The sequence below is a fragment of the Ctenopharyngodon idella genome, chromosome 19 (genome assembly GCF_019924925.1).
Source record: "Ctenopharyngodon idella isolate HZGC_01 chromosome 19, HZGC01, whole genome shotgun sequence".
NCBI classification, from domain to species: domain Eukaryota; kingdom Metazoa; phylum Chordata; class Actinopteri; order Cypriniformes; family Xenocyprididae; genus Ctenopharyngodon; species Ctenopharyngodon idella.
In genome coordinates, this window is record NC_067238.1 from 373,610 (window position 1) to 484,770 (window position 111,161).

Consider the following 111,161-nt stretch of genomic DNA (forward strand, 5'->3'; position numbering starts at 1 on the left):
CAGTGTCCAATAACCTTCAAAGGGCATATCAATATATATAATTGTTGTTATATAAAAAGAAATTTACAAACAAATTACAAACAATACAACAAATACTATAGAGATACAAATTAAATAAACTTGTTTTTCAAATACAGTAGGTTTATTTACCATGTATACATTTATTTAACATATTTTGTTGTTTTATTAACATTAATGACAAATATAGGCTACGGCCCCTTTAAGAACGAATCCACGGATACTGACACATATCCTGTTTTCACCCACCTGTTTACATCCACTTAAGCCATAACCGACTGTATTTACGTGAGATACTCCACACGATGGACATTTTGACAACTATGTGTGCATTTGACCATTCAGGCGAAAGGAGAACTGATCGCGCGCTGTCTGAGAGAACTGGCATCGCGCGCAAGAAAGAGAGAGCGAGCGCGCGCGCGAGAGACCACTTCTGGTCTGTGTCATTCAGCGCGATTCCGCCTACCCCGCCTTCACTAATCGATAACGAATTGTGATTGAAAGCATGCAGTTTGCAATGTGTGGGTTTGTCATCATCAATATTGAAGTATTTCCACACCTCCGAGGCTGACATTGTTTTTGCTGCTGCCGCCGGTGTCTCTGTGCACGGAAAATTCTGTCAGTTACGTCACGTGAGGTATCGGTCTTTGGTATTGGGGGTATTTTTACGAGTACGAGTACAAGTACATGAGTTTGGTATCGGCCGATACCGATACCGAGGTGCAACCCTAGTAACAGGCTCATTGGAAAAACACATAAACATATAGTTTTTTTGTGTCAACATTTTTGTAAAACGCAAAATACGTACCAGTACGTACAGTTTCTAGCAGAAATGAACACTAGAGGCAGTAAAACAGCAAGCACTTTTAATTGTTTTTTTTACACACAATTATGATAACAGGGCCAGATTATGGATTAATAAAGATTTTTTTTTTTTCACACAGCTCCTTGCACAATTATGTTATGACCACCAAAACACTTTTTACCATGGTGCATGATTTGTAAACGAATATATTTTGGAGTTTTCATCACTTCACCAGCTCCATTTGTTCAGTTTTACTAATGCAATAAGCTTGTTCAGTAGCTCAGCTGGTACAGAACTGTACTTGTCAGCTTGGGTACGAATCCTGTGAAAAACAAATCACAGTAAAAGACCTCAAAGACAAATTAAAAAACAAGCTACAATACCATGGTTATGATCGCGTCTTTATGTCACATTTGCTTTTGTTAACACTATCGGGAAGGTTTAGGGTTTAGTGTAGGTGTACATTACTTTAAAACGTGATGGAGCATTAAGTTTTTAGCGCCACTTTGAAACTGTCGTGAAACGTGCACGACACAACGTATTTTGTGTTTTGCAAAAATGTTGACACAGATACATTTTTTCTAATGAGCCTGGGCTGGTAATTACGAGACGACAACCTGTGACGTTCTACTCGGAACTGTTCACTTCCTTAGACTTGGATTTAAGCATTTCTATGTCAACACTTTCAAGTCATTAATGAATCTGCAGTAGTCAGGTGGTAGAAATAAGAGCTCTGTAATTAGTTTACATTCTTTATTATAATGTTATGTGCTTTGAGACATGATGCTGTGCTCTCATGATGCTGTGTGCGATCATGTGTTCTGAAGGAGGCGTGGCTTTGGAGAGTGTTTGAAGGGAGGATGGGATCTCTTTCCTAAATTGCCTACTCTACTTTTAAAGAGGACATATTTTGCTTTTTTACATGTTCTTTTTTTATTTTTACACTTTCTGTAGTGTGTATTGTTGTTTGAGCATGAAAAAAGGTCTGCAAAGTTACAGAACACAAATTCCACTCCAAAGGGAGTTATTCTCTATATTGATAAATACTGTTTCTGAACTCCCTGAAACACCTCTATTGTAGTCTTGATTTTTCTTCTGGTATCATACATGTCACAATACTCCACATTTAAATGATTCCCGCCCAAGGCATGTGCAAAAAAAAAAAAAAGGCCTTGTTGAATTGCTGGTTGAAACTCTTGGTAGGGGTGTGAGATTTCCGAAACACACTTGAAGCGGTTGACCAATCACGCATTTCAAAACAAGCGGATTGGTAGACAGGAACTAAACAGAGCATTACTGACTGACAGGCTAATATGGCCTCTTTAAAAAAGTAATTGCATTATATCACATAAAGAAGCTTGTTAGGTTTTTAATAACATCTTTAAACTATCACATTTAAATTACATTAAAATGTAAAGAAATAAATAATACCAAAAATATAAAATAAAATTTAATTACTAAAGATGATAGTTTTTAAGTGTATAGTTTAAGTGTCCAAATCTATTTTGGGTTGTTGTACATTCACATTTATGCACACAAATGTCCTCTACACTCATATATAGGCTCTATATCCTTTTAGACCTCCATCTGGACAGTAAAACAGATGGGTGGAGTGGCTTCGGAATTACAGATTCTCCGTAAATGGGATTACACAAGCTTATTCCCTCCTCATTGAGAACCCATCAGATTAATCGTGACACGAAACCTTCATTCAGAAAAACAGAAATTACAATCTAAAAAAAACAAACAAAACTAAACAAATAGATTAGATCAACATTACTTTTAGTATTAAGCAGACATTATCACATTGTGAATACACTTTCACGCATGTCTGGAACCTTCTTCCAGTGAAAGAATGAAATGACAGAAGGGTATGAATGAATGACAGATAGGAGATCACATGATAGATGTTTTTTTCCTGAATGAGCAGACTGCTTCAGGTAGGGAGGGATATAGACAGGAATGTGTCCCATAAGACAGATCGACCACCTAACACACACAACCAACATCTGCCACCACATGATGACACATATAAAGAAGATTAAATCTCTCACACGTTTCAGGAAACGTTATCAGTATTGTACATGCATCATACAATTTGTCTATCATTGTTCATCTTATTTTAATCAGTTTACAACCTTTTAGAGATCCAACATATGCTGGATTCTTACTTTGTCCTATTATTATTTAAATTAAATTCTCTATAACACTTTAAACCAGGGGTCTTCAGACTCGGTCCTGGAGGGCCACTGTCCTGCAGAGTTTAGCTCCAACCCCAATTAAAAACACCTGAACCAGCTAATCAAGGTCTAATTAGGTGTCCTAGAAACTTCCAGGCAGGTGTGTTTAGTCAAGTTGGACCTAAACTCTGCAGGACAGTGGCCCTCCAGGACCGAGTTTGGAGACCCCTACTTTAAACAGTTATAGTTTTTTTTATCCTTATGGTGAAAACTTTGCATGGTTGAAAGATATGTTACTAATTGCACTTTACGTAATGTTAGGATTAATGGAATATATGGCTGCCTAGCAACTAGAGGTTAAATTTGCAATATTCAAAACATCAGCCCTGCCACCCCATTTGAGTTCAACATTTAAATTTCTCATGAGAGTGCCTCTTCTCAAGGAAAACTAATTTTAAGGCCTTGAGGGCTTGTTCTGTATTTTTCTTTACTTGACATTTTGGGTCAAACCATGAATATGTCTTATAGTTTACAGAACTGAAATACGTTTTAGTATTTTTCAAGTCCATTTTATCGTTTTTTTATGATAGCTTCCTAAACTCATTATATTATTATAATTGCTGTTATATTTCATTAGAAGTAGGCTACTGTATATTTCATTAATAAAAACTAATTTTAGTGCAAAAGGCAAAAAATAAAAATATAATGTCAATTAGCAATGAATAGTACTATACTATTATGACACTCAGGGCCAGATTTACTAACAGCTTGTGTCAACACAAACCCTCTTTTGGCATTAAAAAAACTACTGTCAGGATTTATTTTTGCAATTGACCTTATTGCATATGCATTTGTAGGAGTTTCCATTTCAGGTGCAAAATTTATGGGAGGAGAGTATTTAAATGAAGCATACAAGGTGATTTACTAAGGTTTGCGCTAGTCAATTTACTGGTATTTGCGGCATTATTTACAGCCCAAAAAAAGCATGTCTTAAACTAGAATACAAAGTTCTGTCATGAAACTCTAGATGGCGCAGGCTAATAGGTCCTTTAACTCAACCTGCTCGTAATCACATTGTTATCTATAGGGCACAGCTAATTGGTTCCTGCTGTATCAGTAGCCAATGAGCTTGCTGCTCAACCTTCAAAATACTTTGTTAGCATTGCCTTAGCAGTGCAGCGCACTTCAGAAAACCTCCACCTTCCCCAGCTCCACCTGTATAGATCTGTTATGGGTAATTCATGTACGCTATATTGTACAATAGCAGTATGCCTTACTTGCTCACAGCAGCATGTTGTGTATGTATTGGCAGTAGAAAGTCCCGTACTTGCTAATTTGAGCTGCTCTTGGTAGATTGCGTTGGTCATTATGGAAATGATCCGGCTGCGTCTGTGTTCTTTAATTTGTGCATTGTCAGTAGATCACCTGCAGAGCTTTCCACTCCACACTCACTTTTGAAATTGCGCTCTCACGCTAATTTGCCCTGTTTAGTAAATCTGGCCTTCTGTGTTTGTATTTACTCTGCTAAAATAGATGTCTCACTAGGGGAGCAATTTGCGGACGTGCATTAGGACAACCTACCAGTTGATCCATTTTCATTCTCTTCCATTTTTTAATACTAATAATAGCTTCATCACCCGTGGAGGGGTCTTTAGACAGCTGGTGTTGTGAATGCTCCTCGTTGCTTGTTTTTAAAGGCATGTGTTGTTTCCAAAGTTCATTCTTGACACAACAGGTCAGTCTTTTCCCTTGGTGGTTCAAAGATGTTTCTGTGAGAACTCGTCAGTTGGAGAGCCCTTGTTCAATCCTGTTGAAACCTGAAATCAGTGCTGTCATGAGGTGGAATAATGAGGTTCACAGATGTTCAGAGTCTGCTACAATCTCTTGTAATCTCTGCAATCGTAGGTTCATTCATTGATCTTAGGTTCATTCAGTGAGATCAGATAGTCTTACAGAGCCAGAATCTATAAATACTATTAAGTTTAGTCTGTTGTAGTTTAATCTGGCTAAGAACTGTCCAGAGAGGAAGAAAGTGGAAGACTCCCAGCTTCAAACATCAAGCCAATGGGCCTTCCACATGAAACAGGAAATCCCTTTCGCAAACTAAAATTGAAGGCTAGAATCACACTTCATGACAGTTATACAACTTAGTTACAAAGGTTTTTATCCAACACAGGTGCTCTGTAAAATCATGCCTGTGGCGATATTTTTACAAAATGATATTATGCTGCTTCTTGTACATTTTGCAACACTTTTAAAGTGAAATGTCCAGTGAGTGGCACTAAAAGTGCACCATTTTTATTATAAACAGATGTATGCGAATCATGGCAATGTTTATTACAGTGGTTGTTGTATGTATCGCAGCAGTTCAGAAATGAAATGTCCGGTGGGTGCTGCTAAGTAGTACTCTATCACATTTTAAAAAAAAATAAAAAAAAATAACAACACATACACTAAACCTAACCGATAGTGTTAACAAAAGCAAACGTGAGATAAAAAAGCATTTGCCAAAGCATCCATGCCATTTTAGCTTGCTTCTTCACAGGACTCGTACTTGAGCACTCCACATCACAATAGCAATATTGTACTAGGTGAGCTACCGAGCAAGTTTACTACGTCAGAAAAGTGATACATATGGAGCTGGTTATGTGATTCAAATATCTAAATGTATTATTTTCCAAACATGCGATATGGTAAAAGTGTTTTGAGGTCTTGACAAGAATAAGTTTTATTAATTGATAATCTGTCCCTGTAATCATAATTTGTGTGAAATGGAGTAGGAGTTGTTGGTGTTTTACTGTGATTTCAGCAGGAAACTGCAGTGCATCATATGTAGGTCAGTTTTTGGGAGAGGTTCAAATGTAGGTAGAGGCACATATTCCCAATAAGCCTATGTTGTTTTTATCAGTCCACCTTGAAACAGAGTTGTGTTTGAAAGGTTCTAGGTTGATATTATGGAGGAAGAATTATTCACTTAATGTGACATGCTTACTGATTACCAATTATTTTCCTTTGTGATGAATCTCTGCCTCCGAAATTCTGACAGTGTCATAAATTTGGGGTCGTAGTCTTGCAGTGTGACTGCTCCTATGACAGCTAACTAATGAAGAAACAATAAGAGCACAGAAATTGATGTTGTGTATGTGAGAGAGAGATTTTCACTTGATATTATATATTAAATGCAATATAAATTACTATATAGTGTTCCGTTTTTTCAAGCTACATCTAGGCAAAGATTGCCAAAAATGCCTTTTACTGTCCTTGGCTGATAAAGTGATCTTTCCAACCATGAGTTCCTTTCAAGAAACATCTACATACATATCTTATTGCTTTCTTAAAATGAAAAACTTGCCACAAGCTTCTGCTAAATGATGTGTGTAAATGTTAAAATTAATGATTCTTGACCAGAAAAATAAAAATATCTGAATTGTTTCTTATATTGCAATTTTCAACAGCAGGTTGGTTAGTAATCATAATCCGTCTGGTCCAGACAACAACCCCTGCTGTACTTGCTGTAGATGTGTCTGTGTATGAAGGGCTTGGGCGACTGGAACTAGCAGGCAAATGGAAAGTCCCCAATTCTGGTTACCATGGTTACTGGTGGCTCACCTTCTGTCTGATGTGGAAGGTTCCAGCAAATGGATTTAGCTGCTGTGACTCGATCCCCACTTAACCTGAATCTCCTTTGTGCTCTTGCGCAAAAGGTCGAAAGTCAACTGTGTCTCTGGACTCATTCATACTGACAACATAGAAGCCATGCACACAGTATGTATTCTTTCATTCAAAAACAGTGAGTCTTGAGACGCAGTTAAGCTATTTTTTAACATAATCTGGCATCACGCATGCCGTGAGATGTAAAAACAACAACAACAACAACAACAACAAAAAAACAGCAAAATGTGTTGCAATGGTCAAAGATGTTGTCCTCATATTTACACAGAAAAACAATTAAAGGGTTTGTTCATCCAAAAATGAAAATTCTGTCATCATTTACTCGTGACAGAATTTTCATTGCTGGGTGAAGTATTCCTCTAAAAAACAATTTCAAAAACAGATCAGTTATCAGCACGGTGCTGTTACCAGTGCTCGAAGTGGGCCAGAAAGCACTTGCACTTCTATATTTTAATCTGTAGTGTACCCTCACTTTTTTATCACATGTTGCCGGTACTCTGAATGCCCCGCCCTGCCCTGCCCCCAGAACGTGATTTCAACCGAGAGGGACCACAATAGATTCTCGGAAAAAGAAAACTTGAAGAAAGCTGGAACTTGATTTTGTCCAAACAATAAGAATTATTCATTTGGATTTCATGGTAACTTAAAAAATACTAGTTCCCTTTTGAATGGGAACTCACACTGCAGGGCGCTATGGGGAATGCCTCCGGCATGACCGGTGTCAAGACATATGCCCCTCCCTTCTCCGAAGAGGGCTGACCAGTGGTGCCAAATTGTTAAAATACCTCTTAAAGGGTTTGCGCCTAGGACTTCATGCCCTTTTGAAAATCCATGTTTATGGTAAGAGCATGCGCTGAGCGCTTCCGCTTCGTGCCCTTTCTAAAATCCATGTATATGGTAGGGGGACGCGACAAGTGGCCAGCTAGAACAAGTTGCTAGGCTCTTCAGCGCCTCCTTGATAGCTGTTCTTTATAGAGAAATGTAGTTAGGCCTCCTCTCGCTTTGAGAGTCGGTGTTTGAGGCCTCCGCCCTTAGAGTCTCTGTCTGAACAGTAGTTCCGAGTGGTTAGGCTCTCTGTAAGCCTCCTTGGAAAATGGCCTGGGCTCAAATTGTAGTTTGGCCTCCTCTAGTCGTCCTGTTGAGGCCCCCCTTTCTGGAGAAGCTCCAATTCAATTCAATTCAATTCACATTTATTTGTATAGCGCTTTTCACAATACATATCGTTTCAAAGCAGCTTTACAGAGAATGCATGTCAACATTACAATTTGGAGAATGCAGTTCTAATAATGTAATAATTTAGGCAATTAATATACAATCACTGTTAACAATTTAATTGAAGGTAGAAGCAAAGAGCTCCTGGAAAAATGAATTACATATTAACAATAATTAGGATATATAGAAATTTGCAAATGTGCGTGTTGATCCAGATGTTGCATCTTCTGAAGTCCTTGCAGGAGTTGGCGCCGTCTCTTCCAAAGTTTTAGTCATCTGAGGTCTTCTTAAGAGGCTGGATCCAAACTGAAACTGATATACTCTCTAGTCACCTCGGGACGGGTGTCCCGAGGTAAAACGGAAAAGCAAATGGAGAATAATTAGCATAGCTGCTGTTCAAAACATTAAGCAAAGATAGTCATGTGCAATTGATCTGATATGAGATGGATTATGTGAATGCTTGGCTAAAGAGATGTGTCTTTAATCTAGATTTAAACTGGGTGAGCGAGTCTGAGCCCCGAACATTATCAGGAAGGCTATTCCAGAGTTTAGGAGCCAAATGTGAAAACGCTCTCCCTCCTTTAGAGGACTTAGATATCCTAGGTACAACCAGAAGTCCAGAGTTTTGTGATCTTAAAGAGCGTGAAGGATTGTAGGGCGATAGAAGATCGGTTAAGTACACAGGAGCTAAACCATTTAGAGCCTTATAGGTCATTAGCAGTACTTTATAATCGATACGGAACTTAATAGGTAACCAGTGTAGAGATGATAAAATTGGTGTTATATGATCATATTTTCTTGACCTGGTAAGAACTCTAGCAGCTGCATTTTGTACTAATTGTAGCTTGTTTATTGAGGAAGCAGGGCAACCAGCTAGTAATGCATTACAGTAATCTAGTCTAGACATCATGAAAGCATGAACTAACTTTTCTGCATCAGAAACAGATAACATATTCCGTATCTTAGCAATGTTTCTGAGGTGGAAGAAGGCTATGACGATGTTCCCTTAAAGGTGTTCCTATGAATACCAAGCTCTTGAGCTTTGCCTAGCTAGGGCTCTGGCTATAGGGAATCAGTCATAACAGCTGCTGGCATGTACCTGTGAGATGGGAGCTTTAACTTATGTCAGCCATTAAGGAACTCATCCCTTCAGCATGATGGAGTGGGTATTTCGTTTCCCATAGGGGACTCAGCGCGTGTTCCCATTCAAAAGGGAATGTCTCAGGTTACACATGTAACCATGGTTCCCTGAGAAGGGGAATGAGACACTCTGTCCCTTTGCCATGCTTCAGGTATTCATGCGTCTCCTTCAGACAAGAAGTGGATGACATATTTCACAGGTGCCTCTTTATATGCACGGCCACACCTGTAGTGACGTCATCGGCTGTCGCCGGCCAATGTCAAGTTCATTGTCATGTTTAGACTCATGCTTCAGACACTGGTCATGCTGGAGGTATTCTCCATAGCACCCTCTAGGGGTTGCAGCGTCTCGTTCCCCTTTTTAGAAAACCATAGTTACATACGTAACCTGAGACGTTATGCATCTGAATCAGAAAACAAGCAACAGGTCATGTGTAGCTGGTGTTAAAATGTCATGCACTGAAATTTTTCCAGTCAGCTCTTTGAATATAAAGAGGTTTGTGGGAAACAGAGCTCAATAGCATGGTGCCTGCAAAACTTGTCGGAAAAAATCCCTCTACTGGAATTACAATTAGGACAAAGACAAGCTCACATGATGCACTCCTGGTGCTTGTCTGCGCACAGGCTGCCTGACAGAAAGCAAATGCAGCAGGTAGAGCTGTGCTTCGATTGCTATGCTTAATTATAACTTCTTCCACCGTGCATTAATTGTGATGCAGATATGAGGAGACAGACTGGCAGGGGACTTCACAGAGGCCTGATACAGGTTGTACTGAACAGATACTTCCAGACAGCCAACAGAAGAGAAGTCTGCATACTTAAAATGACCATCCGACTGGAAATAAAAGCGGCAGAGCTCCAAATAGACAGAAAACACTGAAAAACAGTAAACTGTATGCAGAAAATCATCAGAAAATGCATCACAACCAAACACCACTCACATTTTCTTAAAAATTTAAAAAATAATTGAAAAAGTGTTAATTTGCAGAATGCATACTGAATTTATACCGATCAGGCATAACATTATGACCACCTTCCTAATATTGTGTTGGTAACCCTTTTGCTGCCAAAACAGCCCTGGCCTGTCAAGGCATGGACTCCACTAGACCTCTTAAGGTGTGCTGTGGTATCTGGCACCAAGATGTTAGCAGCAGATCCTTTAAGTCCTGTAAGTTGCGAGGTGGGGCCTCCATGGATCGGACTTGTATGTTCAGCACATCCCACAGATGTTCTATTGGATTGAGATCTGGGGAATTTGGAGGTCAAGTCAACACCTCAAACTCGTTGTTGTGCTCCTCAAACCATTCCTTAACCATTTTCGCTTGTGGCAGGGTGCATTATCCTGCTGAAAGAGGCCACAGCCACCGGGGAATACCGTTTCCATGAAAGGGTGTGCATGGTCTGCAACAATGCTTAGGTAGGTGGTATGTGTCAAAGTAACATCCACATGGATGGCAGGACCCAAGGTTTCCCAGCAGAACATTGCCCAAAGCCACACACTGTCTCTGCAGGCTTGCATTCTTCCCATAGTGCATCCTGGTACCATGTGTTCCCCAGGTAAGTGACATAACGCATACACACCCAGCCATCCACATGATGTAAAAGAAAATGTGATTCATCAGACCAGGAAACCTTCTTCCATTGTTCCATGATCCAGTACTGATGCTCACGTGCCCACTGTTGGTGTTTTCAGTGGTGGACAGGGGTCAGCATGGGCACCCTGACTGGTCTGCGACTATGCAGCCCCATACGCAACAAACTGTAATGCACTGTGTATTCGGATACCGTTCTGTCAGAGCCAGCATTAACTTCTTGAGCAGTTTGAGCTACAGTAGCTCATCTGTTAGATCGGACCACACGGGCCAGCCTTCGCTCCCCACGTTCATCAGTGAGCCTTGGCCACCTATGACCCTGTCGTCGGTTCACCACTGTTCCTTCCTTGGATCATTTTTGGTAGATACTAGACCGGGAACACCCCACAAAAGCTGCAGTTTTGGAGATGCTCTGACCCAGTCGTCTAGCCATCACAATTTGGCCCTTGTCAAACTCGCTCAAATCCTTACATTTGCCCATTTTTCCTGCTTCTAACACATTAACTTGAGGACAAAATGTTCATTTTCTGCCTAATATATCCCACCCACTAACAGGTGCCATGATGAAGAGATAATCATTGTAATTCACTTCACCTGTCAATGGTCATAATGTTATGCCTGATCGGTGTATATAACTGAATGGAGATTACACAAAACACATATTATTTAAGTGTAGGCCTTTTTTTATGTAGTCTCTCTTTTACATATTGATAAAGGGCTTTAAAGTAACTAAACTAGCGAACATATCACTTTAAAAGCACAACCTACTATGTTCATCTAGAAAAGGATTTTGGATTATACAATGAATCATATGTAGCCTAGGGTGACTATTAAGAGCAAGAGTTAAAAAAAAAAAAAAAAAAACTGCAAAGGATTCTTGTTCTGAGCTAATGTTCATCAATGATAACATGATGACAGCAAATAGAGTCATACTTAAATAACTTTCACAACATTCTGTCATGAGGAGAAATACCGCAATGGCAGAATGTTCTGCAGTCAGTGGGGATTGCAACAACCCCTTCCTTTAAAGCGCCAATGGACAGAACATTCTGATCTGTAGTCCACACTGAAGAAACCCAGACACTTCCATGTAAAAAAGAAATGTGCTTAATTGTATTGAATGTGCACTTGTAGTGAAGCCTACTTCAACTCCTAAAAGTAAATTTACAAAAACTGTACTTGCAGACAATATAATGAATGAAATAAAAAGCCACTTAAATTACTTAAAGAGAATAAGTTTCTTAACACACTTGAGTACACTTTAAAAAGTGCACTTTTTTATAATGTCAAATTAAACATTTCACATTAAACTGCATTTTTAAATTATTGTTTTAATAATCTTTTGTTGAAGTACACTTGTTTTGATATGTTGACTAACATACTAAAGCATTTGATTATAATTGTAACTGTTGTGTGTCATTTAATATTACATTTAGAGTTAATATATGTTAACCTTATTTCAAAGACAATAGATGTAATTACGAAGTTACATATGAAGTATTTAGTCCTATTTAAGTGGGTCCCAAAAAAGCAATCTAAAGGCCGGAACACACCAAGCCGACGCCGACGAACTAGTGGCGACGAAAGCAGACTGCGGGGTTGGCTCACGTCGGCAGTGTCTGTGTCCAAAGTTGCCCTGACACACCAAACCGACGCTCGAACCCGACGGCCAAGTAGCATGTCATTCTGCGCCTGCGCAAGATGAAATGCATTTCCGTACCAGCAGGTGGCAGTAGCTGAAAGGCCAATCAGAATGATCAGATGGCCCGAAGGACTGACAAGCTCTGACGCCAATTCAACATTTCGAATCGGCCAAAAAAAAGTTCAGCCGACGGTGCGGAACACACTGAGAAAACTTAGTCAGCCGATGAACAAAAACTGCCCGACGGCCAACCGTCGGCTTGGTGTGTTCCGGCCTTAAAGTTCATCTTTATTTCATTTAATAGGCCTACATTTAAAATATAGCACATTTTCATTTAATTGCAGAGTGTCCAAAAGTGTCCAAAAACATTACATTCAGTTTGTACTAGAGCAGGGGTGTCAAACCCTGGTCCTGGAAGGCTACCGTCCTGCAGATTTCAGTTCCAGCCCTGCTCCAACACACCTGTCTGTAATTATTAAGCAGCCCTGAACATCATGCTGGTTCAGGTGTGTTTGTATCAGGTTGGAGCTAAAATCTGCAGGGTGGTAGTCCTCCAGGACCAGGGTTGGACACCCCTGCTCTAGAGTATATATGTTTTAAATTATAGCCTATTATTTCCATAATAAATACTCTTTAACACTCTACAATGTGTTATTTTGCTGTTAAAACTTTTTCTAGAATTCCAGTTAAATGTGCAGAGCATAAGATAAATATAGGTCTAATCAAGGTTGATTCCTTTCAAAAAAAGTGTAAATCTGACCAACCTGATACAGAGATATTGCTTCAACCAATGGCATAAGTTTGCGGCAGGACAATCTGTTTTTACTGACAAATGGAAGATGGCAACATGTTTTGAAAGTTACATACTTTAACATGTATTTAAATAAGCTCTGTTGATAAAGTCTGCCTTATAACATGCAGAACTAATATGGTACTAAGGATATAATGTTCTTGAATGATCAAAGAATGACCTAGCACTGTCCACTTAACGTCTGAGAACCCCAGACGGTCAGTTCACCCGGGCGAACAAGCACATGCTTTGTCATGGTACACTGTGTCATGTGATAATTGCATTATACAGGGATCGGGCCACCACAAATAACCTGGATTTATCCAGTCAGCTGACCTACAGACGGGGAGGAGGCTGGAGGGAAGACAAGGAGCCTGAGAAAGATACGAATGGATGAACTGAGCGATGACGCTAAGGAGTGGAAATATGCTGGCCTGAAAAAGATGGAAGGAAGGAAGGATTAGGCCACTGATACTGTCACACTTCAGCAGAACATCCAGCAGCTGGCAGCAGTACATAAGACCTGAGTCATCAGGCCACTAGAAGGAGGACTGGACTGGGCATTACTGTGTGACTAACAAGCAGCGGAGATGACACTGCAAATGCAACTCATCCATGACGCCATTTATTCCATCCAGTGATCACCTTTGGTATAAAATATTAACACAGGCAAACCAAACACTGTTCATGCATTAACTGCAGGACAAAATCACCACAGCCTAAAGGAAAATATATTGCTCAGAAGTTGTGCTTTCACAGTTCAGAAGACTAAATAAAGTTCTCAGTTATATTTCATTGAAGTACAACTTCAAATTTTTCTTCTAAAATTCCTTAGAAGAAATAAAAGGACATTCATTGACCTATAGAGTAAGAAAGTAGAGCTTTAAAAAAGCTCATAAGATGGCATCAGAATTCAATGAGAAATGTTGAATGAATTGCAGACTTTTCTATCTTGGTAAATCTAAGTATAGTCTGAGACATTTTTAAGTCTGTATAGGAGATGTAGGATTACTGGTCTCTTTTTTCAGGATAAAAATCTGTGAAGCTTGAGAGTTTACAGTAATTGAAGTGCACTTAATTGTATCGAATGTGCATTTGTCAACCCGATCTCACCCCAATTCCTACTTATTTTATGAGGTGGCTAATTCATACGAATTCATTCTACCTCACTTGTTTTCAGTCGTAAATCATACTTATTTTATGAGTTGCCAAATTCGTATGAATTCGTACGAATGACCTACCCCTAACCCTGCCCCTAAACCTACCCGTCACTGGGGTTTAGACAAATCGTACGAAGAGTGAGGTCATATGAATTCGTACAAATTAGCCACCTCGTAAAATACGTACGAAATGGTCATGAGATAACGCTGGCATTTGTAGTGTACTTCAACTCTTGAAAGTAAATAAAAACTGCACTTGCAGATAATATAATATATTTATGAAATAAATTATTTAAATAATTGATTTATTAATATTTTGTTATGCATTAAAAATGTGCACTTATTTTGATGTGTTGACTAATATACTGAAGCATATGTACTTGTAATTTTAACTGCATGTTATGTCAATATTACATTTACAGTTAATATATTTTGAATGTAATAAGTAATGAAGTGTAACTTCAATACAAATATGCAATTACAAATATATTTAAATACATGACATGAGTTTCAATAGAAATTATATTAAAGTACATTTTAGTTCACCATAAATTCTAGTAAATACATTCAGTAGTACACTTTAACCATATTTCAAATACAATATATAAGTAATTATAAAATTACATATAAAGATGTACTTAAAGTCATATTTAAAGTGGGTCATAAAAACTCTTTAAGGTTCAGCTAATTGCATTTAACATAAATTTAAACAATAATATTTTAATATTTAATATTTTTAATCGCAGTTTACATGCAATGAAGTGTCCATTACATAACATTCAGTTCGCACTAAAGAATGTTCATTTAAAGTATATTATTTCTGCAATACTTTTTAAAAGCATGTTAAAGTGAACCTTTTTTCTACAAGTGTAATACACCAAAAAAGAGAAATTTAGTCATCATTTCATGTCATTCCACACCTGTATGACTTTCTTTCTTCTGTGGAAAATAAAAGAAGATATTTTCAAAAAATGTCTGTTTTTAGTCTACACAAGGAAAGTCTGTGATGTTTTTGTCTATTGTATAGACAACAACAGTATAAACATTTTTTAAAAATATATTCTGTTGTGTTCTAAGTCATACAGCTTTGGAATGACATGAGGTTGAGTAAATTAAAACAGAATGTTCATTTTGGGTGAACACAGAACACAGTACCACAAAAAAACAAAACAAAACAAACCTAAAGCTGTGAAAGACTGTGTAAAACGAACCACGCCATGCTATGAGACCTGTGTTGTTGTTTTTGCCTCATTTAATCTAATATACTGATAAGGTCAGCTGACTGGAATTTTTTGAACCCTGATTATACGTCAATAAGACCTTAAATCGTTGATCTGAGTGTTTCAAAATCTTCCCAATGTTCTCCTGTTACACAGGCAGCTGTGTACACGACTATCACTTGATCATCCCTCCCTGTGCTGGAGTCGGGGTATTCAGTGGAAAATTTACATTGAGGTCAATGTGTCCCAGGTGTTACATTGAAACACTGCAAAAACCAGCTTTTTCAAACAAAGTTGTGTACTAGTTGGACCACAAATGCTCAACTATAGATGTATCAATATGTATTTAATGCTATTTCCCTGAATGTTCTTTACCGTCTTGTTTCTTTTCACTGTGTAATACAGCAGTAGTTTTGTACACAATGTACTCTAATTCAGTGAAAGTCCCTGAATCACCTTCCTCTAAATCAGTGTATATATGTGCCCTCTTGCCCTTCGTGCTGCTTAACACTGTGTTCCTCCCCCATCTTCAGCTGATGAGAGGTTGCAACACTCACACAAAGGCATCATTCACTGCCCTGCTTACGTAAATCCATGCTAAAGCAACTGCATTTATTTTCAGAGGTAAACACGACATTCTCTGAGGTTATGAATGTCAGTGTAAACAGTCTCATTCTGAACCAGAGTACCGGTTGTGCATCATATAACCTGCAGAATTAAACCATTTGGTTCTAAGAAACTGACATCTGACCTCTGGGCCAGTGCTGCCGTCAGCATCCTACCGTTTGTGATGTGCGTCAGTGTGCTGCATTACAGCATTGTTAAACAGTGCACTTTACCCAGAATTCCTTTAGGGAGATTACTGCTCTTAATGGCTGCAGAGGGAGACAGCTTTCATCTGGTCAGACAGGTCTTAACCAAGAACTATTTGAGTGTACTTTTTTTTTCCACAACTGGCTTATTACAGAAATTTGTGGAGGTCTATTAGAGCAGTGCTTCTCAACTGGTGGGTCGTGACATAAAAAGGCATCCCAGATCTGTTTCGATGAGGTCAAGTGAGGTCAAGGATAGCAGGGGGACAAACAAGGCTAAATGCAATAAAAAATAAAAAAAAAGTGAAATGACCATATAACTATTTTTGTGCTGGCAAAACTTGTTTACTTGTTGCTGGCTAACTTTACTAACAAAATTTTGTTTATTTTATACAGAAAATATATATATTTAAAAAAAAAAAACATTGCAATAAATTAATGTCTTTCGAAGTTGCCTTTATTTATAGTAAGTAAACTAAATTAAAAATTTACTAACAACATGTTTTTAGTTTTATCTTTAAATTTATGGTTTGAACTATAAATATAATTTGAGAAAAACTAACTAATATATATATATATATATATATATATATATATATATATATATATGCATTTAAATCAAGAGTCGTGTGTCCATTCAACGCTAGCTAAACAGATGCCAACATGAGATTAAATAGAGGTTCACTTGCTGGCAATAGGCTGGTAAATTACAACTTTGATGTTATGCATTTGTCTGTTTTTATATTAAACTTACTTTATGTTATGTTTGTATGTAAAGTTTACATATTGTTGGGCCTATGCAAAAATCAATCAGTTGTGATATTAAAGACATGTTAAAGTCAATGTAAAATCTGGATCCAGAAGCAAAATCAGTTGAAAACTATTGTAAAGGGTTAGTTCACCCAAAAATGAAAATTCTGTCATTAATTTCTCACCCTCATGTCGTTCCACACCCGTAAGACCTTCATTCATCTTCGGAACACAAATTAAGATATTTTTGATAAAATCTGATGGCTCAGTGAGGTCTGCATTGCCAGCAAGATAATTAACACTTTTAAATGCCCAGAAAACTACTAAAGACATATTTAAAACACTTCATGTGACTACAGTGGTTCAACCTCAATGTTAAAGAGCGACAAGAATACTTTTTGTGTGCCAAAAAAAAAAAAATAAATAATGATTTTATTCAACAATATATAGTGATGGGCGATTTCAAATCACTGCTTCATGAAGCTTCGAAGCTTTACGAATGTTTTGTTTCGAATCAGTGGTTCGGATTGGTTATTTTCTAGTATACATTTATAAAAACTACTTAAATATCCTAATTGAACTATAAGGCCTAATCCTGGCTTACACCGTGTCTTAACCAGACGCGACACGTCGCTGCGACAAGCGACAAAAGGTATCTTTTCCATGTTAATCTGAGTTTTTTGTCCTAACCAGCCGCGACGGCGACATGTGAATATTCTATTTTAGAAAGGATTTCTATTTCTCCGCGACGTCGCAGCTGAAACAGCAACACAAAGTATGGCAATGATAATATCAGGTACTGTTTGTCTTTTATTTAATGTTAAAAGTGTCTAATGTGAGTTTGAATATCATTCTGTGTTCCCAGCTTTTTAGCTGTAATGAAAACAACACTGGCTAATTCACCTCAGATCTTGAAAATAAATAAATGGGCACAAGAACGTTCAAACTGTCAACTCAATGTGAACAAACAAGTGTATTCTATGACAAAGATTGGTTCAGTCACTCTGTATGTACTTTAAATAATGTTTAAATTGTGTAATATTTATGAATTTTACTAAATACTTGCCCATTTCATTGTGTCCGCTGTGCTCGTGCCGAGAGAGCCCGCCCACACTCTCTTCTGATTGGCTGTGGTCAAATTGCTCGTCGCTGGAATCTTATCGCAACGCGTCTGGTTAGGACACGGTGTTAGGCTAAGCCCTGTCTGTGAAACCTGTCCGAAGTGTTTTAAATATGTCTTTAGTAGCTTTCTGGACATATGAAAGTGTTAATTATCTTGCTGGCGATGGAGGCCTCACTGAGCCATCCGATTTGATCAAAAATATCTTAATTTGGGTCCCGAAGATGAACGAAGGTCTTACGGGTGTGGAACGACATGAGGGTGAGTAATTAATGACAGAATTTTCATTTTTGGGTGAACTAATCCTTTAAACACATTTCTAAAGAAGGACAAAGACCTGACGTCATATATCATAGACCATCATAACAACTTTGGACCACAATGTTGTGACAAAAACAACTGGCACAGATCGCCCCAAACATTAATTTAGAATGAGATTTTGCTTTTATTCTAATTAATTAATACTAGCAGACCTGGCATTTGCTAAAAGAAAAGCGATTAAATAAGGACTGAAAAGTGAAAGTCTGTAAGCAGCACAGAGGAGTTAAGAGCCTCATTTCATGACACAACACTGATGTCTGTTACTTGGCTCAGTGTGTCATCCCATTTTAGCTGTGTTGGCACAGTGCTGTGTGCTCTCATATTGCTGTGTGGCTCTCTGTGTTGTCTGATTAAAGCCCAGTGTGTCAAACTGAAACTCTTCCTCATGTTTCAGATTCAAAAACACTGGATTATTGTGCTGCTGTCATTAACACAAGCAAATGAAGGTTACATTTGCATGCATTTGTAGAATGACTGGACAAACAGCGACAGTCAGTGTGCGCACAGACAGAAGGCACAGATTTCTCCTGGCCACCTCTTCTAGTATTAGCAATGCTGGGGTTGACCAGCAGGAATATTGGCCCAACAGCTTTGGTTTCATGTCTTTATTATTTACATCATTGTATTAACTGTCTCGAAAATAATGCCACAGAGCATAAAATCTTAAAATCAGCATGAAACGGAAGTTGCGATAGTCTTTTATTCCCTATTATGACATATATTTAAAAGAAACTGCTTCTATAACGAGAAAAATGTAGAGCTGGACTTGATCTTGTCCATAGGGAATTGATTGAATCTTTGGATGGTTGTGGTTTGCTATTGCTGTGATCTCATGTCTGACAGGCTGTCCCGCCCTCACGCCAGTAAACGTCATCAGAGAAGAGATATCATTGCAAGAGGAAGGAGAAGTTATTTTGATTAAAGATAAGAGACACGTGAATTGGGGGAAAAAAGATGTGCACAGATAATTCATTTATGATAAACAGGGCAACATTCCACAAAAACCTTATAGTCTTTCTTTTCTTTATGCAAAATATAAATTCTTTTTCTTTTTCCTTTGATATATAGGGTGAAATGTGACTTGGTCATCAACTGTGTGAGCCTCTTGCCTTGAGCAAGATATTAAACAGCAAGTATTTCCAGGAGGGTCTACAGCATTTTCATTCTTGTTAGTGTATAGTAATAAGCTTTTGTATAAAAAACTGTAAAATCTAAATTACAAAGAACTACCATGCAGTGACTGAAATTCTGGTTGGTTTACTGTGCTGTGCCTGTGAGACGTCAGCATGATTAACAGTATTAAGCTGCCCTCTAGTGTGAGAGCTGGAAACTGCAAGATTTTCCATCATACCATTCGAAAATGAAATATTTTCTTTTTTTATGTTTGTAATGTTGTCTCCAGGTCCAGTTTTTGCTAAGGGTCAAAATATTTAATCGATTTAAATCTACATCAATCGACATGTAAACTGCATCAAATGAGAGCATTGTGTGATAGCATGCACAGTAGGCTATTGAAGAAACCTTAGCTAAGCTACTCTGCTTACACTCAAAAAAAAAAAAAAAAAAAAAAAACCCTACTTACACTCATGAAATCATCCAAAAGCTGACCAAGGAATAAACTAAAGCTGACAACATGATTAATTGATTAAATGAGTGGGCCAACTGAAAGTTAAATTAATATGAGCCAGTTTACTCAATCAATAAATCAATAAATAATTTATGAAACCTTTCCAAACTTTGTTGAAATCTAATGATAATTATCAAATTAATACAAAAAATATATATATGACGAAAATAAATAAATAAATAAGCGTAATGTAGAACTAAACACACTTGTTGCGAGGGACATATGAAAACAAAATCATAATGAATTTCAGAAAAAAAATGTCAAGGATGTCAAACTTACAGTGCAAAGTCATTTTAACAATGGACCAGGACAATGAAAAGTATATGCCACATTATTAAATTATCTCAGAGTAACAGGTTTATATAACAGAATTTAAATACATTACTAATATTTTACCCTTTCTTCGGTGCTCTTCAGAGCTCCTGTTGATGGCAGTAACGCACCAAAAACCTGTGCGCCATTAAATCTCAGAAGAAGAAGAAAAGGCGGATCAACTGACGTGTTTCCGGATTTTTCTTTCTTTAGTTGGAGGACCATCGTGTGTGCAGTTGCTTCTTTGTCGTCTCTTTTAAGGTGAGGTTTGTGTATCAGAACATAAATATATAACATCAAATTATTTATTGTTTATCTCTATATATATATATATATATATATATATATATATATATATTTTATATGTAAAAATAATGTAGTAGTTGTGCACTATTGTAAAGACTGGTTTTATATATGTTTGTATGTATGTAATTAAGTAACTATTTTTGTCTGCTAGTAACTGTAACATTTAACATTTTATGTTGCAGTACTAGTTCTATTTATTTTTTATTTTTTTAACTGGGTCGTTTTAAATACGTTTTGATTGTTAAAACACGTGGTCACGAGGGTCCACGTGTGGATAAGTTCAGATGCGTTTATTAGTTAAATCTATTTCAACATTTGTGTACAATTCTCTGCTTTTAGAAGTAGGTATTAACTTTTTAAACACAACGTTTATGCAATTTAGGTTGGTAATTAATGTTTTGTATAAAGCACTAAGATGGAGCTGTTGTGCAGCCTATCCAGCAAGGTTGAGTCTGACGTGACTCTCCTTTCCTGTATGTCTGCTAGATGGACATGGGGTGGTTTGAGGCCATGTTGTTTGTCCCTTACAGCATGGTTATAGAAACCCCAGACAAGATATGTTTCCAACATGTGCTCAAGGGTCTCAGTCTCTGCATAATGTCACCTTTTCTTGTGAAATGTACTGAAATGATATTTCTCTTGCAGCATAATGGCATTTCCTTGAAGTCTTCATAGAACATTCCTTTTGCCACCTTAAATGATATGTATGAATGCCACCTAAGAGATGCATTTTTGTCACAACTGCTGCAAGAATGAAGTAAGTCTATTCAACACACAATTCTGACATATTTCAAGCAACAGTTTCTAATGTTTTAACTAGTATATTCTCTGTAAAAGAGAAGAGTCATTGCAGGCTAGTCAGCGAGGTTGAGTCATTGTGGCTCTTGCCTTTCCTTTGATGTCTGCTAGAGAGATTTGAGGTGGTTTGAGGCCATCTGGGGTGCCCTTCCCAGCATGGTTATATAATCTTCAAACATTTAAACTAGTTGCCTACTGTAGTTGTATAATCTTATGGTGAGAAATAATTTTGCTTCATGTAAATATTCTTATTTCTTTTACAGGTAGAAGTTCCTACTTTGTTGAGGTGTCAATCACCAAATGTTAATTTTGAGTAAGGCCAGATCTAATGACAGTAGTGAATATTACATACTGGATTGCCATTTAACATTTTTATTTGTTGTTGCTGAATGTGTTATTGGTTGAAATATTGAGGAATGTCTTGATTAGATTAAAACTGTTTTTGAATTAAAATAATCAACTAAAGGTTTTTTTTTTTTTTTTTTTTTTTTTAAATAAATGAAAGCAACCATTGTTGGTTCTGTGTATTTGTGTTTGGTAGCATGAGAAGAATAGTCAGAGATATAGTGGCATGAACAACTGGTTGATTGTATATTATCCTGCTTATTACGTGGCTATTTGCCATACAAGTACATAATTGGAAATATTGGTTGGTGTAATTGGTTGTTTTTTACCTCTTGTAATAAACTCAAAGTTTCTGCAAATTAAAGCCGTTCTAAGCAAATGACTTGTGGTTATTACTTTCCAGTGTCTTTACACATTCAATTCAACAGTTTACTCTACAGTAGTTCAACAAATACAATTTTAACACAAGGAACTGTGTTTTTGGTTTCTGAATACTTGCGTTTTGCACAGCTGTTCTCCTTCATGTTCGATTATGACACATTCTCTCCTGGGAAGGCTGGGATAGAAAGGTATCCATCAATGAGCATTTCAGAATCTGGGTGGAAGCAGTAGGCCATCCAGGGACTTCTCGGCTAATGTTTTATGAATACTGAGGTTTCAGACATGCTACTCTCTTCACATATTTTTTTTCTAATATATAGTAGGTAAGTAGGCATGTTCGGACGCAACATTAGTATACGTACGTCCGAATCTTGTGAGAATTGGTACACCACCCAGGTATTTCTCGCCTACTTTTATCAATACCGAGGATTCAGACATTCGTTCGCCTACTGCTTTTGCCTACTATATAGTAGGGAAGTGTGTGGTTTCGGACACAGTCTACTTTTTGACTGGTTCATATTGATAATGACTATTATGCCAATATAGTGTGTGTGTGTGTATGTATATGTATATATATATATATATATAAATATATATATATATATATATTACAGTGATTAAAATATCTTTTTTTTTTTTTTATATTGACAGCTGTTTGGAGGATTATTTTAGTGGCACCAAAATCTCTTTAACTTTACTGTACTGAATGGCTTAATAGGTAGCCTATGTCTACTTCCAATTTATTACTTTAACAGTTAAACTAATCAAGAGCAAAATAAAATATGAATTCACATAAAATATGAATGTGATCTGGGATCAGGATAATCCTTTTTTGTTTTGGATCAAAGATATCCCAAAAGTTTTGGACAACACAAACTGATGATTTGATCCAGATTAAAACCAAGAACACAAGATTTTGTGATCTAATCTGATTTCAGGAGCTTTTTTTTTTTGTGACAACCCATTTCCAAGATTTGATCCAATCTGAAATCTGATCAGATTACTTTTAAACAACAGCTGGGCCCAGGGTGCTACTACACTGGTGGCCTCTTATACACAGTGCCCTCTAGTGGTGGTTAGGCAAAACAAATATAACAATGAATGCTGTTATTCATTAAAAAAATTTCTCTACATTTCTGAGATCAAGCAAACATTTAAGTTTTTTAAATGTTTATTTTAGTTTATAACGTTTTAAATATGGATATTTTTCTTACGCAAACACATCGCTTCACTTCAGAAGGCCTTTAAGGTTTGGCTGAAAGACGAAAGTCATATACACTTACAAATTTTGCTCATTTGTAAGTAGCTTTTTTTTTTAAATGGTTATGTCGGTAGATTGTATTTTTGAGTAATTTATAAATAGTAGAGTTTATACATTTTGTGATTTTCCCTTTTCATGTATATCCTTGTATTGTAAAGCAGAATCAAATGTTCAACTTGTTCTTTGTCATATAATCCGAGGCAAGATTGCTACACCTTTATAGATTATAAATAATTATCAGAGATCATTTAAGGAGTTAATCTTAAATCTTTTTATAAGTGCGAGCTGGCACGCCCCCTTTTTTCCGTGGAGAGATCTGCTCACTGCGCATTTTCACTTTCACTTAAGAACGAGGACGGCTGAGTCTTTCTTTGCTACCTCACCCTGGCGAACGTATTTAGCTAAATAATCAGCCACAGGTACGGGTTTGTAAATTTCTAAGTATAAAATACATCATCAATCGCTGTACATTTATTGTTAAATTGCATTGCATTTCCTGTTCCTAATGTTATGTTGGAACGTCAATTGTAAAACAAGTTTTCTACGTTTGGTGCTCCACTTAAAAAGCTACAAAGGTATCCAACAACTTTGTGTTTCATTTATCTTGGGTTGTATTTTGTGAATTACGCATAATCTGAGAAACAACCAGCGCATGATAGATTCAGTTGCCAGTAGTAACTTAAAACAAAATTCTTAAATGTAAACAAACTCGCTCTCTTTTAGCAAGCCGTCTGCACTAGTAAAGCAAGTGAACGAATGACCTTATGGGGCAAAGGTTGCATTATCCATGCAATCATGTTATTATTATTAATTTACTTCTATAAATTACAGTACAAATGTATTAATTTATTTTTTCTTACATGTATTTTTCTATTTTTATTTGTTGCCATGTTATTCATGTGTATTCTTTTTTTTTTTTTTTTTTTTTTTTTTACCCTGAGTTGTGGCTTTCAAGTTCATGCATTGCATTCAAGTCCCTTATTTAACATTTTTAAACAGATTTAGTTTTCCAGGTGTATAGCTACTATATATATATAGAGAGAGAGAGAGAGAGAGAGAGAGAGAGAGGCTTCCATGCTATAGAAGCTTCCATGCTATTTTAGCTTGTTTCCACCACTGAATAAAAACAAAATAATAAAAAAGGGAATTGGGACTCACAATTGCAAGTTTACATCTCACAATTCCGGCTTTTTCTCAGAATTGTGTGATAAAAATTTGCAATTGCACGTTATAAAGTCAGAATTACGTGATATAAAGTCGGAGTTGCGTGTTATAAAGTCAGAATTGTGAGATATAGGCCCGGTTTCACAAACAGGGCTTAGATTAAGCCAGAATTATGCCTTAGTTCATTTAGGACATTTAAGTAGCTTTTTTTAAACGTGCCTTAGAAAAAAATTACTGGTGTGCGTCTTGAGACAAAACAATGGCACTGACATATTTTAAGATATGTCAGTACAAGTTGCTTTCAGTTAAAACAGCTCAAACATGCATTTTAGTCCGGGACTAGGCTTAACCCAGACAGCAGGAGACTCCTAGGCGGATCCCAAACGGACCCGCCGCGGAGGTAAGGTTTTAATCGCGGATGCGGAGCGGATGCAGCGTGGAGCCACGGCGGGTCCGCGATCCGCCTTCGTTGCAGATCCGTCACTGCGCGCAAGTGGACGCCAATACGGGTCCGTTCGCGGATACGTTCCGGAAGCCGCGATACCTCCGCGGCCAATCCGCCGCGGAGTCCTTTGGCTGTGTGGGAAGCCTTGTCTGTGAAACCGGGGGATAAACTCGCAATTCTGAGAAAAAAAGTCAGTCTTTTTTTCCCCTCAGAATTGGACTTTTGCAATTGCGAGTTTACGGAGCCCCTAAAGGGACATAGTGGTGGAAACAAAATATGAGATGGGAGGAAAAATAATAATAAGTCAATGCTTTGCGCTCTCTCGCAAATGTTTTGCGTTTCCCCGAGAAACTTTGCGTTCATTTGCAAAATATTTGCGTTCGCTCGCAAAACCTTTTGAGCTCTTTTTGAGTGAATGCAAAGTGAATATCTCGCAATCCTGACTTTATTTATTGCAATTGAAAGTTGTATCTAGCACCTCTGATTTTATAACTCACAATTGAAGAAAAAAAAGTCAAAATTGTGAGATAAAAAGTCACAATTTTCTTTTAAATTGTTTTATTCCATGGCAGAAACAAGCTTTCATAGTATACAGGGTGTGATTCACCTAAACATTTTATCTTGTGAGATATCTATGTAAGCTGCAGTAACAACAAGAAGTTTATTCCGAAAACAAATCTACATTTTACGCACATTGGCACTAGAAAGAAACATATTGCTTCCTTTTGTGTTGTAATAACTGATAATTTATAACTTCCTCCCCCACTATTTATTGTTTTAGTTTTAAGATGGCCATGAAGGAAATGGTTATTGAAGTAAATGGGCTCCCTGACCACTACTCCAAAAATATGATGATTGACAAATTAACCATGCACTTTCTGAGGCGCAGTAACAAAGGAGGAGATGTTTTAACAGTGATTTATCCCACCTCCAACAAAGGCCAGGCTTATGTTGTCTTTGAATCAGCCGAAGGTATAATACTTTGTCATGACATTTTGTTCTCCAAGTTTATCTAAGTTTAACATCATATTCCATGACTAACATTTCTTGTTTGCTTGTTTGTTTTCATTCAATGTCTTAGTACCTGGGGTCTTGCAACACACACATGTTTTGATAGTGGAGAGTCAGTTTTACCCACTGGACATTAAAAAGGTGCATCAACCTCAGGTAAGACATTCATTGGTGAACCTCGCTGAATCATACAGAATTATGCGACTTGCAACTTAATATACAGCATTCCTCCATATCATCGCCATTCCATAACATCTTGTTTCATTTGGATATTTATGCACAAACTAAATAAATTACAGCCCAATAGTGTGACATGGCAAAGATATTTCCTTAACATGCTTATGTTCATATTTTCTTAGCTGGACATGCCAGCCGAAGCACTCCTCGAAATGAACACGTTCTCCAATCACAGAAAAATCCAAGAACTTCTTCATAGCCATGGCTTTCAGGTGTCAGAGACCAGCCCAGGACAGCTGCATTTGCAGGGTTCCTTTCTCAAGCTAAAACTCATCTATCCCAAACTTGTGCAGTTTCTGGCTCAAGAAACTCACCATCAAAGAGGAACACCTTCGCATTACACTAATGGCTACTCCTCTGTCTCCAGAGGTGAAAAAAGTGACTCCAGTGACTATGAATCCAGATCTAATTTCACATCGATGCGCACTCACAACAATGGCAACTCCGTATATGCTGAGGGCAGCAGCACATCTTCAGGAATAACCTCAAGATCCACAGAGTCCCAATACCGACAGGCATTCTTGCAGAATGCATCTCTACTGGATAGAAGCTCTAGCACAGAAAGTCCCTTTAGCAGTCCCTCCAGGATGTATGAGGATTCCCGCACAAGCGTTCAGCAGCGGAATCCCTCGTCTCCCAGGCAAAATGAGGTGTCCATCCCTGTGGATACAGATGTGTGGAAATACATAATGCACTTTAAGGAAGATTTTATAAATAAAATAAAATCAGATCACCACACTCATATTAATCATAAATTTGAATCAGGGGTTGTTATGGTTAAAATCTCAGGAGGAAACTTTGGGGAAGCAGCCAAAGAATTGTCTGAACTGATGCAGGAAATCAGTGATTCTGTGCGCACACAAGAAATAGACATGAACGCATGTGACGAAAGTCAGAAGAAATACATTATCCAGAAAGCGTACTCATTCCAAAAGATCTACAATGTTTTAATTAGAAAGGAAGGTAACATTATTAAAGTGGTGGGGTCATCAAAAGACAGTTATGAAGCAAAGCAAAAGCTTCTTGGCCGGGATGTTGACATTGCACTGCCTAAACGCATGGAGAGGAACATTTTGCGCCGCAGCAGCTCTTTGCCAAGACAAAAAACAAGGGCCAGAATGGAGAACCTAGACATAGATCAAATTCCAGCTACTGTTAGTAGCTTCTCTGCCTCACATTCCCAAACAGACTCTCAGCAAGCAAGCAAGCAAGAAGTTCAACAGGAAAGAGGTCGCCAGCCTTCTAAATCCACTGCACATAGCAGATCACAGAGCGGCTCTCGATTACAACACAGAAATCAAAAGAGTGTAAAGCAAGAACCACCAACCTCTGTTCAGCAGGATTTGACACCCTCTAGTGGAGTTCAGAAATCTAAACAAGGGCCACTACCTAAATTAAAAGCTGCTCTTTTTCCTGATAAAAGTAAAGTATTTTCTAAACGACTTTAAATCTATAATTTTACATATGAAGCCGTCGTTGAAAAATACACTTTAAGACTTTTTAGAATGAAATTGGCCAGACACTTTGACACTGTTTCGAGAGCGATATGACTGCTCTGTACTGATTGTTCTATTTCTAATCACATGTACATTCACATGAATGTTCTGGGTTCAGTACCAAATTTGACAGCACTTATGTCATAATGTTGTTTACTGTAAAAATGAATTTCCACTTCTTTTCTTTAAAAAAAAAAAAAAAAAAAGCTTACTATGAAGCAACATTTCGCTTACTGAAAACATTGCTTACTAATTTTTTATGTGATGATGAGAACAACTCAAATAATACATAAGTTTTAAAGGAATAATTAATTTCAGCATTAAAAGCAATTATTAGTTTTACATTTTTGCTTTTAAACCCTCCAAAAAATGGGGCCCATCCACCTTCATTGTAAGTGCCTCACAATATCCTTTTTTTTTTTTTTTTTTAAGAAAACATGGGATGAATCTATTTTTTGTTGTTGTTGTTGTAATCAACATTATGCCACAAATGTTGATTGAGCTTAACTTGTATTGAACCCTTGAAATATTGCTCTAACTTGTCAAATCTCAAAATTGCACGGGTTTCTTTGTAATTATTATCCTTACATGTGATAAGGAAAATGGGCATATACATATAACTTCCCATATTACCTGTCTTACATATGTATATATTTATACATGTCTAAAATATTTGCAGTATTGGCGTTATACATTCAATTATTTAGTTGTCAAGTTGTCAATGAGGAAGTGTCTTTTTCAGCATTCTACAGGAAGTGAGGCAGGCCCTGTGGTTGACTTAGGGGCTAAGCACCTCCCTGTCAGGGAAAAAAGAAAAAAGAAACGAAAAAGAAAAAAAAGTTAGAATGTAAGAAATACACTAATGTGCAGAGTTCCTTTGTTTTTCCTTATGATTTATAAAGGACTGATTTTATATCGTATTAATTGAGAATGTGTATTCAAGTATTTCTATCAGATGTAGTTTTCTGTCATACAAAAATCCCCTTTATGTTTTTTTCTTTACCTGTGGTCTGCTATTTAAGAAATTCATTAGTCATTATGAGTCATTGGTTGTCAATATTCTTTTTAGGCATTTAAATGATTATTTTAAGGCATTACTGTATAAGGACAAATAGGGATCTGTATTAAATTATCTGTAAAGTTTTAATAGTTATACAGTTCTATATATATACTGTGACTACTGACTCATCTCAGCTCATTCTCTGATTTGCACTGTTCTCAAACAATTTTAATTTAATTAAAATTCCTTACAATAAATGTAATTACTCAACATCATTTTTTTATTGTCTATAATTGTATAAAAGTGGAATAAATAGACATAATGACATAACATTTTGGCTTCAGAGCAATAAACAAAGTTTTGTCATAGGTCTGAACTTTCAGCTCTCAAATGTCCTACCATTAAAATTAAATGAATTTCTTTCATGACAACTCTCGGAGTGTTTGGCATGGTAATGGGTATGACAATGTTGATATATTTGTTCTTGGCGGAATAGATCTGCTACACTGCTGCTGCTGCAGAGCAAATACGGGACTTGCTACTGCCAATACATACAAGTAAGTAAGTAAGACATGCTGCTGCTGTACAATATAGCGTACATGAATTACCCGTAGCAGATCTATACAGGTGGAGCTGGGGAAGGTGGAGGGTTTCTAAAGCAAACGCTACCAAAGTATTTGAAGGTTGAGCATGCAAGCTCATTGGCTACTGATACAGCAGGAACCAATCAGCTGTGCCCTATAGATAATGATGTGATTACAAGCAGGTTGAGTTAAAGGACCTTTTAGCCTGCGCCATCTAGAGTTTCATGAGAGAACTTTGTATTTACTGTAGGTTCTTCAGTGCTTTGGTTGCCAATTATACACTACCACATTAAGTGAACAGAATTTGTAGTATTACATGGCTTTAATAGCATGCAATTTGTAATAATGTGAACAACATGTTAATTTGGATTGTTTCACTGCTGATAGGTATCACAACTGCTCCCAGCACCCCTTTATTTCTCCATAAATGGCATGCTGTTTATCCTTTCCTGTCTGTCTGTATCTTGTTTATAGTTGTGAGTAGGTTTTGCAAGAAGGGAACAGATCCTAGATTAGTGTGTGTGGGCAGCATAAGCATTAAAGATCTAGTTCTTGACAGTAGATCCACACTCCCCCTCGACTGCAAGACCAGAGGAAAAGGGTGGTCTTTCGGAAATGCCATTCATTCTCTTATAAGATAAGATAATGATCTATAATGTCTTACAGCTTATTTTAATGAATACACAATTTTAAACTAAAAAAATTGTAAAGTTTAAAGGGCCAAACAGTGTGTTTTGGCTTTATTCTTTGTACTTTGCAATGACAAAAAGCACATGGTGAAGGTAATTAAAAAGGAGTTTAGTTTAGTTTCACTGTGGATACTGTCAGGGCCTGTGGTAGTTCATGAAGATGCGAAAAAAGACTTATGTCTAGTTCCTTCCCCCATATGAACAAAAATACACACATACATATGCAGATGTTGTCTTGAACAGGATGACATGCTGAAGCCTGCAGACCGCAGTCACTGACTTCACTTAGCACATTCTCAGATCACGCAAGACCAAAACTTAGGCCACACCCACTCCACGCTCATCTCCTCTACCGGCTTTAAGAAGACGGCAGTCAATGCTTGGTTTCTGTGCCTTTCTCATCACCTTCCACTTTTCTCTCCATTCATTTGTCCTTCAAATAGACTCCTGCAGGCATGGCGGAGCTGGAGGGCTTGGAGTTCGGAAAGTCAGACTTTGTGCTTCTAGATGAGGTCACTATGGAGCAGTTTATGGAGAATTTGAAGTTAAGGTAAGAGTGAACAGTTTACGCTAAGTGTTGGTGTGTAAAAAGACTCGATGGACATTATATATTACAAAGAACCTGACAAGACAACAGTAAACAAGTCCTTCAAAAAGGTTTGGTGTTGACATTGAGTGTTTAAAGCAGCTCATTTTGGGAGCTTTGAAGCGGTGATAAAGTCATTTTTGCATGTAGAACTTGTCCATTAAGTCTGTTTTACAGTCCAAAGTGAGTCGTCTTGTTTTATGGTTTTAGTGTCTTTTTGATTTTGACCACTCCCTTCTTGGTAGAGTTACAAGAAAATGACAGATTATTAGAAGAAAAAAGCAGAGGGGAAAGAATGTGTCATATTACTTTTGATTTCCCGCTCATAGAGATATCATTTTAAGTTGCTGACATCAACTTAAGAGACAAAAAATATATATGATCATGTCTTTCGACAGCTGATCATAACCAGCCAGTCGAATCTTAGCAGTTCTGATGATGAAATCAAAAGCTTCTAGTTCTCCTTTACTTTAACATGCAGCATTTTCTGCCATGCCCCATATCTGTGATGTCATTGGTTAAACTGAGTTGAATCAGATGACCTTTTCACAAGACTCTTTATGAATGTGGTGTTAAAATCTGTTTGTTGGCAAGTGTTGCTGCAAACTTGTTTTGTCTGTTACACATTCTTATGCCTCTGAAACAATATAGGGGGGGGGGGACTTTTTAATTTCTTGTCCTTTTGTGCTTTTAATCAGCTGTATGACCAGACCTCATGTGACTCTACCACACAATCACACATCAAAATACTAATACATTCATAATGTGTGGAGGAAAGGCATCCTACAAACTGAATCCTTAGATATTATTACTACTATGTCTTAAGTATTTGAATTATGTGTTGAATATGCTTGTTTTGTATAAAGAATTTATTAACTATAATGCATTTTAACTATCAACAGATATGTATTTTAGCTTTAGGCCAAGAATATATGTATTTTACCTGCAAGCCAGCAAAGATTAACCAAGATTACACTATATTTTTTCATTGTATGAAATTCAGAAAGTGAGTCATCTTGAGCCCCATTGCACTTCCTGTTCTCACTTCCCAGCCCTGTATCACTTCCTGGGCGTACATGACATTGAGAAACATACTGTGGCACACAATTAACATCAAGTTATGACACTTGTTTCCTCTTGTCAAAATTTAAATTTATCACTGTGAGAATAGTATTACAGTATTTGATATCAGCCCTACTGTGCTAAAGCCTTAGGCCACCATTAGATGTTGTTTTAGCAATGGTATAATGACCATATATTATTTCTCAGTCTCTTTATTAGAATATAACCAGAAAATACAGGAAATTTGTATGCAGTAAAAAACAGAAAGAAAGAAAGAAAAAAAAAAGACTTCTATAGGCTAAATAGGCAAATATATAGTGACCTCCCCTTACACTTGAGCAATAGCAGGAACTTGGCTCACCTAAACCTAAATGGAATGGAAAAGGACTGGAAGGCCAAGAAAACTTTTAAAATATGATGAGAAGTTCTCAGATTTTCTTCTTTGAGAAACTGGAAGAAGTCCAGGAGGTCACACTAAATACTGATTTTATATATATATATATATATATATATATATATATATATATAAACGGTTAGTTCCTGTCCTTGATTCTGATTGGTCAATAGCTGTGTTTTATTCACGATAAAACACGGCTATGACAACTTCACCCATCGGTTCTGTTTATCACTACACAACACCCTTAGCAACCACTCTCAGCAACATAAACTGTATATTCTCAATTGATATTGTTCATTGAAGCTTACTGTATTAGAAGAGTATTGTGAGTAAAGATCGAGTGAGCGAGTTTATTACCTGCATTCAGATTTAGCATTTTCCTTCAGGTCAGTCCTATGTTCATAATAGAAAATCTGTTTAAATGTCTGATGTATTATCTTGTCCTTTTAACAGTTAAGGGGTTTTCCCGTGACTGACAGCGCTAGTCAAAGCATTTGTCAGTTGTGTCTTGTTCCGTGTTCACAACAATTCAGTATTTTCAATGTAAAAGTCTTCGCTACTGACTGACACACTCATAAAGACCGTCTTGGCCGCCACCTAATGCCGTAATAATGAAACCTCTGTTGCTGTTCAAAGTCAGGGACTATTTTTTTCCGGTGAAAGGAAGGCTTTAGTGAAAGTTTCCTTCATGAAAGTTGTATTGATACAAACCCGATTCCAAAAAAGTTGGGACACTGTACAAATTGTGAATAAAAAAGGAATGCAATGATTTGGAAGTTTCAAATTTCAATATTTTATTCAGAATACAACATAGATGACATATCAAATTTTTAAACTGAGAAAATGTATTATTTTAAGGGAAAAATCAGTTGATTTTAAATTTCATGGCATCAACACATCTCAAAAAAGTTGGGACAAGGCCATGTTTACCACTGTGTGGCATTCCCTCTTCTTTTTATAACAGTCTGCAAACGTCTGGGGACTGAGGAGACAAGTTGCTCAAGTTTAGGAATAGGAATGTTGTCCCATTCTTGTCTAATACAGGCTTCTAGTTGCTCAACTGTCTTAGGTCTTCTTTGTCGCATATTCCTCTTTATGATGCGCCAAATGTTTTCTATGGGTGAAAGATCTGGACTTCAGGCTGGCCATTTCAGTACCCGGATCCTTCTTCTACGCAGCCATGATGTTGAAATTGATGCATTATGTGGTCTGGCATTGTCATGTTGGAAAATGCAAGGTCTTCCCTGAAAGAGACGACGTCTGGATGGGAGCATATGTTGTTCTAGAACTTGGATATACCTTTCAGCATTGATGGTGCCTTTCCAGATGTATAAGCTGCCCATGCCACATGCACTCATGCAACCGCATACCATCAAAGATGCAGGCTTCTGAACTGAGCGCTGATAACAATTTGGGTTGTCCTTGTCCTCTTTAGTCCGGATGACATGGCGTCCCAGTTTTCCAAAAAGAACTTCAAATTTTGATTCGTCTGACCACAGAACAGTTTTCCACTTTGCCACAGTCCATTTTAAATGAGCCTTGGCCCATTTAAGAGAAAACGCCTGCGCTTCTGGATCATGTTTAGATATGGCTTCTTTTTTGACCTATAGAGTTTTAGCCGGCAACGGCGAATGGCACGGTGGATTGTGTTCACCGACAATGTTTTCTGGAAGTATTCCTGAGCCCATGTTGTGATTTCCATTACAGTAGCATTCCTGTATGTGATGCAGTGCCGTCTAAGGGCCCGAAGATCACAGGAATCCAGTATGGTTTTCCGGCCTTGACCCTTACGCACAGAGATTGTTCCAGATTCTCTGAATCTTTGGATGATATTATGCACTGTAGATGATGATAACTTCAAACTCTTTGCAATTTTTCTCTGAGAAACTCCTTTCTGATATTGCTCCACTATTTTTCGCCGCAGCATTGGGGGAATTGGTGATCCTCTGCCCATCTTGACTTCTGAGAGACACTGCCACTCTGAGAGGCTCTTTTTATACCCAATCATGTTGCCAATTGACCTAATAAGTTGCAAATTGGTCCTCCAGCTGTTCCTTATATGTACATTTAACTTTTCCGGCCTCTTATTGCTACCTGTCCCAACTTTTTTGGAATGTGTAGCTCTCATGAAATCCAAAATGAGCCAACATTTGGCATGACATTTCAAAATGTCTCACTTTCAACATTTGATATGTTATCTATATTCTATTGTGAATAAAATATAAGTTTATGAGATTTGTAAATTATTCCATTCCTTTTTTATTCACAATTTGTACAGTGTCCCAACTTTTTTGGAATCGGGTTTGTACATATTTTTGGCTTTAATATTTGTATTGTGTGGTCACCGTTTTATAAAAGCAATAAGGTACTCAAGGCTAGTGCTGTATCGTGAATAAGTCACGTGACGCTTTGCGTCGTACCTAACAACACCGAATATATATTCCTTCATACAAAATGAAGGTTTGTGGGTTCAATTATATTATTATATTATATTATATTATATTATTATTAATTTTCACAGCATTAAAGATTATCATTTTAGTATTTTAATACATTTTTAGTATATTTTATTTTATTTAGTATAATTTTTATTACTATATTTTCTATGATTCCAAGTAAAAAATAATGTATTAGGCTTATACTGTAAGGACATGAACAAAACAGACATTTCTCTATGTATGTTTCGCTTAAACCTCTATGATTTATGATTAATTGAATCCCACCACACTTTACAGTAATACTCAACACATTCATCATTTGTTCTTTAATTTGTCTGTTCGGACACCAGGAACTAAACCAAACTAGCATATGACGGAAACAATGAGTCTTGTTAAAGCTATTTCTGACTGTTCTACTTGACACATGCATATTTTATACAGTATTGTTTGTTGTTTTCAGGTTTGAGAAGGGCCGTATCTATACTTTCATTGGAGAAGTAGTGGTGTCAGTCAATCCGTACAGACAGTTAGATATCTATGGGAAGGAGGTCATTGAGGACTACAGGGGCAGAGAACTATATGAGAATCCACCTCACCTGTATGCAGTTGCAGATGCCGCTTATAAAGCTATGAAGAGACGAGCCAAAGACACATGCATCGTCATTTCAGGTACAGCAGCTACTAAACACACCCACTGCTGAATAAAACAGAAGACACTGGTTCAAAGGTGGAATGTTCAGAGGTCATTCATGTCACAATGATCAAAATAAAATAAAAAACAGGAGAAAATAGACCTAGTCAAGCCCAGCAAAATGCACATCTCATATTTAACCTGGTAAAGCCTAACATATTATCCTATAGTCTTCCATGCTGCTTAAGCACACCTCTAGCACTGTTATGACCAGCAGTTATGCTGTGTGATGAACCACGTACAGAGAGTTTGCCCTGTGTGCCTCTGATGGGGAAGAATACAACTGATAAACAAAGACTTTACTGTATGGATTAGACAGTTTCATTCAAATCTCAATGTGTTTCAGGTGAGAGTGGAGCAGGCAAGACTGAGGCAAGCAAGTACATTATGCAGTACATTGCAGCTATTACCAACCCTAACCAGAGGGCAGAGGTTGAGAGGTCAGTTTCCTGGAGACATTAACAGCGCTGGAATTTCAGGGCTAATGCTCTGAATATGAATATTGCATTTAATAACAAAATAATTGTATTGCTTTTATTGCCCTATATTCATATTTGTATAACAGATTATTTGAAGAAAAAATATCAAATGTTCATGTTTACAGACTATTTTAGAGATAATTTCTTATTATTGTGCTCTATGTGCACTGACAAACAAAGAGTTTTTTTATACATATTATAATGTTTATAAATGATTTTTGCGTATCACTGTATTTGCATCCTGCCACAGTGTGAAGAACGTACTCCTGAAATCCAACTGTGTGTTAGAGGCCTTTGGAAATGCAAAGACCAACCGCAATGACAACTCTAGCCGCTTCGGGAAATACATGGACATCAACTTCAACTTTAATGGAGACCCCACAGGAGGACACATCAACAACTACCTGCTGGAGAAGGTAAGAACATATCAGTATCGTATCAAAGAGCATCATGAACAGCGCATCATGGCATCTGAATATGGAACTTGACATTGGCACTTAAAATAACAAAAATAAATTGTTAGTTTTGAATGTGGTGGTTTTATATATAAAAAAAATCACCTTGGTATTTTATGGTACATTTAATGGTATGAAAGGGAAGTTGCGATAGTCTTTTCATCCCTATTGTGATGCATATCTGAATGAAACGGCTTCTAGAACAAGAAAAAATGTAGGGTGGGACTTGATTTTGTCCATCGAGAATTGATTGGATTGTTGGATGGTTGTGGTTTGCTATTGCTTGTGATCTCATGTGAGTGACAGGTTGTCCCGCCTATGGGCCAGTAAACACATCATCAGAGAAGAGAAGAGGTGTCAGTGCAAGAGGGAGAAGTTATTTTAATTAAAGATTATGATGGCACATGAATTAAAAAAAAAAAAAAATGTTATACATGGATGCTGTTTTATTGGTACATTACTTGTACTTGACATTACCTCCCCTATACCTAAACACTTTATTTCCACTTTTCAAATATTTTCTTAATTTTTATTTAAAATAAATGGTACTCTGAGCTGATATGCGATGGGAAAAGGGAGAAGAATGAGTTTGGTAAAAGGCAAATTCGAACATGCACTGACTAGGGCTGCATTCAAAATCACATATTCTCTTGAGTGGGTACTTATTTTAAATAAGTAATTACTTCACAACCTCTAAAAAAAGTACATTCTTTATAGTATGAGTGTGTGTGTAGTATTAATCCAGACGTACTACATTGGGCATGTTACCTTTAGTATGTGACCTACTAACGTCAGTTGCGTCGCTTCACTGCCATTTACAAATCCTCCCCCATGGCTTCATGGATAGTAAAGTGTCCATCGTATACAGACTTCGGAAGTAGTGGGTCATCCGGGTACATTTTGCCTCTTTTTTATGAGTACTGTGAACTCGGTCATACATCTTTTGTCGCATGTTCTTTTTCGCCTACTATATAGTATGGAAGTATACGATTTCGGATGCAGCCCATGTTGTCAGCAGGATTTCTTTTGCAATTTTGTCTGGTCCAACCAGATAATGGTGGGCGGAGTTAGTGTAAATAGCCTCTGCGAACAAGATTTTGAAAACAAATTTGCACTTCGTTAAATACAAATTTGCACTTAGCCAATACTGCAGTATTCCATAAAATATAAGAATCGCCAATTTTGATTTCATGGTGACTTTAAAAAAAATCAGAACAGTTTTGTGATATGCCTGTTATTTATAAATCTATAATAAAGTGCTAAATAATGACAGTTTCTTAGTTACGTTTTGTCAACATCCTGTCCAACTGATATAACAACGGAAGGTGCTAAAAGTTGCTGTGGTTACCTTGTCATGGTTACCTTGCCTACTTTCAGAAAATACATGAAAAAATATAGAGTTTCACTGAAAAAGCTGTCTAAACATAATCTATCAAAATGAAGCTGCTTAGTTTATGTGCTATTTATATTAAAAATGTACTCTTTTTGGTCTGTTGAGGGTTGTAACTCAAATATAATGCTGCATTTACAAAAAGAATATTTAAAAATGACAATGATGAAATTTGATAAGTGTTTAACTTTATTAAGTGTTTGCTATCATATTTGTTCAGCTGATGTCACTCTGGAAGTCTTTGTATTTTTAGACATTATTAGTGTAGATTGTTCAATTCAATTCAATTTGCATTTATTTGTATAGCGCTTTTCACAATACATATAATTTCAAAGCAGCTTTACAGAAAATGCATGTGTCTACATTACAATTTGAAGTGATCTGTTATTAGAGGAGACTGTGTGTCCTTTTCAGAAATGTACAGTTCACAATTGCGGGTCATATTAATACTATGTAGGCTAATACAGAAAAGACAATTAACACAAATACTGTGCTGTATTTACAGTCAAGAGTTGTTCAACAGCATGAGGGAGAGAGAAACTTCCACTCATTTTATCAGGTGAGGTCTTCTGCCAGGATATGGTAACTGAGATTAAGATTTTACACTGGTAGTGCTAACTGCTGCAAGAACTGTGTGTAAATGTTTAACAGACTTGTAGATCAACATAATGTCTTTATCTTAAATGTTTATGGAGTATTATTATATGTGTGTTAATGTGATGTGTTAGGAAACCAAGTTTCCTAAGGGATGAATAAAACTGAACTGAACTGAACATTTATGTGATGTGTTTATACAGGTGTTACGGGGAGGTTCTGATGATTTGCTGAAGTCCTTATATCTGCAGAGAGATCCCGCAGGATATACCTACACCAGTCAAGGAGCCTCTGTCACACTTGTACGTACTTATACTATGAGTATACTAATTTATAAACACATAACCACTTCACAGGCTAACCATTAGCATTCTGCTCTTCTATAGAGTTTTTAGCAGTGTTTCTGTATAATTACTATTGCAAAATGTACCATGCACTGTTTTATGTATTTAAGTCCCTCTCTTTTTCTGTCTCTTTGTTTTTCCAAATCATCTTCACAGGCGTCAAATAACGACTCCTTATGTCACAAAGCTGTGATGGCAGCACTAAAAGTGATTGGCTTCACTGCCGAAGAGATCAGCTCCATCTACAAGATCCTTGGTACCATCCTGCACCTGGTCAGTCCCACACTGCCTGCTATGGAAGATTGTTTTCTACTGTTTTTCTGATTGTAGTTTAGATTACATCTTGACCTTTAGCTTTTTTGTCTTAGTTTAAACCTTGTTTTAAGCATTGGAAGTGGCCCCGGCCACCTTGTTTAAAGGCCTTGCAATGTTATTGTTTCAGGGTAACCTTCAGTTTACTACTGATGGTGAACATGTCGTACTTGTCGGAGAAGACACATTGAAGCACATTTCTGAGTTGACGTCCACAGAGTCTGAGAATGTCACAAAAGCACTTCTGTACCGCACAGTGGCAACCGGGGGTGGTGAGGTAATCGAAAAGGGACACAACGAGCAGGAAGCTAGCTATGGAAAAGACGCTTTTGCCAAGGTATTGTACCCTGTCTTGCAAAAAGGTTTCTTTGTTTGTGGCTCATCCATCATCTAATTATTTTAAATTATTAAAATCTAATTTTCTGACATCCTTTGAAATATACTAGTTTAATGTGGTAGTAAGCATGCTCTAACTTTCAGAACTCAAAAGTCCCTCTCCTTTTGAAAGACCATATTGCAGCAGGAATAGCTCATTACAAAACTTTGTGACATCAAAGGGATGAATATATTCACGCATGAACTCCCACATTAAATCAACAATATGTGTTCAGTGTCAGGGGGAGGGTGAAAAATGCAAAACTGTTTCCACTTGAAGTGGTCCTTGGGGGAAAATAAAATAATAAATGTTGGTACGACCTTGCTGTATTATATGTTCATATAATATGTTGTCATTCTGGCATGGTTTCCATTTTAGGCTTTATATGAGAGATTGTTTGCGTGGATAGTGGGTCGTATCAATGCTGTTATTGAAGTCAAGGACTACAATCCTGCCCTGCATGGCAAAAACACTGTTATAGGTGTGCTGGACATCTATGGCTTTGAGATATTTGACAACAACAGGTCAGTGTCATTTATGTATTGTGTAGCTATTAACCCTATAAAGCCTACTGTATCATATTTGATACACAAATTTCTAAGGCCTCTAAATTATCAGTATCATCAGAACTTTCCTGAAAATTCTGCTTCTGTCGTCTGATTTATTGTTTATACTTTTTAAGGAAGTAAAAGGCATTTTAGTATCATCTAAAAATCCTTTAGATTCTGGTACAAGTATCTTTTTGCTGTGAAATCTTAACTGATTTTTATAAATCAAACAAAGAATAACTTTTATTTTGAGATGAATACCTACTGGAATAAAGCAACTTAGGTTTACTTTATTATCTATACTTAATTATTTAGACAAATCATGTGAGTATCAAATATGATACATCAGGCTTTTGAGTAGTGTTTAGTTGTTCATCTCTCAATTATCATTGTATTGAATTGCATTATATGTTTTGCCCTCCACAATTAAAGTTACAGAGCTTTGATCATAAAACGCATTTAAATATCAACTTACTAAAACATATTATTGAGAGATATAGGGACAACTTATATTTATGCGTTTTAAGTAAGTAATCTGCTATGCTGTTATAAAGATCTCATTGATTTACATTACAAGCTATCAGAATCTTTCTTTTTCGCCATGTCAAGCACTTCACCAAATTGCATATTTTTGCTCAGTTTAGGCCTTTAAATATTAATGTTTTTCTTTGTCGAGTATGAGCTCTATATTCTCACTATATCGTTCTATATGAGCCATAGAAGTCTGATGTATCAAATATGATACTCAAAAAAAAAAATATATTTAGTCTAATGGTTCAATAAACCGTTTCGTTAAAAAAAAAAAAGATTTATTTTTTATTACCTGACTATTATTTAATATGTCAGGCTTTACATGGTTAATATTGCTTTACATTAAAACTGTACTTTTTTGAGTGGTTTTAATGGTTGATTTTTTTCTTATCCATTTCATGGCCCCAGCTTTGAGCAGTTTTGCATTAACTACTGCAACGAGAAGCTACAGCAGCTCTTCATCGAGCTTATTCTACGTCAGGAGCAGGACGAGTACCAGAGAGAGGGTATCACATGGCAACATGTGAGCATAATACACAACAAGACATATCAAACCTATAATATAATTCATGCACCTTTTCTCTAAATTGGACTTTTCTTTCTCTTAGATTGAATACTTTAACAATCAGATCATAGTGGACTTAGTGGAGCAGCCTCATAAGGGGATCATCTCGGTCCTGGATGAAGCCTGTCTCACTGCAGGGAAAGTCACAGATACCGTCTGCCTGGACAGCATGAACAAAAAGCTCGGCCAGCATCCTCACTACACGTCCCGGAAAGTAAGCACTCTGAACAGTCATCCATTCCTTCTTGCCTCAGCAATCCTCAATCATATCACATAAGCATAAAGTTTTAGGCCTGTCATGAATTATGGAACAAAACTGCAACCTCATTTAACCAGACTGGTTGTTACCTGACTTGAACTGCACTGTTGCAGTTTGGCAGCACGGTCAAAAGGGGGCAGTACGCTTTCACAATACACGCACATGGAAACAAAAACAAATGGAGTCTGAAACCTGTTGATGCCATGAAACTCAGACAAGTCTTTTCTCTCAGCTCTGTCCTGCAGACAAGACCATGGAGTTCAATCGAGACTTCCGTATCCGACACTACGCAGGAGATGTTACGTAAGTGTTATAAAGTCCTTCATACGACAAGTGCAGGTGATGTGAACATGCTGATGTGGAGAACTTAAAATATTACTAGTATTTCACTTCAGCAGCTGAGACAACAGCTTTCTCAAGCAATTGTACAGCGAAAAAAACAAAAACAAAAAAAAACAAATTTCAGCACTCTTTCTGAAACAAGTGTAACTGAATCTAAAACCTTTGTGTATTGTGAAGAACACATACAAGCTACAGTCTCATTGCCACCATGATCTGCCATTCAGTCCTTAAAGGGTTAGTTCACCCAAAAATGAAAATAATGTCTTTTATTACTCACCCTTATGCCGTTTTACACCCGTAAGACCTTTGTTAATCTTCGGAACACAAATTAAGATATTTTTGTTGAAATCTGATGGCTCAGTGAGGCCTGCATAGCCAGCAATGACATTTCCTCTCTCAAGATCCATTAATGTACTAAAAACATATTTAAATCAGTTCATGTGAGTACAGTGGTTGAATATTAATATTATAAAGCGATGAGAATATTTCTGGTGCGCCAAAAAACAAAACAAAATAACGACTTATATAGTGATGGCCGATTTCAAAATACTGCTCCAGGAAGCTTCGGAGCATTTTGAATCAGCGGTTCGGAGCGCCAAAGTCACGTGATTTCAGCAGTTTGGCGGTTTGACACGCGATCCGAATCATGATTCGATACGCTGATTCATAACGCTCCGAAGCTTAGTTCACCCAAAAATGAAAATTCTGAATATGAAAATGAAATGAAAAATGAAAAATATGAATTCTGAAAATGAATAAACTAACCCTTTAAAGACAAAATGAGAATTCACAATTTAACTTTCATAATGTGACAGAAACAAAAATAATATTCAGCTGTAAAAATGTTTATATATAAAGGGGATATATAAAGACAGAAACTGACGTGGAAATGTATGCCATCTGAAGATGTGTAGGACTACAAACTTTTTGGTGCTCATATACAAATTCAACATTGTTTATGCAAATGTAAAGATAAACAGGCAATCACAATGTGCATTAATATAATTAAATGCACAAATGAGCATCATTTTAACTGCTTTGTGATAATTACAGAACTGAAACTAATTTCCTAAAAATAATTATTTGCCTACACACACACACAACACACAAACACACGTTGCACAGAAACTGGGCCATGCCTACCGCAGTTTTCCAAGAGCATGTTTCGATTTCCTTGCCCATTGATGATGAGTGTCATACTTCCTCTGAACCATAAAGGTATTTTTTGAGCATTCTGTAGGTGGAGTTGATGTGCTCTGCACTTTGTACACATTGCACTTGGACATAAGAGGAACTGTGATGACATTTTTTTTTTTTTTTTTTGTGCATACTGATGTTTTATAAATCGTTCATATGAATAGGAGTTTCCTATGTTCACATTTAGGATAAAACATACACGTCTTTATAAATGAGGCCCCAGTTTCCTATTTTGTCCCACAACAGAGATACCCGAATGTTAGTTTTTTGTTTTTTTTGTTTTCTTCCACTTTTTATCCCCCATAAAACATTTTAAATATCAAAGCATTGCATTCGTGATCATGCAAAAAAAAAAAAAAAAAAAATTTTTGGTATTATGATTTCATTTTTCAGGATGTGACCATTTCAGCAAAACCTCTGAGTTGTCATCTTGTAGTTATGTTAATTTCAACATGATATCGCCTGGGACATAAGACCTTCAACATAACAGAACAGAGAGCTAGGACTTTTTTTTCCCTTTAAAAGTGAACAGGGTGAGGTTTGATTTATGTTGACTTTAGGTGTGGATCTGAAGGTGAAGTTCCTTTAAAGGTTGTAGGATGCAATTTTATAAATATACGAAATTGCTGTTTGTGCAGATGCCTGCAGTTTGCTGTACCTCAGCAAAGGCTGTGTCCTCATTTAGAAAATAGCAGACCTTTTGGAAATTGAGGAAAGAGGAGCAGAGAGAAGCTACTGGAGGGCTTAGCTCTGAAAATAGATGACACATTTTTCACTTCGGTTTCCTTTTCATTCCTTAATGAGGATGTGCTCAAATGTAACTGCAGAAGTAACTGATTAAAGCTAAATTGTCTTGAAGTGAAGTTTCATAGTGCATTTCTTCAATTTACTTTCATGTTAAAACTATCCCCAGATCTGTTTCTCGTGAATTTGAGGGGGTGAACCGTGAAAGCCGGTAAGAGAAGCCAAGGAGCGAATTGTAAATTCAGCGTTTCTTTGGCGACTAGTCTGAGATATGAGATGAACTGTGTCGGCAGCCACGTGTCACATGCTTGATAATTGGGTCAAGAGTGCAGAGGACTCAGTCCTTAGTACTGAATGGCACTATTATGACAACCCTGCAGTTAAACCTCCGAGCACGCTCACATTTTTGTGAAAATCACTTTGGATCTGTCTGAGAATGCATTGGCAACACAGATCTCCTAGATGGATGCCTGTCTCTCTCTCTTTCTCTCATGCAGACACACACACTAGGAAGTTCCCTTAGGATGAAGACTGTCAGAACTGGGATGTCAACTCCTCAGTCACACTTACAAAATAAAATCTGTGAGATCCCTTAGGCTCAGCTGTGTCAGTGATGGAGGGAGGTCTCGCTAAATATATACCCTGACCAACCCCTTATCAGACCCCCTCAAACCATGACCTATTTCCCTCAGCTTCTGTCTCTCTCCTCTCCTCCCTGTCTGTCTTTTTATTTATTTCCTTTTTTCCCACTTCTGCTATATCTCTCCTTTTATGTAGTCTCCATTTTGGCTTTGTTCGGAATATTTCTGAAGTACAGTGCAGTTGTAAACTTAAAGGAATAGGCCTAGTTCACCCAAAAACAAAGATTTTGCCATTATTTAATAACCCTCTGCGGAACTCAAAAGAAGATATTTTGAAGAATATTTCAACCTTTTACAGTGAATGGCAGTGGAGTCCAAAACATTATTGGACCACAGTGACTAACTGAATGGACAAAAAATATACTGTACAGAGACTTTTTTGATGATGTTTATGATATTTATCTCTATTATTGCTTATTTAAGAATTTCTTAAACAAAATCGAACAGTTATGACATTAATTAAACATTATGAGATCAAAAAAATTTAAAAAATGAAACATACACAGATGAATTGTTCACAACAAGATCTTGAACATGCATTTTAAAAAATGTTTCTTTTCATTTCATGCCGACATTACTCTTAAATTAGTGTTGAATTATTTTTTAGCATGTGAGCTAATAATTCCATGTACTTACTTCCTCTTTCTCTCCTATGTTTCGTTCCACAAACTCATCTCACCTTTATCATATGATCATTTCACACTTTATAATAAGCAGCATCATACCTCATCACACAGGCGCTGATGCATTTTTTAAGCCGGTATTATTAGCTCAAATTAACTTCCTCTGTAACACTGTGACTTTGAGAATTCTCAGTCTTGACTTGGTTTGTATGTTTTAAGCACAGATTGCTCCCTCAGAAACCATCAGGCTTGCTGTTTTACCCTCACTCTCGCCCTGTTTTCTGGAATTCGCCCGGGCTACTGCAGAAGGGCCATAGGGCAGCATCTGTCCTCCCAGAACTGCTTTTACCCCAGTGATATTGCAATTCCACAGCCATGTGGCCATGCACACATTTGACTGTGTGTGTGAATACATGTGCATGTGTTTGGAAATGTGTAAGCAGCAAATAATAAGCACTTGCATGTATTATGCAGTGTTGTTTCTTAAGTGAATTAACACGTGTCTATGTGCGTGGGTCTAACTGTTGGTGTAGCACATCTGCGTTTGCTAATCCGGTTCACAGAGCTGTATGGACTGAGGACTGCTTTTGTACCTGGCCAGCACACGCAATACTTTCCCTCAAGCATTTCACACCTTACATAACCAACAAATCGCACCAAATAGCTAATTCTTTTGTTTGTTGTTTCTGCTTTCTTGGCACTTTCACGCATATTTAGGATTTTCGGTATGGTATTCTTGGTATTCATGGTCCAAGTTTCTTGGAGTACTATGTGTACTTTTATTCAGCGAGGATACATTAAATTGATCAAAAGTTACAGTAAAGACATTTATAATGTTACACATGATTTCTATTTCATATAAATTGTGTTTGTTTAAACGTTCTATTCATCAAAGAATGTATGATGGTTTCCACAAAAATTTCTTTTCAGAAAAAAGCTCTTTTCAACTTTGATAATGATAAGAAAATTTTCTTCAGCAGCAAATCAGCATATTAGAATGATTTTTGAAGGATCATTTGACACTGAAGACTGGTGTAATGGCTGCTGAAAATCAGTTTTGCCATCGCAGGAAGAAATTACATTTTAATATACACTGCCCGGCCAAAAAAAAAAAAAGTTGCACTTTGGATTTAAAGTTCTTCTAACCCTAACTGATGGAGTGTGTAGCCTTTCATTTCTTAAACAACCATGTAGGAAGACACATCATGGCCATATTCCAGGATGACAATGTCAAGATTCATCAGGTTCAAATTGTGAAAGAATGGTTGGGAGCATGAAGAATCATTTTCACACATGAATTGGCACCTCAGAGTCCAGACCTTAAATTCATTTAAAGTCTTTGGGATGTGCTGGAGTAGACTTTACAGAGTGCTTGACTCTTGTATTATCAATACAAGATCTTAACCAAAAATTGATGCACCTCTTGATGGAAATTTCTTTTGTAAAGTCTACTCTTTTTTTGACCGGGTAGTTTATATTCAAATAGAAAAGAATTTTGATATATTATTTAACAATATTACTGTTTTAATTTATTTTTGACCATAAATGTAGCCTTAATGAGCATAAGACACTTCTTTCAAAAACATTAGAACATCTTACAGACCCCAAACTTTTTAAGGGTAGTGTAGCAAGTTATGCAAATAAGGTTATCATTCAGCATCATGTATACATCAAGTACCATTGTATCAGCATCTGATGCCATTGTACCATGGTACTTAGTACTTCTTTTTAATTGGTCATATAGCTGGTTAGCACATATGACAGGTGGTTAGCATGTGCCCAGTGGTTAGCGCATTGCCATTTAGGTCATTCCGTGTCAACTCAACCACAGGTCCCCGGCTCAAATTTTTGATTTTGTTAATATTTTTTTCTGTAGCAAGACAAACATAAATAGTGATGAAATCCAAAATATTAAATGCCACTATTTTGTAGAGGGGGGTCAAAATGACAATTTTGGTTTTTGATTACTGAAAATGGTTAAAATTAAACAATTTATACATGGAGCTGAATCTAAAAGAATATTAAGATATCTCTAATACTTCTTGAGTTACAGGTATGCAAACTTGAGGCAAAAAAAACACAAAGTGCTTTTTGCTATTTTTGAACGGTAACTGTTGGCATATAATGAAACAATGATTGCCAAAGTCAACAGATTTTACTAATAGATCTATCTCTGTGTAAAAATAAAATAATGATGCTGCCAAGTCATTTTTACACCCCTGTAATTTGGCTCTAAATCTCAGGAGAAAAGTGTAATTTTGATTTTATTTGAGATTGAGAATGCTTCAGTATTTTTGCATTTGGCATAAAAGTGTAATCGCGCCATGTCCTGCTCAACCTTCCCCTCCACACCATTTCCTGTCCTATGTATACTGTCCTGTCTATAATTGCAAAAAAGCCAAACCAGAATGTATGTTATTATCTTTTAATTATCTTATAAGCCTTCTGAAACATTTTGTTCATGCCATGCTGTTAAGATAATGGTCCAAGTTTTGGTTTATCTGCGTGCTGTGTGAGTCATTTGTACCTGGGTGAATTGAGTCAAGTATGAAGGACTGTTTAATGAGTGCTTCAACCACTGAGTCAGTCAATTAAAGTAATTTCCCTTTCTATGTCAAGCCTTGTACTGATTTCTCTTGCACTTTCCTCTCAGGTACTCAGTTGAGGGTTTTCTTGACAAGAACAAGGACCCGCTTTTCCAAGATTTCAAGCGACTGATGTACAACAGGTTTGGGGACTTTCTTTCAATTTAATTCTTTCAATTAACTTTCTTTCAATTAAATAATCAATATACCCAATAATATCAATATTTTTTGTGTGGATCAAAAGAACAATTGTTCATATTATGATTTTTGCAGTCTTCTGAAGCCATATGATAGCTTTATGTGACAAATAGACCAAAATTTAAGTTGAACTAAAAAAAAAACGCTTGTCTTGTAACCAATCACAGTTGTTTGGAATGATATGAGAGTGTATGAGTCCTTTATCACTCATAATGATGGTTTGAACTATTAAAGTAATGCATTAAGACTTTGTGTGTTCAAGGACTTGTTAAAGTAGGCCACTTTTTTTTGTAAATACTTATTTACTGTATATTCCTGTTCTGTTTTGTTCTGATTTCTTTTTCACTAGCATGTTCTTGCTTCTTGTTTCCACTTTATCACAGTGTTTATCACTCTCTTTTCTAAACCTTTTCTTGTAGTTCTGACCCCGTCCTCAAAGAAATGTGGCCTGATGGAAAAATGAGTATTACAGAGGTGACCAAACGACCTCTAACTGCAGCTACGCTCTTCAAAAACTCTATTATTGCTCTAGTGGACAAACTGGCCTGTAAGGTAAGAAATGACTGTAAATGTCATATAATGACCCCGAAAAAAACATTCAGACACTTAAGCCACACTTAAATATGGATAAATGTCATTGCATTAAATCAAATGTCAAACCAGGTGGCATCTGCACACAAATGCTGCTTTTCTCCAAACTAATTTCACTTTCTGAGCCATTACTACAATGACTTTTAAGCAACTAATCTCAGAGTATTTTTAGTGGATGTATTAAGTTCAGAAAGGTGTTTCTTTTTAATAAATGCTTGTTGGTTTGATAATTATTACATAATCCAAAAGAAAAAAGAAAAACCTTTTGGGGTCACTGTATTTAAATTCCACTTAACCCTTTTCATTCATCTTTTTTATCATAATCCATGGCAATTATTTTTTCATGCACATTCTTATCTTAGAATTTAAGTTAATTTATACAAAAATTCTAAGTCAGCTGAGCCCATTGTGATTGTAGTTTTAAAATCTAATCACAAATTGGTGTAGATGGGGCCCATTGTGGTACATTAGGTCTGCAAGAGCGTATGTTTCTGTAGAAATAAGCATGAATTTAATCTAGGCTTAATCTACACAACTACCGTTTAATACTCTTTGCTGTGAAAAGATGAAATAGTGGTCTCCCAGAATAGCTCAGGTAATCTCTTATGTAGACATGTTGAAAAATGCAATCTCTCTAATGGAGACTGTCTGTATTTGATAAAACAGTTAACAGCAAAGGAGCACCTGCTAAATCCTGCTTTAGTTTAGATGGCTCTCCTCTCCTCTCCTCTTTTCTCCTCTCCTCTCACTTTGGGATGACCCAATGCATCCATGAAAGCTTCTGTGTCTGTCAGGCTGCACGTGTGTGCATGTACACGTGTGTTGGTGTGGTAAAGTGGGACTGCATTCGGTGCAGCTTCTGTTTTTTTAGGCCACAATTAAGGACTGGCTGCCCTCCCTCTGGTCCTGTGGGGACACCTGTACCTCATCTGACCGTTCACCCCATCCATCCTGTCTTCACATGCTATTTACATTGTAAAAAAGAATATGTGAGGTTGTTACCTCAAAGAGCTGTTTCTGCCTGATGTGAACCTTAAAATTACTTTTGTGCTTGATTTAGTCATTTACCAAGATAATTTATATGTTATCCCATGAAAGACATTTTAGGTCACATACTCTAATAATCTCTCTGAAACACTCGAAAAACTACATCATAACAGACAATTAGATTCAATTCAGGAAGAGAAAACAGCCTGACAAAGACTGGGTGGATGAATGAATGAATGAATGAATAGATAGAGAGAGAGATGGATGGATGGATGGATGGATGGGCAGACAGACAAATATAGATAGAGATAATGACATGAGGAGGCTGTTATGTGAAAGCTCACTGGGTAGAGAAAGGGAACGATTTTGCTCTCAATTCACATGGAAAACTCACAGTTCTAGGAATTGACGTAATCACTGTAACAGGGTGCAGTCTTGATGAAGTGAGATTTATGCTTCTAGGAAAGGTCAGGGAGAAAAGGTCCCTTTGATTCATTCTTGTCTCTTCATACAGCAAATTGTGGTGCTTTACATAATGATACTTTCTATTATTGCTGCAGTTGGCTTTCTGTTATTATTAGTACAGCCATCAACTACAGACATCAAACCATAATCATAAGCTTTCAGATTGCCTTCATTGGTCACTAAGCTAACTTATTAGCCAGCGGCAGTTCAGTAGCGTACACAAGACTTTTGGTAAATGCTTTAATTGATCAATTTCTGCAAAAGAAATAAAATGAAATTGTTCTTACAGGAGCCCTACTATGTGCGCTGTATAAAGCCAAATGAGGTGAAGTCCCCCTTAATGTTTGATGACGGACGCTGCGAGCACCAAGTGGCGTACCTGGGACTTTTGGAGAATGTCCGTGTGCGCCGAGCTGGGTTTGCCTACAGACAGCCTTATGCACGCTTTCTGCAGAGGTGAGAAGTCACATGTACTACTTTTCTATGAACTTAAATTTACTCAATGTTTTTGATTCCAAGGTCCCCCATTGTCCAAGACAATATTCAAAGGCCCCCATGTAGGATAAGATATTTTTGGTACTCCTGCTTTAATGACAAATCTGCTTGTTTTCAAACTTTTATTTTACAGAGTGGTAATAAAATTAAATAGAATAAGTGATATAATAATAAAATTCTAAAATCAGAAGTTTTAAGAACTGAATTTTCAGTTTGTGTGGGATTTTTTTACTCACAAATAAAAAATTCTCAGCAATTTATACCAGGGTAATTATAATTAAAGGTGGACTCAGTATTATTTCAAATACACTGTTTGGAAGTTAGTCGGGCCGATACCAACAACAAATGTGTAACCAATCAGCATTAGGGGGCGTATGGCGGTTGAGGAGAGAGAACGAGCAAGAGGGAGATTTGAAAATAAGAAAAAAAAAAAAAAAACTGCAGAACGAGAGATGGGACACAATAGAGTACTTCAGAGATGACGTGTTTTTGTAGGCCAACCCAGAAGTTAGCGGCGCACGGGTTCCCTCGTTCGAAAGCCTGTGCATTTTTCCCATAGACTTTTGGAAAATTGCAAAAAATAAGCTCTGTGTTTAATAAAGGGTTATGACACTTACACGTTTTGTCTATCAAGATAATCTTTACAAGTTAACACAACATTTATACATTTTGAAGCCTAAATAAAGTCGTCAGATATAAAAAGCTAACAGAAGGCTATAAACGGACTACAGCACACTATGGTCGCGGATCAACGTCACCACAAGCTTCCTCAAACTTTATTTAAAAAACAACTTTATTTAAAAACATGCTCGCTGATTATGATCTGCGCTGTGTATGAATACTTATCCACTTTTTTATGAAAAAATGCTGTCCAAATGTCCTGTTTGTCATGATGACGTCCAAAGTCCCCGCCAAAGGAAGTAGTCCCTTTTAGCAATTTGTTAGCAGCCGCCGTTTTTAAGACACAATAAAGGTTTTTAAAAAATCACAAGCGGGTTATAACTGGTGTGTTTTATGTCATAGATCAAAACGTGAAAATATTTAGAGGCTTTGTTAACTACAGACCTTATTTCAGGTGATTTAGCAAAAACCGATTCAAAAAACCCATTGACTTTGGGGAGATGGAACCGGATGTCCTAAAATGCTAACTCGCTTCCGGGTTTTGCATACAAAAACACATCATCTCTGAGGTACTCTATACAAAAGAGCTCAAAAGAATATCACTGCAATGAAGGTTTATGACTGGGCAAGCGCTTTAGGACCCACGTTTATATTAGAAAAGCTTTCCAGCGCTGGAGAGAGCTAAGCAGGAAGGCCTGAAAACAGATGCGGAGGCTGCTTTGATTCCTTCTCATGTAGGTAACGCTGGGTTTTGATTGTCTGGAGCTGCTGTTCCGTTGGCGATTAACAACAAACTCTTGTTTGTATTTACTCTTGTGTACTGTACGTTAATTTTTTGTGCTTCCTTGTCGTTCGTTCATCAACTGTGCTTTAATTTTTTGTGAAGCATTTTGTTGCGCGTCAGCTGTGATAAATCCGTAATGCGAGTGGATTTATCATTACGGCCAGATAGTGAGAGTTTTGCTGTTAAACTACTGCACACTGACGACCGCTAGAGAATGCAGTGTTTAGCGTCATTGTTAATGCACTCGCCTCGCATGCCAGCGGCGATCAGTCCGGGATTCGAGACCGACTCGGAGCAGGGTGGTTAATATTGGGAGTGTGAGTTTTGGAGGCGGAGGAATGAAGAGAGGGGTGGGTTTGTTTGGGTTGATTTCAAATATCAACAGTGTTCAACAACGAATTTGAGAAATCGCATACAGCACCTTTAACTAAAACTAAAACCATTAAAAAAAACATTTTCATTTCTTGTAATAAAATACTTAAGGAGGATAAATATATGACAAATTCATCTTTATGCTCAGGTACAAGATGACTTGTGAATACACGTGGCCCAATCACCTGATGAGCACTGATCAGGAGGCTGTGGAGGCCATTGTGAACCAACACGGCTTTGAGGATGATGTAGCATATGGCCACACCAAGCTATTCGTGAGAACGCCTCGCACGCTCTTCACACTGGAGCAAGAGAGAGCTGCACTCATCCCCATATTAGTGCTGTTCTTACAAAAGGTGACAGGCACTCTCTTTTCACTTTTCTCTCTCTATCTGTCAATTTCCTAGGGCACTTTAGGTCTCTGTCTATCAGTGATTGTTTATTGTTGTTCCTGAGACTGTACCTCTTCTGCTTCCTGTCTTTCTCCTCTTTCATTTCTTTGTTTTCTTTTGTAGCTGTCTCACTTAATCATTCTTGACTTCCTCACTTTTTCATGCGTGTTCAGAGGTGACAAGAAAGTGTTGTGGGATCATAACACCTAGACTGTAGATCCCTCTGCAACTCCACTTCAGTCTGTCTTTATAACCTGTTTTGAACTTGCAGAGCATAAGTCTATATTTACATTCTCGTCTACGTTTTATTGTTTATAGGAATTTATTCTAATTTTTCAAAGCTGATGTAAATAAAAATATAACTGTATGTATGTAAAGCAATGTTTATCTAAACATTCCAACCAATATGTTGTATATGTATGCAATATTTATATTGTTTTAAACATGCTTTGAATGATTAGAATGGGCTTGTTATTTCTAGGTTTTCCCACTCATTCATCCAATGTGTAGGCTGTATGTGGCCCTGATAACCGTAATTATGATAATGTTTGTGATTGGTGGATTATTCTTGTTGCATTCAATTATTTATCTGCAGTGCAAGTTGCCCTGATTTAACTTCTGTCCCACTTAATGCTGCCTGACTTAAACTAGAGGACAACTTAGTCAAAACTCAGTAGGGAAACTCAGTAGCTGCCATGTTTCTGTCCACCTGACCCTCTGTCACTTACTTGCTCGCTCACTAAATCATTCGATCATTCACTCATTGTACTCACTCATTCATTCTAGTGCCTATGTAGAGTGAGGTAATTACCTGAATGAAGAAATGAATGAATAAGCAGATATTTTTTGTGTTTGGTGTCATCAGAGGGTTTCCCTCACATTCAACCTGTATTTGTGTCTTTCTGCAGGTATGGAGAGGTGCATTAGCACGTATGCGTTGTAGGAAAATACGGGCGATCTATACCATAATGGCACATTATAAATGCTATAAGGTGAAGGCTCACTTCTGGGAAGTGGATAGACGTTTCACCAACGTTCGAAACATGGCCGACTATGGGAAGAGTGTAGAGTGGCCGACACCACCTGCGGCCCTGGTGCAGTTTCACAGAATCACACAACACCTCTACCGCCGGTATTTCCATTACTTATATCTTCATGATGTTTTCATGTCTTTTTCTTTATTGTTTGGCCTTCCTCTCATGCTTTCACTGCCTCTCTCTTAGATGGTGGGCAAGGCAGCTGATCAAAAACATCCCCCCGTCTGACATGGCAGAGGTGAGGGCTAAAGTAGCTGCTCTGTCAGCCCTGAGTGGGGAGAGAGTGGACTGGGGCTACAGCCGTGCCTGGGAGAGAGACTACTTGGCCAATGTGAGTTTTTCATTAGGTTACTTATTTAGAACCTTCACTTTGCATAGTATTCAGAATTTTTACATTGATTAAGCTTATTAAAGTTTTCATTTTAATTAAGCCTTAAGCCCTGTGATATATCACTTGACTCCAGGAGTCTTTGTTGTTCTTAAAGGAATAGTTCACCCTCAAATGTAAATTATTTATTTACCCTCATATCAAACCTGTATGACTTTCTTCCTTTTGTGAAACACAAAAGATGCATAGAAGCATGTTCACGTCACTCTTTTCCATATAACAAGAGTGAACTGAAAAAATTAGGAAAAGAACAATACAGATTCCATAAAATTGTCTCATCTGTGCTACATTCTAAATCTTCTGAAGACTTATGATAGCTTTCTGTGAGAACCTGACTGTGAGAATCTTCAAATTTCATTCATGTTTATGTATATTGAAACATGAAGAAACTCTGTTTGCTCCCTTTGAACGAAACATGGTAATTCATGTACTTTGCCAATTTATTTTTGCGGAAATACTGTTACTTTTTCCGTTCACAAATCTTTTTTTTTAAAAAAACACTTTGTGGCCATGAAATAAGAATTTGCTCCCAAGACTTATTAATTTGTGGCTCCATTTTATTACTTCGTTCCCATGTTTTAGTTAAATCATGGCCATGTTGTACTAATTAGTTCCCTCGTTTTAAAGGGATAGTTCACCAAAAAATTAAAATTCTGTCATCATTTACTCACCCTCAAGTTGTTCCAAACCTGTATGAATTTCTTTCTTCTGCTGAACACAAAATAAAATATTTTGAAGAATGTCGGTAGCCAAACATTTGATTGGCCCCATTGACTTCCATAGTATTTTTTTTTTTTCCATATTATGGAAATAAATGGGTTCCATCAACTGTTTGGTTACCCATATTCTTCGTACTCATAGTCTCTTTTTGTTGTGTGTAAACAAACGGTGACACCATGCACATGACTGTTAATGACACAAAAAAGCAGGTCAACAGATTTTGCTTGTCAGTGGGACAATCAAACTTTAGCCTATAGTGACCCTCAAAGACCACCTGTGTGTTTGTCTCCAGCCTCATGCTTTTAAATTACTGTCCATTATACAGATCAATCTGTTAGACTGATGCAGTTTTTATATGCGTTTTTAGCACATGGTCTGATGGTGTTAAATTTAGCTGTTGTTTTTGGGTGAGAGACATCTCCTGTTATAGCTGCAGAGGTAACAGCCATCCACGAGACCATCTTCATGCCTTGATTTCATGTCTGAAAAAGCCAGCTTCAGATACTAGTTCTTGCATGCTGATAATGCTGGTCTAACTGCTTCACCAACCAAACCTGGGTGCATTTCTCATACAACAACGAAACTGCTTAACCACCGAAGTACAATGCATCATTGTAGAAACTGACTAGCTAGTCACGACTGTTTCCCGAATCGTAGTAACTTGGTTGCACCTCCATTGTTTGAACCACATTGGTTCAACAATATAGGACTGTGGTTAATGATGTCACATGCAGGTAGTGGAGTATTAACTTCTGTTAATTTATTGATCCAAGATCACAATTAATTTCATATTTATTATAGTAAATTTACACACAAAAAAAGAAAGCCGTCTGTGTTTTAATAATTGATACATGCCGTGTTTGGCGTACAATTTACTGTATACATGCGGTTCAGTCAGTCAGCTGCTTTCTCCACAACTTAATTTCTCTGGCATGTGGCTGTAATGATCTGAGGAATACTTCACTGTTTTTTTCCCCCTGTCATTTTAATTTAGCTGATGTTTGGGTTCCTTGCGCACTCCTGGGTTTTGGGAATTGGCAAATCGTTGAACTATGTTGCTAACGTCAGATCTTGAGACCATAGTTGGCTACTTTTGGGTCGGTGCTTTCGGGCAAACACACCCCAGGTCAACTAGCATGATCTTTCTGGTAAATATGGTTTACTAAAAAGGTCTTGCCAGTTAAATAGATAGTTCATCCATGTCGTTCCAAAGATATTTTGAATGTTGTACTTTTTGAGTGTTTTAGCAACTAAACTTTCTTCAAGATCTTACCTAAGACACCTGTCATACTCTGTTTACTTACTTGATATTTTTTTAGTAACACTATACTACAGTTGTCACGGTATCCAAAATTTCAGTAGTCTGTACCAATACCAGTAAAATTTTACAGTTCTGTTGAATTAAAGGGTTAGTTCACCCAAAAATGAAAATTCTGTCATTTATTACTTACGCTCATGCCGTTCCAGACCCGTAAGACCTTCGTTAATCTTCCGAACGCAAATTGAGAAATTTTTGTAAAACGGCACGAGGGTGAGTAATTAATGACAGAATTTTCATTTTTGGGTGAACTAACCCTTTAAGTACTTTAAAAATATGTCCTGTTTTGACTCAGCTATCACTGACTGGTTATCACTGTCAATCTTCGCAGTTTCTGATTTGATTGTGCATTTAAATACGGTTGTCAATCCAGAAACACTTTGCAGTGTACTTAGTAGCATAAAAAATGTCTCAGTTACGTATGTAACCCTCGTTCCCTGAAGGAGGGAACGGAGACGTTTCGTCGGACCGACGAATTGGGATCTCAATTCGTTGGTCCGACGAGACATCGAGAGTGACTGACTGAAAGGGAACTAAACTTGTGTTCAGAGTGTGAAGGGGTAATAAACAGAAAGCAAGAGAAGAGCCCTCCCTTTATAATCCCTAAGGCTGTCAATCTCTAAAGCACAAGCTCACTGAATTCTGCACTAACAATTATGAACTAACAATGAATAATACTTCTACAGCATTTATTAATCCTAGTTAATATTAATATCAGCATTTATTAATACATTTTTAAGATAATGTTTACAACTTTAGGTAATGCACTGAACTAAAATGAACATGAATATTTTGATTTACTAACATTGACAAAGGTTAATAAATGCTGTAAAAATATATTGTTCATTGTTAGTTCTTAGTTAATGCATTAACTAATATTAACAAATGAGACCTTATTGTAAACCTTTTTTTTTTTTTTTTTCTCCAAATCCGTTGATTTTTTTTTTTTTTTTTTTTTTTTTTTTGCTCAAGGACAAGCAAAAAATCTCTCTTGAATGAAAGTCAAGAGCCTTAGGGATTCAAACTAATTCTCACTCCAGTAGTGTGAAATGAAGAGTGAGACCTTGTGCATGTGTCATATACAATATTTTAAAGAGTGTATTATTTTCTTTATAAGAATTCTTAGAATTTTTCCTCAGCAGCATGAGATTCATTGTGATTTCTGTATTTCATAACACATGTTTTTAAAGCTCAGAAGATGCATGCTGAATGCGCGCTCCTGTCGTTACTGGCTATGACAGATGAGCTTTCAAAGACCTTTGAAGTTTTCAGATCATCTGAATGAGTCAAAAGCTTATTCATGATGCACAGTTGAGAATCTGTTGTTGCAGATAAGGTGTCACGTCTGTTTGACGCATTAGTCGAGTGGGCTGGTGACGATGACAGTGTTTTTAAATCCGTCATGGACTAATTTGAATTTCCATCAAGGAAATCATGGAAGCATAAGTGTGGATGTTGTTTGTGTTGCTTGTGTGACTAAGCTTCTCAGAATTTTGTGTCATAAATCCAGTAATGTGTCTCTCCATTACAGGCAAAGGACTCTCCTTTGACAAGCACCAACTTTGTGCGTATCACTAAAGAGCTGAAGAACAAAGACCAGTACGCCCAGGTCCTCTTTTCAAGCTCTGTCAGAATGGTAGGCTTTTTAAATTTCAATTTCACTGTTATCAAATGACAAAAATTGTGCATTTGTATTGCCAAAGCATTTGCAGAGAATAGTGTGTAAAATAATGTGTTTTGATCATGTAAAATAACAACAGTGCAAAAGAAGTAGGCCTAAACAAGCAATATTAACTAATAAAATAAAATAAAATAAAAGAGTGAAAAAACAATATTAAAAATAAAATAACAAGTGCAAATGGAAAAAAAACAGCTAAATTAAGAAAGAATGCTAAATAACAATAGTGCAAAAGGATTAAACAATGATATTAAGAATTACTGTGGTGGAAATCAATTTTTTAATGTTGTTTATATGTCTAGGTGGTGTTTTTAAAATGCTTTAAGACAAACCATGTGCAATTTCATAAGTCAACACCATTGCTGAGTATTTTTTTTTTAAACGATTAATCGTTCAAAAAAAAAAAAAACTGCAGTGATCTAAAGACTGTTTCAAAAAAGTGGTTTGAAATCACCAGTGTTTCCGACGTCCAATCACGTCAACGTGCCGGCGGGCTTTAGCATATCATTAACAGCGAACTAGCAGGGGAGTTTCGAGAGAAGTTATTCTGGTATATTTTTCTGTTGATATGAAAAATCATATAGATTTAGCAATATGGCAGGTGTATGATGTATATTACGATGTTATGATGAACTATATGCCTTTCTCCACTGACGTTCTGAGTTTGTGTAACATTAGCGACACATTATTAGCATCTGTTTGATAATGTAGTGAAGCAGAAGGCTAATCATATTATTTACCGTTATGTGTCCGACGTTGTAAAAAGTGATACAATTGTGCAGCGTTTACCTAAGTAAGTTGACCGAGTGGATCTCTGAGCTCGTGTGAGTGAGTGGAGGCGGGGCTAATTAGCATATTCATAGATCTGCGTATACTAAATGAAGCAAGGGTGTAGAGTTACATTCAAGCTATTTTAAAACATAAAGTTTTTTTTTTTTTTTTCACAGGATAACATGTTTATATATATATCAAAGTGATCAAACATGAGTTTTAAGGGATAAAATTATTGACTACAGGGGGACTTTAAAGTAATATAACCTAAAATAATCAGAGTAAACAAGCAATATTAACAAATAAAATAAAAATAGTGTGAATGGAGCAATCAAACAATATTAGCAAATAAAATAATAGTGTGACTAGAGTAAACAAGCAATATTAGCAAATAAGATAAAAAAATAAATAAATGGAGTAAACAAACAATATTTTAAAAAAATAAAATAAAATTACAACAGGGCAGTATTATCAAATAAAATAAAGTGCTAATGGGGTAAACAAGATATATTAGCAAATCAAGTAAAATAACAACGGAATACAAGCAATGCAATAACAATTGTGCAAAAGGAGTAAAAAACTAAACTAAAAAAGTAAAATAAGAGTGTGAATGGAGTAAATAAGTACTATTAACAAAGAAAAACAATAATACAAATGAGAAGTAACTAAAGAAGTAAGTTATTAAACAAGTTATTATATAGGGTAAACATGGCAAAAATGTATTATTTTTCTCTCTATCTCTCTGTCATTCTTTCTCCCACACACACTCCCTCTTTCACCAAACTCCAAAGTCACCAAGTCTCATTTTCTCACACATGAGCTTCTTTGACCATAGCCAATGTAGAGATCACAAGCACAGCAGAGTTCTCGATGTTTGACTGCCTTGAGCAAAGACTGTAAAATACACTCTATCATAGCACTGCAGCCATGGATCTTGCTACCATTGGTCCAGTTTATCTTTCCTTCCCAGCGAGACTCAACCACACCACCAACCCAGTTTCACAGGCTATTTTTAAAGGCAGGAACATACAGTACAATAGTAGAGCAATACATAAACCTACCAACAATGCTGATGCAAAGGTTGCACATGAATTTCAGTAAGCCCTGAATATTGTTATTTATTATCGTGGTCTAGCTCAGACAGAGGCAGATAGTTTACCTCATTTCTGCTTTTTCTCTCTCCTGATCTCTCTTTTCTTCAGCTCAACTGGTTCAACAACACAAAGGACAGAGCTCTACTCATCACTGACAAGCATATTTACAGACTGGAGCCCAAAAAACACTTTAAAGTGCAAAAACGAATATCTCTTGATTCAGTAAGTATTTCACACACATGGTCACCCACACTTTTACATGCATGCTGAAATGAGGAAAGTGTAACAGCAGAGACTGAAATGAAGCCCCCAAAAGAAAGAAGACACGTCTTGGTATCTGTAATTGTCTGGGTTCGTTTGTTTTTTTATGCAACCGTGCAATGTGGGTCAATGCATCTGTCTGCTGCAGTCATGCTTTCTCTTTGGTTTTTTTGACTTGCCGTCTGTAGCTTGTCTTTAGATTATGGATTTTTGTTTACAATTAAGACTGGTCTCTTTTGTGCTTTTGACAGCACTAATACTTCATATGACTGGCCATGATGTCAGATGGCTTAACAGGGTCATTTGCAAACTTCTGGCTGTGTCTGAGTGAATTCAGTGACCAGAACAGTCTGTGTGTGTGAGGTGTCTGACCTACATTCTGTCTACGTTCTCAGATGCGATACAGTGAGAGAGGGATTTGGTCACACACTGCAGCAATGCAGACTGAGCTCCCCTTCACAATTGCATAGATTCAGACACACACACATTAAACCTGCAATTTTATCCATATCTGTATGTTTTACACGTCTCTAGCGGAAGCAGGGCCAGACGTCTCAGGGAGAGAGAAAGAGATAGAGAGAAGCGATTGGGTGGTTCAGCAAGAGCTGCAGAACAAACTGCAGTATAATAATGAATCATGCCAATTATGCACACATACTCTTTAACACATAATTTTCATGTCACAGCTGTTATTGTGATATTTACAGATTTGAATATCACAGATACCAGAATAACACCAGAAAACAATATATACGGTACTGTGCAAAAGTCTTAGGCATGTTAGTATTTTCAGTTAACAATAATAACTCTGATACTACCATGATGTATAAATGCTTTAATAAGTAATTCAATTTAAATTAAATCTAAATAATGAGACTGTGGAGGAGAGTGTGCTTAATTGTCATAAAAAAATAATGTCACGATTCAAAAGAAACCTTTGCGTTCCTAAAATAGTTTTGTTAAACAAAATATATTTCTTTCTTTTGATTTTGGACTGCAATATGATGGACATGACAGGCTTTGTGAGATTTACTCTATTATAATCTCACAGCCTTGCCGGCAGCCGTGCACCTAATGGGTCACCATCCAAATGCATATTATGAACTTTCCCAACCCTCTCCGGTCAGGCCAGACCACACTGGATGGGTTCAGGCAGTCCCAGACAAGGATATTGTTTTGTGACAGCCCAGTACATTGTGGTTTTAATCTCATTTCACCGTAGACTGACGCACAAGGACTCTGTGCGGCACAGGGGCTGATTGTGGCAGTTGATATTCTAGAGCAGCAGACACAGACAGGGCAACCTTATGGCCTGTTCACACTTATAGTAATAACTATATCGATAACTATATTAGCATCTACACCAATGAACAATAATTATCTGTTTTTTATAAGCCTGTCATCTGTCACTTCAGAAAATTATCCCATGATTTACTCACCCTCAAGCCATCCTATGTGTATATGACTATCTTCTTTCAGACGAACAAAATCGGAGATATATTTAAATATATCCTTAGTCCTCCAAGGTTTATAATGGTTGTGAAGACAAAAATAATGCATCCATCCATAAAAAATAAAAAAAAGTAATCCATATGACTCCAGGGGATTAATAAAGGCCTTCTGAAGGGAAGTGATGCGTTTTTGTAAGAAAAATATCCATATTTAAAAGTTTATAATATCAAATAACTAGCTTCCTGTGGACTACCGTACGCAGAATGCGCAAGTCGATTTACGGCGGAAGAGTATCGTTTGACCCGACGCACAACGTAATGACGAACGTGAAGGCGCAGAGGATAGAGCAAAACAAATCGCCAGTCACGGATTATAAGTCTAAAATGATCATTTTTAAAGAGAACTGTCGGAGGATTTTAATATAAGAGAAGAGGAGCTTGAGTTTGTTGCACAGACCTATTTGTTTGAACCGCGAGAGGCATCTAAGCTTACGATACTCCAACATCCTGTGTCATACATCGCGTCAGAGCATTACTCATTCGCAAGTCGACTTGCGCATTCTGCGTACGGTAGACCACCGTTATTTGAATTTATAAAGTTGTAAATATGGATATTTTTCTTACAAAAACGCATTGCTTAGCTTCAGAAGGCCTTTATTAATCCCCTGGAGTTGCATGGATTACTTTTTTTTTTTTTTTTTTTTTTTTGGATGGATGCATTATTTTTGTACTCAAAACACGGCCCCCCATTCACAACCATTATAAACATTGGAGGACTAAGGATATTTTTAAATATATCTCTGATTGTGTTCGTCTGAAATAAAGATAGTTATATACACCTAGGATGGCTTGAGGGTGAGTAAATCATTGGATAATTTTCATTTTTGGGTGAACTATCCCTTTAAAAAGAATTCACATAGAATAAGAATGAAAATAGTGATGTAGTCAAAGTTATAGTTATTGTTAGAGTTATCATTTTGAATGAGCCTTTACTCATGTAATGGTGTGTTTTTTTATGAATTTGTCCAAATATTCAGTCATTTTTCAGATATATATAAAATGTAATCTGTTATATTCTTGATTCCACAACATTTCTTACTGTTTGAAATTACTTTAGAAATGCTATTCAGGTCTTTGTGTACTGTGTGTGTGTGTGTGTGTGTGTGTGTGTGTGTGTGCGTGCGTGTGTGCGTGTCTGTTTGATTGGAACACAGTGCAGTGTTTCCTTGCCCACCCTCATTTTTCACAATCTCAGACAGCAAGGTCAGATGCATGTACGGCAGGGCACAAAGTGATTTAACCTGTGTGTCTGTGTGTGCGCGCACATGTTTGTGTGTTATAGTGTGTGTCCATCCGAGTGGCAGTAAAGAGGCTTAACGCTGCCTAATCACTCTCTTCCTTTCAGGCACAGCGGTGACGCACCTACTGCTCTTCATAACCGTTCACGTTCATGCACACTAAGAAACACATACTTGCCTTTAATGAACCCTATGCACTCAAAGACCCCTTTAAATGTGTTTGGGTGGGAAATATTGAAGGGCTTTTTAAATAGCCAGTAGGCTTTTGTTAATTTACAGCCTCACAAAAAATACAATAATAATAATAATAATAATAATAAAGGCTGTGTTCAGAAAAGCATATTATTGTTGCAGTATAGTACATATACTTGTACTGTGCACTATACTATTGTATATATAGTATGGTGCACAATATGCAAATTTTCAAAATTTTTGTAGCCCACAATGCAGTATGCTCAAATTGATGTTATTTCCAGTTTGACTCAATGAGATATATTTGCTATTATTTTTACGTCTCTTTCTTGACTTTTTTATTTGATCAGACTGACAAGTGTCAAGACATTTTTACATAAAATTGGATTAAAAATAAAAATAATTATTTTATTTCCAAGAAAATAACTAGACAACACCTACTGAATTAAATAAATAGGTATTGTGGAATAAACTATGTGAAAAAAAAAATGTTTAAGTTATAGTACTAAAATTACTAATTTTATTACTTATTAATAAAATTAATAATTAAACAAACCTGAAATAAAAATAAAGCTATATAGTAAAAATGATAAAAGCACAACAAAATTTCTAAAACTTGAAATACTAAAATGAAAATTAAAGTAAAATGAAAACGGAAAATATAAAAATGAAAGCTCATTCAGAATATTCATAAATACTATAATAGTATATAAATCGTACTAAAATGACATAAACATATTAGCCAATAATCATATGAGCTGCTGGTGGTATACTGTGAAAGACATCCTCTTTTGTAGGGAGCATTTGATTGGACAAAAATGTGTGCATTAAAGTCACCAATATTTTTTTTTTTCCAGAAGAAACTGCATATTTTAAATGTATATCTGATACATTTAGGGCATGATTTCATTGTTTTTAAAGCATACATACACAAATACACACATATTAAAGAACATAAATGCACATGGGCATTCATGCTCACGAACATGCGAACAGCATCCCCAGGACCGTTTCTATTCTCAGAGTCAAGCATACCACCCAGGCACACACACAGTTTTCTGACGCACAACTTCAATTGGTCACACTTTTTGAGTAATTGCAACAATCAAGTCATTCATTCACGATTATTCCAGCATATTACTCATTCTCAAGGTTACTGAGTCAATCATGTGCTGAAGCGCAGGAAGTGATTGTGTTTTGAATGAGCTTTTTACTTGGGGATTGCAAAGGCAAAGGTTGACTGAATGCCAGTTGTTGGTGGACAAATGGATCTGTTGGACTCAGGAAAGATGGATTTATTGGACACAAATGCTTTGACTTCATTGTGCACCAACACATGCTATGCAACGTGTTAACATGTTTTCATGTGTTTGTATTGCTATTTTACACTCTCTTCAAACCCACAGGTGGTTGGTTTAAGCGTAACAAGTGGCAGTGACCAGATGGTGGCGCTACATACTGCCTCTCAGGATGACGTTCTAGTGTACTTGCAGAGGGGTCAACTGAACCCAAATCAAGACCGCGTAGGGGAATTGGTGGGCGCCCTTACAGACCACTTTACACGGTAAGAGTCCATGCCAATAATCTCCACCTTGCACATTTTGCAATTGATGTGCAAGTCTTTCTGCTACTAATGCGACCATCACTATTACTATTGCCTTTTCTTAGTGTTCAGGATTTAAACAGCCCTTAGAATTATGGCCAAATCACATGATGCTAAATTTTTGTCCAAATCTCTAAATTTACTGTATTTAAAACTACATTAACAATGCATTTCGTACAGTTTATTGAATATACAATTTCTATGATGAACATATTTTTAATTTCTGAATTAAAATTATTATTATTTATTTATTTATTTATTTATTTATTTATTTATTTTGGAGGACATAAAGTCAAAAATGGTGGTGATAAAACTCTCCGTTTTCATAATAAAGAAAAGGTATCAAAAGAATTACATTTTTTTTTTTTAAAGAAACTTTATAAAGTAGTATAATTTATGTTATTTGTTGTTGTTGTTTTTATCTCGATTTGTTTATTGTAATTGTAATGGTATAAAAAATGATTAAGGTATGCATACCGGTACACACATTCAAGCTGTAAAAACTATATTTTACTTGATGGTTAAACCACATGACATTTTTAGACATCTGCATTCAAAATTTGCTGAAAATGGCATAAAAGTGTTTCAAAACCATAGAAAATCAACACGATTACAAAGAGTAAATTACAAAGAGAAATTGGCACATATGTTTTCTATTTGGTTCATCTCACCATTTGTGCTAAAGGCGAGACACTACAGGTGAATAGGGATTTTTTTTAAATTAGAAGATATCACTGTGAAACTTCTCCAGTTTATTACTGGCATAAACATGAGAAAAAAATGTATTACAAGTTTTGTGTAAATTTATGTTTTAATATGCAAATGAGGCCTTATATACTTAAATATATGCTCATTTGCATACATTTCCAAAAACAAAATCTGGAAATTGGAAAGGTCTAGGTTTAAAATTCTTGGTTCTATTTGTTGACATATTAGATGAAAGGGCTTTTACAGAGGGGATTCTGGATATCTTATTTTGTGCTTTAGTAAATTAGAGAATACTGACAATAGCCTTAAAAAATCTATTTTCGCCATGTTTTTTTGAGTAAAAGGACCTATAACTCAGGATAGGAATGATATATCAACAAATCCCTCTGTAAAAGCCTTCAGAATATAGATAGGAATAAAACTGTAAAGTTTGGTGTATATAAGTTCTGCTGAAGTGGAGATTTCTGACTCAGAGCAGGAGAAAAAACTCATTTTGAGAAAACGGCCTTTAAAGATATTTACTGCAATTGAAATCTGTAGACGCAAATAGATAAAGTGCTATAAGATATACACTTAAAAATGTATTTTGGATGTTTTCTTTCCACCGGTCTGAAAAAACACTTTATGAAAAGCCAAAAAGTGCAAAATCTCAAAATTGACAGGTGCCTGAAAAAACAGTGTTTTTGCCTGTAGTGTCTCCCCTAAAGGGATGAATCATACCTCATATTGTTTGGTTTGTTGCTATTACAAGTATAAGTTATCAGACCTAAACTTTTTGCCTGCTGGACAATAAAAAATGTCATTTAGATTAAAGGGATAGTTCACCCAAAAATGAAAATTCTGTCATCATTTACTCCCCCTCAAGTTGTTCCAAAGCTGTATACATTGTATATGAATGTTTGTAACCAAGCAGATCTCGCCTCCTATTGACTACCATAGTATTTTTTTTTTCCTACTATGGTAGTCAATGGGGGGGCGAGATCTGCTTGGTTGCAAACATTCTTCCAAATATCTTCCTTCATGTTCATCAGAACAAAGAAATTTATACAGGTTTGGAACAACTTGAGGGGGAGTAAATGATGACAGAATTTTCATTTTCGCTTTTGCTTTCATTTTGTTCTATGCATCAAAAAAAATCCTGAAAATATTTCAATCATGACAACTCTTGGAGTGAATTATTTAACCAGCGTTTATTGACATGGATTCTGGCGGACGAGATCTGCTATGCTGCTGCTGAGCAAATACAAGAATTTGTTCAGCTTAGTTAAAATAACATACAAAAAGGACATGCTGCTGCAAGAATGTATTAAAATCCTTGTAGCAAATCTCTACAGGTGGTGCTGGGGAGGAGGAGGGTAAACAGAAATGTTCATAATCACTCAGCAGGGCAATCACAGGCTAGGGTACAAAATATATGGTTACGTGGATTAGGAAGTATGTCTGTTTGGCTAATGCCACGGGCCACGGCGTTAGAGGAACCAATCAGCACTTGGATAGAATTTCGTGACTGAACTATGTATTCCACAAAAATATGAAGCAGCATAATAATAAGAAATGTTTATTGAGCAGCAGTTATTATATCAGAATTATATCTGAAGGATCATGATGCTGAAGACTGGAGTAATGGCTGACTTTGCAAGAATAAATTGCATTTTAATATATTGAAATAGAAAACAGTTATTCTAAGTTGTAATACAATTTCAAAATATTATTGATTTTTAATGTACTTTTGATCAAATAAATGCAGCTTTGGTGACTTCTGTCAAAAACCTCAAAAAATCTTAATGACCCCAAACTTTTGAACAGTAGTGTACATTTACAATTATTTACTTCATGAGTTGATTTTCAAGTTGCCCACTTCTTCTATCTTAACATTTTTGGTATATAGTAGCGTGGAAGATAGGTTTGTAAACGCATACACACATATGCATCCATGTTGTGAGATGCTGGTTCATGCAATGGCATTTTCAGGTTTGTCACATAACCTGCCCCAAAGGAGGCAATATTAGGGCATGGAGCAGACATCAGCCTGGTTGTGTATACAGTGTGTCTGTGTGTGTGTGTGTGTTCTTGTTGTAAACATGGTTTAAGAGGACACAAATGTGTATAATGACAGGTATTACAACATAAACATGGTTTATGAAGACACTTCCTGCGTCCCCGTAAACCAAATGGCTTAAAAAAACATTTTTTTTTTTTTTTTTAATTAAAAAAATGCAGACAGTTTTCTGTGATGGGTAGGTTTAGGGGTAGGGGTAGTGTAGGGGGATAGAATATACAGTTTGTACAGTATAAAAACCATTACACCTATGGAGAGTCCCCGTAAACCACATATAAAAGTGTGTGTGTGTGTGTGGCAGGTGTGTGTAAGTCAGTGGGTGTCTGCAGTCACTGCTCCTGCACGTCTGCTTTAAACCCATTGTGCTGCCATCTGCGAGTCAATGCATGGGGTCATGCCCCCTTTACGACATCATCAAAAGGAGACGTCAGAGGGGCCTGTGGAAGTGTGGAGGAAGGCAAATCGCGTGTGAGCATGTGTGCGTGGGGGTGGGCGGGAAAACAGATGACAAGGCACACACGTGCATTTGACTCTATCCCCACTCGCCAAGACCACAGTGTAGATGCACCAAGTACGGCTTTCATTGCTTTAAAAATTATGTTGGATTTTTCCATTTTTATAAAGGTCGTAAGGTTAAGGAGAATGTTAAGCACAAAAATGATGACATGATGGACCATTTTAAAGTATGTGTGAGGTTTCAGTTGAACAGATGTAAAAATAACCTTTTGCCAGCTCTAAACAGAAGGTGACCATAATTTTGCCAAGTAGGGCATGTTCCTGGATCAACTTGTCTTGTTGGTCCTGGAACAACATTCCTCCAAAGTAGCATAGTCCTAACCCAATATATTACTAGATAAAAACATTGACTTTGTGTCTTCACTGTAAAAATATCCTGTTAATTTTATGGTAAAAACAAACAAACAAACAAACTGGCAGCTTTGGTTGCCAGAAATTCACTGTAAAAAATACTGAGACAATGTTTAAAGTTTGGTCCCTGTATATTTTATAGCTTGTAACTGTATATTTTTATTAAGTGATATAATGTTATACACCAATCTACCTAAACTACCAAAATCTGCTTTGCACCTTAAAGGGTTAGTTTACCCAAAAATGAAATTTCTGTCATTAATTAATCACCCTCATGTCATTCCACACCCGTAAGACTTTCGTTCATCTTCAGAACACAAATTAAGTTATTTTGATGAAATCCGAGAAGTTTTTTTATCCTTCATTGAAAGCAACAAAATTACATTCATTATCCTGAAAAGTAGTAAAAACATTGTTAAAATAGTCAACATGACTACAGTGGTTCAACCTTAAAGTTGTGAAGCGACGAGAATACTTTTTGTGCGCAAAAACAAAATAAAAATACTAAAACAATTAGTATTAGAGCATATGGTATAAAATAATTTTGCAACAATGAAACAGTTAGACATCTCACAGTTAACATCCTAATGTTATTTCATTATTCATGTAATCATTCAGTGAGATGAAGGTAAACATCATTTATACTTGATAGAGAGTACGCTTCACATCTTCCCCCAGACTGCTTAATAGCGATTATACGATTATACAATATTTAATGTATTAAATATTTATTGAAATGAATACAAATGGAGGTGTTGGGGAAATGGTGAGTTGGGGTGTTGGAGAAATCACAGATGATTTGTCACAAGAGTGACAATAAACTTGCTTTGTGATTGACAGGACTAGATGAACATGCTCCCCTTGAGCTTTCATCTACAAGTCAATTTTAGGAGAACAGGCAAATATGACCTGTAGGAGTAATATATGCAAATTGGTGCATAAAATATGTATGAACTGTAGAAAAGCTCCAAAAAGTATTTAACCAAAACTTTTAACCAGCTGGTCTCAAGGTGATTTTAGTGGATGTATAAAGTCAAGTTCACACAAGTGTCCTATCAGAGTAACCACAGGTGTAGAGAATCACATTAACTATGAACCTCATCCACTAAAGCTTGACAGCCACAAAGCGTCAATGATTTTAATATTTTCTTTCATGTGTCATTTAAAAAAAAAATCCTTTTAAGAAATTTTGCTCAAAGTGTGCTTGTGCTGTGTTATTCAGGCATGTAACAGCATTCTAATTTTTTTTCAATCTGATCAAACCTGTCTTATGATCTGAGATATAGTTTGTAAATATTTAATGATTTTACATTCCATATTCTGCTTTGCATGCATGTTGAGAGCTCTTGTCTGTATCTCAATTCAAACAAGGATTCATTTCTGTTATGATGCCTGTCTTTAAACCCTGTGACCTCTACTCTGGGTCACCTAACCCTCACCTGACTTAAGCATTAAGCAGTCAACATTATGACTGTGCCATGTGTGTTTGTTTTTGGAAAGGCAGCGCCAGCCTGTGTGTGTGTGTGTGTGTGTGTGTGTGTGTGTGTGTGTGTGTGTTATTGGGAAGTTTAAACCCCTCTTTGGCCATCTGCTGAGACAGCTGTGTGTGTGTGTGTGTGTGTGTGTGTGTGTGTGTGTGTGTGTGTGTGTGTCTTGGTGACGGTTTGGCCAAAGGCAGTGTTGGCCTAAGGAGCTTTTTGTAGCTCTGGTGTGTGAGACTGTGAGAGCTTCTGGAGCCAAAGGGGTTAGCAGAGATTGGTTGTCTTCTTAACCATCCTCCAAAAATTACCAGTTGTGAATTTTCTTTCCCCTAAATAGATCAACTTTACCAAGCAGTATAGTAGGTTTACAGAAATGGAGAGCAGAAATTGAAGTATTAGATTAGATGATTATGTCTGCTTTCATCAGCGGTATAGTCTCATCTAGAGGAACATCATAAATCAAACAAGAAAAAAATGTAGGGCTGGACTTGATTTTGTCCATCAGGAATTGATTGGATCTTTGGATTGTTGTGGTTTGCTATTGCTGTGATTGACAGCTTGTCCCAACCTTGTGCTAGTAAACACATCATCAGAGAAGGTTGGAGATGATGCTGCGAGAGGGAGGGAAAGTTATTTAGATTAAAGATTACATCAATTTTTAGAAAATGATGGGTGAAAAAAGAAAGCAGGGTGGCCAATTAGCATAAAATTTCTTATATATTCATACAGTAATATTATATCATATATATAATATACAGTAATTTAAAGAAGGCAAATGTGGCATACATAACATCGCTGAAATGCAATGAAAATAATTTACAAGGCTGTACGCAGATTTTTGGGAAAAACACAAGGGGTCATCATTATTCAGCCTGACAAATTCTTTGAATACACATTAAAATCAATTGCACAATTATATGAATCATTTTATTTATGGTAATTGCCATGGTAATAACATTATAATAATGACCTAAATATTACTTTAAATATTATAAAGCAGTGGTTCCCAACCCTGGTCCTGAAGAACCCAAAGCACTGCAGTTTCCTAATCAAACACACCTGATTCAACTCATCAGCTTGTTAGTAGACTCCCAGACATAAATGTGCACCATTGAGGGTACTCCAGGACCAGGATTGGGAACCACTGATATAGAGTGTTCTGTAATAAGGTATAACCACGAGCATTATAAAATTTGTCTTTGTTGATCTGTTCACTAATTCTTCACTCTGCCTGTCGTAACAATTAACAGAGCTGTCTGTGGGCAGTGCTAAAGGCTTAAAAGCTTATCCCAGGTTTAATCAATTCAGTCTAACTGCAAATTATGGGGAAAATAATGCTTTTCCATTGGTAGGTCAATGTGACTTTCATTAGATACATTTATGTAACAAAGAAATGACTATGAACTTGAATCTGTGATATATTTTTAGGATTATTTGATGAATAAGTTAAAAAGAACAGCATTTATTTGAAATACAAATCTTTTGTAACATTGTAAATGTCTTTACTTTTGCTTTTGATCAATTTTACATCCTTGCTGAATAAAAGTATTCATTTTAAAAAAAAATCTTGCTGACACCAAACTTTTGAATGGTGGTGTAGATGAACTGTCCTCTAAACACCATTTGTTCTATGTGTTGTGTGTGCTTGAGTATGATAAGCAGCACTGTGTATGGAAGTGTGTGTTTGTGCCACTCCGCAGGGTTAACTGAGATTGTTTGTGTTTGTGTCATCTGCAGACATTTTGGCCAGAATAATCAGCTCTATTGTTGCCATTCGTGACATCATCCCTGTTGTGTGTGTGTGTGTGTGTTGGTTGGTTGCCCTCCCATAGGAAGGAAGAGCCTGTTGCGTAATTCTCCACTGGTGTGATTCTGTGTATCAATAAGGGAACTATCTTCTCAGGCTGAGTTGATGAGCAGCTTATCTTGTCCTTCCTTCCAAAGATGTGCATTAAGTGTCACAGAGACTTAATCAGGCTAGAAGTAATCTACGTGATTAACTATATGATTATATAACTTTTATTATCCTATATTACACAAGGTGTTATTGCATCCATTAAGTTTCGATTTATTGAATAATTCCAGAATAAATTCCATTTTCAAGTTTAGCTAATAGATTTTAAAACTGATCAGTGTAGTACACTAATTCCACTATAATTCATCTAAAACTGAAAATGGTCATTATTAACTCACCCTCATGTTGTTCTGAACCTAAACATCCATTTAAAATTTTAAAGCTGCTTTTTTCCATATAGTGAAGCATAAAATGAGGAGTTGTCAAACTTTAAAAAGGACTAAAAACGAGAAGTCCATATGACTTGTGCACTACTGTATCTAAGCCGTATGATACGTTTTATATAAGGAACAGACTGAAATATAAAAGATTAGTTCACCCAAAAATGAAAATTCTGTCATTAATTACTCACCCTCATGTCGTTCCACACCCGTAAGACCTTCGTTCATCTTCGGAAGACAAATTAAGATATTTTTGATGAAATCCGAGAGCTCTATGACTCCTCAGTCGACAGCAATTTAACCACCACTGTCAAGGTCCGGAAAGGTACTAAAGACATCAATAAAACGGGACTACAGTGGTTCAAACTTAATGTTATGAAGCGACAAGAATACTTTTTGTGTGCAAAAACAAAACAAAAATAACGACTTTATTCAACAATATCTTCTCTTCTGTGTCATTTTCTTACGCTGTTTACTTCCAGCTCTTCCAGGTTCTACGTCAGAACACCGACTCATTATTGGCCGGCTCCTGCGTCAGCATCACATGCATGAGTTGTGCTGCTTACGTGAACAGCGTCGGCCAATACTGAGCTGCCATTCTGACGTAGAACCTGGAAGAGCTGGATGTAAACAGCATAAGAGAATGACACTGCAGTCACGTCGACTATTTTAACTATGTTTTTAGTACCTTTCTGGACCTTAACAGTGGTGGTTAAATTGCTGTCTATTGATGAGTCAGAGAGCTCTCGGATTTCCTCAAATATATTTTAATTTGTGTTCTGAAGATGAACGAAGGTCTTACAGGTGTGGAACGACATGAGGGTGAGTAATTAATGACAGAATTTTCATTTTTGGGTGAACTAACCCTTCATTCATTATAAACTGAAAACTAGGGCTGCATGATTCGAAAATCTAATAATGTCATTTGCAATTTAAAAAAAATTGCTGTGCTTGTTTGTAGGACTGCACAATTTGGCTAAAATAATTATTAATAATAACTAAAAATATAAAAATAAGAAATATTACTATTGTAATAAAAATCACTGTTGTAAAAACTGCAGTGAGCTTGTATTTTGTTGATATGTGGTTCTCAATCTCATAAGTTTGGGAAGATTGTTGGTGCATGTTGCATTCCCAAGTGCATGTTAAAGGGTTAGTTCACCCAAAAATGAAAATAATGTCATTTATTACTCACCCTCATGCCATTCCACACCTGTAAGACCTTCGTTAATCTTCGGAACACAAATTAAGATATTTTTGTTGAAATCCGATGGCTCAGTGAGGCCTGCATAGCCAGCAATGACATTTCCTCTCTCAAGATCCACAAAGGTACTAAAAACATATTTAAATCAGTTCATGTGATTACAGTGGTTCAATATTAATATTATAAAGTGATGAGAATATTTTTGGTGCGCCAAAAAAACAAAATAATGACTTATATAGTGATGGCCGATTTCAAAATACTGCTTCAGGAAGCTTCGGAGAGTTATGAATCAGCGTGTCGAATCAAGATTCGGATCGCGTGTCAAACCGCCAAACTTGTGAAATCACATGACTTTGGCGCTCCGAACCACTGATTCGACACGCCGATTCATAACGCTCCAAAGCTTCAGGAAGCAATGTTTTGAAATCGGCCATCACTATGTAAGTTTTTTTTTTTTTTTTTTTTTTTTGGCGCACCAAAAATATTCTCGTCGCTTTATAATATTAATATTGAACCACTGTACTCACATGAACTGATTTAAATATGTTTTTAGTACATTAATAGATCTTGAGAGAGGAAATGTCATTGCTGGCTATGCAGGCCTCACTGAGCCATCAGATTTCAACAAAAATATCTATCTATAAATAACGAAGGTCTTACGGGTATGGAACGGCATGAGGGTGAGTAATAAATGACATTATTTTCATTTTTGGGTGAACTAACCCTTTAAAGCAACCCAAACCAGCATTTATTGTGACCCGAGCCACTCCAAGACATGAACACATTGCCACACTTCACTCTGAAACACACAGCGCATATATTTTAGTTAAATTGCAGCTTTTGCATTTTGATAAATCACACTAAGCCATATTGCAATTTCCTTTTTATTTTGATTAATAGTGCAGCCCTACTGAAAACCTTCCTCTTTCCAGAACTCGATTTCATTCTCATTTATGCATATCACAATCTCAAGATGTTTTCCTCCAGGTTTGACGTCAATGACACCAAATGAATGTTTCATAATACAGTGCATATGAAATTTGTGAGCCACAAGGTTAGAAATTTCAGTGAATAATGATTTAAATTTCAATCTGTTCCTTGCATAAAATCAGTTCATTGTGATTTTTTTTTTTTTTTTTTTTACAGTGAATTCTTTTTTGTTGATGATGTTTTTGTCACATCACATAGGGGATCAGCATGCGTTTTTAACCCAGCAGTTTAGCCCGATTTCCCCCCACTCACACTCAGTAAAACAGCCTGTTCCTCCACACCTCTGTGGGACGCAGATGCTGCTGTTGCCCCGACGATAGTTGCCAAGCAGCTGAGGAAGTGCTAATTAGGATTGCAGGAGAGATGATGGGGAGTAGTGGAGATGGAGGAGTGTGTGTATGTGTGAGCATGAGTAATTGTGTATGTGGCTGAGTGTGTTTTAAATGGGCTTCAATCTGTGGACTCTTAATGGTCCCTCCTGGTGTCTTATGACTGCTGTGGTTTGTTATAGGGCCCAGAAGGCTTTTAGTTTGTGCATACAAAGAGCTGCATTACAGAAAAAACACATTTTGTTAATGTGAATCTTTTGGTATTCTCTCCCTACAATAAGTAAGATTATAGAGTAGGTTATTGCACACAATTTTGGTACAATAAGTAGAATTTTATGCAGTAGATTGTAACTGTGTATTTTCATAATTACATATTGTATATTGTATTCACTGTACTGTAGATTTCAGGTTGTAATTGACTAGAATAGTTTAACAAAAAGTGAATATTCTGTCATTACCTATTAGCATAGACTACCATTCAAACATTTGGGTACAGTAAGATTTCTCTTTACATAAATTATTGCTTTTATTCAACAAATATGTATTAAATTGATCAAAAGTGACAGTAAATACATTTACATTGTTACACACATCTATATATATATATATATATATATATATATATATATATCAAATAATTGTTCTTTTGAACTTTATATTCTTCGAAGAATTATGGGAAAAAGTATCATGGTTTCCACAAAAATATTAAGCAGCACAACTGTTTTAAACATTAATAAGAAGAAGAAATGTCTTTTGAGCAACAAATCAGCATATTATAATGATTTCTTAAAGAGCATGTGACACTGAAGACTGGAGTAACTGCTGCTGAAAGTTCAGCTTTGCCATTGCAGGAATAAATTACATTTTATAATGTATTAAAATTGAAAAACATTATTTTAATTTGTAACAATATTTCTCAATATTTCTGATCAAATAAATGCAGGTGAGTATAATAGACTTCCAAACCTTTGAACGGTAGGTTGCCATTTAAAGGTGAAATGTAAAATTTTCAAAATTGCAAAAATAATGATTTAATAGATTTCCATTATTCAACGTTATTCGACTTATTCCATTAGTCTGCAAATTGAAAAGAAGTGCAAGTTTAAAAAAAAAAAAAAAAAAAAAAAAATATGTGTGATTTTATTTTGCTCTAAGGTTTGGGCTCAAACTATAGCCGGATATTTTCCTTCTTTTCAGTTCTTGAAAACCTGTAATAATTTCCTGTCCTTTCATTCTCTCTCTCTCAGTCTATTATCTGCCCCTAGTCTTTTTTGTATCTATCTATCTTCCACCTTTTGTCTCTCTGAGAGAGTTTGTCACTTCTGTCTCGTTGTTGACAGATGTGCATTCTCAGCTCCTGTCCTGAGAGCCTTTGCCTTTGGGAAAATGGCTGACAGTTTGAGAGAGGAGAAAGAAGTGATGTTGTGTTATGGATGAATGCCTGAGGTGAGAATGATTTTAAAAGCAATGAAGATGCAGAAGTTTGTTTAGTTCAGGATGAAACTGAGAGAAAGTGGCAGAGGGAAAGGTGGAAGATAGTTTCCACTGACCTCAGATGCCATAGTGTTATTAATAAACCAAAAAAGTGATAATTATAGAAACCTTAAAATACAATTTTAAAAAGTGCAGCGTCATGGTGAGCCTTCACCAGCAAACATTTTTGAATGTTTATTTCATTATATTTACACTACAGTTCAAAAGTTTGGCACTGGTAAGATTTTTCAATGTTTTTGAAAGAAGTCTCTTATGCTTACCAAGGCTGTATTAATTTGATCATAAATGCAGTAAAAACTGTTGTACTGTAAAATATTATTGTGGTTTAAAATAATGTTTTTCTATTTTAATATATTTTAAAATGTAATGTATGAAGGCAAAGCAGAATTTTCAGCATCACTACAGTCTTCAGTGTCACATGATCTTTCAGAAATCATTCTAATATGCTGATTTGCTGCTCAAGAAACATTTCTTAAAATGATCTATGTTGAAAACAGTTGTGCTGCTTAATATTTTTTTGTGGAAACTGTGATACTTTGAAAAAATAGAAAGTTCAAGCAGTATTTATTTGAAATAGAAAACTTTTGTTACATTCAAAATGTCTTTACTGTTACTTTTGGTCAATTTAATATGTCCTTGCTGAATAAAAATCTTAATTTCAATATTCACTGTTCAAATGACTAACCCTAATTATGAGCAATAGTAAAAGTGATGACCAAAAAAAAAACATTATCTGCTTTCTATAAAAGACTTTTATGTTTGTGAAAAAATTAACATCATAATTTTATCATGTTTATTCTCATATATGGAATATTTCTCACATGAAGCCACTAAAACAAAAATATGAGAAACTGAAACACTGTCTTCATGTTTTTGTGATATGCATTTTCACTGAGAGACTGAGACTTGTATCTTGTATATAATGCTGCTAATTCTGCTAAATAATTTCATCATCATACACTCTTTTTTGGAATCTGTGGTTCCATGAAGAACTTTTAACATCCATGGAACGTTTCCATTGCACAAATGGTTCTTAAAGGATTAGTTCACTTTCAAATAAAAATTTCCTGATAATGTACTTACCCCCCATGTGATCCAAGATGTCCATGTCCTTCTTTCTTCAGTTGAAAAGAAATTAAGGTTTTTGATGAAAACACTCCAGGATTATTCTCCTTATTTTGATCTTCAACTGTTTGGGGCCAATTGAAGTCCACTATTAGTTTCAGTGCAGCTTCAAAGGGCTTTAAACAATACCAGACGAGGAATAAGGGTCTTATCTAGCAAAACGATTGGTCATTTTCTAAAAGAAAATAAAAATGTATATGCTTCATAAACACAAATGATTGCCTCGCAAGTGCTTCCACCAGACCGCCTTCCATATTCTTTAAAAAGTTTACGCTGTATGTCCTACACCTTCCCTATTCAACTTAAGGAAAAAACGGAACTGGTGCCGCGTTCATTCCGTAAGTTCCCTTATTCCTCATCTGGTATCGTTTAAAGCCCTTTGAAGCAGCACTGAAATTAATTTTGATCTTCAACCGTTTGGGGCCAATTGAAGTCCACTATAAGGAGAATAATCCTGGAATGTTTTCATCAAAAACCTTAATTTCTTTTCGACTGAAGAAAAGAAGGACATGGACATCTTGGATGACATGGGGGTGAGTAAATTATCAGGAAATTTTTATTTGAAAGTAAACTAATCCTTTAACAATAGAAAAATCTTCTTCACACTAAGAAGAAAATGGTTCTTTTAAGAACTGTTCACTGAAAGGTTCTTTATGGAACCAAATGGAACCAAAGATGGTTCCATATGGTAGCTACAAAAACCTCCTTTTAGAACCTTTATTTTTAAGAGTGTAAGGACAAAAACATATTTTTAATAAAAAATAATGCAAAATTTAACATCGTATCTTCATGGGAACATTGTTACTTTGCTACATTGCGTTTGCTGGTGATGTACTCAACAGGCCATTAGGAGGAGACTGCAAACAAACGCACAGTCTAAGCCCACGGGGGCCCAAACTCATGGTGTGATGGTAAACAAAAATTATGCGCAGTGACAGCCGAGCCCCGGGGACGCAGACTGCCGGTTGTGTGTGTATTCTTGAGTTGGTTTCCACTCTTAGGGACGGGCTTGGAGGAATAACGTATCTGTGAGGGACTAGAATGTGTAATGAAGTGTGTTTTTCAGGCATGGCCCAAAACAGAGTTGTCAATGATTCACTATAATGGACATGGAGATGTACGGTCACATGTGACACAAACGCTGAATAAAAGAAGAAAGTTCTCATGGGGGAAGGAAGGCGGGGCACACAAGAACCATACGGAGTTGCTGCTGCGTCCCAGTTCTGTCGTATGGTTTCCATGGCAATAAATAATGCAGCCCAAATGCATCATCTTCTCATTGGTTGGGACGCCATGTCCCTGGAAAAACAGGTCAACTCAACCAAAATCTGCACCATTTTGGAAACCTACACCTCCCAAAGTTTTTAGAGGAATTGCGAAAAGTACTGCGTCACGTACCCAACTGGTCTAAGACAGTAGTAACCGACTCACTCAGGAATAGTTCACCTAAAAATTTAAATTCTGTCATCATTTACTGCCACATTCTAACCCACTGTGTTGTTTTTGTTTATAGAACATAAAAGTAGAAGGGTTAGTTCACCCAAAAATGAAAATTCTGTCATTAATTACTCACCCTCATGTCGTTCCACACCCGTAAGACCTTCGTTCATCTTCGGAAGACAAATTAAGATATTTTTGATGAAATCCGAGAGCTCTATGACTCCTCAGTCGACAGCAATTTAACCACCACTGTCAAGGTCCGGAAAGGTACTAAAGACATCAATAAAACGGGACTACAGTGGTTCAAACTTAATGTTATGAAGCGACGAGAATACTTTTTGTGTGCAAAAACAAAACAAAAATAACGACTTTATTCAACAATATCTTCTCTTCTGTGTCATTTTCTTACGCTGTTTACTTCCAGCTCTTCCAGGTTCTACGTCAGAACACCGACTCATTATTGGCCGGCTCCTGCGTCAGCATCACATGCATGAGTTGTGCTGCTCACGTGAACAGCGTCGGCCAATACTGAGCTGCCATTCTGACGTAGAACCTGGAAGAGCTGGATGTAAACAGCATAAGAGAATGACACTGCAGTCACGTCGACTATTTTAACTATGTTTTTAGTACCTTTCTGGACCTTAACAGTGGTGGTTAAATTGCTGTCTATTGATGAGTCAGAGAGCTCTCGGATTTCCTCAAATATATTTTAATTTGTGTTCTGATACACAATTTAATTTGTGCAAGATAATGAACACTTTCAACGCCCAGAAAGCTACTAAAGACGTATTTAAAAGAGTTCATGTAACTACAGTGGTTTAACCTTAATGTTATAAAGCGACGAGAATACTTTTTGTGCACCAAAAAAACTAAATAACGACTTTATTTAACAATATCAAGTGATGGGTGATTTCAAAACACTGCTTCATGAAGCTTCGATGCTTTACGAATCTTTTGTTTCGAATCAGTGGTTCGGAGCATGTATCAAACTGCCAAAGTCACGCCCCCCCAGTGGTGAACCATTGAAATTTCGAAACACTTATGATTTAACGAAGCCTCGTTTACTGAAATCACGTGACTTTGGAAGTTTGATACGCACTCTGAACCACTGATTCGAAACAAAAGATCCGTAAAGCTTCGAAGCTTCATGAAGCAGTGTTTTGAAGATATTGTTGAATAAAGTCGTTTTTTTTTTTTTTTTTTTTTTGGCGCACAAAAAGTATTCTCTTCACTTCATAACATTAAGGTTGAACCACTATAGTCACGAACTGTTTTAAAACTAAATCTTTAGTACCTTTCTGGGCATCTGAAAGTTAATTATCTTGCTGTCAATGCAGGCCTCACTGAGCCATCGGATTTTATGAAAAATACCTTAATTTGTGTTCCGAAGATTTTCATTTTTGGGGTGAAGAACCCTTCAAGTTTTGGTTACCTACCTTGACTTTTAATGAAGGGACAGAAACATCTCATCTTCATTAAAAGTATCTTAATTTGTGTGTTTGAAGATGAAACAAAGTCTTGGGGGTTTGGAATGACATGAAGGTGAGTAAATGCCGACAGGATTTTCATTTTTTTCTAAACTATACCTTTAAGGACCAGATTTACTGAACACGGCAAATTAGCTTGAGACCGCAATCCCATAAAAAGCTGCATTCATGCCATGTTGTAATTACTGTAAATAAAGTTCTGTATGCTTTTGAATTGCTCTTGCGGTACTTTGATGTCATATACCAATCGGTCTGACTCTGCACAACAACGCTTCAAGTCAAACACACCATAAATCTTCAGTGGACACATGGTACAAGTTGTGTCTCTCAGAAAATGACGAGTTCTTTTACTTTTACACTCTTCCTTTAACCTTAAATCTTAACAGAGATCATAGCTGTTAACGCCTTCCAGTGCCATGTTTCACTTCTTTTGGTGAGTTGGTGAATCAGCAGGTCAGCGGGTTGATGGGTGGGTGCAAACCATGGCTTTGAGCCCTGATGGGAACAGCTGAGTGGAAAGGGAACAAGAGAAGTGAGAAGTTGCGTGACCCACAACCGGCTTTTTTTCATGGCAGACTGCCGTCCACCTGTTGGAGGGCTTAATAAGGAAAGTTTGAGTCGTTCTCTGCATGGTTTGGAAAGGAAAGAGAAAACCTGACAGAATGAAAGAGACCATCTGATTCTCCTCTATGCTATAGTAGGTGCCAACCAGGAATATATGTTTAAAAAAAAGACCAAAAACTAAATATAATAAATTTTTTAAAAGAAAGCATATCATGGAAAATGTTATCTTAAATTGTACATCTTCATGTTGCAAAAAATGTAAGTAAATGAGTCATTCAAAAATCATCATGGTTATGGTACAATACTGTTCAAAATTTGGGATCAGTACAAGTTTTTTTTTAAAAAAATATATACTTTTATTCAGGCAAGGACACATTAATTTGATCAAAAGTGACTTTTACATAAAAAATTGAGAAATTTATATTTCAAATAAATGTTCTTTTTAACTTTCTATGTATCAAAGAATCCTGAAAAAAAAAAAAAAAAAATGTATCACGGTTTCTACAAAAACATTAAAGGAACACTCCACTTTTTTTGAAAATAGGCTCATTTTCCAACTCCCCTAGAGTTAAACAATTGAGTTTTACCGTTTTCGAATCCATTCAGCCGATCTCCGGGTCTGGCGGTACCACTTTTAGCATAGCTTAGCATAGTTCATTGAATCTGATTAGACCGTTAGCATCTCGCTCAAAAATGACGTAATATCATTGAGCCTGCTGCACCCATGGTACGGCAGCAAAGTTCCTTGATTATTACGCCGGAATGAGAGTATAGTTCCTAGCCATATCGGCCTACTTTTCATTTTCTGTCGGTCTTAGTACACGATGTAACTACAGAAGAGTCAAGTTTTAAATAGGAAAAATATTGAAACTCTTTGGTCATTTTTGAGCGAGATGCTAACGGTCTAATCAGATTCAATGAACTATGCTAAGCTATGCTAAAAGTGGTACCGACAGACCCGGAGATCGGCTGAATGGATTCGAAAACGGTAAAACTCAACTGTTTAATTCTAGGGGAGTTGGAAAATGAGCCTATTTTCAAAAAAAGTGGAGTGTTCCTTTAAGCAGCGCAACTGTTTTCAACATTGATAATAATAAGTAATGTTTCTCGAGCAGCAAATCAGCATATTCAAATGATTTGTGAAGGATCATGTGACACTGAAGACTGGAGTCATGGCTGCTGAAAATTCAGCTTTTGCACAATATTTCAGTTTTACTGTATTTTTGTTCAAATAAATGCAGCCTTGGTGAGCATGAGACTTCTTTTAAAACATTAAAACATCCTACCAACCCCAAAATTCTGAACAGTAATGTATGATGTCACACCTTTCAGCTGTGACCAAATCTACAATATATCATTGCCTTTCCTACCTTATCGATGAGTAAAATAACATGGCAGTATTCAGCAAATTGAACAACATTTCAAATTACACCAGTACACAAGGATAGTAGGTCATTTACTTATAGAAGTCTTAAAGGTATCAAAAGATATCAAAAACAGCCTGGTTAATTCTAAGATCAGAGAGAGGGTTCAACATGGGTGCAAAAAAAAAAAAAAAAACACATGAGGTTATAAGTGGACTTGCTACAGAAATGAAATACTACAAAAGTGTGTATTATGACCCCTTAATAATTTACTATATTAAATTGATGTGCACTTATGTATCATTTAATTTGTTTCATGGACATTTGAATAAAAGAGACTTTGTGTGCCATAGTTGTCTTTTCACTCTGAGAGTTGGTGATAATGTTTAAATACTCTGAGGAAGTGAGAGGACTGTGCATTTAGGGAACAGGGACAAGATCAGACAGCAGAGGTGTCCCTTCTCATCTTTTCTGTCCTACATAGGACATTATTTTTGACTCCATCAAATGGGACTTTTTGAGCCCCACTTTACTGCCACTGAACCACTTATATAATAGGCTGATAAATCCTGCATGTGCTTAAAACAAAGTTTTAGGTGTAACTAGCTACAATACATAGGCCTATACTTTAATACTTTCTTTTTTTCTTTTTTTGGTGTTGTGTTAAACAGACCATCAAAATGAACCTTTTTGTTTTTAGATTGCATACACAAGTCATTTTGTCATAGAGCATAAGAAGTTAACTCAATCTGCGTGCAATCACATCATTCTCTATAGGGTGCAGCTGATTGGTTCCTGCTATACCAGTAGCCAATGAGCTTAACCTTCAAATACTTGGTCAGCATTTGCTGTAGCAGTGCAGCGCACTTTCAGAAACCCTCCACCTTCCCCAGCTCCACCTGTATAGATCTGCTATGGGTAATTCATGTACGCTATATTGTACAGCAGCAGCATGCCTTACTTGCTCACATCAGTGTGTCTTGTATGTATTGGCAGTAGTAAGTCCTGTACTTGCTCTGCAGCAGCAGCAGTGTAGCAGATCTATTCCACCAAGACCAAACATATCAACGTTGTCATATCCATTACACTCTGAGAGTTGTTTGAAATACCTTTATTCAGCATGAACACGTTAACATGTTAAACTGATCAAAAGTGATAGTAAAGACATTTACAGTGTTACAAAATATTTCTATTTCAAATAAATAGTTATTTTAAATTGTAACCATTATTTTTGCTGTTATATTAAGCTGTAACATAACGCTGACCCCATAATAAAGCTCCTACAATTGATTCTCTTTATGAACCACTAAAAACGAAGCAGAAACACAACTGAGTGCAAAGCTTTGACTGCTTTTTTATAGGCCACAGGGAGCTGTGCGAGCTGTCACAAGCTATTTTTGGGATGTATTCAGCCGCATTGTCTGGAATCAAGAGTAATTATGTCATGTCATCTGTTTATTCCAGAGTGAAGAACACTCCTCTGCCAGTGAAAGTGTGCTCCACTGGAGTCCAGGTACACATGAGTGGCAAACCTAAGAGTATCACCGTAGAGACCAAACCCGGCCAGACCATCGCAGACTTCAAGAAGAGTCGAGCAGGATTCACCTTACTGCTGCCCCATCAGTAATGCCAAAGCTTCACAGGACATGACATAAAACAGTATTTACGCATTCAGTTAGGGATGGAGCCATAACTTCCATAGATTCCCCATCATATCAAACAGGATTGGATATTTCTGTATATAAATGGAAGAGAATTTCTAATTTTCTCACCGTAATAAGCAATGCACTTTGTTGTTTTAATAGACTGCTGCAGTGACAAATATCACCCTTGTTCCCTCGACAAACACCCAATAGGATTTTTACATTGGCTTTTGGATTATTGCAGAAAATAAGCTTTTTGATTCTTGCTCGTTTTGTTCATCATGATAATCTTTACAAATGAAAACAAGCTTTATGAATTTTGAAGCCTGAATGCAGCTAAATGTATTGTATAAACGAACTACATCGCGGTCGCATGACTTCAACATCACCACCATTAAGCTTCAGTCAACTCTTTTAGTCTTCATTTTCATTTTCCCTGAAAGGTTGAGTTTAAATAACAAGAACACGATTATGAACACAATGAGGCTTTGAAAGCAGACTAGTGAGTAGATGAGTTTATCTGTTCAGTGTGATGATGTTTAATGTTCCAGACAATCTCTGTAGTCCTATTAAGACACTTGTGAGCAACTGCCTGTTTCAAGACAAGTAACAACTTTATCACAAGGGGGATTATTGTGATCTATTTTAAAACGTGATATCTTGAGCTTGTGTTCACCACAGACCTTTTTCCTGGCATTTAACCAAAAACTTCAGAACGATAGAATCTGAAGTGCTAAAATGCAACTTGTTTACGGGTTTTGGCCTAAAAAAATACATCATCCCGTCCCTGTGGCACTCTATAGTCCTATGTGTTAAACAGAAAAAAACGTCTAAACTAGTTAGTGTTAGTGTGTATATCATGTGGTTGAAAAGACAATATGCAGCATAAATGATTGCACTTATTTCCTGTTATTCTGCCATCCCTCCTTTATTTTTATTTTTGCACATGAATTAGTCATAAAGTGTTATGTCATGTTTTTTGACTTGTGGGGGTTCATGTAATAATGCTATTTTATTATTTATGTACATTTCAGAGGGAACGTTCTATTGATATGGCCTTTGCACTTTTTTTTAACATATAGTAGAGTATATTTTTACATTTATTAAGATTTTATTTTTTTCTCCAGGACAGGGTGTACATTTTAGCTGTGGAGATGTAACCAAGAATATTTTCATATGCTAGTGCTTTGAGTTTCGTTACACAGTCGTATTTAACCAAAGTCTACAACACCTCAGATCAAACCATACAGTTGCTACTGTGCTGTAGTAATAATGTATACACAGAGGAAGGTTTTTAATGCTTATTAAAATGTCAAATATAATCTTTAAATTACAGCAAGTATACTATAATCAAATAATTTGAGGGCCTTATGATATTGTTACATTAAATGCTACATGCAATGATTGTGTGGTTTTTGGATTTGCTGGCATTGTTTTTTGTTTGTTAAACGTAGGTAAACCCTACGTTATGGGGACAGAATGTCTTCTCAAAAATGGCAATATCCAAAATCCTTGTCCTTGTGAGGACATTTCTTGGTCCCCATGAGGAAAACAGCTTATCATACTTAGTGATGTTTTTTTGAAAATGTAAAAATGCAGAGTTTTGTATGATAAGTAGGTTCAGGGTTAGGGGATAGAATGTACAGTTTGTACATTATAAAAATGTCTATGGAAAGACCCCATGCATAAAACATGAAAACCCAGCTTGTGTGTGTGTGTGTGTGTGTGTGTGTATGTATGTGTGTGTGTTTGCTTGTATCTCTGCACTGAAGATTCGCAATAGTGACAGGTTGCCTTACTGTCACTCTGTTTTCTATTTCCTGCTTTCCACTCCCCTGCTGTGTGCATCTTTCATCTATTCTGACAACCCTGTGTTTTCATGTTTTGTCTTTGTGATTTGACTTTTCTTTTCTTTTTTTTTTCTTGTCTCTGTGACAATTTTTTTTTTATGCTACTTTCCATGCACCTGTCTGTCTTTTGACACTGAACTCTGTTTCTTTCTCAATGTATCATGAGCATCATTGCTTATTGAATGTCTAAAAATGTGTTTTTCACACTTTACTCTAATTGTCAGTTTATTTTTTGGGTATTTGACATCAAACGTCAAGCAATGGCATTCTGTTCTATCTAAAATGGTTTCAAATGACAGTTTTGCATTCATTTTAATTAAGTTACTTTTAAAAAATAATTTAAAGTAAGCTTTTTAAGTGAAAAAATTGTGAAAAAGAAATGGTGACAGTAATTACAGCACATTAATATAGAGTGTAGATGTATTTTAACCTATGAAGTCCATGGACATTTTATTTAAAGAATTTATGCATAACTTTTAGCTGGTTTCTATACTGCTATTGTATGTTTTCAGTAAGTAGCTCATCTTCTCTTATATACACTCCAAAAAAAGGTGAAAGTTCATATTGGAAACAAAAGCCTGATGTCAAAGAACTTCGACAAGGAACTTGTAGTGCTTTAAAGAATCCAATGATCAATACACTGATGTAAAGTTCTTGATTAAAGTATGTGGTTATGCCGCTCCGAAGAGCCACTGAAGAACCCTTAAGAGCGTAGAAAAGTACTCAAACCAGTGTCAATCAGGAACTATCAAAGTCTGAAAAAGTCTAAAGCAAAGTCTAAAGTGTAAAGCGAAGGGTCTTGGAAGCTTTTTAGGTCAGTAAGCTCTGCACCAAAGCCATTCTGTGACCAAGTTTGTTTTCCTCAATCTCATTAGTCATGTTTCTAGAGCAAACCGAGTCACAGGCAAAAATAACTATTCCCCTGACAACAACACCCGCCTTCAACCCCACCACATGGCAGCAAACTGAGTGATAGCTAATATAACTGTGCATCAGGTTTGAAGCTGACTGGGTCACCGGATTCATCTGGCACGTGGTGTCTTGTTTTTGAAGTTTGTCATCATGACCTAGTGCATGCTTTTCATTCACAAATGTGAACATAAACAACAGAATTGCCTGGAAAAATACCCCATCCTTTGTAGATAGAGCTTAATTCTTTTATATACTGGCCTGTCCCTCCTAAATTAACCTTTTTTTTAGGTGAAATGTTTCATTTTTTGTTTAAAAGCCATATTATGCCCTTTTACAAAGTCTTGATTTTGTTTTTGGGGTCTACTAGAATAGGTTTTCATTCTTGAATGTTTAAAAAAAAAACATTTTTTTTTACAAATTTCACATTATTGCAGCACCTCTCTTCTCAGTCTGTCAGTAACGCTCTGTTTAGTTTCTGTCTCTATGAAGCCCCTCCTTCTAAAAAGCGCATTGTGCTCTGATTGGTCAGCTGGATCAGCATGTTGTGATTGGTCAACCGCTTTGAGTGTGTTTCAGAAATGTCGGTAACACTTTATTATTAGGGTCTTTTAACTAGTTGCTTATTAGCATGCATATTACTAGAATATTGGCTATTTATTAGTACTTATTAAGCACATATTAATGCCTTATTCTACATTCTTAATCCTACCCAATACCTACCTTACTAACTATTAATAAGCAGTAAATTAGGAGTTTATTGAGGGAAAAGTCGTAGTAATAGTTTATATGTGTTCCCTATACTAAAGTGTTACCGAAATGTCATACCCCTTACCATAACTGACATTACACACTAAAGAAAGTTGAAGAAGCAAAAAAGCACAATAGATTCTCTTTAATATACTTTTCTGACGCAGCTTAATACATTCTTAATATTTATGGATATTCTTCAAAAATTAAGCAAGGCTCTCATGTAGGATTTCTACTCTTCATTTCTTTTGCCCATGTCACTCGGCCGATTGGATTAAGGCTCATCCAATCATTGTGCAGCTGTGGAGATGAACTCTGTGATCACTCGCTCTTGATCAAAACTTCCAACAATCGTCCATTTTCCACAGTGACCCCTCCTCCACTCTACCATTTGTATCTGTGACAGCTCGTCCAATCATATGGCTCGCTGAGTGACAGGGCTCCGTTCTAATCGATAAAAGAGCCCTTGTTCTTCTGGTGGACTGACATGGAGATTTAAACCCAGCTTTGGGACTCAGTATCGCTTATGGCAAGAAGTCTTGTTATACATGATCCTTGTCCTCTTTTTTAAATGGAAACTGCACCCAAATTGAAAGACACTCTTGCAATCACCTACAACACCCTATCATTGTGATGGTGAAAAAAAAAAATCTGTATAATAAAATAAGTAGTAATATAGCAATATAATAAAATATAAACAAGTTGGCACAAGCCACTCCAAATCTTTCAATTTAATTTGACTTTGCTCTCACCCCATGCTTCATGTGCTGAGCACAGGTCACATGTTGCAGATTACTGTGATGTAAGGGAGTTGCATGCATGTTCACTTCAACTGAACAAGCCATGAGGACAAATGTCGGCTAATCAGGAGGTGCACGGGAACAGGGAAACACTTTACTGTACTTTCAAACCATGAAGAGAGCACTTGAGAACATTTCTTTTAATGTGACTTCAGCTAATGTGTGTAATTTACTGGTTCCAACAGAGACAGAGAATGGAAGTACTACCGTTGAAAAGTTTGAAGTCAGAAAAAAAATATTTTTTAAGTTAATAAAATATAATGTTACAAAAGATTTCTATTTCAAATAAATGCTGTTCTTTTGAGCACTCAAGGAATACTAGAAAAAAAAATGTATCATGGTCTACACAAAAATATCAAGTAGGACAACTGTTATGGATTGATAATAATAAATGTTTCTTGAGCAGCAAATCACATTTTTGAATGATTTTTTGAAGGATCATGTGACACTGAAGACTGGAGTAATGACTGCTAAATATTCAGCTTTGCCGTTACAGGAATAAATTACATTTTATAATGTATTACAATAGAAAACAGTTTAAAACTGTAATATATTTTAAAATAGTACGGTTTTACTGTATTTTAAATCAAATAAATTCAGCTTTGGTAAGCATAGGTGACTATTTTCGAAAACAATAAAACTCCAAACTTTTGAACAGCAGTGTACATTGCACTTTTTTGTGGGATATATACTAAAAGGTCAAAAGTTTGGGCACACTTGACTGAATTTATGTTACTCAAAAACTATATTACCTATTACGTAAAATCATGAAAGTTTTTAACCAAACTCAACTTATTATTAACATATTATTTTTTTGAATTGATGAATTGGAGCTGATAGTGAAGCAGAGCAGTCAACAAGTGTCAGATCCTTCTCTATGTAACTTGTCCTACTTGACCACTTCAAGCAGGATTCGAACCAATGTATCCGCCATGGGAGGCAGGTGCACTAATAAGGACGTTAAAGACTGCAGTCTCTAACGCACCTCTTGAGACCAGGGGAGTGAGGTTTATTCACACAGCTCTTACTGGCTCACAAACATCACTCCTATCTGGGTCACGGCACCGAATGTAACCAGTCCTACTCAACCCACTCTGAGCAGGATTTGAACCAGGGTCTCCGGCATGGAAGGCGGGCATGCTAACAAGGATGCTAGCAGTCTCTAGCGCACTTATTGAGTCCAGGGGAGTGAGGTTTACTCACACAGCTCTTACTAGCTCACAAACCTCACTCCCACCCAGGTCACGGCACCAAATGTAACCGGTCCTCCTCAACCCACTCCGAGCGGGATTCAGACCAGGGTCTCTGGCATGGAAGGCTGTTAGTGTGCCAGCCTTCCATGCCAGAGACCCTGGTTCAAATCCCGCTAGCAGTCTCTAGCTTCAGTCGCTAGTGCGCCGCTTGAAGCCAGGGGAGTGAGGTTTACATGCACAGCTCTTACTAGCTTGCTTCCGTTACATCTACATTTATCAGATATGGTTGTGACTAAATATGAGGTAGACCAACACAATCTAATAGCACTACGTACAGTAACTATTTTACGTTTTCATGAATTTGTGGCTACTTCATATGAATTTGTAGGATCTTGTTCGCAATTTTTCGTACAATCTGCTTACACCCCAGAGGTGGTTAGGTTTAGGGGTGGGGTTAGCGGAGGACCTTCATGCTTACTTTTTTCTAAAAATCATACATTTTTGAACGGTTCACATCATAAATTCATACGAAATTGCCAGCTCGTAAAATAGCTGCATTTCCTTGTGAGATTGGGTTGGATAGACAGAGGAACTAAGTGTCCAGTTAAATGTTGTTTGTTGACTTATAGAACATCACTGCTCATTTCATCTGAAATCCCTTTGGATATGACCCGGTGCTGAATAATTTAAAGCTTGACAGCACAGCAATTCACATTCCATGAGCTCCTAATGTGAGAAATGGAGAAGAGGCACCCTGCGTTGTCTATGTGTGGCAGGCCTTATAATTGTTTTCAGACATATATGTATGTTAGTACAACAATTTAGTTTTGATTATGAGCTGTACACACACTTACATCCAAATGTGATGTATTTCTGTGTAAAACAGGATGTTTAGCAAGAAAACAACTGTTTACCTGAAAATTGCCATTTTGATGGCAAAGTTTTATTTTGCTACTTTGAATTACTTTGAAAACAGAAAAATCTGATAGATGTACTGATAAATAATTCACAATAAATCAGGAATGTCTTTTCAGAAAGCTAATAGAGTTTATTTTGGTTTCACATTGACTTCAGAATGAAAATGTGTGTTTCTGAAGGTCTTTGGGTTTTGAATTGAATTTAAAAAAAAATATTTCTCTAGTCTCTCAACTTTTTGTGAAAATACAGAGATTCATCATTTGTCTTTCACAATATCAACCACTTGAACCAAACCTAAATCAAAAACAAGAAAAACAAAGGCAGGTTAACAGATGTTTATCAGGAGAGTATTGTCTACACGTCTGTTTAGGAGCCTCAAGGGCTGTAAAAATCTGTGAGATTTATCTGTGGGTGGATAAAAAGAAAGACCTAGTGTCAGAGCATCTATACACCATCACACAAAAGATGACACTGACACAGGACGTCAGGGAGATTTGTGACGGTAGAAGCGAAAGAACAACCATCTGCACAAAATCCTCATTCTCTGTTTCAATTCCACCGCAATCCTGTTCACATCACTGCCCTCCTCCTCTCTATGGAGTTCTTTATGAACTCAGTCAGAATTTCTGACCTCTGTGAGAGCTATAAGCTCGTCTCTTAATCTCTCATCCTGCATGTGATTGACCAGAGGAATTAGGGCAATTTAGAGACATGATGAAAGTGACAAAACCTAAAAAATCCTAAGTAGACTGTAACTGGTCCTACTCGACCTGCTCCGAGCGGGATTCAAACCGGCTTTTCCAGCATGGAAACGGTCGCACTGACAAGGACGCTAAAGAATGCAGTCTCTAGGATGCCTCTTGAGGCCAGGATATATTATTACATATATTACATTTTCTTAAGAAAACATAAGTGGTGTTTGATGCTTGCTCCAAAAGTGCTGAAACTGCAACACTGTCAGGGTGTTGCTATGCTGTTGCAAAGAGTGAGTGCTCCATATTTTGCTACATGCATGTTTCCAGTATGTGCTGGGTGGCTGCTATGGCATTGCTAGTTGGTTGCTAGGATGTTCTGGGTGGTTGTTAGGACGTTGATAGTTGGTTGCTAGGGTGTTGCTAAGACGTTGCTAGGGTGTTCTGTGTGTTTTTAGGTGTACTGAATGGTTGCTAATGTTTTTAAAATGTTTGTTAGGATGTCACTATGCAGTTGCCAAGGTGTTTTGAGTGCTCCTTGTTTTGCTACATGGTTGCAGCATGTTTCCAATGTGTGCTGGGTGGTTGCTAGGGCATTGCTAAATAATTGCTAGGGTGTTCTGGGTGGTTGTAGTGCATTGCTAATTGGTTGCTAGAATGTTCTGAAAGGTTGCTAGCACGTTGCTAGGTGGTTGCTAGGGCACTGCTAATTGTTGCCTGGGTGTTCTGGGTGGTTGCTAGAGTATTGATAATTGGTGTTAGGGTGTTGGTTTGCTAGAGTGTTCTTGGTGGTTGCCAGGGTGTTCTGGATGGTTGCCAGGGTGTTCTGGATGGTTGCTAGGGCATTGTTAATTGGTTGCTAGAGTGTTGTGGGTGGTTGCTAGGATATTCTGAATGGTTGCTAGGGTGTTGTGGGTGGTTGCTAGGATGTTCTGAATGGTTTCTAGAGTGTTCTGAGTTGTTGCTAGGGTATTACTAATTGGTTGCTAGGGTGTTGTGGGTAGTTGCTAGGATGTTCTGAATGGTTTCTAGAGTGTTCTGTGTTGTTGCTAGGGCTTTGCAAAATGGTTGCCTGGGTGTTCTGGATGGTTGCTAGGGCATTATTAATTGGTTGCTAGGGTGTTTGTTTGCTAAGTGTTCTTGGTGGTTGCTATGGTTTTCTCTGTGGTTTCTAGGATGTTCTGAATGGTTTCTAGAGTGTTCTCAGTTGTTGCTAGGGCATTGTTAAATGGTTGCCTGGGTGTTCTGGGTAGTTGCTAGGGTATTATTAATTGGTTGCTAGGGTGTTTGTTTGCTAATTGTTCTTAGTGATTGCTATGGGTTTCTGGGTGGTTTCAAGGGTGTTCTGAGTGGCTGCTAGGGCATTGCTGATTAATTGCTAGGGTGTTGGTTTGCTAGCGTGTTCTTGGTGGTTGCCAGGGTGTTCTGGATGGTTGCTAGGGCATTGTTAAATGGTTGCTAGGGTGTTGTGGGTAATTGCTATGATGTTCTGGATGGTTTCTATAGTGTTCTGAGTTGTTGCTAGGGCATTGCTAAATGATTACCTGGGTGTTCTGGATGGTTGCTAGGTTATTAATAATTGGTTGCTAGGGTGTTTGTTTGCTAAGTGTTCTTGGTGGTTGCTAGGATGTTCTCTGTAGTTGTTAGGATGTTACAAAATGGTTGCTAGGGTGTTCTGAGTGGTTGCTAGGGTGTTGGTTTGGTAGAGTGTTCTTGGTGGTTGCTAGGATGTTCTGAAAGGTTCTGTGGTGTTCTGGATGGTTTCTAGGATGTTGCATAACTCGTGATTTGAGATATCCTTCATGTGTGTATCAAAAACAGTTTAATACTCAGGATCAAGGGTTTGTTCAAATCCATAATTCTGTATGAGCAATAATCATTGTGATTGCCTTAGCAACCAACTTGCCTGACCAGTCCCATCAGAGTGCACTTTCAGCCACATCAGAAGGCAGTGGGCTTCTGCAGCCGTCACAGGAGTAAATATGTGAAGAAGTAGCTGATTGCTGAGGGACGTGCTTTGATTCAGCGCAGCTCTCTACACATATAGCCATCTGCGGCCCTGTGAATCGAGGGGGTTTCATTCTCAGATGAGATTTACGGCAGCACACGCTCACTACACAGACTGCTGGGCTGGGCTGTGTATATCATGTAGCAGGGACACAATAGTGTTGTGTATCTTGCACATGCCATGAAGAGTCAAAGTTAAAGCTTTCAAAAATGAACAATAAACAAACCCAACAGGTGCACAGAATTGTTACTGTGTAGAATATACGGGCCTGTCTGTGAATACCAGTAATAAATTTGCTTTTATGTACCAACCAAAAAAGAAAGAAAAAAAAATGCTCATGCTCGACCAAACACTGTTATCATTAACAAAGTCATCAGCAAGTAGTTTTTAACCCATTTCACAACCTCAAAGTTAAAAGTAAATAAAAATAATAGGAAATCACATCTTAGGCTACATAAAGAAAACCGGCCTTTTTTCTATTCTAACATTTTCATGACTGTTTAGCGCATTTAACCCCTAGATTCTCATTACAGGACATTGCAGCCATTTGACTTGATTTTTTGCATATACACTCTTTTCATTTAAATAAGTATAAATAAATATATGCTACCATGATGTAATACTTTACAATGTAAATAAATTAGTGCTGTCAAATCATTTACACACAGTACGGTTATTTACGGGAGTGACAACCGCATTCTATAACTGAACTTACACCCGCATTCTCTGAATATTTGCGCTGTGTATGAGCTGTGCGTCATCTTAAGGTGTTAGATCCAGTCACTGTTCTCCATCGGAGTGGCTCCCGTCAGTTTTGTGTTTCTTTTCCAAATTCAAATGCCGTGTTATGCGTGAGACGTCGCAAAGGACGTGACAGGCTTGTGCAACACTTAAAGACTCCGGCTAGCGCGTTTGCATGCTGCTGTTGATTAATGAAGTTTTGATGGATGAAGTCGCGGTTCAATTAGTCTCTTGTCATGTCAAAAGTGATAATACTTTTCAGTTTTATGGATGTCGCCATCTTTAAAATTACATTGTTCACTGTCGTTATGGTTACTAGTAAGAGAATACGGGCTTGAACGAGACATTTCAAGACTCACACCTGTAAGTAAATGCGGTTGTCAATCCCGAAAACTGACAGTGTGAATGTGGCCTAACATAAAAGTTTGTGTGTGTATATATACATGTATGTATATATATATATATATATATACACACACAGGTGTGGTCTGATCCAACAGACAAGCTGTAGCTCAAATTGCTCAAGAAGTTAATGCTGGTTCTGATAGAAAGGTGTCAGAATACACAGTGCATCGCAGTTTGTTGCGTATGGGGCTGCATAGCCGCAGACCAGTCAGGGTGCCCATGCTGACCCATGTCCGCCTCCAAAAGCACCAACAGTGGGCACGTGAGCATCAGAACTGGACCACAGAGAAATGGAAGTAGGTGGCCTGGTCCGATGAATCACGTTTTCTTTTACATCATGTGAATGGCCGGGTGCATGTGGGTCACTTACCTGGGGAACACATGACACCAGGATGCACTATGGGAAGAAGGCAAGTCGGCGGAGGCAGTGTGATGCTTTGGGCAATGTTCTGCTGGGAAAACTTGGGTCCTGCCACCCATGTGGATGTTACTTTGACATGTACCACCTACCTAAGCATTGTTGCAGACCATGTACACCCTTTCATGGAAACAATATTCCCTGGTGGCTGTGGCCTCTTTCAGCAGGATAATACGCCCTGCCACAAAGCAAAAATGGTTAAGGGATGGTTTGAGGAGCACAACAATGAGTTTGAGGTGTTGAATTAGCCTCCAAATTCCCCAGATCTCAATCCAATTGAGCATCTGTGGGATGTGCTCAACAAACAAGACCAATCTATGGAGGCCCCACCTCACAACTTACAAGACTTAAAGGATCTGCTGCTAACATCTTGGTGCCAGATACCACAGCACACCTTCAGGGGTTTAGTGGAGTCCATGCGTCGACGAATCAGGGCTGTTTTGGCAGCAAAAGGCAGACCAACACAATATTAGAAAGGTGGTCATAATGTTATGCCTGATCGGTATATATATATATATATATATATATATATATATACAACTTTTATGTTATATGTGATTAATCGTGATTAATCGATTTGACATCAGCACTAAAATAAATATTTTATTGTAATATTTAATATCATTATATTTCATGTAGGAAATTCAGGAAATTTATTGTCATGAAAATGTCATGATGAAAAAAGTTAAGACTTTTTCTTTATGCAAAATACATTTTCTTATTTCTTTTGATTTTGGGATGAAATATAATCTTGACTGGTTTCATGAGATTTATGCATATCAAGACAGGGACAAAATATCATTTGAATACTTTATTAAATAATTATAATCAAACTGAAAAAGAAATTCCACCATCAGAAGTCACATTTTTTACTTCTTTTTTTTTTTTTATGTTTTCAAAACAACAACAGCATCACTCTGTGAGCTACAATATATGCATGTGTACTACTTCCAGAGAAAAAAAAAAGCTCAAAACTCTCTGGACTGTGCTGTGCCAAAAAGAGCACAGAAGGTTTCAGAAGCTACACCAAGGCTGATGGTGTTTTAAGAAGGAGAGTTCAGGAGCTACATAACTACAGTCCAGAGAGGTTTTGTGCCCAATTAATGAGCTCAGTTCAAAATAATCCAGATTGGCTTGCTCTTTGAAAGGCCTCCACCAAAAGCTTTTGTGGCACAGCATATTGTTTGTCTGTTTGAAGATGTCAAAGAAAGCCGATAGATAGTGAAAAATAAATTGATGTCTAGCAAGACCAGAATACCATTTGTGCTGAAATAGAGGTGAAGACATGGGTGGAGAGATGATTATTGAGACAGCGTCACCATCTTTCTGATGAATTAGTTAAAGCTGACGTGTGTATTCAGTTTAATGTGCAAGCTGATTCCACTAAAGAGTGCAAACATTGTCGCTCTTTTTATGAGTTAAATGACACAGTAACATTGACTTAACCAATGGTTAGGTGTGGGACTAAATGCTTGTCTGACCAATGGCAGATATTTTTGCAATTCCATTGGTGGAGATTGGTGCAGAAATTACACAGAGTAAAACATGTGTTAGTGACCGTGTGTTGGCCTCTATTTCATGATAGCCACAGAGGAAATGACAACAGCAAAATGTTTGTTACTTCCTGTTTGGCTATGCTCTTCACCCTGAGCCTCACATTTCAACAGCACAGGCTGTAAAGTGTGTGATGCCTTAGCACTATCAAAGCTGGATTTTTATAAATATTAAGTATTCAGAGTAAAGGTACCCAGTATAATTGCCAAAGTGCACAGAACAAGCTGTCACTGAAACAACCACATCAAAAAACGACAATGCAAACAGAAGTCTGAATTAACATTCTAATACTGTTGACATAAGATTTCCCAAACCCGGAATGAGCTGATAGGATCTTTTTCAGTAAAAATAATAATTATCATTATAATAAAAAACAAGCAAAACTTTCCTTTTAACCTTAAATTGACATACAAACTGAAAAAAGGACAATTAATTAAAAAAAAGAGTCAAGATGACATGTACACCACCACAGCAGCAATTCCTGAATGATATACATGCAGTTTTTTCAGTAATTTCACATTGATACAGGCAACATATTTACACCACACTGCTTCTGTCTCTGCGGTGAGAGACTCTACATGGCGTTCCTTTTGTATTCTACATACATTTAGCAGCATAGAAAACATTGATAAAGTAGCCATAACTCATAGAGTAATGGCGAAACCTATTTAACATCCAGATCCTGAGTGTCCAAATATAGAGCCACATGTTGTAGTGTCTTAATTCAGTAGTCTTAAACTTGAAAATCACGTCACTCATCCCATCCGTAAGTTTCTTCATTGGAAAATCCATAGAGATTTGAGGTCTCTGTATGCTTTGTCACATTAGAAATCTCCACGTACAGCAGATTGAGGTGTAATGAGGACGTTTGTGCAAGCACGTCCTTCAAAGGTTGTTTGCACGCTGTTTCAGGTACATTTGATTGACTGGCAACAGAAGAAATGATTCTGCCAAACAGTAGCATTGATGGAGTGGAAAATGGCTCATGAGATATGATTATTCTAGCCTGAGTAAATTAAAGTTTCTGTCTCTATAATCAATCCTTTTTAAGTCATGGCTTTCCTTGGGTTGCTGTTTTGTGTTTATGTGTGAGCGATATTCAGTATCTCTAATGTTTAGGTAGACAGTTTACATCCAGATCAAGGCACAAACGTTTCACATCCGAAATATTTATCACCATTCATTACAAGTTCAAAGCAAGTATGGAAACTAGAAAACTTGCTGCCTTCAAACCAGCTCACAGGAACGCCACTACAATGTCGTAATTATGAATAGAAACCCATTGCTTTCCAAGTTGGGGTTGAATCAATCAAAGAATCATGACTATGTTTATCATAATAAGCAGTAATTTTGAATATATATGCATTTTATGTAATGATGATGAGGATTAGCAATAAAGCCAATGAGTTACACACTTTGTGCTTCCTTTATATTGTCAGGAAGTGAAAAAAGGAAATAAATATACGTAACACATCCATTTTATTCTAACCAAACTCACTTGAACGTACATTGTCATAATTATGACTTCATAATGAGGAATTCCCAGGAGAACTTGAAGGCAGCAAATATTCCAGAGAAATCCCAGAGACACACGAGAGAGAATCAATGGAGAAAGAGTTCCAGCAGAGGAACATGGAGGTGAGCCAGACACGAGAGTGTGAGTGCAAACAGTCCTAGTTGGAAACACAGCAGACAACTCCACATCGCACAAGCCCATTGCTAAGGCTGCGCACGCTAGCTATGCAACAACGGCGCTCTGTCATCGCTCTCTGTACACAATAAGGGCAAACTAAATCACTTTAACCAGAGAGAGGAACACAAGTGATGTGTTTGTGAAAGGCGAGAAGGATGGGGGAATCACAGAGGACCAGGAGGGATATTTACACCCTATATATGCCAATCTTCTGTCTATTGCCACAAGTTCCTGTAAATAACATCATCCCCTGAGGCTGAAATGGATATGGAGATCTGTAGATACATCAACTCTCTGTACTCTCTGTAGGTTTGTATCTCTTCCTCTATGCAATTGTGTTTAGCAGGGAATAATTACTGTGACCACAAAGCAGCCGGTGGGGTCACAAATTAAGACTGCTACAAATTGAGGAAAACAACTCATGCTTAGAGCGTACGTGGTCATATTTCAAATCGTGTTCTCTTAATATTTGTATCTTCCTATAGTATTACACTATGCAAATACACAAAAAAAAAAAATGCATAAATTTGCATATCTACTAAACGTTATTGTTGCAGAATGTTAGCTTCAAAGCTAACAAACATGGAATAAAAGCCACAAAACTCTAATCTGAATTTTATGGGGTCTCTACCCTGGTGAAAAAGAAGTACCCTTTAGAATATTAAATTAAAATGTATTATAGTTTAACATATGACAAATATATATAATAGAATATTTAACAAATACACAACATACAAGTTTTCTTAAATGCTTGTCAGTACATTTGGTAGTGCTCTTTAACCATAATTCAAAGTGTATGTACTTGTCATGCACTTAAACATATTTGTATACATTACAGAAGTGTACTTCTTTAAAGCATGACAGAAGATTATTAAAACAAAATGATTTAAAATATACTTTAAAGTAAAACGTTTAATTTGGCATTATAGCTAAATGAACTATGTAAAAGTGTACTTAAAGCATTAGTTCACTTTAAAATGAAAATTACCCCAAGATTTATTCACCCTCAAGCCATCCTAGGTGTATATGACTTTCTTCTTTCTGGTGAACACAATCGGAGTTATATTAATAAATATCCTGATGCATCTAAGCTTTATAATGGCAGTAAACGGGACCAACAAGTATAAGCTCAAAAAAGTGCATCCATCCAAAGCAAAACGTACTCCACACGGCTCCGGGGGGTTAATAAAGGCCTTCTGAAGTGAAGCGATGCAGTTGTGTAAGAAAAATATCCATATTTAACAAGTTATAAAGTAAAATATCTAGCTTCTGTCAGATCATCTTCTGTATTTAACTTACGAAGAAAGTGTAAAACTCTTGCAGTTCAAAATGCTTACGCTACGTCCTACGCCTTCCATATTCAACTTATGAGAAAAGCTTAACTGACGCAACGTCACTGCCATTATAGAGCTTGGATGCATCAGGATATTTATTAATATAACTCCGATTGTGTTCATCAGAAAGAAGAAAGTTATATACACCTAGGATGGCTTGAAGGTGAGTAAAGCTTGGGGTAATTTTCCTTTAAGTGTGTTAAGAAAGTATGTTATGAAAGTGTATTCTCTGCAAGAACAATTAAAAAATATATATACTTTTTAGATGTGAAGTACACTACAAGTGTACATTCAATACAGTTAAGCACACTTCTTTTTCACAGGAGTAAACCATTTTAAAGTGAAACTGTCAATCTTTCACAATTAAGGAAGTATTTGCTGTAAGTACTAGTTTAAAGTTCACTGTTCTGTTTGTTATATAACATCTGTGCAGTGCACAGTCAAAATACAAGACAGGTCTTTTTTGTTAGTTTCAGGAAGAGAAATCTCTTCTGATCTGAATGGCATTTTGTTATTGTGACATTTTCAGCTCACTCTGCCCAATTGCTGGCAAGGATCAAGAGCGGATTATCGCTTCAGCGTGTGGGAGAAGATGCATGCATATGCACGTGTGTATCAGTGCGTTTGCGATTGCTAGCCTGAAAATGTATGCGTAGTGGTTACAGGTCGTTTGAGTGAGCATGTGCTTATATATGAGAGCATGTGTGGGCTGAAGTATGCATTTAAAGTCGGCTTTTGCGGGGGAGTTTGAGTATGGCACCCATGACCCTGCCTTAAAACACAATAAGATTAACGGGTGCTTGCCGTGCAACAAGCTGCTGTCCCTGCTCTTCTGTGTCTGAACGCTGACACCTGAAACCCTGACCCAGAGAGGATGGCATCTGTTATATCTGCATGTGCATTTGTGACTATCAGTATGCATGTTTTATCAATAATTTCTGCAAGTTGCTTCAGTGGCAGAGGTGGTTTTGATGGACGATTATAAACTTTTTTGGGTCATATGAATAATGTGCGCTGATGAATTGTGCAAAAAATAAGACCAGGAGTGTATGTTAAGAAAGTAAACAGGGTCAATTTTGATTTCATGTTGGCCTTAAAGCACAGAAATCAGATATTTCAAAGAAACTGAAAAACTCTAAAGAGAGAAGATGCAGACACAAGTAAACAGCAGTGGTCTGACAGCACCAAATCTTTCTTTAGAGAATCCAGGCCTCTTTGTTCATATCTTTCTTGATCTAGAGGGATATGACATACTCTTATAGGCTCATTTAAACCTGAAACAAATTTTCACCGACACTACTGCTATGTAGACGCCAAGACATGCAAGACAGAACATATACTAGTGTGTACGGCCCACATAGATTAGCCATTCAACCTATAGAGCTAGTAAGCAAGGAGAGGAATTGAAAACCGTGCCTCAATGTGTGTGTGTGTGTGTGACACTAATCTGTTAATCTAGTTAATGCCTTTGCAGCTGGTGCCATAACGTCCAGCACATGAAATAAAAGGAAGGACAACAGGATAACCAACAGCTGTTGATGCTCACTGTTTGCTGCCCATCACACACACACACACACGTGCACTCCCACTAAAATTTTCTTAGTTGGTTGGTTTCTGTTGCAGTTTCTTTCAGACTAGATGTTGAAAAGGTAGAGGAAGCGAAAGGTTTAGCAAAGGAATTGTAACTACTTCTGAAAAAAGCTGGTTTTGACAACAGCATAACTAACAAGGTTAATATGTAGATGGACAGTTACTCCCTTCCTTTTGATGTTTATCCATAAATTATTATTATAATAAGATGGAGTTGAATGAGAAAGAAATAATTTGGGAAAAGCCTTTGTGTAAATAAAGGTTCCAAAGGGGGGGGTTCAGTAGTGATGCCATAGAAGAAGCATTTTTGGTTCCTCAAAGAACCTTTCAGTGAACAGTTCGTAAAAGCACCTTTTTTGTGTGAAGAACATTGTAATAATCTACAGAACTTTTTTTCACCTTAAAGAACCTTTTGTGAAATGGAAAAGCCCCATAGATGTTAAAGGTTCTTCATGGAACCATCAATGCCAACAAAGAACCTTCGGTTTTAAAAGTGTGTTATTTTTATACTGTTTCCATATACTTTCTTCTCCTGCTGAAAAGACCATCACAGATGGTCATCAGCATGCTTCTTAACTAGCGTAACCACCAAAAGTCTGTGCAGTTTACCAGCTAGACCAGCACCCAACTAACATAAACCAGCCAGGACAGGTCTAAGCTAGTCTTTTCAGCAGGAATATGTTGCATCTTTCTGTTTCTTGCAGAATTTTCAGTAAAAGGGAGTCCCACTGTTATGTGACAAGGCATATGGGGGGCCAGAATGATGGTGGGGGATGCTGACAGTGTCACTTTCGCAGAGAAAATCTGCCGTGTCGTCTTTTCACCGATCCAGTACTCTAGCGTAGTCCTGCAAACCGCAACCTCCTTCGCTCTTCAGATCGGCAAAGATCTGCGTGAAGAAATGTGGGTCTGCGTTGATGCGCAGCATCTTGGCACTGGTGACGTCGATAATGGCCAGACAACGGTCCCAGAATGCCTCTTTCGCCGTCTCCACTAGGAAGGGCTTGAGCGGGTATGAGATCTCGTTCCCCATGTAGGAGTAGGACAGGTACAGACAGGTTAGTAGAATTGCTTGGAGCTCATGCTCTGAAGACACCACGTCGCCATCCACCACATCACGGCACAGCATGTACACGAACACCACGTTGGCTGGGGTCACAAAGGCTTGGTCCTGCCAGCCCTGGAGCAAGAGTGAGCGGTCTACAGCGCGCAGCCACAGAACCGGATCTGCGGGGGAAAGGTGCTTGAGCCGATAGCAGCGGCCACACAGAAACTCGCCCAGGCAGCGAAGCAGCTCACTAGTCGAGGCCTGGACGATCACACGCTTGGGTGAGGAAGTGCATGTAGGCGCAATCTTCTTAACAGAGGAAATCTGCTGCGGTTTTCCATAGCCCAAGCCCAGGCCCAGGCCTAGACCTGCTGGACCCTCATAGCTAGTGAGATTGGCGCAGGAGAGAGACTTTTTTACATTTTCGTGGTTTAGATGCAAGACCGGATCCTTTTGGTAGATGTTATTGTTGTTGAGAGGAGCCCCAACGGCGCCCTGACCTCCAGGATAGGCTTTTTTGGACTCACCCCGCTTCTTGGTGGAGGCCACCAGTCGTTTCCAGGTGAGAGCGGGGAGGAAAATGGAATGGCCGCGTTTGAGGTTACGGTCCTTTTGAGTGTTCAGCGAGCGGCTGCTCAGGCTTGGGTAATGGCTTAGAGAACCGGGCCGGTCGTCATAATAACCAGATTTTCTAGGACCCGGCGAAAGGGATAGTACGGTACCCATGAGTCCACTGAGGTGGTGAAGCAACCAGCTGTGTAGGTTAATGTGGCTCAAAAATAAAGTGCTTGTGCCTCACTGTTTGAAAGCTGGAAGGTCAAGACTGGGTTGGTGAGGGGCATGGATGAGTTCCTAAGAAGATTATATGCAAAGCATTATAATAAAAAAATTACACTTTTAAATGATAGTTAACAAATATAAATTCATGTAAATAAAGACAGAAGCCTCTGACATGTAGATTTGAGTGACACAAATGAACAATGGAATCAACAATGAATGAAGTACTTTTTACAACATTTATATTGGTAATGGTAATTTATAGTTATGCAACGGTTCTGATTCTCAAACCTAACTGGCTTCTTCTGGAATTATTTTCATTGACAGAGAAAAATACACAAACTTAATGGCCATTTTTTGTCAGAAATGTAAGTTACTTTATATTAAAGGGTAAGTTCACCCATAAATGAAAACCCTCATGTCGTTCCAAACCTGTAAGACTTTTGATAATCTTCGGAACACAAATGAAGATATTTTTAATGAAATCTGAGAGATTTCTGTCCCTCCATTGTCAGCTAAGCGATTACCACTTTGACGCTTCAAAAAGTAAAAAAAAAAAAAAAATTGTAAAACTAATCTATATGATTTGAGTGGTTTAGTCCAAAATTTCTGAAGAGATACGATCGCTTTATATGCTGAACAGATTTCATTTAGGCTTTTATTCAATTATAAACATTCATCACCGCACACATCGGTTGTGGTAAATGGAAGCTCAAGCATGTTCGCTTGACATGCGAGAACTAATGAGATTCATTCTCGTGTTACGCAGCACGCTTGATCTTCAGCAAGAACTGATGAGGATTTTGTTCTCTGATCAATGTTTATATGTGAATAAAAGCCTAAATTCAATCTGTTCGTCATATAAAGTGATTGTGTCCCTTCAAAAAATTTTGGACTAAACCGTTTAATTCATATCTCTTTATGAACTTTTTAAAGCATCAAAGTGGTAGTTGCGTAGCTGTCTATGGAGGGACAAAAAGGTCACAGATTTCATTGAAAATATCTTCATTTGTGTTCTGAAGATGAACGAAACTTGAGGGTGAGTATATGAAGACAGAATTTTCATTTTTGGGTGAACTATCCCTTCAATTCAAATCTAGTCAAATAAAATTTATATAGCACTTTTCATAATACTAGTTTTAAAGCAGGTTTACAGAAAATCCTAATGTTAATGTTTATAATATCCTAATATATTTATGTCTTATAGTCACATTTAGTAGATTAGAGCTGGGTAAAAATATAGTTTTCATTTTGTGATGATACAAGCAATAGATTATGCATGCCAACAAAGTTGGACATACACCTATACATCCAACTTTACATAAAGAGCTGTATTATTTTTAATTTATAGTTTAATTTTTTTTTGCAATGAAAAAAAATCAGGCAACTGTTTATCAACATATAAAATAATGATAAATATTTAAGAATCTCCACTATTTCTTTCTGTCACTAATAAAATAAGTCAGTTTGTTCTGACCTTTTTTTTCAGGTTTATTTCACCCAAAATAAAAATTCTGTCATGATTTACTCATCCTAATGTTGTTTCAAATCTGTGAACTGAAAAATAAATTTTGTGTAGGCTACTGACGCATTCAAGATTCCAAAATAACATAACATCAGCATAAAAACACTGTAAATGTTTCGAAATAATGACAAAAAGATTGAAATTAAAAAAAAAAAAAAAATCTTGATATTCGTATCTCTTTGGTGTGTTCATAATAATTTGCGAGAGAAGGTATAATTGAATCGTGAATTAATCACAAATGAGTCTGTTGTTTTCAATGGATCAGTTGACCAGTTTACAAAACTGATCTGAATGATTCGTTCACAAATCCGACAGAATCGTTCGACTCACTGATGACTCAATCATCCAGTCGTAGCAGTTACAGCTCATTTCAGTCTGTTCCTCACACAAGGCTACTGTTTTGAATTACATTAGAAGAGATGTATATGAACCAGATTTGTTAATTTTATTATATCGTTTTATGGTGTTTTTGTGTCCGCTTTGAAGCTTGAAATCTTAGAAGTCCATATTCAATTGCATTGAAAGAGTGAACAGCACATTAATAACATTTCTCTACAGAAGAAATCAAGTCATATGGTTTGGAACAACATGAGAGTGATAAACCAAATAGGGCTACAAAAAAAAAAAAAAAAAAAAAAATGTTCAACTTCTCACTCAAGTTGTATATTTTTTTTAAATAAAAATAGAAGCAAATAGCAATGTTCTCAGACTCTTTGTGTAGATTAGCATTGTACCAATTTCGTAGATATTTGGTAGTTATTTTACTCATAATACCAACCGAGTCTCTTGAGAGAACAGGCAGAATCTGACCCACTTAACTTGGACAAGAGGGTCATCTGAACCACAACATGAAAAAAATTAAAACCCTAAACAGCATAATTTTCTGGATTTTACTTAATTTTACATTGATCATGCTCCTGTATATTCACGTTAGAGTAACTGTTTTGTAGAGCTGTATTTGCATATGCTATTTTATTCCTGATAATAGCAACATTAAAGTACCTGAATACTTGAACCAAATTGTTGTAGTTAGTAAAGTTTTCACTGCAATAAAACTGGTAATTTGGTATTAGATGACTCTGTCATCAATAAAGTTTAAATGACAGAAGAATTCTGACTCTGTTTAAAGGAGATCCCATTTTAATCTATTATGAGTTTTACATTAGTAACATTGGTCACTGTACTATTTAGGTTATCATTAGGTTACAATGTTTTGCTCACCTGTTCGGCGGACATCGGTGGAGCGCACCAGTTCAACCCCGCGGCTTGACTGCGTCTTGCACATCACACACACACGCGCTGAAACGCGCCGCACGCGCATAAATGTTTGCATTAAATCCTTCCTTCACGCAACTATACCTGACTCTGACAACATAGTAAACTTAAGCGCATCCAACAGGACCTGTTCTCTGTGTCCGCTCCAGTTAGAAACAAAGTCATTCAGGTTCACTGATGTCGTTCCTGTTTAAATGTCCATTATCCAGAAATGCTGCTCGTTAAGTGTCCTCATTTGAACGCGAATGAATTTGAAGGAGAGGATTTACACCACATAAAACTTTCACGGCATTCCAGTTCCATATCTCATAGTCCACCTTATGCAATTTGAACAAACAGCTGATGAATCCGAGTATGTTTGGGCCAAAAATATATCCTATTTTATGCAAAGGAGCACTTGCGCATATAGAGCCTCCAGCCCTGGTACTGACAGCAGGAGGAGTTTGTGATCTGGTCCTCTGTGCAGCACATCAGGCTGTCTGTTTTCAGCGGAGGCTCCTCCTCGCGACATGTGACGCACCGCTAATATCGTCCGATTGACTGACTGGCAAACAACAGCTCTGTAGATACACATGAACACATGTAGAGCCCATACAGAAATACAACAAGAATTTGGGCAGTTAAGACGTTTGACTTCATAATAAAATCCGAAGTGGCATTTCCAAACAAACCACAAACCCAAAAGTGTGTGTTCATTAAAGTCACCATGAAATCAAATTTGACAATTCTTTTTTTTTAATGGGATATTGCCGTTTTTAATACAAACCCGATTCCAAAAAAGTTGGGACACTGTACAAATTGTGAATAAAAAAGGAATGCAATAATTTACAAATCTCATAAACTTATATTTTATTCACAATAGAATATAGATAACATATCAAATGTTGAAAGTGAGACATTTTGAAATGTCATGCCAAATATTGGCTCATTTTGGATTTCATGAGAGCTACACATTCCAAAAAAGTTGGGACAGGTAGCAATAAGAGGCCGGAAAAGTTAAATGTACATATAAGGAACAGCTGGAGGACCAATTTGCAACTTTTTAGGTCAATTGGCAACATGATTGGGTATAAAAAGAGCCTCTCAGAATGGCAGTGTCTCTCAGAAGTCAAGATGGGCAGAGGATCACCAATTCCCCCAATGCTGAGGCAAAAAATAGTGGAGCAATATCAGAAAGGAGTTTCTCAGAGAAAAATTGCAAAGAGTTTGAAGTTATCATCATCTACAGTGCATAATATCATCCAAAGATTCAGAGAATCTGGAACAACCTCTGTGCGTAAGGGTCAAGGCCGGAAAACCATACTGGATTCCCGTGATCTTCAGGCCCTTAGACGGCACTGCATCACATACAGGAATGCTACTGTAATGGAAATCACAAAATGGGCTCAGGAATACTTCCAGAAAACATTGTCGGTGAACACAATCCACCGTGCCATTCGCCGTTGCCGGCTAAATCTCTATAGGTCAAAAAAGAAGCCATAACTAAACATGATCCAGAAGCGCAGGCGTTTTCTCTGGGCCAAGGCTCATTTAAAATGGACTGTGGCAAAGTGGAAAGCTGTTCTGTGGTCAGACGAATCAAAATTTGAAGTTCTTTTTGGAAAACTGGGACGCCATGTCATCCGGACTAAAGAGGACAAGGACAACCCAAGTTGTTATCAGCGCTCAGTTCAGAAGCCTGCATCTCTGATGGTATGCGGTTGCATGAGTGCGTGTGGCATGGGCAGCTTACACATCTGGAAAGGCACCATCAATGCTGAAAGGTATATCCAAGTTCTAGAACAACATATGCTCCCATCCAGACGTCATCTCGTTCAGGGAAGACCTTGCATTTTCCAACATGACAATGCCAGACCACATACTGCATCAATTACAACATCATGGCTGCGTAGAAGAAGGATCCGGGTACTGAAATGGCCAGCCTGCAGTCCAGATCTTTCACCCATAGAAAACATTTGGCGCATCATAAAGAGGAAGATGCGACAAAGAAGACCTAAGACAGTTGAGCAACTAGAAGCCTGTATTAGACAAGAATGGGACAACATTCCTAATCCTAAACTTGAGCAACTTGTCTCCTCAGTCCCCAGACGTTTGCAGACTGTTATAAAAAGAAGAGGGGATGCCACACAGTGGTAAACATGGCCTTGTCCCAACTTTTTTGAGATGTGTTGATGCCATGAAATTTAAAATCAACTGATTTTTCCCTTAAAATGATACATTTTCTCAGTTTAAACATTTGATATGTCATCTATGTTGTATTCTGAATAAAATATTGAAATTTGAAACTTCCACATCATTGCATTCCTTTTTTATTCACAATTTGTACAGTGTCCCAACTTTTTTGGAATCGGGTTTGTATAAATATTTATAAAGTATTTATTATAAATTATTTATCCGTGCACACATATTTTTAATTCATGTACCCTCATAACCTTTAATCAAAATAACTTCCCATCTCTTTTGCAGTGACATTTCTTCTTTATTCTGATGACGTGTTTACTGGCGTGAGGGCAAGACAACCTGTCAATCACATGAGATCACAGAAAAAGCGAACCACAACGATCCAATCAATTCCTGATGGACAAAATCAAATCCAACTCTACATTTTTCTCGATCAAGAAGCCGTTTCACTCATATATACGTCATAACGGGGACTTCCGTCTCATGTCAACTTTGTTTTTTGTTTTATTTTCTATTAATCAAACAATCCTAAAAATTTATCAAAAACAAGCAATTAAAATTAATAAAAAAAAAAATAAAAAAAAATTAAGTAGCACAACTATTTTCAACACTGATATCATATATAAGGTTCCTACAACCAGCATACGGTTTCTGAAGGATCATGTGACACTGAAGACTGCAGTAATGGCTGCTGAAAATGAACTCAAATAGAAAACTTTTTAAATTGTAATATTGCACAATACCATTTTTTTGTTTGTTTGTTTTTTGCTGAGATAAACTAGGCTACACCACACACACACACACACACCCCACACCTGCTACACACACACACACAATTGCGAGCTTTTCATATATAAAAGTTAACAAATATCTCAATGTAGGATCTTTCTAAGGTTTTGCATCTTCTGTCATAGAGAGAACAATTTCCCCTTGTTGAGTAATAATGGCATAACATGGAGCTGATAAGATCACAGTAGCACAAGAACTTTGTTATATCACTTGATTACAAAACGGCTCAGCAAATACAACAAAGTGTTCCTCAGAAAGAGTGAGTTGTAACTCATGACAGCTCAAGCTGACAGGTGCCAGTATGAGTGGTTTTTGTCAGAGTGCACATTTTCACCATTCAGCAAACAAGTAATTCTGTGTGGTTGCTGTTGCACATGCTTCCCTTTCTGCCTAAGAAGGATTTATGACCTGGGTTCAGCACATGGCAGTTAATGAATCAGATCAGTGTGTTATAGACTGAAGGGGCATGAAACGTGCAGTTTGCAATGATAAAGGAGCTGTGTAGAAATCTCTCTCTGACTTTCTCTTGTTGTCTTTTTAGTCCACATACTACCTGTTGTCAAGCCATTTCACCTTCTGTTGGTGTTGGATCGGCAGAATGCAGGGGGAGATACTACCTTTGTAAAAAAAGAAGTGTGCTTAATTGTATTGAATGTGTACTTCGAATCTTAAAAGTATATTACAAAAAAAAAAGAAGAAAAAAAAAAAAAAGTACTTTCAGACAATATTATATTAATGAAAAAAGGCCACTTAAGTGTACTTAAAAAGAGTACACTTTTATGACTGTTTCTTAACACACTTACAGTAACTACACTTTTAAAAAGTGCACTTTGTAATAATGTTAAATTAAATGTTTTACTTTACAGTACATTTTAAATAATTATGTTTTAATAATGTTTTGTTGTGCTTTTAAGAAGTACACCAATTTTGATACTAAAATACCAAAGCACATGTAAAGTACTTGATTACAATTTTAACTTTAGAGGGTTATTCAATGTCTCATTTAAATTTTATATTTAAAATGTACTAAATTGCATATAAATATATTTGCAAATATATCTGTTAAATATATTTGTAATTACATATTTGTAATGATGATGTACTAAAACATCATCATTACAAATGTGTAATTACAAATATATTTAAATACATGACGCACATTTCAGTATAAATGACTTATTTTAGTTTACCATAAATGCTGGTCAGCACATTCATCAGCACACTTTAACCATATTTCAAAAACAATAAAAGTATGAAATTTCATATAAATATGTACTTTAAGTCCAACTTAAGTATGTCAAAAAAGCACTCTAAAGATCAGATAATTTCATTTAATACAATTTAATACAAATTTAATACATTTTCATTTAATTGCACTGTTTTTGTCCAAAAACATTACATTCAGTCTGCACTTAATTGTATTCTTTTAAAGTATATTATTTCCATAATAAGTACTCTTTTTAAAGGTAAGATAAAGTGTACTTCTTTTTCAAAAAGGTAGACTTGGTAATGGGGTGATAATTAAGAGTAACTTTGGAAATGGAGCTAATGCAATTCTTCAGTCCTTAAACACTATAGCACCCTTGAGTAAGACAATAAGTGACCTGTGACCACTGAATTTGCAATCTCAAAGACAGTGAAATCAAATAAGTAACAAACTGACAGAGAATTGTTTTCTACATTCAGATATATGCTGCCCTCTAGTGGCCAAGTGCGAGAAAGCCTAAACGTCTATAGACTGTGGCAGCATCCGAAATCACATACTTCTCTAATATATAGTAAAGATTATGTGACAAAAGAAGTATATCCGAATTCACAGTGCTCATAAAAAGTGTAGGCAAAATGTACCCAGATGACGTACTACTTCCGGCGAAATGTGTCGATGGACACTTTATGGAGGATTTGTAAATAGCAGTGAAGCGACGCAACTGACACTGGTAGATCACATGATAATGACAACACGGCGAATGTAGTACGTCCGGACTGCATTCATACTACACGCATTCCTACTATACAGAACATACTTTTTTTTTAGCGGTTGGGAAGCAATTACTTATTTAAAATAAGTACGTACTCAAGAGAGAATGCGATTTTGGATGCAGCCTGTGATTTGAACTCCGCTAGGAGCACACCCTGCTTTCTCCAATGAGAGATATAGGAAATTACAGCTGAAATCATATAACATAACATGACCAAACATTTAAATGATTGCCTTGGCCAATGTGTAAAGGAAAAAGGTTTAACCATTTACAAATAGTAAAACAATAGAATTTTAAGGATTTATTGAAATAAATCATTCCAAATGTTAAACGAGTGTTATTAAATTTCTTTTGCAACAACAGAATTTTTGCTTCAAGGCACATAATGGTAGAGTGAATTAGGGTGATCCGGGACATTTTGTGTACTTTTTTTTGTACTGTAGTATATGAGTGTGTGTGATAATATTTTTATTATATATATATATATATATATATATATATGACCCATTTGTCCCATAATCTGGGACAGTTTATTTTTAAATCTGGGACACTCATTCAGAAAAGCCTGTATTGCTGTAATTTATGCAGTTTAAGCCTGTTTGACCAAAAGTGAGAGAGCATGAATGAATGAGTGAATGAGTGAAAGAGGAGCTTATGTACATCATAATCAGAAATAAGAAATATTTACACTCCTAACATTAACTGTGGCGTGTTTCTCTTAGTTCTTGTCTCAGTGACATCAGACCCATGAAATCATGTGATCTGAGTGAAACTGTAACCCAGTAATATAGAAATGTTTACATAGACTAGATAGAGAAAAAAATGTTCCTCATAACCCAATATCCCAGTTTAACCTCACTCAGCCTATGTGATCATTTTTGCAAGTTTCTCTTTTATTGATTGAAAATCGAAAAGAAACCTTCCATGAAAAAAAAAAAAAAAACTCTTGCTAGTATTGAAGAAACATTTGTACAGGGGCAAATGTAATATTTTAATAATCAAACACTGAAGAACACATACTGGTTGATCTGAATATTGATTTGAAAACATTTCCTATCTATGGTGGTTATGGCACTGTGTGTGTATTTATTTCGAGGTATATCTAAAACTTGCCATGAATAACTAAATATTCTTATATTACACACGTGTCACGTTTGATCCGTGTTTGAGTTGGACTATAGCTGCGTCTCATTTCGGAGGCTGTGTCCTTCAGAGGTCGCATTTGAAGGCTGCATACGTCATCAAGGATGTCTTATTTAAGAAAAGTAACCATAAAAATTGACTGTTATTCCTTGTGAGGTGTAAAATGCTGCAATTTCTTTCTTACTTTGCAATCTAATGGTTACTTTTCTTAAATGAAACCGCCTTGATGTCGAATGCAGCCTTTAAATGCGACCTCTGTTTCCTGTGTTCTCATTTGTTTCTATGGTGATTCTCATTTGGTTCATTCTCTGCACCTGTTTCTTGTTTTCTTTGACTGGTTTGCCTGTGTATTTATAGCCCTGTGTTTGACACGTTCTTTGTCAGATTTATTTGTTTACCGTGTTTTTTCCTGATACCCTGAGAAATGTTTATTCTGAGTTTTGTTTTTATGAAACTGCATGCAAATAGATTCAGTCTTTTATTTTCGTTTTTGCTGCATCCACTGCATGACAGAACGAGGCAAAAGCCAGGCAGCAAAATTGTATTTTTCTAAATTATTCTTATAACATCTTTAACTGTGGAGTTCATTTCTGTTTTTACATGAATATTTGAAATATCGCACAAAATGTCCACA

The 111,161-nt window shown here is 36.8% G+C and overlaps 3 protein-coding genes, 1 long non-coding RNA gene and 2 other non-coding genes across 7 annotated transcripts; 5 read left to right on the forward strand and 1 right to left on the reverse strand.

The window, feature by feature from the left end:
* The first annotated feature begins 20,480 nt into the window (after nt 1-20,480).
* On the forward strand, nt 20,481-21,962 carry LOC127501439 (uncharacterized). The gene is made up of 3 exons (XR_007926600.1): nt 20,481-20,634; nt 21,325-21,436; nt 21,741-21,962. It is a non-coding gene; the product is annotated as an uncharacterized LOC127501439 (long non-coding RNA).
* On the forward strand, nt 21,106-21,235 carry LOC127501730 (small nucleolar RNA SNORA9). Its single transcript, XR_007926710.1, has one exon. It is a non-coding gene; the product is annotated as a small nucleolar RNA SNORA9 (small nucleolar RNA).
* LOC127501731 (small nucleolar RNA SNORA9) lies at nt 21,527-21,658 on the forward strand. Its single transcript, XR_007926711.1, has one exon. It is a non-coding gene; the product is annotated as a small nucleolar RNA SNORA9 (small nucleolar RNA).
* An 878-nt stretch (nt 21,963-22,840) lies between the features above and the next one.
* Nucleotides 22,841-29,149, forward strand: si:dkey-154b15.1 (uncharacterized). Of its 2 annotated transcripts, none has more exons than XM_051873404.1 (4): nt 22,841-23,883; nt 25,855-26,045; nt 26,155-26,240; nt 26,444-29,149. In XM_051873404.1, exons 2-4 carry the CDS (start codon nt 25,862-25,864, stop codon nt 27,767-27,769), a joined length of 1,596 nt encoding a protein of 531 aa, XP_051729364.1. In that variant the 5' UTR covers nt 22,841-23,883; nt 25,855-25,861; the 3' UTR covers nt 27,770-29,149. The 2 variants fall into 2 exon arrangements, with proteins under 2 accessions (XP_051729364.1, XP_051729365.1); XM_051873405.1 differs by lacking the exon at nt 22,841-23,883 and adding an exon at nt 23,899-24,039.
* A 1,236-nt stretch (nt 29,150-30,385) lies between these two features.
* On the forward strand, nt 30,386-84,356 carry myo1g (myosin IG). The gene is made up of 22 exons (XM_051871764.1): nt 30,386-30,640; nt 35,034-35,242; nt 35,611-35,704; nt 35,994-36,159; nt 38,094-38,147; nt 38,386-38,484; nt 38,683-38,799; nt 38,969-39,175; nt 39,593-39,738; nt 40,702-40,816; nt 40,902-41,072; nt 41,350-41,420; nt 47,318-47,392; nt 47,867-47,999; nt 49,780-49,946; nt 51,911-52,118; nt 53,063-53,286; nt 53,378-53,522; nt 57,149-57,253; nt 59,269-59,382; nt 63,769-63,926; nt 82,777-84,356. The coding sequence occupies exons 1-22, from the start codon at nt 30,546-30,548 to the stop codon at nt 82,937-82,939; spliced, it is 3,036 nt and encodes a 1,011-aa protein (XP_051727724.1). The 5' UTR covers nt 30,386-30,545; the 3' UTR covers nt 82,940-84,356.
* An 11,107-nt stretch (nt 84,357-95,463) lies between these two features.
* On the reverse strand, nt 95,464-104,875 carry si:dkeyp-92c9.2 (uncharacterized protein LOC571482 homolog). Its single transcript, XM_051871794.1, has 2 exons — nt 104,382-104,875; nt 95,464-101,710 (listed from the first exon to the last, which is right to left on the reverse strand). The coding sequence occupies exon 2, from the start codon at nt 101,582-101,584 to the stop codon at nt 100,631-100,633; it is 954 nt and encodes a 317-aa protein (XP_051727754.1). The 5' UTR covers nt 101,585-101,710; nt 104,382-104,875; the 3' UTR covers nt 95,464-100,630.
* Nucleotides 104,876-111,161: the final 6,286 nt, after the last annotated feature.

What these genes read in the sequence shown, in the direction of transcription:
- si:dkey-154b15.1 (XM_051873404.1), top strand. Translation starts at nt 25,862, where the DNA reads ATGGCCATGAAGGAAATGGTTATTGAAGTAAATGGGCTCCCTGACCAC. An exon ending in TGTCTTTGAATCAGCCGAAG is followed by an intron (nt 26,046 to 26,154) that starts GTATAATACTTT and finishes TCAATGTCTTAG; the next exon opens with TACCTGGGGTCTTGCAACAC. An exon ending in AAAAGGTGCATCAACCTCAG is followed by an intron (nt 26,241 to 26,443) that starts GTAAGACATTCA and finishes ATATTTTCTTAG; the next exon opens with CTGGACATGCCAGCCGAAGC.
- myo1g (XM_051871764.1), top strand. Translation starts at nt 30,546, where the DNA reads ATGGCGGAGCTGGAGGGCTTGGAGTTCGGAAAGTCAGACTTTGTGCTT. An exon ending in TGGACAAACTGGCCTGTAAG is followed by an intron (nt 48,000 to 49,779) that starts GTAAGAAATGAC and finishes TTGTTCTTACAG; the next exon opens with GAGCCCTACTATGTGCGCTG. An exon ending in AGAGAGACTACTTGGCCAAT is followed by an intron (nt 53,523 to 57,148) that starts GTGAGTTTTTCA and finishes TCTCCATTACAG; the next exon opens with GCAAAGGACTCTCCTTTGAC.
- si:dkeyp-92c9.2 (XM_051871794.1), bottom strand. Translation starts at nt 101,584, where the DNA reads ATGGGTACCGTACTATCCCTTTCGCCGGGTCCTAGAAAATCTGGTTAT.